General features: G+C 44.1%; 4 protein-coding genes and 2 long non-coding RNA genes across 12 annotated transcripts in view; 3 read left to right on the top strand and 3 right to left on the bottom strand.

The window, feature by feature from the left end:
• The window catches only part of ATXN7L2 (ataxin 7 like 2), a 22,496-nt gene extending 409 nt beyond the window's left edge, over positions 1-22,087 (bottom strand). The window contains exons 1-10 of one of the 4 annotated variants that reach the window (XM_081010526.1): positions 21,892-22,087; positions 18,097-18,165; positions 15,673-15,777; positions 13,323-13,527; positions 11,769-12,067; positions 10,639-10,721; positions 7,902-8,146; positions 7,206-7,398; positions 6,530-6,651; positions 2,845-3,724 (exon numbers count right to left, since the gene is read on the bottom strand). In XM_081010526.1, the coding sequence (XP_080866652.1) occupies positions 2,845-3,724; positions 6,530-6,651; positions 7,206-7,398; positions 7,902-8,146; positions 10,639-10,721; positions 11,769-12,067; positions 13,323-13,527; positions 15,673-15,777; positions 18,097-18,165; positions 21,892-22,033 (2,343 nt within the window). In that variant the 5' untranslated portion in view covers positions 22,034-22,087. Of the gene's footprint in view, positions 1-2,844; positions 3,725-6,529; positions 6,652-7,205; positions 7,399-7,901; positions 8,147-10,638; positions 10,722-11,768; positions 12,068-13,322; positions 13,528-15,672; positions 15,778-18,096; positions 18,166-20,459; positions 20,554-21,521; positions 21,662-21,891 lie in introns of those variants that run through there. The other 3 variants (XM_081010523.1, XM_081010524.1, XM_081010525.1) reach the window with 3 other exon arrangements.
• On the top strand, positions 22,080-38,369 carry LOC308479737. Of its 2 annotated transcripts, XR_013987804.1 has the most exons (4): positions 22,163-22,185; positions 22,995-23,112; positions 28,296-32,645; positions 38,230-38,369. It is a non-coding gene; the product is annotated as an uncharacterized lncRNA (long non-coding RNA). The 2 variants fall into 2 exon arrangements; XR_013987803.1 differs by lacking the exon at positions 22,995-23,112 and having other exon boundaries at positions 22,080-22,185.
• A 354-nt stretch (positions 38,370-38,723) lies between these two features.
• Positions 38,724-56,974, bottom strand: SYPL2 (synaptophysin like 2). 2 transcript variants are annotated; one of them, XM_081010551.1, is made up of 6 exons: positions 56,448-56,974; positions 56,168-56,239; positions 51,389-51,513; positions 45,701-45,905; positions 44,569-44,760; positions 38,724-42,176 (listed from the first exon to the last, which is right to left on the bottom strand). In XM_081010551.1, the coding sequence occupies exons 1-6, from the start codon at positions 56,946-56,948 to the stop codon at positions 42,048-42,050; spliced, it is 1,224 nt and encodes a 407-aa protein (XP_080866677.1). In that variant the 5' UTR covers positions 56,949-56,974; the 3' UTR covers positions 38,724-42,047. The 2 variants fall into 2 exon arrangements, with proteins under 2 accessions (XP_080866677.1, XP_080866678.1); XM_081010552.1 differs by lacking the exon at positions 56,168-56,239.
• A 12,588-nt stretch (positions 56,975-69,562) lies between these two features.
• Positions 69,563-86,293, top strand: PSMA5 (proteasome 20S subunit alpha 5). Its single transcript, XM_081010557.1, has 9 exons — positions 69,563-69,742; positions 71,522-71,588; positions 75,910-76,036; positions 77,682-77,749; positions 78,955-79,062; positions 79,170-79,228; positions 81,846-81,948; positions 82,481-82,567; positions 86,015-86,293. Exons 1-9 carry the CDS (start codon positions 69,714-69,716, stop codon positions 86,090-86,092), a joined length of 726 nt encoding a protein of 241 aa, XP_080866683.1. The 5' UTR covers positions 69,563-69,713; the 3' UTR covers positions 86,093-86,293.
• A 214-nt stretch (positions 86,294-86,507) lies between these two features.
• Positions 86,508-92,119, bottom strand: LOC308479738. Its single transcript, XR_013987805.1, has 2 exons — positions 91,990-92,119; positions 86,508-91,266 (listed from the first exon to the last, which is right to left on the bottom strand). It is a non-coding gene; the product is annotated as an uncharacterized lncRNA (long non-coding RNA).
• Positions 92,042-142,305, top strand: SORT1 (sortilin 1). 2 transcript variants are annotated; one of them, XM_081010522.1, is made up of 20 exons: positions 92,042-92,287; positions 116,711-116,770; positions 118,317-118,390; positions 120,992-121,094; positions 122,011-122,175; positions 123,539-123,612; positions 124,118-124,167; positions 124,987-125,114; positions 125,822-125,966; positions 126,511-126,666; positions 127,909-128,015; positions 128,715-128,817; positions 129,040-129,208; positions 130,391-130,581; positions 132,371-132,560; positions 135,467-135,583; positions 136,289-136,397; positions 137,115-137,221; positions 138,511-138,622; positions 138,864-142,305. In XM_081010522.1, exons 1-20 carry the CDS (start codon positions 92,105-92,107, stop codon positions 138,876-138,878), a joined length of 2,358 nt encoding a protein of 785 aa, XP_080866648.1. In that variant the 5' UTR covers positions 92,042-92,104; the 3' UTR covers positions 138,879-142,305. The 2 variants fall into 2 exon arrangements, with proteins under 2 accessions (XP_080866648.1, XP_080866647.1); XM_081010521.1 differs by having other exon boundaries at positions 124,984-125,114.
• Positions 142,306-142,817: the final 512 nt, after the last annotated feature.

Here is a 142,817-nt window from a genome sequence, read left to right as displayed (position 1 = left end):
AGTTTTTGGGAATCACAAGTGGGGAGAATACTGCTGTGCTCAGGCCCTGTTTGTGGGCTTCCCACAGGCATCTGGCTGGCCACTGTGAGAACAGGATGCTGGACTAGATGAGCCTTTGGCCTGATGCAGCGGGTGCAGGGTTAGATGTGCCGAGGTTCTAATAAAGGAACTTGGAAATTACAATTCCGCAGATAATGCAAATGGAGCCAATCATCCCATGTGATATCCAGGGCTCGCAAGAATGAATCAAAGCAGAGTCCCATTTTAAGATGCATCACAATGGCATGTGCGTGATCTCTCAGCAGCTCCTCCCCACGTGGCTTCATAAAGCCAAGTGAGCAATGCCTGAGGGAACTAGAAAGGCCAGAGGCTGCTACAGCCTCCTGCTGGGCAAATTTGACAAATTCATGGAGGGTGCTCCTTCAACAGCAGGGATAGGGACTGTGTGGCCCTCCAGAAGTTGGTGGACTCCAGATCCCATCATCCCCAACCACTGGACCATGCTGGCTTGGGCCGATGGGGAGTTGTTGCCCAACAACATCTGGGAGGCCACACGTTCTTCATCCATAGTCTATCAACAGTTCTCAGTCCACTGGAAACTTCGCCTTCAGGGGTAATTTCTTGCTAGCTGCTAGATACCACGGACAACAACCTTGGTCATGCCTGCTAGGAATCGGAGCTCTGAGCTACCTCTGGGATTGAAGGTCTTACGCCTCTGAATTCCGCTCCTTGGTAAACAAGCGCAGGAGAAGGCTGGTGCGCTCACATCCTGCTTGTGGGCTTCTCAGAGGCATCTGGCTGGTTACTATGAGAACAGAGCGCTGGACCAGATCGGCCTTTAGTCTGATCCAGCAGGGCTCCTGTGTTCTCGTGCTTTGCTTTGTACTCCCTCCATCACTACAGTTTCATTTTTGGGAATTCGTGGAAACTGTCCCTCTGAGCAAAACCCAAATAGCGTGAATATAATTATCGTATCTCCTTCCTAAACATTTCTACCCTTTATCTTAAAAGTGCTCCTAGCTGGGGTTTGTCATCTTTCCCTCCGCTCCCCACCCCCGCCCAGAAGATCTGTGTCCTTTAACTGCAGCTTAGCAAAAATTTATTCAGCAGGTAAAGCTAAATCAGTGCATCTACATGCTAGGAAGCTGCTTAAGACTAAAGAAGTGGAGGAAAGGTGTCACTCTTAGCTAATATATTATTTCTCTTCTCCACCCTCTGCCCAAGCAGTTAAAAGGTCTTCTATGCAGCTTGAATACTTCTAGTATTTCAAATTAGCTGAATAAAAGCATCAACTCACTTACCGTGCATTTATTTATTTTTACATAGGATACCAGTGGCCTCACTCCTAAGGCTTTGATAAAAATCAGAACTGGTCCACCAATGAAATAATGCTAAATCAATCATTTGCCTTTTAACTGATTGCAAATTTATTTAATTATGTTTCCATGAAGCAATATTAGATGCATGTATTAATAAATGAATGAAGTATGAGATAACTGCTGAGACAGGTTTGTTACTCAGTGGTATAGAAATTTATTAAGTGCCATATAATCTAATAAACCAAAGCTTAAGCTCACTGATAGGAAAGCCTGCCTTTAATGGTTTATTTTTCACCCCCTGTTCCACCACCACACCTGAATCAAAGCAACCACAAACATATACATATACAACATCCCTGGGTACTTAGATCTCAGACCCACAGATGGAAATTGGCCCTTACTGATCAATCAATTGAAGGTTTAATTGACTCAGGCACTGCTCTCTCTCTCACACACACACACCAGGATACAGCTGTAGAAATTGTAAGAACAAAAAGAGCAGCTTTGCTAGATCAGACAGCTATCTAACCTAGCTGCCCTGTTTCCTACAATGGCCATGTAGATCCCTATGGGAAATCCATAAGCGGAACAGGGGAACAGTATAGCCACTTTGCAGTCCTGTTCCCCAGCAAATGGGCTTCCGAGGAAGGAGGAACTACAAAGTCATACTGAGTAGAAGCCACTGGAAACCTTATCTCCATGCATTTGAACAAAACCTGCTTCTAGCCATCAAAGTTGGCTGACATCAAATATTGAGGCAGTTAATTATCCTGTTTATGATGAACTGTGCGAAATACTTCCTTTTGTCTATGCTGACTCTTCCACCATTCACCCCAAATGTGGTCACACCATAGATCTTTATAAAGGTGTTACAATACTGGCAATTGTATCTATGACCTCTTTCCTAAGGAGCTCTAAGAAGGACCTTGACTTTTCCACACAGCGGCTGCCCACTGGGCCAACATTTCCTTCGAACTATCTGCCACAGACCCCATAAAGAGAATGTTAGCCAAAAAGCTACAAAAGGGAGCATGACGCAACAAAATGTCACTGCTGAACGTTCCTTACCCAACACCATTTTAAACGCACTCTCTTGAACACTACCCAAAACTTATCATATGGACTACAACAGAGTTGGTGCGTGTGTTGCTATAAATTTATTAGCTTCTGGGGACCATTATATGTCATGTCATGGACATATAAACACAAGTGTGCAGACTTTGTGTCAAAACTCTGGCGAGGGAGAAAAGGCAGCTGACGCAATCCTTTGGAGGCAGAAGATCCAGTGTGGGGTGGTGGTTAGAGTGTCGGACTGGGGCCTCAGAGACCAGGGTTCAAATCCCCCACTCAGTCATGAAACTCACTGACCATGGGTCAGTCACTGTCTCTCAGCCTAACCTACCTCAGAGGGTTGTTGTGGGCATGAAATGAGGAGGGGGAGAACTATGTTGAGCTCCTTGGTGGAAAAGCTGAGAGATAAAGGAAGAAGAAGGAGAAGGAGAAGAAGAATGTGCAAAGAACGTACCTTCATTGTGTTCTGCTTCTCCTCAAATCCCAAGGAGACAACTGGCTTCTTCCTTCGGACAGAGCCACCCAAGTCAGAGGAGGAAGAGGAAGGCAAGGGGGAGGGGGAGTGCCTGGCCTTCATCGGCCTACAGTAGGTGGCTGTATTCTTGCGTCGCTTGGCCTCCTCATCCGAGATGCAGTTGGCTTGCAGTGCCTTTGGCCCATTCAGCGAGGAGGCCCGGTTCTCCAGCTGCGACGCTTTGACTGGGACGTGGCCAGGAGCCCTGCAGTCCAGATGGCTGACCCTCTTAATCCTGGCTCCGGCCGAGACGGTTCCATTCAGGGAAAGAGTCGAGGAGGAGGAGATCATGGATGGCTTGGCCTTGGCGGGCGGGTGGGAGACCTGGCAGCCAGCTGCCTTGCTCTTGCCCAGATCAAGGAAACAGGTCTGTTTGTACGGAGGGCTAGCGGGGGCCCCAGGAGACTGCTTGCGTTTCCGGGCCAAGGCCTCTGGCTCCACGCCGCCAGCCGCCGCCTCCTTGGCTTTGGAGGACTTGCTGGCCTTGGTCAAAGGCAACTTGCTGAAGGACGGCGAAGGGGTGTTGGCTGGGAGTGGGGAGGTGATGGACTGGCTCCCGCCCATGCAGTCCGACTGGCTGCAGGCGGCTGCAGCGTGGGGCGACCCCACTGCATAGTTCATGCTGTGGTGGCTGCGGCTGTCCCTGGAGGCCACGGTGGCTGAAGCCGCGCAAGACACCAAGGTCCTGCCCGGGAGGCTGTGGGGGAGGCTACACACCAGGGAGGAGCCGCAGTTCTGAGAAGTGCTGGATGTGGAGAAGCCCAGAAGAACAGGGGGTGGCGTGGACAGAATTGGATGGTCAGCAGCAGGAGGGATCCTTCTGGTTGGGCCAATAAAAAGGCGGGGGGGGGGGAGAGAGAGAGAGTTAAGAAGACCTGACATTGGAAAAACCCCTCCAACCCTCAGCTCTTGTTCCTTTTGACCTCCATGCTGTATCGTAAAACCAGAATCCTCATGGGCTCCCTTGTTTTTTCAGGTTCCAGATATGACGTCGCACCCTGCCGCTCTCAAATCCAAAGCCTCCCTCTTTGGCTCGGGTTGCTATCCCGTTCTAAACCCCTTACGTCGACGCCTGCAAACACACGCATCCACGCGCACGCAGGCAGCCACCACCCGCCCTCCTCTTTCCCCTTCCCCAGAACCTGGGTGTTTGTTTTCCCTTTGTTCAGATGAGTGCAGCCATCCATAAAGGATGCGGCGGCGTCAAACCCTACAGCCCAGCGCCACCTGCTGGAGACGAGGGGGACCAGAAGCCCTGACAAAACACCACGACTACGAGGTCAGCCGGAGGAAGGCAATGCTTCTCTCGGCAACCGTGTGCAGAGTGATTGATGGCAAAGCTGTGGACTGGGAACATAATTGCATGCGCTGCTCTTTTTTACACGGGTGCTTAATAGGTGCTTAAAAGCACATCCACATTTTACGTCCATTTGCAGGGGGAGGGATGTCAAACGTGGATTTCAGCTGCAAGCATAGGCTCGCTTACTTTGGAGTCATAGTGGGCACAGTGGGGCTTCCTTCTTAGTAAAGTAACATAGGATCTGGCTGGGCGGGGCGGGGGGGAGGCTTTCTACATTCCCATCTCCCCGCCGCCAACCACACAAGAAGCATGCTGTTGTTTCTCATTTGAACTCCTTGGAGAAAAAGGAGGGATACGAATGCAGTCGTTAAGCTATTGCCAAGGGTCCAGATGTCCCTTCTCTAGGCACCACTTCTGTCGAAGAGATAAGGAATGGGGAAAATGCAGGAAATGCAAACACCCAATCTGTCACTTCCACTGCTCCAGCAAGTCCCATGTGGAATGCAGCTGGGAGACGGATGAACATTTGCCACAGGGACAAACCTCAGGCAAGTCGTCCTCCACTACCAGGACAAACAAACCCTGAGCGTGGGTGATAGAGAATGGTTCAAAAAGCCTCTGAAGAGACCAAGTGCTCTTTTGCTGTAGCTCTAAAGCCCGAGAGAAGGGGCCATTGAAGCTCAGTGGCAGACACCATGGTCTGCACGGTCCCAGGTCCAATCCTTGCCATCTAGGAAACAGCCCTGCCTGAAACCCCGATGGACTAAGGCAGCCAATCAGTGCAGAGTGCTATACCAGGCGAGATCAGCCCAGGATTCTGCCTCTGTGTAAGGCAAGTCCCTATGTTGATGCATCTCTAAATAATGCCCATGTAAGCAGGATGCAGGAATGGGCTGGACCCTTATCTCCCTCACCCCTACACCCATGGGGCCACCCGTCTGTCAGTCACCTGACACCTCGGTAATGGCAGGTGACCCATTTTCACCTGCGTGGTTTGAAATTAAAACGAGACAGGCATAAGCACACTGCGCGAGCTGCTTTGAAGCCCCGACAGTTGGCTGGTTGTTGTGGCTTCAAAGCCCTGTGTGTGGCTTTTTGCAAGCCCTGATGATTGTCAGGGTTTGTGAACAACAGCGCACGGGGCTTGGCAGGCGGCACGGATCAGAAGTGCCAGCAACCCCCCTTTTAACCCTTGGAATACAATCCATTTTTTAATGTTGATTTATAAAGTTGCTGTTCTTAGCTCTTTATGCACTGGCTACTTCATTGTTTTAGTATGAACCAGCCTGATAATCTGATGCAAAGGCAGGTTATAAAAGGAAGGAGATCTCTATTTATGAATCAACTAGGTCAGTTGATTCCGTAACAGGGGGATTAGATTTCTGAACACAAGGATGGGAACTTCTAGGTGGTGTTGGACTCAGTAACTCCTATCAGATCCAGACAGCATGGCCTATGGTCAGGAGGTAATGGGCATTTGAATCCAACAGCATCTGGAGTGCCTATCAGAACAGAAAAATGGATAAACACATGGGACAGACATGCAAAGGTGGGGGGGGGGGGACCACACTCCAACAAAATACCATATCTCATCGAAATACCATGTTTTGTGGCCTCCATTCTAAATATATTTATACCTCACCGCTACCCTGCTATGTCCTGGTAAACAGCAGCAATGTCAGTGCCGGGAAGTTAAAGGTAAAGGCAAAGGGACCCCTGACCGTTAGGTGCAGTCGCAGACGACTCTGGGGTTGCGGTGCTCATCTTGCTTTACTGGCCGAGGGAACCAGTGTACAGCTTCCAGGTCATGTGGCCAGCATGACTAAGCCACTTCTGGCGAACCAGAGCAGCGCACAGAAATGCCGTTTACCTTCCCGCCGGAGTGGTACCTATTTATCTACTTGCACTTTGCAGGAGCAGGGACCGAGGCAATTGGGAGTTGACCCACAAACAATCATACAAACTTGTTTCTCTGAAATTTGGTTCGTTTTCCAGTTGCTTTTGTCTCCCGAGGTGGGGTGGTGAAACAAACCATGGTTCAGAAGGGTGGACAGTAACACCAAGCCATAGCTAAACCAAACCAAGGTTCATAAGCCAACAACAAACAATGGCTTCAGACATGTTGGCAGAAAACAAGCAATAGTTAAGCTGCTGGGCAGAGTTTGGGTGATCAAACAAACTATGGTTTAATAAACCCAATTTTAAACAGCCATAGCTTAGTATTAAGCGCAAACAACACGTGCCCATCTTCAGCTGTTTGCAAGGGGCATTAACATGCCGCAATTCATCACAGGATTTTCTCTCCTTCCCCCTAGGATTACTTACTTCCACATGTGTGAGCTGAGATGTCTCTCCAGCATGGAACTGAGTGCAGAGCAGAACCGATCCAGCCGTCGACTGAAGACGTAACATCCAGGGCTCACCAACCTGCTTCCGAAAGTGCAGAACTGTTGCGGGGAGATGGAAGCAGGGATAAAAGGCATTAAGAATATTAAATCACGCAAACGGCACATTCTGAAACCTCTTGCAAATGGGGATGGGATGCTAACACCAAGAAAATTGTTTCTTCTGCCCACCTCATCTCCTGAGCAAAGGAAGGCAAAACATCGCCGCCACCCCACCCCGTTCACACCTGGGTCTCATTGATATCAACAGAACAAGGGCAACGAACCTAATCCTGGACTGAACTTACCCATAGGTAAGTAGCAGAGGATTTGTTTTGCATGTGTAAGGTCAGAGTTTAGACCTTGGTGTATCCAGTTAAAGAGATCTCAGAACTCAGGAATACATCTTCTTGGAGCCTTTGAGAACTGTTACTAAATGTCATTGGGTCAGATGGACCAGTGGTCTCACACGGTATAAAAGCAGCTTCATTTGTCCAAGCATCCAACATTCCCCTCCCCCTTGGCATTCTTCTTGCAAGACTTGGGGCAAGCATTTTTCTCCAAAGGCATGAAGGACCCATTTCACAGAGCCACACCAGTTTTAGCCTGGCACTTACCGCCTGGGGGCGTGGCGACCGTGTTGCATAATGGCAGTCCACCTTGCGGGAATCATCCACTGCGTCATCCTCACTCTCCTCGCTCGAAACCCGGCCGGTGCTCTTGGGTGCTGGAAAAGGGTAGAGCCCATGGTCGACTTCGCTAGAGGTGGTAGGCAGGTCATCGGGCTCACTCTCTGAGGAAACCCTAGACCTAAAAGCAACACAGGAGGTTAAAGCCCTCTTCAAGGGGAGGGTTTCCTGAATCTGTGGCAGAGATATTACTGGCTTCCTTACTAGGACTAGCAGCCATATGTCCCTTGCTGCTAAGGAATTCTAAGAAACATCAAAATTAGTGCAGTTTTGAAAGATTCAGTCTGCCATTTTGATTCAAAATGGCACCCTGCTGCATCCAAACATAAACAAAAACCATCTCCTTGATCGCAGGAACTACTGTACGAAAACTGGTTATATCTTAAGATGTCTCCAAATGCATGGCTAACAAACCACTTCCAAAACATATAGTAGATACTGAGTATCTGTGGTTAGAGTCTGCTTTTGCAGTGGTACAGAAGGTGGTACAGTGCCACCTTTTCCGAGGTCCTGTCCACATCTGTGGTTGAGCCAAAAAAATCCCCCAGGCAACTTTAATTAGAAAACTACCCAGTCAACTTCCTTCCCGTGCTTAACCTGGGACACTATCTGCCCTTGTTTTACCTGGAAAGTGCACAGTGGGAGTAGGGTTGCTTTATTCGGCAAAGAGAGGCGTTGGGCAGGACCAGCGATGGCTGTGAGAGTAACGAGGAGTCCTGCGAGAGTCGTTCAGAAGGCGCTTCCTTCCTCACTGGGCTCTTGTCTTTGGGGGACTCGCCTTTCCTGGTGTTGGCCTTCAGTTCGGCCACTAAGACGTCAAAGTCCTTGGCGCGGCCCTGCACCTCACGGCGCTGGTGGACAGAATGAATCTGAGGCACAGAGAATGGTTAGAGGCATCAGCTGACAAGCACATCCACCACTGCAGGACTTCACGACATTCGCTTATGGAGGTGTGACAAGAACAGGGCTTTTTCCAGCCGGAACTTGCCGGAACTCAGTTCCAGCACGTCTCAGGTGGGCACCTTTGCCATGATAAGAGCACAAGGCAGGTGTTCGTGGTGAGTTCTGGCACCTCTTTTTCTAGAATAATAGCACTGGACCAGAGCATGACAAAAGCAACAACCTCAGAGAAGAAGTCCATTTCCAAGCCTATTTTATGAGAAGGCAAGCTCTGACGGGGGATGGGAGAGACTGTCACATGGTGGGTGGCTTTCGAATAAGAAATTTCCCACGTGGTCACTAAGGTGCTACAATGGGGAAAATGGTGCTCTCAACCACTGAACATTTCAATAAATCCAAGCGGCTGGCTCTTAGACAAGTGCTGGATGAACCACTGGGCAGAAAACAAGAGCTCATACAGTTATTAAATTGGATTTTAAACAGGCCCACCTGGAATAAATCTGACTTATGGGTAGAAGGCAGCTGATCATCAAAAAGGTTAACATTATTTACAGTGGCTGCAGCAAAAGCACACTGTGAAATTACCCAGTGTTGTCATGGGGATGACTTGACACACTGTGTTTAGCTTGCTTATGTTTTGCTGTCCTGGCTACAACTTCTGCAATGCCTGGATTTTACTAGTATCGCTTCATTATAGCATGTATCTCAGAAACTGCCCACCCAATATCCCCTCTGCCTGAATCAAGTGTCCTGAGTGTTTGGAACAGAGAAACCCCAGTTCCGATTCTTCACACGGGGTAGCTGGCTGTGAGAATACAAAGCTGTCTATATGGAGCCTTAAGACTACCTCAAACAAGTTAACTTGAAGCTACAAAGTTTTCCACCTATATATGATACCTGGCTGCCTTCCAGAGAGAGATGAGAGGCACAATTCCCCCCGGGGAAATTCTCCTGAGCACGCTTTATTGCAATGTACAGGAGCTGAGCAAGACCATCCTCAGTGCTCTGGCACAGCTCCCATTTATTTAAGAGCTTTCCAGCAGATTATACCTTAGGTGACTCTTCCCCAACCTGGCATCCTCCAGACTCCAACTCCCATTAGCCTCAGACAACACAGCCAATGGTCAGGGATGAAGGGAGCTGTAGTCCAGCAACAGCTAAAGGGCCATAGATTCCCTGTCCCTGGGTTTACAGCAAAGTATTTTCCACTTGAACTTTTCTACAGAGCAGGTGTTGGGACACTGCTGAACTACAGTTCCCATCAGCCCTAGCAAGCATGGCCAATGGCCAGGAATGATGGGAATTGTAGTTCAGAAATATCTGGCAATCCAAAGGTTCCCCACACCTGCTACTGAAAGTCAAGAGCTTCCACTTGATAGGGTGACCTTTTTTTCTTTTATGTCTGACAGCTCCTATGTCTGACAGCAGCCAGAGACAAAGCCACAAAGCAGGCATCTATGTTGGTAGACTGATGTTGATGGCGCAGCAACAGGTAAGCTGTATCACAGCACACACTAGCCTTCTTGCAAATGCAGAATTCCTTCATTGTCAACTTGCTTCCAGTAACTCACAACAGTCTTAAGAGGAGGGTAGGCAGCCAATAGGGCTCAGGAACCTGAATAAAGCTGGCAGACCAAGGGCAGCCAACTTTGTGCCCTCCAGATGTTCTTGAACTGCAACTCCCATCAGCTCCAGCTACTATGGTGGGAGCCACAGCCCAACAACATGATGAACATCAACACCCAGAACTGAAGATATGCTTGCAGCAGAGGATGGGCTATGTAGAAAGGCCTCTCTACCTTGGAAAACCACAGGCAGTGGCGGAGCAAGCCGATTGGGCGCCTGGGGCGGTGCATGTGCCCTGCGCCAAGGGACGGGGCCAGCCGCCCACGGGGCGAGGCGAGCTGGGGCAGGAAGCTCCGCGGGGCCTCCGAGGAGTCTGCCTGTCTCCTCCCACTCAGCCGCCCTACAGCTGAGGGAGAGGCGGCAGGGGGGACCGTTTGGGGCAGCGCGGAGCCTGCGGGTGCCCAAGCCACAACGTCTCTCCCAGGAGAGATGCACGGCTCGGGCGTTCTGCAGGCCCCGCGGTGAGTGCCACCCGGCATTTTGTCACCCCTCTGAGTGGTGACACCTGGGGTGAACCACCCCCACCGTACCCCCCTTCCTCCACCCCTGACCACGGGCACTCCAGCAGGGTGTGTTGACCAGGGAGGGGAACACTACGAAACACACACACAGGAGGGGCCTCTTTCCACCATTGAACAGGTGAAGCATTTCTGAGCATGGAAAATCTTTTGCCTTCCAAATTTCCAGATTTGGCAAATGGAAAGGCGCCTTTGTCAGGCAAAGGAACAGGCCCAATTTGGGGGGGGGGGAGCAAAGGCTGGTCAAAACTCTTTCTTATGCTGAACTACTCTTTTGCCCCCATTTCACCAGAATTTCATCACATGAAGCATCATACCTTGCAGGTCAGTAACCGAGTGCAAACCTTCTTGGTTTCGGGGTTCACCACCCCACACTGCCTGTTTAGGTCACATTCTTTCCCTGTGGGAGCAAAACACAGAATTAAGATGCAGACGGGAAAACAGAAGGCAAGGCACTCATCCTGCCCCCCCCTATGTTTCCTGAGGCCTGGTTTTATGCCTTCCCCCTTCCAGTGCCTCAGCTTCCCTCTCATCCTTCAAGGAAGCCCTTATTCAAAAACTCCATTTTTCAAGGAACTCTTGACACCTGCTGTCAGAATAGCACAAACAGGTTATTTGTCCAACAATATTTCTTTTCCTGCTGCTTTTTAATTTTATTTTATGGGCATCCTGTGAGGAGTTGTGTCTTTAGCAATCACTACTTCGATGTGGGTGGCTCTCTTCTTATTCAGCATTTATCGTCCTGAGAAGACAAATACTTTGGGGTCGTGAGGCAAAAAAAAGATGGCAGGAAACTCCTCTTCCTGTCTCCCTTGGTCAACTGAGCCCCAAGTCACAGACTATGCACAGTGTTCCCCTTCTTCCCAGTCACCTGGAGGCCAAGTGCACAAACCTGGTCAAGAGAGGGATCTGACATACTGGCTATGCATACCCAGCTTCAATTTGAAATGGGTTGCTTCCCCTTTAAAAAAAAGGGTGCTAGTTGGTACATACACCTGGCCAGAGACTATCAAGCTGGCAGCTTGGCTTTCTGCTAACCCTTTCCCCCGCTCTAGGCACTCAACGAAGTAGCCCACCCAACAAGGGAGATCAATCAAAAGCATGCTCCAGATAAAAGAATCCAGAGATATGAGTCTGGTGCACTTCAGAGTCCAATGCAAATGTTCTATCCTAGTCCTCTGGGGAGTAAACCACCCTTTCTCCCAGTGGAAGCTCGGAAGAACCTGGATTTTGGGGTGTGGCATGCCCAGGCAGTATTCCCTTTGATGCCCACTCTTCCAGAATTTGGGAAATTTGGAGATAATGTCATGTGCAGAAATGCTACCAAACCGTTTGGCGATATCAGAAGCCAGGACTGCTCTGCTGTGAAATGGAATACAGGAAGGAACCCCCTATGCCTTGGCTAGGTGCTATGTTGCCTCCAGCTACAGGATACTACGGTACTCACGCGGCATCTTCTTCAGAGATTTCACAGCACCAGTCTCTTTCTCTCCCAAGACAGGAGCATTCTCCATTTTCCTGCTCAAGCTGTCAGCGGGTATGATGGAGTTGCCACTGGCCTTGGCTGACGTCAGGGGTTCTTTCGGTGATGCCACTAAGGAGGGCTTGCCATGTATCTCTTTTGAGCTGGCAGAAGACTGTCTAGGGGTGGCAGAGTCAGAAAGCTTTGGGGGGGCCTTGATCCCATCACTGTCTGACTTTGGAAGGCTGGAGATCTTCTCTAGGTTCACAACAGGCACAAACAAACTGGAAGAGAGCAAAGCAGAGCCACAAGTCAGAAACATCGGAAAAATTCGTCATCTCCCACTTCAGTTGACCAAGGTGACACTCTTATGTCTTCAGCTACACTACTAACAGTGTCTGGAGGAACATTAGAAGAAGTTGGGCTGGTGCTCCAAACATGAAAACTGGAGCTTTTAGATGCCAGCCAAACAGACAGAGTGAATAAAAGGAGAGGCAAAGACAAGAAAAGAGCAGGTGCAGTTTCCACATTGGTACCACATGAATCTTGGAAGGCACCAACGGCCAAATCTCACAGGTCTTCCCAGTGTCCTGCAACAACAATGTGTCTGGCCATCAGCAATAGACCAAGATGAAGAAAGCAAACTCTGAAGTGCCTTCAGATCATCTTCCACTAACATCGGCAAGGATGCCCCAGTAGTGGGCATTGAAGGGGGCTCCTTTAAACTTTAGTGCAGCCTTTAAACCAGGATTACTCCACTGTGGTGGCCAACTGACCTCATGAGACTCTAGAAATAGACTGCAGTTCCCTCAGTAGCAAGACCCAACCCTATAATTAACTAGTTAAGTTTGCTTAATTCTGCCTTGCTTTCCACAACAAACCTAGAGTCACTAAAAGTGACTAAAACCATCAAGGGGACATTAAATCGGGGGAAACAGATTATATTCCTTCTCTTGCTTCTCAGATTCTTTTTTGTTAAATTTGTTACTTATTGTTGCAATTTTTAGTCTTGGAGAAGGCATCTTAATACAAACAAATAAATAAAATAACAGATGCAACTTATCAAAATCCATAAAAACACTCCCCAAATATAACCTCAATAATAGGATTCATTCAGACCCATCTATGTGTCTGCACGCACATACACACACACACACACACACACACACACACATTAAAAACTACTTCTAGCTTCACAGGTCTAGAGGTTAATTTAGCCCTTATCTTTTTATACAAAGAACAAAAAGTAAAACTTTAGCATCCCTAGATAATAAAACTTTAGTATCCCTAGAGCTGCATGTAGATTTCCCCGTACCATCTTACAAAATGGAGAATTACACCAGGTTGCACCTGCCATTCTGAAGGGCGCAATTTCTCCAATACCTCTCCCCCAGCCACCCCAGTAAGCACAGCACTGGGGTGCTTCCCCCAAAAGCATTGGAGTGAGATTCTATACAGCCCAAGAAGAATTGGTTGGGCTGTGCTCTGTATCCTAAAGCTCAGAAAGGTCCCCTGCCAACAAACCCAGCCCCTCCTTACCAGAGGTTGTCCTTTGACATCTTGTCTGTCCTCTCAGGCGTGTGCTGGGCTTGACTGAAGGAGCCCTGGGACCTCTCCCGCCAGGACTTGGTGGATCCGTGACCTCCACTGGCAAGGGACCGCCCATTGACCGCATGGCACTTTTGTAAATTTGAAGAGGTCTGCACCCGGCCATAGAGCTTGCTGGGAGGTCCATGTCGTCTCTCTAGGTGGGAATTAAGATGCTGTTACTGAAAATACTGCAATCAACTAGCCAATGTGGGAATCTGGATGGCAGCCATCATACTGCAAATGGCAAGTACTGGCCTGGAGTACAGAAATGGGAAGCAAAAGCACCCAATTTATGGATTTTATTCTAATACGAAATGTGGAGGGTTACTATGCAAATAGTGCTCAGTGCCAAATTTGTGATCCCCTTAAGGTTTCATGGGCAATGCTCCAGAAGCCCCATACTGTTATTAGAAAACTGTATCCACACCTCCGTCTCTCCTTTCTATTGGGAACTTGCTGAACCAAAGTTAGTGGCTACATCCAGAACTTCACATTTAGAGCTTCCTAGCTCCAATTTACCAAGTCATGCATTTTGGAACTAATCCTTTCTGCACCACAGAACTGTGAGAGGCGGGCTCCAAAAATACATCCTTCCAAGACCTGCTCGAAATAGTGGGTAGCAGACAGCCAAGCAGCTACTCTCTCATATAGCCATTTCCCACTTAGAGAGGCCCATAACCTGATCATAGTCAATCACCAGGAAGTAGGCACAGGGTCCAAAAGGGGGCAATCAGGACCAGCTGGAAATCTGCCTAATCTTAGCTGTCACCACCGTCTATGTGTTGCTGTTCTGTTCCTCAAGGCCTGATTCATAAAGCCCAAGGGAAGTTGTGGAGGCAAATAAAAGAAACACAGTTCATTTATATCCTGCTTCTTCTCCCATGATGGAATTCCAAGATGGTGTGGATAGGGTTCCCTCATCCAGGTGTTCACCAGGCCTAGACCTGCTTGGCTTCAGCACAGCTGCGGCATCCTGCACCTTCAAGCCATGCCTTGGGACACAAATACCAGCCTACCCCACCCTCTTAGCAGGTTCCTTGGCAGGAGGTCAGACTGTACATTGCCTGCCCCCCTGTGCTCCATAGGGTGAGTCGCTAAAGCAGTCCATCTCCAGCCCCTCCACTCTCCCCCCTTCTTGCTCAACAACCCCTTTCAAAGGCAGGCGCATGGCCTTGGACAATCCCAGCGAGATTACTGCTCCCCCCCCCCGCCCCAGGGCACCAGGCCAAAGGAAAAAGTCTGGATATGGACAAATCATTCACAGATGGTGGCAAGAGGAGGTTGCCTAATGTTAGATTTCCTTCGTTGTGCTTTAAGAACTTGGGAGGAGAAGCAGCTAGAAAATGGCTGGGCCTAAGTCACTAGTGTAAAGGCTGAATGGAGAGAAGTCTGTTGGGAGGATGGGATGGAGGAGAGAAGGAACAAACGGTCTGTTTGGAGCAGAAATGACCCATCTGCAGGGCAATGGTTTTCAGGCAGAGATATCTTTGCCAGATCCTGTACCTGTTACCCTTTATGGCAGCCTTCCCCAAGTCGGTGCCCTCTGGACAGGTCCTTTCTGTGCCCACTCCCCCGCTGATGGGAGTGCTATGCTAAAACATCCAGGGGGCACCAAGTTGGGGAAGCCTGAGTCAACCAGAGGTTCAATTTGAGACATTCTCCCCAAAGCATAAGCTTAGCCACTCAGTTATGGCCCGTCTCCTTTCGAGATGGGACATCACAGGAACGTAGGAAATTGCCTCAGACCGAGTCAAACCAAAGGCCCATCTAGCTGTGAATGGTTAACACTGACTGGTAGCAGATCCCTGGAATTTCAGGCAGGCGACTCTCACAGCCCTACCTGGAGATGCTGGGGACTGAACCTGCTCAGCAGGCAAGGCAGATGCTCTACACATGACCTAGGGCTCTTCTCTGCAGCTCAAGTGTCTCTCCATTCTGATGTTACCTGATGTGTGTACGACCCTTTCCTAACTGCCTCCCCACATTCTTTCCCCAAAGGGCAAAGTTGTGACATCGGAAGCGACCCTAGCATGACCAGAATCCTGCCTTTCCGTCTCTCGGGCTGCTTGCTGCCCTCGCAGCGGCTTCCTCGCTGGTTGAAAAGAAATTCAAGGGAAGACAACCTTCCTCTTCCCCCACCCGCCCCCCCATTTTCAGGAGGAAAACAGAAAAGGGCCTTTCAAGCCCAGGCACCACCCACTGGGCCGGTGCCTGAGGCGGCAGCAAGCAGCCCTAATTCACAGCTCTCCATCCAGAGGCCACAGAAATTCAATTGGCAGTTTTTGGCTGCTTCGCTTACCGCAGTGCTTCTGAAAGGCTTGAGGTTTGACCACTTGGCCACAGTGGTTACACACCACCAGGTAGAACTCATCGTGAGCTGGGCAGTGACCAAAGATAGACATGTCTGAAAGGACAAGAGAGGCGAGTGATGAGAGAGCACCCTGGAAGAAGCCCCGTGAAACTTTGTCTGTTCTTCAGGCTCAGAAACACTTCAAATAATAGCGGTAACAACACCCCACCATTAATTCTGACAAAAGATGGAACAAGAAGAAAAGTCCGCCAGGTAGCTTAGAAAGGAAGAGAGCTGAGAGGCACATGTTTGCGTCCCTGCCACAACTGTCTGGTGGGGTGGCACGAAGCATGCCTCACACTTCCATCCTCAGTTTTCCCAGCTGCAAACTGGGAATAAGTACCAGGCTGCTTGTCATGCAGGACTGAAAGATCAAGGAGACACTGACTGCAAAGCAGGTCATCCATTCATAATGCCAGAAGGAGCTTTTATACAGACTTAGACCATTGTTCCATCAAACAAAGCCCTCTTTGGCTGCCTCCCCAAGATTCTTCAAGCACAGATACAAGGAGCTTCATACTGGGCTCTTATAAGAGCAGAGCATGTGGTATATTACGGAGCCAATGCAGCACCTAGATGTGAATTGGGGGAACCGCTTGACTGGCAGCCCAAAGCTCCAATGGCACCGAGCTGCACAAGCAAAGATACACACAATTATTTTACATGTGACTTATGTCAAGACTTATCTGCGCAAATGGCTGTCTAGTTCAGAGAACAGCCACTGGGCAAGGCAGCCTCCCCCATCCAGCCTGCTGGTTCAGGCACAGCCCACTTCTCCCAGGCCTGAGACGTGGGCTCGCGTTTTAGCAAACACACACAAAAAGGCAGCAGAACAATCGCTTATCCTTGGGTGATGGGGCCGTCACACGCTCCAACTTTGTCGGGAGGCAGCCCCACCTCCTAGCACAGCTGGGGTGGCAGAAAAAAGGGAAAACAAAGAGACACAGACAGGCTGGGAAGAAATGAAAAAAGACCGAGGGCAGCAGGGCAGGGGAGGGGAGCTGTCGGGAGAGATGGGGAGGGGCAAGGCTCAAACTAACTATGGGCTGAGAGTGAGCGCAGAAAAGAGCAGGACGAAAGCCCAGCAGAAGCTCATCTGGAAACTCTGGCTCGGGAGCTCAGTGGAGAGGACAGGTGGCAGCTCACATTTCCAAGGGCTCTGCCGAAAAAGCCCAGGGAGGGAGTTAGTGTGACCGATTTGATTTAGGAAAAATACAGGCCACCATGCAGGGGTCCCACAAAAGACCTGATATCCTTGGGGAAGTCGAACCTTCTTACCTTCTGCTGCAAGCAGGACCTTCCATTTGAGTCTCCACCCTGCCCCCACCACCCAAGACTTGTCTGAGAAACACACACACACAGAGGAGACTTTCTGATCTCTTGATTGAGGGTAGACAGATGGTGGCTCAGGGTCTTTCCCCCCTAACAATCATTGAGAGTGAGAGAAAGAGAGTGGAATGGGGAGAGTCAGCACATCTTCACCCGTCCTACTATATTGGAGTCGCACCTGGAATCCTTTCTTTGCGATGAGCTGGTGAACATGTTTTGCTGGTGGCCAGAGCACGGCTGATATTCCAGCTCAGGAAAGAATTTGACCGGTGCGGCGCTGACAGAAACATGGTGTGGCTCTTCTCTGCTGCTCAGCTCATTTGCATGAGTCCATCAGCAGCTATTGCTCTGCACCAACTCTGGCTGCTTTTTGTGACACACTGTGGTCTAGGGCTGATCAGGAGGGAGGCTGTGGGCAGGAAGGGGTGGAAAGCCAAGGGCCTTTTGTTGTGGACGTCTCTTAACATCATGTTGCTAGAAACCATGGCAGCAAAGGGTTCTCAAAGCAAAGAAGCATGTATGTGAAAGTTCCGCAGCTTTTGGTTATCCTGAAACGCTTGCTAAATCCCTATAACTAAATGTTGGGTATGGGGCAGGGCTGCAGAGGATCATGACAGGACTCAAGGCAAAGTCCACAGACTCATTCATGGGTCATAGAAGATGCAATGTATTCAAGTCTAAGCCTGGATGAGTATGAATTTCCTGATGAACTACGAGACACTTCATCCATCATATTCCAAGACCCAGGCAAGGTTTTGAGCTCTAGTAAGGTATAGCCAGACTAGCTCTTGGGGCCAGAATGCCAGCCCTTGGTGGCATGTGCGAATGCAGCTATCAAAAGGGATAGTTGTCTTCTGCTTTTGTCAGGATGCTTTCATCTAAGGGTCACTTGCTGTGTGAGAATGCAATGACTGCTACTCCAGACAGACACACACACACAGAACTCCCAGCTGCCCTTGCACTTCTCTCTTCTGCAAAGCATTCACCAGACATAGGGCAGAGGTCTCTACAACTCAAGTCAGACTCAAAGAAGTCTGTTCTTACCTTCTTTAATGAGGGTCATTGCATCCAGCTTCTTGCTCCCATTCCTACCGTTTTCTTCCACATCAGACCCTAATAGATACATAGAAAAAGAAATCCCATCAGCAACACTAATAGCCCTTTGCAGATCCATCATCCAACAAAGCTATTGAGAACCCATGACATCTAGACACATTAAGATGAATCATTCTCTCCCCCCCCCTTACCACATGATTTGAAGTAACGCTTACATAGAAGCAAATCAACCTGAATGCAATGAAACTTACTAGGAAGTAAGCATGCTTAGGACTGCAGGCCTTAATAGGCTTGAAAAGAGCTCAGGAAAAGCATCTATTCCAGTCGCAGCTTCCTCAAACTTGTCATGTAGGTCACATTGTGACCCAGAACAGAGAAGATCCATCTGCAAGCCTCAGCAGACAGGACACTAGGACCAGTAAATCTGTACATCAGGATTTCCCCTCTTCGAAACCCCATAAGAATAAACATAGCATGCATGGTCCTGACCCCTTTGATTTTTTTTACTATATATGTATACAGGCTTTGAGGAGGTATGTGCAGGGGTATTCTATTTTATCCTCACAACAACCCTGTGAAAAAAGGTTAGGCCAAGCAGGCAACGTGCCCAAGGTCACTCAATGAGTTTCATAGGGGAGCAGATTAAGAACAATCATTTCCATTTGCCCTAAAACTCCAGGTCTTAAAAGTTGCCAAGAGAACAAGGATCCCTAAGAATCAGTTCAGCTAACATGGCAGATGTTCCAGGGCTTCTGCAAACATACAGTAGTGGACTTGCTGAGTCTCAGACTCCACTGCCTGCTGCTTCAGCAGAACTGCTCTGCCAATCCGTATCAATCAAGAGGTGTTTGGAAGACAATGACAAGCACAAAGCACCATTCCCTGACTTCTTTCCAAAATACAATGTGCAGGGTAGAAACGTGGCTCTCTCAACGCCACTTGAGACTAGCTGCTTTACAAACTCTTGTTTTCCCATTTCAAAGGGTGGCATTCAAATATCCACGGCCCACCAGAATTCTGTACATGCCCAGGTGTATATGCACGCAGAAAGGGGGCACACTTGCATGACAGGGGATGAGAGACAGCTCTCTCTATTCCATATACCTTTCCCATGAGCTTTTCTGCTCTGCTAGTTGGGAACACAAAGCTTCAAAGAAAGACACCCCAAGATGGACTTTGAAACGGAATCACCAAATTCTGAGTTAAACAGATACCCCTGGTTTTCAGTTCTGGAAGCTAAATCCTTGCCAATGCCAAATTATATTATAGTTTCGATCACAACATCAGTGATATTTCCCTGGAAACATGTTAATGTTGACAAGCTTTTCATTATAGCAGAACCATTTTCTTATTATGCTGTGTTTGTGTGTGTAAGCAAATGCCTAGAATGATGTGGTTTGTAACCTAATCCCAACATGCATATAAGAAATCAAACACATGGGATTCAGAACTAATGTTTTCCCCCCATTCAGCTTTCATCAACATGGTACCCTCCAGATTTTTGGACTACAACTCCCTGTGTAGTCTGGGGCTGATGGGAGTTGTAGGCCAAAAATCTGGAGGGCATCAGGTTGGCAAAGGCTGCCGTAACTCCTTCTGTCTGCGCATCGACCTGAAGCTCACAGACATTCATGAAATGCCTGCAAACTCCTTGCGATGCAGATCAAATGCTACCAATTGTGGGGAGGGATCTGGCACAAGGGGCTGATTTGTCTCCAAATTAACAGTGTGAAAGCAAGTAGCAGAGCTGGTCCCCAAAGTCCTGACTCCTGTGCTTTAACCATGACATGATACTCCACTTGCATTTAATAGATTTCACACCACATGGTGCCCTCACAAAGACAAGATGTACCTGTTACAATGCATCAACTGTTTCAGCATCAAAATACAAAACGGAAATCCAAAATAGCTGTGCATTTTTTTTATTTAAAAGATTGCAATGACACCAAGAACATTAATCTCCCTCTCTACTTAAAAAAATCAGAAAAAACCTAACTGAATTAAAACGCACATACAATTAATCCCATACCACAACCTGTCAAGAGACAGGGTGGGGGCAAAAGGTGGAAACTAAGCAAGCTCTCCCCCCCCCCAATCTACGAAATCCTTACTGTTCCATATCTATTAGCAATAAATAAATAAAAACAATCCATTCAGACAGCAACAGGAAGCTGTCTGCAAAGGACAATTTACAACCTGCTTCTTAAATCCCTGAAAACACAGGAGTCATTATGTAAACTCTGTTGGAGCTGGAAGTAGATGAGGAAACATTCGAAGCCCTAACTATATCAAGTGCAAAGGGAAGATAATGGAGGGGGATGGGAGAAGCTCAACAATATAAAAAGCATCACCAGGGACAGCTCCGTTGAGTCTCACCGCCCCTTCTAGAGTCTGCCATCAGGCTGCACTTGAGAAAGTCAAACATTCTAGGGAGGTGCTCCCGAGCGGTTTCTAGGATTCCAAGGACAAAAATCACAAGGGGCCAATCCATCCATCCACCATTTTCATACAGATATACCACCACCCCCTTAGTAAAGGAGGGCAACAGAGCAAGGGACAAGACAGAAGAGGGGGGGAGCATAGGGATGCTGAATCAGGACGTCAGGGAGGAGGATGTGCAGTTTTTCGAGAGAAAAGGGGAAATCCTAGCGAGTGGTAAACTGAGTGGCCAGGTCAACAGTGCAAAACAAAAAAGAGCTTTATGTAAAAGACAGAAGAGAAGATATAAGGAAGGCAAAGCAGATGGATGGGCGGGGACCAGTTTCAAAGGCCTAGGCACAGATCCTAATGGAAATGGAACAACTTCAACAAGAGGAAATCCAGAAATGCAGCACAGCTGGGGGAGAACAGCAAACGGTGGGTTGCTGAAAGCACTTTGAAAGGAATCAGTTGAAGAAAACTGTAACGGGATTTAAAGATCAAGACCGATGGGGGAAATGTGGTTAAAAAGGGGGGAGGAAGAGAAAAAGAAAAGTGGTCAGGGGTCACCTAGAAGATGACCAAGACCCATACTATCCAGGGAGTCACAGAAGATCAAGAACACTTGCTGCCCACAAGTGTTCCAGTGGCACCTCAAGAGTGCGTATTATTTGGGGGAAAACAGAAAAAGTGAATATGTGGAGATCAGGAAGAAAGAATGCCCAGGTGAAATGGAAGCAGTCGACATGAGGGCTCGAGGTGCACGAGAGTCAAGGCGCAAATGTTAGGAAACCTGGTGAGATCACTATGTAATAAATAAATTATAAACAGACAAGTCACGCAGCCTTTACATAGCATGTTTCGGAGACAATCGTGGGCTCGATGACAGAAGAGATCAAAAGTCCGGGGAATCTTGCGAATATGGCTTTAAAAAAAAAACACAAAAAAAGAGCCATGCTCGTGTAATAAGGGATCAAAGTAGGAACGAGAAGCACATAAGGAGCTGGGAAACGCGGGGGACAAAGATCCTGCCTTGATCACAGCATGCCCCTGGTGAAATCAGGCTGGGGGAGAGGGGATCCCGTTAGGGGGATCGAGAGATCCTAGGAAACCCGGTCGAAGCGGCAGGAAAAGGAAGGCAGGCTCCACCGGGCGGGAAGCGAGGCGGCGCTAGGACCCGGCGGCTCCTTTGTTTGGGGCGGGCGGGGTGAGGGAGGGGGCGCGGGAGGAGGAGGGGAGGCGAGGGAGGGAGGAAGCTCGACGGCGGCGGCGGCGGCGGCGGCAGCAGAAACGGCGACGGAGGGTCCCCTGCTCCCCGCCGCCTGCCGCCGCCTCCGGGCCCGCGGGCAGGGCGGGCGCGCTCACCTGTCTCGGCAGCGGGCGGCCCGGCCCTCTCCACCCAGGCGCTCCAGCTCTGCCCCGCGAAGTCATCGAGATTCGGCAGCCGCCGATCCACAGCAGCCATTGCTGCTGCTGCTACCACCGCCGCGCGTCCACGCACCGCCATCACCGCACGGGAACGCGCAGCCCTCCCCGCTGGCCGCGGCCCAGTGCGCAGGCGCCCCGCGCTCCGCGCACCACGGGAAACGTAGTCCTCGCAACCCGCGGCGCGCTCGCTCTGCGCATGTCCGAGAAAGGCCAGGGGCGCGAGAGTGGCAGGTTCGAATCCTTGCCTCCCTTCCTCGGCCTTCCCGCCGTCCTCCGCCGCCAGCCATTTTAGCAGGACCGGGAGCAGAAAACGCCCCGAGTTGATGCCCGGGCTTCTGAGCCTACGCTGGAGTCTCGCCCCGAGAAACACAGAATAAAAGCCAAATGGAGCAGACCGAAGGGTCTCGCAGTCTGGCGTCGCTGCCCCAGCGGCTGCCAAGTGCCTGCCGGGCATGATCAGCATCACACGCTAATCCACGGAGCTATCCAGCTGATGAGGGCAGGACTCCGATGTACTGCCTCTGACCCTGGAGGTTCCGCTAGCTGCTAGAAGTCAAGAGATTGTTCTTCTAGCGGTCGGTAGTTAGCTAATAGCAGAGCCCTACTGAGTTTATCAAATTCCCTTTAAAGGTATGTAAGCTAGTAGCCATTTCTCCATCTGGAGGAAGCCGATTTTGTTTGTTTATGCATTGTGAGAAGTGCAGGATAACTCTTGCACGCATTTAACTTGCGTGCATTCAGCTTTACACGCTTGGCAAAAAAATAATAAAAAGGGGGTGGAGGAAATGACTTTGGCAAGCCCCACCCACCATTGAACCCAATGTGTTTTGACTACTTGTGATTTTAGCTTTATGCACTTGCCCCAGAATGCAAACCTTACGTAAGTTGAGAGTCGTCTGTACCCCATTTTGGCCGGCTTGAAATGAATCTACTGCCAACCACTGTTGTATGGCCGCAATTTCTAGCAGTAAGAATGTAACTCCGCTACTGGATTGGTCCAAAGGTCCATCTACTAGGCCAATGTTTTCTTCTCATGGTAGCTAACCAGATGTCTATGGGAGGGCTGCAAGCGGAACACTCTCCTCACTTGTGATTTCCAGAAGCTGGTATACAAGAACATACCATCCCCAACGCTGGAGACAATATAAAGCCATTATGGTTAGTAGCAATGAATGGCTGTTTTCCTCCACAAATTTCTCTATGCCCTCATTTAAAGCCATCACTACATCTTATGGGAGTGAATTCTATAATTTTAACTATGTACTGTTTGAAGTTCCTCTCAAAGAGAAAAACTGCTCTCAATCCACTTTCTCTACATCATGAATAATGTTAGAACCATGTGCCCACCACCCAAATCCAGTCACTTCCCCCTCTTCATAAACCAAAAATACCCAGGCACTACAGCCTTTCCTCATGAAGGTGATGGTCAATCACTTGTTTCAGGTATCTTTTCTGTACCTGTCCTAGCTCTAGGATTTACGTTTTGAGATGGGACCATCAGAACTGTACACTGTTTGAAATACAGACACGTAATAGCTGGCTGCTTTGTTTTCAGTCCTTTTCAAGTAATTCTTTGCTTAGAATATGCTTCCTTCCTCTCATAGGACTCCTTTAGCCATAAAAATGCCTTGCATTTCTTCACACTAGGAGGGTAAAGATATATGCAACATAAAATATATGTTGTAGACATGCAGTTCTCTCTCCCACACATAAACATGCTGGCGCCACACAGTACATGGTAGTGTAAAAGTCCCTATGCATAGCAAGACAGTTTATATAGGGCAGGTGAATTATGTTGCTGGGAGCTGGAGAGGTGTGGATAGAGCAGGGGTCAGCAAACTTTTTCAGCAGGCGGCCAGTTTACTGTCCCTCAGACCTTGTGGGGGGGCAGGCTATATTTTTTTGGGGGGGGGGAGAATGAACGAATTCCTATGCCCCACAAATAACCCAGGGATGCATTTTAAATAAAAGGGCACATTCTACTCATGTAAAAACACGCTGATTCCTGTACCGTCTGCAGGCCGGATTTAGAAGGCGATTGGGACGGATTCGGCCCCCGGGCCTTAGTTTGCCTACCCATGGGATAGAGAATCAGTAATGACTGAAGATCAAGGCACTTGTGAACGCCCCAATCCTAAGTGCATTTACTCTGAAGTATAAGTCTTGTGCAGTTAAGTGGAGTTTACTTCCACATCAGTGCTGTGGGACTGCACTGCAGCCAGAGCCTGCCAAGCAAGGTGCGCGCTCAGAGACGTCTTTCCAATAGAGCTTAGTGGGCGCTGCACCACAGCGCCGCCCTCTAGGGGCGGCCCAGCGAGTGGGGGAGTTGCGCGGCTTTGCCTGCGGCCTCCTTTTTCCCTGCACGCCGGAGCGTGCAGCTTGCCTCCCAAGCCCCGAAGAGGGTGGGTGGGAACGGTTTCGTCGGGGAAGCTGAAGCCTCTCCCAGCAGCTCCCTGCCAAAGCTCCCCACCAGCAAGCGAAGACCCCGCCTCTCCCTTTTCGGGCGGCTTCCCGGCAGGCAGAAGGGAATTCCAAAGCGTTTGCAAAGACTCCCCTCCTCACCCAGGAGCAGAAAGAGCTGCTTTGGCTGCTGCCCCTGCGACTCAGTCCATTGCTCTTTTCTGGAGACCCAGCTGAACTCTGAGCGAATTATTTCATGGGGTCTGCCCAAGGCGTTTGGCTACCCGCCCCCCAGACCCGTCCTTAGCTGTGCCCAAGTGCACTTTTATTTCTCCCTTTAAGTAGCGTGGTGAAATGCAGCGGGCTGCAAACGCTCACCCCGCACGCTGCGTGTGTGGTCGTGGGCTAGGACAATCTGCTACTGTCCCGCCTCACCCACCCGCCCACTCACTTCGAGGGGATCAGGGAAGCCTGCGTGGGCGGGAGGAGCGACGCTATTTCTGCCCCGGCTCAGCTTCCTGACCACCACCCTCCTCTCCTCTCCGTCGCTGGGTTAAATGCCCTCTCCTTCCTGCTTTCCTCTGTCCCAGTTTCTATCCAGTAAAGCTCTTGTCTCTCCTTCCCTGTAGTGAAATCTTGTGGAATTCCCAAGCTCAGGTCAACAACTCTGGGGAACCTTTCCTTAAAAAGGTCAACAACTTTGGGGTCCGCCCCCCCCTTAAAAAGGTCGACAACATTCTGTTCCTGAGAGCACTAGGCCTGCTCAGCTGGTCTGGATCTTCTGCCACAGAGACAGAAGGCTCCCACGGGTATGGGAAGAATTGCAAGCCAGGGAACCTTTTGCATCCCTGAAAGCTTTTCCACTGCTCCACAGACTTCCCCCCCACCCACACGTGTAGATCAATATCTTGCGTGCCAGCCAGCATCCTCCCGTCCAGCCTGCACAATGAATTCATCCATCACTTTGCTCTTTTCCTAATGAATATTTTCTCCCTTGTAAGGGTTGTTGCTAAAGTCTCTGCAGGGCAATATTTCTCCTTCAGGATGTCACTCTGCTTAGGAGGCTGTGGTAGAGTTTAATAACAGGGCCTGCTGCTGCTGCTGCTGCTCCTTGGTGATTTTTCCCTCTCCCAAATCCATGCTCCTAACCCCCCATCTCCCCCACTTCAGTGCCAATATTTAAAATAAGAGTTATAATACATCTCCTCTGTGAGGTTTTCTGCCGTTAAGAGGTTATTATAATGAATCAAGATAGGCTTCAAAACGCTGTGGAATGCCAGAATTACATTGCAGGGAAGGTTTTCTTGCTTATATGCCTATGCATACAAGGTGCAAGGAACTGCTCTAGGTCCCTGCCCTTCTTACTAAGAATGCATATAATGCTGCATTTTGTATTACCTTGTGAAACTCAAAGGACAATGCTGTTCAGTACAGATGTTATTTCGTTTACGTCTTTTGAAGGCACCCACATTCTAACAATGGGGTTAGCCTGCAGTTAGGCCTTTTAAACAGCAGCGGGAGTCACCTGCGGAAAGAACAAACTGAATTTCTCTGAAGAGGGTTTCGGGGGATGAAGCACATGGTCAGAGTTCATAGCAAGCTGCGGGAAGGCTAACATTGTAACAAATGCTTTTAAAAATGTGCCACACAGTTTAGAGATGGTGATAGTGCAGCAGTTTTTTAGACACTCATGCACGCAATGTCCTCTGGCCATGACACAAACCACATTATAATAAGGGGGGGGGGACACCCACATGCATTGTAGACCTTGAAAGTTCATGCTATAATAAATTTGTGATTCTATAAGATGCCCTCCTTTGCTATGAACCACAACCCCTTAGATTATTTTGTATTGTGATTTCTTTATGGTTTGGGGTTCCCTGGTTGCTTTTCTTGTTGTTAAAGTTCATTGTGCTGTCCGTGTCATATTTATTCTGTAAATGCCAGTCATTCAGTTTGGAAAATTGGAAGGAAATTGACACATGGCAAAGGACACCCTAATCGTTGGGATTCTTTTGTTTGTTACGAGGTTTAAAAATATTTCACACAGAAAAGGCAAACACATTGTCTTTTTTCTTTTCTGCCTAACTTCCCCTTGATGTTTTAAATTTATATCCCAACCTTCTTCCCAAAGCAGCTCCAGGGTGGTTAGCAACAAATGAGAGAAACAATAACAATGTTTTAAAAATAAAAAAAATCCTTCCAGTAGCACCTTTAAGACCAACTAAGTTAGTTCTTGGTATGAGCTTGGTATGAGCTTTCGTGTGCAAGCACACTTCTTCAGATACACAGTGTATCTGAAGAAGTGTGCTTGCACACGAAAGCTCATACCAAGAACTAACTTAGTTGGTCTTAAAGGTGCTACTGGAAGGATTTTTTTTATTTTGACTATGGCAGACCAACACGGCTACCTATCTGTAAATGTTTTAAAAACTTATTTTATTGGATGATGTGAAAGTGTGCTTGGAGAAATGCCTGCTAATGACTGTTGAAAAACATTTGTACATAAAATCTGTGGATTTCTTTCTGATAATCAAGCTGTAAATTATCAGAGTAGGCAATAGGAAGCGTTTCCTCACACAACCCATAACAAGCTTGTATAGCTCAGTTGGTTAGAGCGTGGTGCTGATAACACCAAGGTCACAGGTTCCATCCCCATGTGGGACAGCTGCATTTTTGCAGGGGGTTGGACTAGACAATCCTCAGGGTCCAACTCGACGATTCTGTAACTCACTACCACCATATGTACTTATAGCTTTAAAGGAGAGTTACATAAATTCATAAAGGAAATGTCTCTGAGTGATATAAAGCACCAACAGTAACTGGAGCCTCCAAGTTCAGAGGCAGTTTAGTTTTGAATAGAAGATGCCTGGGGAGAACAGTTGACCTTCATGCCCTGACCGTAGCCTTGCCTCATGGAAGCATTTGCACAGCCACTGTTGAAATCAGAATGCTGGAGAAGAGGGACCATTGGAATGATCCAGCAAGTCTCTCCCTCTGTTCTTATGCAGTACCCTGTGCCTGACGGAAATAAACTGCTGAACACAATCGGATAGGCCAGATTGGATTACTGTAATGCACTCTACACGAGGATGGTTTGAAACGTAAGAGCCCTGCTGGATCAGGCCAAAGATCCATGTAGGTGCACTCAGGTCCTCCTTGCAAATTTCCCATAGGCAAACCCCAATCGCCCCACCTGCAATTCCCAGCAGCTTGTTCAGAGGGATATTGACACTAGTAGTAAAACATAGCTGTCATAGTGAGTAACCCTCAATAGCATTATCCTCCATTAATTTCTCTACTCCTCTTTTAAAACCATCCAAGTTGGTGGCCATCAGCACATTGTCTAGGAGCAGATCCAGTTTAACTGACTGTGTGAAGTACTTATTTTGTCTGACCCAAATCTTGCATCCTTCCACTTTATTGGATGCACCTGGCTTATAGTATCATGCAGGAGACTTCAGATTTGAGCAGAACATGCAAATCAGCATGTTAACCAGAGTATCTAAAGCATCACTTGAAGCCCTTCCCCAACTGCCCCTCCTGTAAAATACATCATGGGTGGACAAAACAGGCCAGAGCCTTTTGGTTGAACTGCCAGAATTTGGAATAGCCTCCCAAGAGAGGCCTACCTGGCTTCATCAGTTTACCTTTCAGCAAGCCTTTTGGGATGCTGCGTTTAAACAAGATTTGACTTTTTTACCTGCTTGTTTTTAGTGATAGTTGTTATTATTTTTTAAATATATTATAAACTGAACATGTTCATTTCCCTGATTAATTCTCATAGGCTGACAGGATATAAATATTGGAAACAATATAAATAGGACAACCAGGAAATTTCCTAGCATGCCAAACTTCATGCTAGGGATTATTATGAAAGGCACTGACACTGGAATTAAATTGCTAGTTTTGTAATGCCTTGAAATAAATCTGCCCTACAGCTAAACGTGGAATCCTGGTCACTCCCTTGCACAGAGTTGGAAGATGACAAAATTATCCAAATTATTCATCCTCAAAACAGCTACTATCCTATACACACCTACCCGTGTGAGTATAAACCATAAAAAAAATTGGGAGTTACTGCACGATTGTAGGCAGGTTTTTGTAATTAGCATTTTGTGTGTCTTTCCTCAGGATGGCTTCTGCTACACTATCTGGCCCTAATGTGCTATAAAAGGGAACATTTATAAATCTTGGGTACAGAGCTGCAATGGCACCCCATGCAGGCATTGGACTGAAATTTCCCTAAGTGCACAAATACAATAGGAGACCAGCCCCCTCTGTTTTGTTGCTCCACTTTTCGATTTCCTGATAATATTCTGAAAAGCAAACTAAGATAATAACACGCCTTGCCATTGTTGACACAAGCTCAAACTGCCCCAGGTTTAAGGAGGCAGGAAGAGATACCCATCAGCACACAGGATGTTGCAAAGCCACCAAGGAAAGCAAGATATATTTTTCTTAGTCTTTAATGGAAACAACCTCAACGGCTTAAGCATGTAGAAAATAATACTGTCAAGTTCTCCTTTCCTTTCTTCTTCCTCCTCCACCCCCTTTTCTTTGTTTAGGAAGGATGATAATACAGTTGTTGCATGCTGGAAACTGTACATTGTATAACCACCAAACAACAAAAAAAAAACAACCCCAAACCAGAAATGAAAGCAGAAACAGGATATCCTTTACAATGAGGAACATGCAAGAATCAAGGTTAGTGTTATAGAGTTCCTCAGCAGAACTCAGGGTTTTTAATGCATTGCTCAGATTTTGATTTTGCCCCTTCTGGAAGAAGCTCATGGTGCCAATAATGGTCTAAATGTTCTGGAGCAGCAAGGACATGTCAACATCTTCACTTTTTAAGGCACAGATAATACTTTCAAAGGCCACATGAACGTACAGGAGGGCAGGCATCTTGTTCCTTTCATGCTGGCAGCTGTATAAACAAAGCCTGATATTCATTCTCTAAATATTAAATCAGATATATTTAAGTTCACAGCATTTGAAAAACCTGTAGTTCTTTTTTTTAATTTGCCTTCTTGCTTCTGGGTGTGGCAGGTATGTACACAGGAATACGATCATCAAGATCATCTTCACAGGGTTTAAAACTACGTAATTTTATATTAAAACTCCAAAAGCTCAAGCTCTCAGTTGTTTATAACAAGTGCTAAAAGGTGAGCAATATTTTCCAGGTTAACTGTTAATACATGTGGTCAAAGTAATGGGACAAACCCTTAAAGATACAACTCCAAGACACATCATTGTACTCACAGAAGATTTACCTGATAATACACACATTCAATCGAATCAGTACTATAATAGAATGGCCACATACAAACAATTGAAATTGGATAAAGCTATCATGTCAGTTAAAAAATCCAGAATATAAAAAGTCTCTCTCATTTTGTTCAGAAAATCTTTTCCTTTCGTCTAAAGTTTCCATTATTCTAAAACTTCACGAGAGCAGCAACACCCTATTTACTTATTTACAGTGTTTTTTCTGGGGGTACGCATACCCCTAAACATTTTGTGAATCTTTGTACTTTTGTCCATTTACTGTATTCATTTTTCCCAGTTTGAACTATAAAATGGTGCTTTTCTTGAGTCAAAATGACAGTACCCCTAAACTTTTTTTTTTTTTTTTAGAAAAAAGGACTGCTTATTTATATATTAAATTTGTATATCTGAATCATGGGTGATCCTTCTTGACGGTACATTGAAGATGATGAAGACGTGTATACTGTACAATAGCAGCTAATAGGAGCTGAGATATATTAGGCATTTCTAATGGGACCAGGCTGATGTTTGTGACTGAATTTGGGATTGTTTGATTTCTAAACTATTGCTGCAGCAATTGTTTTACCTTTGGATTTTTTTTTTACAGACTTGATAAGCAATTGCCAGTTGCAATTGTATGTTTATATATGGATATTAAATTTAAAACGATCAGGCTAGATGTGTATGCGTTATCGTTGCAATCATTTGTGTATGCTGTACAAATAACATGCCCCCTTCTTTCAAACAGCAATGCTGCTCCAAACCAGTTTATAAAAATGAATGTGGGAATTTGAGCAGGGAAACCTGGGCTGAAGACCCAGCTCAGCTGTGAATGCAGCTGAATGGACTGTGACATGGTCATAATCTAACCTAAGTTCCCACATGGAAATGAAGCTGACCCAATAGAATCAATATCAGAACGCATTTCTTGTCAATGTGCCAATGAGGCTCTTTTTGTTCTCATTATTCAGTCATCGTTTCCCCTTGACGCTCTTGGCATCACAGGAGCGAAATTAGCCGAGGTAGGGAAGATCTCTAAATTTCTCTGGAAAGCAACAGGAGACAGAGGATGCAGTAGAACACAGCATTATCAGAACCATTTTGCGGGGAAGCTGATAACATACATGATGCCTATTTATGCCGCAAGTAAAGGAATTTGGCATCTACAATAGCATCTGTAAAATCCTTCAGAATCCTTAAAATTTCTTACCTAAAAAGAAAAAGAAAAAGCAAGTTTCTAGTCCTCATAATACCGATCGACTTAAGAGTAGCTATGGATCTGCTGGTGAGCCAGAAACCAGAGGTAAAATTGGTTGAGGATTTCACTTATTTTTACAAACTTTCTTGCCCCTCTCTTGTTACTTTTCAGTTGCTCTGAATCGGTTTCTCCTCTTTCCCAATTCTATATTCAGCAAGAGAGGAAAAGAAATAAAACAGATTTAAACCTATTTTAACAAAGCAACAATATTTATCCACTTCAGTATTTGTAGGCGTTTTCTAGGTTTGATTTTGTGTGTGTGGAAAAATCAGTGCAGTGTAGTACAGAATGTAAAGACGTTGGTTCAGATCTCCTCACTCAGCCTTGATGACCCTTGCCTTCTCTTTCCTTCTCTCCCACCACTCTATGCCACCGAGTTATTGTAAGGAAAAGAAAGGATAGCCTTTCCTCCACGTATAGGTCCAGTGCCGAGGAAGAGTAGGACAGAAACCTGTAAATGGCTATCTCTTGTTTATTCACCTCTCAGATGAAGTTCTGGTGGCTTTTGAAAATCTCTGGATCTGACTACTAAAATCATTCCAACATAGTTATCAGTGGAAAAAGAAATTGTGCTTTCAGCTGAGTACAGACAGTTATTTATCTAGAAGAACAGGACCTATTCTTCTTTACCACTACTGCAGTACTAGCCCTAGTCCAGCATTGAAAACTCATGGAAGAGCTGCAGGATGCACCTGTCTAGTCAGGGAACTAGACAATGAATTTACTGTCCCCCTTGGAACAAGAACATTCCTAGGAAACTCTTTACTCCACACAGAAGCAACTAAGCCCAGTGCCACCTAGTGGCTACCCTTTATAATGACACTATCCACATAACAACCATACAAATCTAAAGGGTGCATGGGAAATGCCTCTCTGCAAGTCAAAAAGACACCTGAAGTGGTTAAAGTAGACTGCTGCAATCAATTTCTAGTGTAGTCAGTTTCACATCTAAGAAAAATCTGTATTTTTTCTTCTTTCCAATGAGGATACTCAACTCCCATTCAAAAACAAACCCTTCAATCTTTAAATTTCCCAAATGCTCTGGACATGGAAAAAGAAAGGATGTGTTATTTATCATGGATTCTACTCACTAAGCATCCCTATCAGTCACACATCTATCTACTGCATCTATCTAATACTAACATTTTTGCGGGTTGCTGACCTCTCTGTAAGCCAGCTTGGGGTAAGCGCACTACTACTCAGCAACCTACTAAACTAGTTTGAGCAGGGACTATGATGGGACACAGATTAATGGGTGGCATCCAAATAAATTGTAAGTGTCACAGAACCTCCTCTCTCCTTCCACAGATTTGCTTGGTGGGTCCTCTAAACCAGGGGTCAGCAAACTTTTTCAGCAGGGGGCTGGTCTACTGTCCCTCAGACCTTGTGAAAGGCCGGACTATATTTGGAAGAAAAAAGAAAAAGAATGAATTCCTATGCCCCACAAATAACCCAGAGATGCATTTTTAAAAGAAGCACACATTCTACGCATGTAAAAACATGCTGATTCCCAGACCGTCTGCGGGCTGAATTTAGAAGGTGATTGGGCCGCATCAGGCCCCCGGGCCTTAGTTTGCCCACCCATGCTCTAAACCAGCGGTTCTCAACCTATGGGACCCCAGATGTTGTTGGACTACAACTCCCATCATCCCTGAGCTCTGGCCTTGCTAGCTAGGGGTGATGGGAGTTGTAGTTCAACATCTGGAGACCCACAGGTTGAGAAAGGCTGCAAACCCTCTGGAGTAGATTAGGGGATGGTGTGGCAGTGTGATGGCCTGGGATTCCGATTCGGAGGATGAAACAGAGGAATCCCAGCCTGCACAGGAGTCCCCGCCTCCAGGGCCGGCTGAACTGGGGCAAGGCCTAGATGCTGAAGAGCCTGCACCTGTGGCAGTGCATCAGGAGCTGGCCCCAGGTGAAGCCCTTCTGGCCCCAGAGGGGCTTGATGACTCAGTGGCCACAGGTGAGCCTCCTCCAGGGCCCAGTAACCCTTCGGCCTCTCCTGATCTGCAGAGGCTTAGGGCAGAGAGGCGAAGGGAACTGGTTGCCCCCAGGAGGAGTGCTCGCCTTAAGGCCAGAGGAGGCGGGGCTCCTGGGGACCGGGACCGCCCCTGGCCTTAGAAGAGGATAAAAGCCCAGTCAGCCCGGCCCCAGGTTGCGGGAGCAACGTCGTTGTTGGCTTCGGACCTTCCTGTGTTCCTGATCCCTGCTCGGCTTCCTGTTCCTGACTATCCGGTACTCCTGTTCCCTGCTCGGCCTTCTGTTCCAGCGTTCCTGTTCCCCGCCCGGCTCTCTGCATCGGACCTCACCCCTCTTCGTGTGGACTCTGCTACACTCACGGTACCTTACCCCTGGGACCAGCACAGTTTGCTCCCGCCACACCCGCACTCCCCCTTCGTAGGGGTGCGTTCGGGAAGAGCCAGAGGCCATGGCTGACCAGGCGGCTACACTGGTGGCTTTGGCCCAGGAGAACCAGGCCTTGACTCACACCGTGCAGCAGCTCAGTGACGCGGTTGTGGCACTTCAGCAACGCTTGGAAGCCCTACCGGCTCCTGGGGCCGACGCCCCGGCTCCTGGCAAGTACCCAGTGGCTTTGCCTGAGAAATTTGATGGAGCCCCGGCCAGCTTTCCCATGTTCCTGGCCCAGGCCAAGCTGTATATTCAGGGGCGAGCCCGGAACTTTCCTGACGACCGCACCAAGGTGCACTTTTTGATTAGTTTGTTAAAGGACCAGGCGGCCAAGTGGGCGTTGCCGCTACTCAGGCAAGACTCCCCCTTGCTGGCAGACTATACGGGGTTTTGCAATCGTTTGGAGGCCGCGTTCGGCAACCCCCAGAAAGGGAGTCAAGCCAACCGGGCGATTCGGCGTTTGAAACAGGGCAAGTCCACGGTGGCCGCATATACCACGGAGTTTCGGCTGTTGGCACAGGACTTGACCTGGAATGATTCGGCACTGCGGGACCAGTATCTCGAAGGGCTTTCGGACGAGGTACTGGACCAGTTGGCCACAATGGAACGCCCCACCACGCTAGACACTCTCATTCAACGGAGTCTACAAATAGACGACCGGTTGGAGGATCGTCGTCAGGCCCGGGGTCGCCGACACTTCCAGTTCACGGCACCAGCTTTTTCCAGCAGCCCCACGGTCACAACTGATTTAACGGAGGAGCCTATGCAGCTCGGGGCAGTGCGGCCACGCCTTTCCCCCGCAGAGAGGGCGCGGCGTCGGGAGGGAAATCTCTGTCTTTACTGTGGCGGAAGTGGACACTTCGCTCGGTCTTGCCCTGAGAAACGCCAGCCGCAGGGAAACCGCCAACCCCAGTAGCTGATGGCCCTAGCTACCGGGGGTCCCAAACCACGCAGAATGGGCCTGCATCAATGGACTTGCAACATCTTATGGTTTCGGTACGTTTATACCCTCCAGGTGGGCCCTGGATCCTCACCCATGCTTTGGTAGATTCAGGGGCAACCCGCTCTTATATGGACGCTGCTTTTGCCGCCCATCATCAGGTGCCACTTCGGAACAAGCCAGTACCGGTCCAGGTGGAAGCGATTGACGGACGACTTCTGTGTTCAGGTGCCGTTACTCAGGAGACCCAGCCCCTGGTCCTGTGTTTCCAGCAGCACCGGGAGTTGCGAACTTTGGACATTGCCTCTATGCCCCGCTTCCCCCTGGTGCTCGGGATGGACTGGCTGGAAGCCCACAACGTTCAGATTCACTGGGTCAAACGGACCGTGCACTTCCCAGACCCATGTTCCCATGCTCAATCCGGGACGCTGGCGGCCGCGCCCTCAGAGGAGGCAGCACCCACGCTCCCAGCCGTGTATCAGGACTACCAGGACGTGTTCGAGGAACAGGGGGCAGACCAGCTGCCGCCGCATCGGCCTTTTGACTGCGGCATAGACCTCCAACCCGGAGCGCCTTTACCAGTGAGTCGCTTATATTCTCTAACAGAGCCAGAGCGCGAGGCTTTGCAGGACTTCTTGCGCAAGAACCTGGAGCGTGGGTTCATTAGGCCTTCCACCTCGCCTACCGCGGCACCAGTGCTTTTCGTTAAGAAGAAATGTGGGGAACTCCGCCCTTGCCATGATTACCGAGCCCTGAACAAAATTACCGTCCCAGACCGATACCCCTTGCCCCTTATCTCGGAGCTGCTGGAGCGGGTGCAAGGGGCACAGGTGTTCACCAAGCTGGACCTCCGGGGGGCCTACAACTTGATTCGGATCCGAGCCGGGGATGAGTGGAAGACAGCGTTTGGGACCCGGTACGGGCAGTTCGAATATTTGGTTATGCCTTTCGGGTTGTGCAACGCGCCTGCTGTGTTCCAACGCTACATCAACCACGTGTTTCAGGACTTGTTAGACAAGTACGTGGTGGTGTATTTGGATGACATACTGATTTACTCCCGTGACCCGGCTCGCCATGAGGGACATGTCCGGACCGTGCTGCAGCGCTTGCGTGAGCACCGTTTGTACGCAAAGCTCAGCAAGTGCGAGTTCCATCAGCGGACTGTGGACTTCCTTGGTCACCGGCTCTCTCCGGATGGGGTGCAAATGGACCCGGGGAAGGTGACAGCGGTTCAAGAATGGGCGGCACCCCGGAACCGCAAGGACCTACAACGTTTCCTGGGGTTCGCCAATTACTACCGGACCTTCATCGCTGATTATGCTCATCGCACCACCCCGTTGACCCGGCTACTGCGCCCAAAGACGCCGTTTTCCTGGGACAAGGAGGCAGAGGAGGCGTTTCAGGGGTTGAAGGCCTGTTTCCAGAGGGCACCAATCTTACAACATCCTGACCCCTCTCGACCCTTTGTGGTGGAGACCGACGCCTCCAGTACGGCTCTCGGTGCCGTCTTGTCTCAACAGATTGGTCCTGAAGCGCCACTCTTACCCTGTGCCTTCTATTCCCGCCAGCTCCTACCAGCGGAGCGTAACTATACTGTGTGGGAGCGGGAACTACTGGCCATCAAGGTAGCCTTTGAGGTCTGGCGCCACCATCTTGAGGGGGCACGACATCCGGTGGAGGTGAGAACCGACCACCGGAACCTGGAGTACCTCCAGACCACCCGCAAGCTGAACCAAAGACAGATCCGGTGGGCGTTGTTCTTTTCCCGGTTCCAGTTTCGGATCCGCTACATCCCTAGCTCCCAGAATCTGAAGGCGGATGCCCTGTCCCGGAAACCTGAAGACAACGCAGACACGGTACAGCAAGCAGAACCCACCACGATCCTACCTCCAGCCGCATTCCTGGCCACCCAGGAGGCGCAGCCACTGCAGGTTCGGGTGCGGGAACAGCAGCGGGTCGACGCTTGGGCCCAGGAACGACTCCGGGAGCTGGCTGAAGGGTCCAGCCCACAGTATCCGGGGCTGGTCCTGCATCAGGGCCTCCTGCTGCACCACGGTCGTCTGTACATCCCGCCAGGGCCACTGCGGCTGGAGGTTCTCCGGATGGCCCATGATGCCCCAGCAGCGGGGCACTTTGGACGGTATCGGACCACCCATCTGGTCAGTCGTGAGTTTTGGTGGCCCCGCCTGAAGGCTGACGTGGCTCGCTACGTTGCTGGTTGTGATGTCTGCCGGCGCGCCAAGGGACCTACCGGGCGACCCCCCGGCCTACTTCAGCCATTGCCAGTTCCACCGCGCCCTTGGCACACAGTTTCGTTGGACTTTGTAGTGGACTTACCCTCGTCTCGTGGCTGTACCTGCCTTCTGGTTTTCTCCGACCATTTCACCAAGATGGTGCACTGCGCTCCCTGTCCATCTGTACCCACAGCCAAGGAAACTGCTCAGCTGTACCTTCAGCATGTCTTCCGCCTGCATGGACTACCTGAGCGCGTGGTGTCCGACCGGGGCGTTCAGTTCACATCCCGGTTCTGGCGAGCATTACACCAGACCCTCGGGACAGAGGTCTGCCTCTCGTCAGCCTACCACCCACAGACCGATGGCCAGACGGAACGGGCGAACGCGGTGCTGGAGCAGTACCTCCGGTGTTACTGCAGCTACCAGCAGGATGACTGGGTCGACCACCTGGCATTGGCGGAGTTTGCCTATAACAACGCGGTGAATGCGTCCACCCAGCAGACCCCGTTCCAGGCCAGTTATGGTTATCATCCACGGCTGTTTCCAGAGGTGCTGCCGGCATCCGCGGTCCCGGCGGTGACGGAGTGGCTTCAAGAGCTCCAGTCCCAGCAACAGCTTTTGGTGGAGCAACTGCACCAGGCCAAGGAAGCGTACAAAGCCCAGGCCGACCGCCACCGCCAGGTGGGGCCGGAACTTCGCGTCGGTGACCTGGTTTGGCTCTCCACTCGCCACCTCCACCCCTCTCGACCTTCGCGGAAGTTGGACGCCCGCTTCACCGGCCCGTTCCCTATCGTAGACCAAATCTCTCCTGTGGCATTCCGTCTCCGGTTACCCGCAACCCTGAAGGTTCACCCGGTCTTCCACAGGTCCCTTTTGAGTCCGGTGGCCCCACCCGACGAGTTCCACCCGAACCGTCCCCGACCGCAGCCAGTGTTGGTTCGGGGAGAGCCTGAGTACGAGGTGGAACGCATCCTGGACTCCCGATACCGCAGGGGAAAGCTGCAGTATCTCATTGACTGGAAGGGGTACGGACCGGAGGACCGTTCCTGGGAACCAGCGGCCAATGTCCACGCACCTGCCTGCCTCCGAGAGTTCCATGCGACGTACCCCGGCAAGCCGGGTCCGGACCCTCGGTTGAGGGGGGGGCCTGGGAGGGGGGATGGTGTGATGGCCTGGGATTCCGATTCGGAGGATGAAACAGAGGAATCCCAGCCTGCACAGGAGTCCCCGCCTCCAGGGCCGGCTGAACTGGGGCAAGGCCTAGATGCTGAAGAGCCTGCACCTGTGGCAGTGCATCAGGAGCTGGCCCCAGGTGAAGCCCTTCTGGCCCCAGAGGGGCTTGATGACTCAGTGGCCACAGGTGAGCCTCCTCCAGGGCCCAGTAACCCTTCGGCCTCTCCTGATCTGCAGAGGCTTAGGGCAGAGAGGCGAAGGGAACTGGTTGCCCCCAGGAGGAGTGCTCGCCTTAAGGCCAGAGGAGGCGGGGCTCCTGGGGACCGGGACCGCCCCTGGCCTTAGAAGAGGATAAAAGCCCAGTCAGCCCGGCCCCAGGTTGCGGGAGCAACGTCGTTGTTGGCTTCGGACCTTCCTGTGTTCCTGATCCCTGCTCGGCTTCCTGTTCCTGACTATCCGGTACTCCTGTTCCCTGCTCGGCCTTCTGTTCCAGCGTTCCTGTTCCCCGCCCGGCTCTCTGCATCGGACCTCACCCCTCTTCGTGTGGACTCTGCTACACTCACGGTACCTTACCCCTGGGACCAGCACAGGCAGGCATGTGGTGGAAGATAAGGGAGGGGGAGTTCTGTTCCACACACATAATGACTTAGCTGGATTCAACCAAATATATACCACAAGCAATTGCATGCCTACAATATCACTTGCGGGTCTTTATTACCTATTGTCTGCACAAAGTCTTAGAAAGGCAGAAATCATCCGTGAAAGAGATATGAAATGTTGGGATGTGCATTTGTTCTCTTACATTAATATCACAACCTTTCTTCTGTCATGGAACCCAAGGCAGTAAATGCATGGCGCCTTCCAGGCAATGCCCAGACCTACACCTTCAGACCATGTCATATGTTGGTGTAATGTATACAGTGCCACCTGCGGTTGGTGCAGAAGAAACGAGGGCTCCCCAAAACCTTTCATGCATCTGATAGCCAGCATAGCAATAAATAATCAACGAGATAACAGTATTTTATGAACCGGGCTGCAAAAGAGATCGAAGTAGAAACAGAAGGCAAGGACAAAGAAAACCAGCCCAAAGTCAGCTCTCCCTCAGAGCAAACTCTCTCGACACTTTATTAGAACCATACTAACAATCGTCAGGAAAGGAGAAAAACATGCAACATACCGCCACTAGAAGAGGAAATGATTGAGAGAACTGGGAGACCATGCCCAGGGCTGCTGGTCTCTACTCCACATGGTGGCATTTTCAGGACAGGACAGAGTATATTTTTGGCATTCCCTTCATTGAGTATCACTAACCACACCACTTCTCACACTGAGCTCTTGTACCGATTCCACACCTGCTCTTTTCTCACCCTTACTCAAAACAAATGTGTGGGGGAATCATAGGCCACAAAATGCAAAGCTAGTACAAGCCGAGACTGACCCTTCCCCTTCTTCCAGTTACAAGTTCTGCTGGTCCCCAGTCATCTGCTTGAAGTCTGTTTTGTGGGGGCTCCATCACAGAGGAGGGATGTGTCACATCTAATACGCAGCTAGGAGTCTGAGAGAGTTAGTCATACAGGATAACTGTGGTTTCAATGCATCGGGTGTATCCAAAAAAAGTAGAAAACCCACAAGGGTGTGAAATATCCTGCACCTGCTGTCTGCTCAGCTGCTCCCAACAGCCCTCTCCTGTGCTGTGCCAAATGTAGTGCTACAAGGCTACCCTATATATTATCTCTCTTATACATGGATTTATAGATAAATACAGAGAGAAACAAACTCACAGGAACTTGGGCCGTGTGGAAAGTGATTTGCATGATCAATGGTATACAATTACCATTTCTTTTCCTGGAACTATTACTGAGGCCTTTATTCCTGCTTCTAGTATCCGTCTACATAGAATATTTCCCATGTCTGAAGCAGCATTCTTTAGGCTTTGCCCACGGCTTTGACACAAAGGTCAGGTCTTCAGCTGGTATGCACCACGCACTGTCAATTTATACTAGCTGAGGACCTTGGACAAATCTTTAAGAAATTAGAAAATATCCCTATAAGACACAAATGTGATACAAGATACACGTATCCTAACTTGGGGAGATATGGAGGGTTGATCTGTTTGTACACTCAAGGGCTACAGTGGCTGTAATGGTCAGTTATGGAATACACTACCATGCCAGAAGCTGATTCCTAAGCCTACTATTATGAAGTAGTAGCTTGTGGCCAGAAACATGGTGTGAATGGTGATGTTCGGTGAGTGGTTTTTAAAAAAGAATCACTGGGGAAAGTCCTCCTAAAAGACAGTTGGACTGAAAACTGGAGAAAAACCGCCCTCCTTCTAGCTAGTCAGCTTTCTTTTTGTATTGTACCAGCCCTTATGTTGCAAGAAAATCTGGACACTGCAACACAAGGGATGATTGTATGCTTCAGTCTTTGTGGCTTGACTGCAGACATGCCAGAGGATTCCATAAAGGCTGCTGTTCTGTAATGCTGGGGCAAGGGCAATAATTAAACTAGGGAAGAAGAAAATTACAAAATGTACAAAGAGGGTCTTCTTAGCGTAGAGGTCCCACACCTCATGAAGCACCATTAATATTTTTCCTTCTGCAGGAGAGAATTCCTCTCTCTCAGCACAAGGAGGAGAAAGAGAATAAGGAAATAAGAGAAAGTCAAAGACCTAACAAGGTCTGATATGAAAGATTTAATCAGCATAGAAGAACTCTCCCTGCAACTTGCTACACCCCAACCTCCCAAAAAACTAGTTTCCCCCATCCAATATTAGACACATGGAAGTACAGGGATCTAAAGATTTGGGGTGCTTCTTTTCTATTTACTCATATAAGTTTTAGAAAATAGGCAACTAGTAGAGTTTGGAGTAAATGGCAGGCCAGGCTCCAGTCCCTTGTTTATGTCAATGGCATGATCAAAAGATGGAAGAAAATATGACAGCTCTCTTCACCTGAAAGTATCCGCTTCATATACACAATAACAAAGGGTTTCTATGATTTAAAAATGTCAGATTTAATACTGTCCTAAACTGGTGGTCCCATCATTTGCTAGAGGGACATCCAGGGATACTGGAAGCTTCCTTAAAGATTCTCATCTTCACTTGGAGGCCTGGGATGCCTCAAGCCTCCATCAGAAATCTACAAGCAGCTGCCTACTGCCACACTGGAGTTAAAACGGGCGTTGGCCCGAGATAGTGGCATACATGAATTCACTGACAAACAATCCACACCACAAACTTGACAGCTCATCTGTTCCTGTTACCAGAGTTTTCAGAGGCCAGAACTAAGGTCATTAACCACAAATATTCTCAACAAAACAACAAGTTGTACAGAATTCCACCCTTCCCCTGCATGTTTGTCAACCAGAAGCGAATGCCCCAAGCCTCTTGGGCCCAAGTTTTATATTAAACTATCCTAGAAACTGAGAAAAATTCCTCTAGGTTTTCATATTTAAAGGTTTGCATTTTAAAAATAGAACAGGACCTCAGAAGACACTGAAACAGGTATCCAGGGTTTACATCCTCTGTGTGGGGAAGGGTTTGCCTCCACTATACACAAAAAAACACAGGGAAATGGAGACTAAAAGCTGCCGATCAGCTCATACTGGTGGGAGTCAGCACTTGTGGCTCAATATGGACATAATATACATCTGTGCATGACCTGAGAGGAAAGAAATAAAGGCACCAAAACTTTGCTGCTCAAGAGTGAACAACCCATCTGTGGGCAAACAGCAGCTCCAGCTTTCATCCAACTGAATTTAAGAGAAGCAGAGAGATATTTAGCACATTCATACCCCATTATGCAACAGAGAGAAACGCAACACACTCCTTCCTTCAATTGTATGAAAGTAAAAATATTCCCTTTGTATTTCTCCTTTATTTTGCTGCTAAGCCCGGGGGCATATTGCCGCTTCTGCTTCTATTATGGCCGCAGAGTCGAAGGTGTACTTACTCTCAAAAGTGCTTAGATGTCCCAGGTTCTGTAGCACTAATGCCTTGGCTATCTCTATGCTGTTATCCAAATCTACCTGCATTTCTCATTATAAAGTGGTCAAAAGCAGATGGGAAGAAACAATGCCACACACCCTAGGACTGGTAGTAGCCAATGTTACAATGCACAATAATATATGTTTGTAAAAAAATCTGAAGGCAGAAGAGTTTTTTTTGTAACCATGTACAGTCTGTGTATCTAGGACCACAAGAGGACCCCCTGATTTCAGCCAGAGGAAGGCATTCCAGAATAGTCAGGAGAGAGAGATGCCAGTATGACTATTGGACAGCAGCAACAATTGGCAGAGAAGGCGTATTTCCTGCCCTGCTGTGAAATGGGATGAGCATGTACGTGAGACAAGGCACTGTTCCTGGTGGGGGAAGAGGAGGCTTCAGGAGTGAAGGAGGAGAGGTTCCTTATTGCTTATCAACAGCTCCTTGTTCAGCAGAGCTTTCCTTGTTGGTGGTCTGAGCATGCCAAGGGGTCTCTTTAAAAACAAACCAGCAGTTTCCAGCCCACAGTATAAAGTTGACAAAACCAAACAGCTGAGAAAGAAAGAGAGAAGTGCAGAGTTAATGTAGAAGCGCTTGTAGCCGAGCTATCTGAGCAGACTGTATGTTGTAGAGGAGTGCAACCACTCTGGGCTGGAGCCAAATAATGAGGCAAATTGGGTTGATATGGAGCTCTTTTAACCCTTTCAGAGTCAAACTGCGATAGCAATAAAATGCTCTAAGCTGGATCAGTGTGTTACAAAACCTCATGTTGCTCTGTTTTTCAGTGCTCTATATGCCTATGTTTCTCTATGTTTCTCTACTCTAGGTCCTTGGGCTTTGCAAGAAGCAAGTTTGTCTAAATGCTGACCTTGGAGCACTGAAGAGCTGTGGATGTTTTTGTTGTTGTTAAAGCAGAACAATGATTTTTTAAAAAGAAAGTTAGACTCCGTTTCTCTCTCTCTCTCTCTCTCTCTCTCTCTCTCTCTCTCACACACACACACACACACACACACACAGAGAGAGAGAGAGAGAGAGAGAGAGAGAGTCTGCTGCTCTGTTTGTGGCTGGGGGCTCCTCAGCACTCTGCAGGAAGTATTAAGGACAGCCTCACCTTCTACCTCCTATTGGAGGACATAGCATCCCAACACAAACAAGCACTGGGAAAGCTAAGCTGGCCAGTGTGAAGATGCTAATATTTTCGTCAATGTACAAGCAAGAATATACACCATTTGCCCACTTTTTAATTATTTTAAGGTATGAAAGAACAAGAGACAAAATCGTCTCCCACCCCCCAAAAGATAACTAGATTTTGGTGTTTTAGCCTTATAAAAGCATTGCCCTAGTATGGCTTGTGCAGGAAAGTGAAACCCTTTTACTTTCCCTATAAAGGCTCCTGGGCCTGCGTTTTGGTAGAGTTAATCCACTTTGGAGGGGCTCCTGTGCTTTCATCTGCTTCTGCCAAAAGGGGGAAAAAGTTTATAGCCATTTTTAGATTTCCCATAAGAGTGAATGGGGAACACAGAGCTCCATTTTATACAGAGCAGCATAAAACCCGAATCACAGTTTGAAGTGGACAGAGAATCAAAAACAGATCCTAATTGTTTTTATAAGCAGATACAAAGCAAATTTTAAGGCCCATGCAAAACCTTAGTATGCTCACATGTTCTTCCTTAATGCCCTTTAATTTTCTTCTGTCTACTTCATCACTTTGGTCAACAAAGTCAAATTTTCACTAGTTTTCAGTAAGTGTTTGTGAACAGTAGTCACTGGTGATTCTCATCCACATTTGTGAAGGCAAGGACCAAATGAGGTCAATAGTTATTTTAGAATCAATTAATCCATTAAAAAATGGCCTTGAACAGATGCTGTTTGTCTGCTCTTCAGGGGCTGAAATCTGTAGTTAGGTCATCACTAAGTTGCATATATTTTAGGCACTGCTGTACTCCATCACATATGCAATTTAAACCAGCAACCGCTGTACCAGTACTTATTTAAGTACAGATTTGACAGGACTGTTGCCAGTGCTGAATAAAACTGTGAAATGCCCATAATTAAAAAAGAATCAGGAGCTTTATATTCAGTACATGCAGACAGGCTGTTCTTCATTGGTGTACACATCAAGAAGGGCAAGACTTCTGAAAGATGTACTTGGGAAATAAAGATACCAACTGCATTTTTTTAAAAAGGTTAAAATCCATTAGTTAGTAGCTGTTTGTTGTGTCATTATACATCTTGCTCCACCCCATCGCCGCTGCTACGGCCGCGCACTTTCCCTCCGGAGCCCGCGCTGCCACCGCCACCACAGCCGCCGTGGAGGAAAGATGCACGGGGACATCGCCCAGGGCAAGGCACGGTGCCGAGACGGCTGCGCGAGGAACCTGGATGGCGCTCCTCCTCCCCCCTCTCGCTCTCCCTCTCTGCTGAAGCCAGGAGAGTCTTGCTCTCCCGGCTTCAGCAAAAGGAACCCGAAGCCTCCGGAGGACAGCAGGACCTCCCGCTGCATTCCGGAGGCTTCAGGCGGCTATCCCTGAAGCCTGGAGAGCGAGAGGGGTCGGTGCGCACCGACCCCTCTCGCTCTCCAGGCTTCAGCGAAAGCAACGTGAAGCCTCCGGACCATGGAGGGAGCACTCCCTCTGCGCTTCGGCAGCTTCGCATTGCTATCGCTGAAGCCAAGGAGCCTGCATTCGCTCCACAGGACGCACACACATTTCCCCTTAATTTTTGGAGGGGGAAAAGTGCGTCCTATACAGCGAAAAATACGGTACATCACTACCTGTAGCTTTAAGTTACTCAAAGGGTATGAATGTATGAAGTTATGAATGTGTATGAAACTAACCGAGCTCTATTAAAATCAGTGGAGCTACACTCTATAGGTTCCAATGCAGCTGAAGCTCTGCCATTCTCGCCCCCCCCCCCCCAATATTGCTCCCCAGACAACTCTTACCACAGAGATGTTGGCCAGGCCCATAGAAGGTGTGGCCCCAGCATTGCATACAGCAGTTTTGAGTTGACACACTGACATGGCAGCAATGAGACTGGAAGGCCGCGTAGCTGCTTTCACATCTGACAGACCTTTGCCCCAAGCTGAAAATGCCACTAGCCAGAAAAAGGTAAATGAGACGGTCACACAGAAGTCCTAGGGGGAGGAAAAAACAGAGAAGACCACAATGGCTCCATCTCATAGAACAGACTGCCCTCCCTATTCCACCCAAAAGACGCAAGCATTGAGGGCCCTTGATGTTGGGTCATTGCTCCATTCCATCTCTCAGGCCCTTCACATGGTGGGTCTACATGTGCCAAAAGAGCCACATCCAATTTTTCCACAGCTACCTAAGACACTCTTAAAGGATCTGCAAGCGATATGGGGTCATAACAATTCAAGTGGCTCCACACAACCCCAAGGGGAAGGAGTTTAATGACAGCATTAGATAGATAGTTTTTAACTAGTCTTTGTGCCATTTGGGGGGTGGGGGTGGGAATGCTGTTCCAACTGAAGAAGGCCCAAGATTCCACCTTTACCAGGGTAAAGGTTCTTGTACATTAAATAGTTGGGTAGAAGCAGGAATTCCAGAAGGCGCAGCTTGTCATGTTACAGCACTGCAGGAAAATACTTGTACAGTGGTACCTCAGGTTACATACGCTTCAGGTTACATACGCTTCAGGTTACAGACTCGGCAAACCCAGAAATAGTACCTCGGGTTAAGAACTTTGCTTCAGGATGAGAACAGAAATCGTGCTCTGGTGGTGCGGCAGCAGCAGCAGGAGGCCCCATTAGCTAAAGTGGTGCTTCACGTTAAGAACAGTTTCAGGTTAAGAACAGACCTCCAGAATGAATTAAGTACTTAACCCGAGGTACCACTGTATATCAGGCACCATCCAGATCCACTCAATGCATAATATGGTTGTGTGAGCTGCTCCTCCGGATTGTCCCAAGGATAAACTGAATTAGAGAGTTTAGGGAAGCACTTCCTATTTGGATAGAGAGAAGTGTCTCTTATCCAAGGAGTGTTTTAGAGACTAGTTCTCCGGGGTTTAGGTCCTGCATCAAAGAGCAGAGGACCAAAGTGAAATCTTACCGCAAAAGGAAGCTTCTTATTTTCTTTGTAGAGTGAGTGAAACCGTAGATAGACTGCCAGAGCTGCCATGGTATACAGGAAAGAAAAAACACCCAAGGTCACAAAGAACTCAGCAGGTGCTGAAAAGTCTCCCAAGAGATGCAGCGTCCTTTTAGCAGTAGATCCTTCAATACAGTCTGGCATATCAAATGGAACCTTGTACAACCTGGTCAGGATGAAAAGGAAAGAGAAAGAAACATGTTTGGTATGACTTAGCACATCTGGTACAGAGCTACCTCTGACAAACAGGGGTGAAGGTTGAGACAGATGATAGCTTTTAAGCGAGTTAAAAGTAGTTGAGATTTATTTTGCCCCACTCTCACTTCAGCTCAAATAGACTGTGCAAGGTTTTTGAAGCAGAACAAAACCCTGCAGCACCTGTTTATCAAAGTGAGATGAATGCACACACCAAACAGCAAACAAACCCCTTTCCAAAGTTCCTGTAGCTCTCTGGGAAAAAACACCTCAAACCAACAACCACAGCCTAGCTCCAGCCTTTCCAGGATAGAATCATGTTACTCTTCTCATTGGGGAATAAAACCATATCTGCATCTTTGCTTATCCTAATCAGAACACACTTATCGTAAGGCCTGATGACAGGTGGTGCCTTCTCTATATGGCTTGCTGCGATAGTACATTTCACCCTTACTCTGAAGGAGCAAACCTCTTGGGTACTGATACAGCTTTCAAAAAGACACATGTGTGGTAGAGATGCTTTGACATGAATTGAACAAGACACTTCCTTGAAAGAAAGAAAAATAGCACCTCTCTGTTTTTAATTACATACTTGAGCTTTGGGGTACACTCTGTAGGTTTCCTCTAAAAGTATTAAACCAACTTCCTACCAAAACAGATACAAGGTGGAAACATCTATGAAAGACACCTCCTTCCTTGAAACTTACTGGGACTGTTCTGGCAGCTACCACTTTGCAGGATCAGAGTTTTTTCCACCTTCTGCTTTCCAAAGACTCAGCTTTCCAAAGCAGTGATTTGGCTGATGCACAGAATTGCAATTTTCATTTCATGGAGAAAATTGGTTGGGCTAGAACTTTGTAAAAGTGTAGTACAAATATACATACCCCATCTTCAAAGAGACCAAATATATCAAGCGCATGGAGCGCATATTAGCTGTTTGGATATAATTTTTGGTCACTAAGAAGAGCTATTACAGTTCTCCATCTAGCTGCTATCGGGTGGTATAGCACCAGCAGCTCTCTACATTATATAAATAGCCTCTAGCCTTTTCCCACATGTGCCATTTGAACCAGGCTGGCACTGAAGTCAGAAGTTCTGTAGCTTGAGCCCTCAGCAACAGCTTCCAACATAAAACTGTGTTTACCGACATTAAAATCAGGAGGTTTCCACATTGCAGACAAGAACTATAAAGCCAATCTGCTTATCTGCAGCAGATCAAATGGTTTGCAGGTTATGTGAAGCTATTCTGCTTATTTTAATAAGCAAGAGCCCACAGAAATCATCTGATAATTTAGAGGGTAGAAAAAGGCAGCTATGATTCCAATGAAAAATGCAAACTTACCGTGGGGCTTAAACAGAGAAAAATTAATGTTTCCAAGTCTGTCTAATCGCTAGCTTTTTATGTTTAACATACCTCTTAGAAAAGACATTTTTAAGCTCACAGGCTGCAGTTTAAGAAGGATCTAAGGACTTGTCCAGATAGTAATTTAACCATCAACACCTAAGTATATAGGGCTCCCTGCAATGGAGGCTTGGCCATGACAGAACAGGTGTGAATTCCACCCCCACCCCCAACCAAAAGGTAGCAGGGTTCTGTGGTATACTAAAACACAAATAGTAATCTAGAAGTCAAGCAGCAAGAAGAGCTCAGAGAATGAGAGCAAAAGCCTCCTTCATCTAAAGTGCTTCTCAACTCATACACAACACAATTCATTATTCCAAGAGACTATTCACCAGATACTTCGTTCTGTGTTTTCTCTGTTAGAACCACTACCACTCCTCCCAATTTGTTCTTCCTGTCAAAGGCATCTCAATAGACTTCACAGACTTGCCTCTATTTATAGCTATCAGATGTTGGCAGGGAAGCAAAGTTGCAGAGATAGAACCACGCTCATATCCTACATACACTGAGTGTAAGATTGATTTCATTCTAACTTTGGCCATGTCTGTACTCATCTGACAAGTCTTGTGGTAGATCCCTAACATACAAATCATTTAATATTGCTAGCTTCTTACTTTCCAAGAAAGGTAATCTCCTGATTTGGCATGGCAAAAGGACCTATGAATGCCCCCCACAATCTGATCCAAGTCTCTTGTTTTTTGCAGTGGCATTGAACCCCAACACCACCTAGACTAGGACTTAGCAGAACATAGATAGTGGAAGGGAAAGAGGAGAGCAAGCAGCAAAAAGGAAGGGAGGGGTTACTGGTTTCTGTGCATTACTGTCTTGTCTTTATTATGCCTTTTGTGCTTTGATCCTGTATTTTCATGCTGTGAACCGCCCTCAGATCTACAATTGAAGGGCAGCATACAAATTTAATAAATAAAATAATTTTGAAAACACATTTCACATGCTTATATGTCTCTCAACAGATGACAGACGCATCAAGACAGTTGCAGCTTTTAAGTTTGCTATGAAGGGCATAACCCTCCTTCCCAAAACAAATCACAGAGCACTGAGAATTTACAAGTACAGTGCTGTCCAGACAGCTTTCCCTATGCACAATTAGGTCCTCCAGCAGTGATTTTGAAGGGGTGTGTGTGTGTAAATGACAGTCAGTGTGGGGTTTTTTGCTTTGGATTAGTTCAGAAGACAAATTCGTGCTAGACTCTGATCTGCTGTTCCTCTGTCTAGCAGTTATTAGCACAGAGATTTTACTGTGTCAGGTGCACCCATTCATTTAACATTTATTAAACTCTCCAAAGGTAATGCCCTTAGAAAGCTCCTTCCTTATCATTTCAGCCCTGAGCAATCACCCCAGTATCAGTGGAAATACAATATAATGCATTTAAACCCACACACACACAAAAGGAAGAAGGGGGAACTCAAAACACAGTTGAAACAACACTGGCTAGAGCTCCTCCTGAAACAAGTCCAAGGCCAATGAAATCCTCCAAGAAGTGTTGGTGTGTTGGGAGGAAAGCATCCTCACCTCCTCCTTGGTGGCATTGCAGCAACAAAATTGCCTGCAACCAGGGAGTCTCAGGAACCTGTCCATTTTAAATAGCTATGCTTGGACAAGCTGGAAAAGGTGATACTTGCCTTAAAGGGCACCTAATGAGGGAAAACAGGGGGGCTGGTTGCGCTGTGGTTTAAACCATCAAGCCGCTTGAGCTTGCCAATCATAAGGTTGGCAGTTCGAATCTGCACGATGGGATGAGCTCCCATTGCTTTGACCAAGCTCTTGCCAACCAAGCAGTTTGAAAGCATACCAGCACAAGCAGATGGAGAGGTACTACTGTGGCAGGAAGGTAAATGCCGTTTTTGTGTGCTCTGGCACTCATCAGTGTGTTCTGTGCACCAGAAGCGGTTTAGTCATGTTGGCCACATGACCTGGAAAAGCTGTCTGTGGACAAACGCCGGCTCCCTCAGGCTGAAAAGCGGAGATGAGTGCTGCACCCCATAGTTTAATTCAACTGGAGTTAACCGTCCAGGGATCCTTTACCTTTACCTTTTTACCTGAGGGAAAATGCCCGGGACAGATGGACTCCTCTGATATGTTCTGGTGTCCTGGGGAAATGGGGCTGCCCACATTCAAAACACAACAAGGAATTAGGGGAAATTAGGATATGCCCAACAGGGAATTATGGGAAATATTAAACTGATGACCCAATTCTACAAACTCACTGCTTAGAAGCAAAAACATCCCAATTAGCAGTGTTCACTCATGAGGTTCACTGCAGATCACCAAAAATGGCACATTAACACATTTTCTAACTTATCTTACAATGTGACAAGAATTTCTCTTCATTGCTAACATGGCTGACAACTGATTTTGTCAAAAGCCTATGTCCAAGGGAACATAAAATAGGTAGGCATATGGCAGTCTCTTACAAGTGGATAGAAGCTGAACCCTATGTATCTAAGGGTGCCTTCTCCCTTACATTCCCATTAACAGAACTATGTTCTACAGTATCTTCTTGATGGCAATGTCTGTTTACCTTATGATGCTCACATAGACAAACATGTCAGAAAAACTAACAGTGTCTTTCTCTGGTTCTCTTAAACAGTATATTTAAAAACAAAAAAGTCACATTTGAACTTGCAAGGAACAGGTCTGATGCATTCTGTAACTACTTTCTTTTGCTAGCTTCCAAACAATGGGTGAGTTATAGTCCATATTAAAGCAAATATATATTCTATTTTATTGCTGATGCTTTTACTGTATTTGTTATTTGCTGTTACTAAATGTGTTGCTTTAATTAATCTGCATTTTAGTATTTGTAAGAGTGGTGTGTAAATGCTTTGATTGGTTAAATAAATATGTTACTTCGCGTTAGCAGAACTATTCTTCTGTGAGCACATTCCTACAACATTGGGGGTTGCTTTAAGTTAGGAAAAAGGTCGGGGAGCAGGACACACAATAGAGATGTATAAAATTAAGCACGGTGTAGAAAAAGCAGAGAGAGAGATTTCTCTCCCTCTCTCAGAATACTAGAACCCAAGAGTGGCTTGCCTGGTGGGGTAGAGGCAGAGCAATGCTGCTACGTAATGGCAGGGGTGAGAAGGCAGCAAGGTCATGGTTTGTGAACAAACCAGAAGCAGCAATTCAGGGCTCCTACTGGTATGTCCTCACAACCCCAACCTCACCACCTCATTCCTACCAGTAAGTGGCAGCGACACCACTGCCAGCAGGCTTCTGCAATAAAGAAGATCTAGAACAAACAAAGATCTAGTGGGAGATCTAGTACAAAGTAGCCCTTCCAACTCTGAGCCACCAACTTAGATAGCTTTGAAAGAGGGTTAGGCAAATGCACAGAGGATAAGGCTACCAGTTGCTTCTAGCAGCAATGTCTATATGCTACTTCCAATATCAGAGGCAATAGGCCTCTAATTACCAGGTAATGGGGGTTATGAGTAGACAAGGGCAATTATGTGTGTGTGTCCTGCTTGGGGACTGAGTGAACAGAATTGCCCGATGAGATGGTCTTTTGGTTTGATCTAGCAGAGTTCCCCTCACGTTGGAAGGACCCGAAGAACCATAAAACTAGTTGCATACACCCCAAGGGGGACTTTGTGTTTGTGTTTCCATATCGGTGCCCCTGTATGCTGAGGAGCAAACCAGTTCTGAAATCAAAACAATTTACAAAATTGGTTTGAGGTGTTGCGTTGGGGGCGGTTGTTCAAGGTAAATTAGGGGGAAATCCTATTAAGCCTGCACAAGCCCTTGGCATGCCTAACCCCAATAAACCACACAATTCTCTCCACACCTCCCCCCCATGTGTTTTGAGTCATTTCCTAGAAATCCAGAATTTTAGAGTTGGGATTCTCTGGAGTTTATCCAGTACAAGCAGAAATTTTGCAACTAAGTTCCATTTCTTCAGGAAGCCTTTCCAAACACAGGCAAGATGAGGTGCTAGAAACAGAATCATAAGGACCATGATGTATTTAGCTACAATGTCCAGCTCCACATAGTATCTGCTAAATTAACACTCAGTAAGACCCCCATTTACCTGAAAGGATATCCAAACTGCACAGTGATAGCAGTTGTCTCTTTAGGACTCTCATTGCATTTCACAGTAGCCCCTGTTTCTGCACTGAAAGAACCACAGGCTCCAAAGGCAAATATGGCAAAGAGCTGGAGGAAAAAGCAAAGGAGTTTAGAACTAAATGTGTCCTAGTTGGTAGCAAACAGTGGCACAGGCTCTGGCATCATGCAGGACAACAGATCTGGCATCAACTGCTATGAACTATCCAAGACCTAAAAAAATCACAATCATCCAGGCTTGTCTTGCAAAACGTTAAGATCAGCTCACATGCAAGCCACAATGATAAATGCCACAATCCATGTGCAATCCATGTGCAAAGCTAGCCAATTAATTGGGGGGAGGGGAAGAGAAGCAGACAACATATTACTTTTCATTGAACTATTCATCTTTAATATAATACAACCCAAGATAGTTAAATATGGTTTTTTCTTTTAAAAAAATACACTTCTCATCTGGGTGTGTTATCAGTAACCTCCACAGTACTAAGTACCTCTCCACTACAATGACAGTAACAAATAAATGTCAAGCTGGATTACGCAGAAAACCAGGTTGTGCTAAGGTTCTTAGGTAGAACTTACTGGTTTAAAGAAAATGAATCTTCGGAGTTTATTACCGGTAATTTCTACAATTATCTGGTACAACAACTGAAAGAGGTCAATTTTTATAAAAATTAAAAAGTAATTTGGTCCAAGTTCACCACCAAACTATATACCAAAGAACAGTTGTTCTCTACATGTTAATAGTTTTTAATTATCAGTACCATTAACCCAGAGTTAAATACAATCAGCTCAAAAGCAAATGCCAATGCATTACAAAGCAGAAGTCTGAAACTTAAAATCTCTCTAACTAAGGGTTATTCCAGTTTAGCATATCATGCCAACCAAGAATATACATGCACCGAGATCAGTATTTTGTTTTGCTATTAGGCCCAAGTATGTCTACATACTGACACAGGCCCATACAAAACTAGATTAGGCCTTTTAAGATGCTTCAGCATTACAACAACAGCAAAAAGAGTCAGCACTTGCCCCTGTTTTGGTGTATCGGTGCTGCATTATGACACCTAGGTGGTACCAGTGGACAACAGGCCCAGCAACAGCTCAGTTGATAGGATCAAAGCTGCTAAAATCATTGCATATAGCATTCTTGAGAATTAAATGCTCAAACATGAAAGGAACTTGCAGGCAAGGGATATAGCTTTAGCGCTAGTCACTCGTTGCACCACTACAGCTGAAGAACTTCAAAACTCGGCCGTCCAAATACAAGTGCAGGGAAAATGAAACCTATGTGAAATCTGCAAACAAATGAAGTGGGGGCCAGGGCTGCAGCTGTTCATATTTTGGACTATGATGGAAGCATAAATAAAAAATAAAAATAAATTAATAATGCATTATTATTCCACAAGGGAGCAACTATTTTCCATGACCTCTGTTTCTACACTTGTTCCTGCCTTCTGAGAAGCCAAGAGGCCTGGGTTAGGGAGTTTGGGCCAGAGACACTTACAGGAAGTGGTCACTATGCCATCCTACATCGCTGGTAGAAACTGAATGAAGCGGCAAGCTAAAAACGTCATCGTACAGCAGGGGTAGGCAACCTAAGGCCCAGGGGCCGATGCGGCCCAATCGCCTTCTCAATCCAGCCCGCGGACAGTCCAGGAATCAGAGTGTTTTTACATGAGTAGAATGTGTCCTTTTATTTAAAATGCATCTCAGGGTTATTTGGGGGGCCGGCCTGGTGTTTTTACATGAGTAGAATGTGTGCTTTTATTTAAAATGCATCTCTGGGTTATTTGTGGGGCATAGGAATTTGTTCATTTCCCCCCAAAAAATATAGTCCAGCCCCCCACAAGGTCTGAGGGACAGTGGACCGGCCCACGGCTGAAATAGGTTGCTGACCCCTGTCCTACAGTCTGTTCACTAGCCAGTCATATCGACCGACTCCTCCCTCCAGAACTATATAATCCTATCTAAGATCTACATTCATTCAGCAGTTCATGACAGCACCATAATACTCATCAAAGTACTGTATCCATTATTTCCAGGGGTGGAGGGGGAGCTAAGGCCAAGCTGCAAGCATAATTGACTGAACTTAACAAAGTAAGCAGCAACAGTCCAAATGCTGAACTGGTGTAGATTTGAACTGCACCCAATTTGGGCCAAATATGTGGAAGAAGTGTAGAAGGAAATAGGGACTGAACTGAAAACAAAGGCATTAAGGGTATGGGCCCTGTTTCTACTGAGATCCTGCCCTTTGTTTTCCCGGTCTATAAACTGGCAGGACACATAAGAAAAAGATTTTATATAGGATGAATAATGCTGCAATAGAGCAAAGCACCATCTTCACCGTACCATCACCACAACAGATGGCCTGATCAAGCCATGCACAAATGCTTCCACACTCATTGGGGGTGGGGGGAGAACATGCAAAAAGAGATCCTAACACAGCACAGGAGAACTACTTATTTAATTATACCATGCTCCTTCAGGAACTATTTGTATTATTATCCAAGCCGCATAATTGGATGCTACTAAGGCTATTTATTCCATTCAAAGAATCCAAAACCCATTTTAAGATCTCAAGTCTAGTGCTTCCCTTACTCTTTTTTTTTTTTTTTTAGGGGGCGGGGAGCCATCAATGGATACCTCTTTCTTTTTAAGTCACACACGTTTTTGGCCTATGCCCCAGTCTTAAGACTGATTTATACCACCATTTTCCCCCCACAAAGAGGCAGGTAGGCTATAGAGATTTAGTGAGCTATAGAGTTGGCCAGACAACATAATGGAATGTGAAATGTAATCTGTTGCTTATAGGGAGAAGAGCCATATTCACAAAAATCGAGGTGCACACAGAAAATAACCAAGTAGGCAAATACTGCACATCGGAGAAGGCATGAACACTAATACTGCTTCACAGAAAGCAAGTCATTGTGTTGTCATTAGTCTTTCATGCTGCATTGGTTCCCATGATCCACTGCTTTAATCGGCCAATTTTTTCATGAGGTCCCCACTGATGCAGGTATGGGAATCTACCAGGTATCACTGGACACCAGCTCCCACCAGTCCCAACCCACTCGGCCAGTTGTCAGAGATGATGGGAGTTGTAGTCCAATGACACCTGGGGACAGTCTGGAGAAACAGGAAATGTTGCCTTTGCCCTGCCTGCCCTTGGCACTGCCATACCTGCTGGAACTGGTTTGCTTCTCTGCCTGCCCTCCCACTGGTGTGGAAGCGGCGCCAGCACTGGCACCAATTTTGGGTGAGATCTCGCCAAAATCGCACAAGATCTTGCACGCTCTTGCAATTTCAGCCAATACCAGCATCGCATCTGGTGCCTTGGTGGCTCCTGCCACCTGAGGCAGGTGCCTCAGTCTGCCTAATAGCAGAGCCTGCTGTCTGGAGGGCAACATTTCCCCCATCCCTGTCCTATAGCAACACCTGTAGAGTCAGAACTGTGCTGGTTGGAGCTGATGGGACTTGAAGTCCAAAGTAGATGGAGGACACCAGATTGGAAAAGGTTCTCTTATGCTCTTCAGTAGTTGTGATGTGTCCACACTGACCTTCAACCTATCCAAGACTGCACTCTTATGAAATGGATGCCAGCTCAGTTCTGTTTTGTTACTTTCAACCCTCTGCCTTTGATTTAAGTATTGTCACCAGGTAGCCATTGAGTGGGGACATGGGTGGTGCTGTGGGTTAAACCACAGAGCCTAGGACTTGCTGATCAGAAGGTTGGCGGTTTGAGCTCCCGTTGCTTGGTCCCTGCTCCTGCCAACCTAGCAGTTTGAAAGCACATCAAAGTGCAAGTAGATAAAGGTAAACGGTGTTTCCGTGCGCTGCTCTGGTTTACCAGAAGCGGCTTAGTCATGCTGGCCACATGACCCGGAAGCTGTACAATGGCACCCTCGGCCAATAAAGTGAGATGAGCGCCGCAACCTCAGAGTCAGTCATACCATCTCCTTTTGGCCAAAAGGGGGGGGGTCCACTTGAAAGACCTGTCATGTTGTGTCAACATGTGCATTTAGTGAAAGTAAATGCAGGTTCCATGTGTTACAACTGTATTGTGGAGCTACTTAGGAAAAAGTACATATCTTAGAGTTTTTCTTTTCTTTTCTTGTAGGTGAGAACAAGGGCTCTTCCCTTTTCAATAAGACATTTAGCTCTAAATAAGGCTCATTCATTTCTCATTCTTGCAGCGACAGAAATTTGGGGATTTTCCTGGCCACCCATTAATCCTAGGGAAATACCCCGAGCCCCTCCAACCCTTGGGCTCCAAACTGGGGACTAAATAAGACCAGGGCTTCTAAGCTCCCCTTGGGAAGCCTGAGAAGAGAGCGAATCCGTGAGCTCAGGGACAAGTTAAGGCGCGGTATGTGCAGGATCAGAACTCCAGAAAGGTTAAACCCGCCCGAGTGAAATGTGAGCGCTGCTAACGCCAGCTCCCATGCATACCCCAGTCCACGAATCCAGACTCCTTGCACATAGAAGGGCTGCCTTAGAGGGCAGGCACTCGGGCGTCTCCCTCCCGCCCTCCCTCCCAAGTCTGCCCCTGCACGCCGCCTCCGGCTCGCAGCCAGAAAGTCGGCTCGCAGGGTCCCACCGCCGGAGAAGGGACGCCCCCTTTCTTCAACTCCCCCTGATCTCCAAGGGCCTGGTCTCTCAGCGCGTTTGCTGGACGGCAGCGTCACCTTCCTCTCTCTCGCACCCCCACCCCCCCAAAAAAAGTTGCACGGGAGGCCGAACTTACCCACTCCAGCACCTTAATGAATCCCAGGGGCTCCTCCAAGCGCCCCCAACGCAGCCCCAAGAGCAGCTGGGCCTGGCGAGGGAAGCAAAAAAGGGGGGGGAGGGAAGGAGGGAGAAACAAGGGCAGGGAGTTCAGGTCAGCCAGGAGGGAAAGCCCAAAGAAGAGGAGGAGGGGAAGGGGCGTCGGAAAGAGGAGAGAGAACAATGCGGGGGAGGGCGCGGGGGAGGGCGAGAACAGAAGAGCGACGGGGAGAGAAAGTAGCCAAGAAAGGGCGCCCTACCACCGGGCTCTGGGACTCCTTGTCCGCCGCCGCCGCCGCCGCCCCCCTCTGGGCTCTGGGCTCCGACATTCTCGGCGAGGAGCTGCTGCTGCTGGTGGTCGTCTGCACGGCAGTGGCTGCGGGGAGCGCGGCTTCCTTGCTTCTCCGCCGCGCGGTCGGAGGAGTGGTCCAGGCGAGGGGAGCCGGGGCTGACGACGGCCGGGGCTGCAGAGGCGCCTGCTGCTGCTGCTGCTCCCTCCTCCGCGGAGCTGCGGGGAAAAAAGCCCCGTCGAAAGTCCTGTCAAACTCGCAAGTGGAGGCGCGGGTGGGGAGGGGGAGAGGGAGCGCGTCACGCGGCGGCGGGCGCACATGGAGCTTGGCGCCCCCCCCCCGCGGGCTGTGGGCGGAGCCTCTTGCCTGGCGGCTCCGCCTTCCCCCTCGAAGGGACGGGCGGCGAAGGCGATCCGGACCTGCTCTGAAGTCTTTCTTAAGCGGCGTCACTCGTCTCGAGGGTTGGGACATGCTGGTGGGGCTTCTTGACTGACAGCGCAATCCTAGCCATATTTGTTCAGGTGTAAGCCCTGCATTGTTATGGGGGTTAGGCTAGATGGCCCTAAGGACCCTTCCAGCTCTAGTAAAATCAATCAGTGTGGAATCAGTGCTTTAGGTAATCAGTGCATTAGGTAACGTGGGGTTAGGATCTCAGCCTCAGTGCGGGCACAGAAAGACCACCAAACTCTGATGAAGTTTTGAAAGCCTGGTTGTTTCAGTTGAGCTGTAGCACTTATAAAGGAAAAAGAAAAGGTGGCTAATATCTACTAAACTAAACTAAACGCATGTTAAACTCCAAGCAGCAGACCTTTAAACAAACGTGTTTTACTGCTGCTGTTTGCTTAACAAAATTCAGTAAAAAAATTTGTTTTCAAAACACACAGCTGTTTGATGGGGAGGAAACCATGTAGGTGACTTGCTCCCACCCTTGGCTTCCTGTTGTCTGTCTTGTTCACTTTTATGCAAACCAAGAGCGCCAGCCAGCACTCCTTGTAGCTTATCAGATATAAATATTTAGTTGGATTGCGTTCCTGTGCCTCCAGACCAATAAGATTCAAATGGAAGAAGGCTGGACTTGGGGGTGTTTGATATTCTTGCACAGCTCTCTACCAGAATGTACATTCCTCGTCCCCAGTGGATTCATCCTACTCCTTTCTTCCTTTATTGTTATTTATGAAGGCGGGTGGTGTGGGGCTAACTACAGTCATAATAGCAACAAACGTGCCTAACTAGAGGAAGTATTTCATATTCACCAGGAACAAAAATGCTAGGAAAATGGGTTGCATCCAAATAAGTGTTACTTGGAGTAGACCGACTAAAATTACTGTACCTAAGTTCATCATGTCCATTAATTACAGTGGTTCTGCTCATGAGTATGACTAACATTCGATACAATCCTCTGCAATACAGAATTTCCAGTAGACATGTTTGTCTGTTGCAGGAAAAACAACATGCCTTACTTCAGCTTATGCAAGGGAAATTCCTTTCCTTCTCCTCCCTCTACATGCCCCTCATACCCCTCAAATCTGCTCTGGGTTTCCCCCAACCCTCTGGAGCAGATATGGGGAAGTATGGGGACAGATGGGAGGAGGAGAGAGAGGGGAAGTTTTGTTGTAAGAGCCAGTCTTTCCACTTGTGCAACGACTTTGTTGGATTCAACCCCATGTTGTTTTTCCAGCAATAAGTATGTAACCCTGGAGAGGTGACTGGTGCCCCATCTAGGAGGCTTCTCAGTTGTAGGTAGTATCTTCCGCCACAAAAATGTGGCAAGCTTTTGTGTTGTCTTCAACTCCTCAACATGGAAGATGTTGCACAAAGCGGGTGGTTTTCTTCGTCCCACCACCTTGTGTTACATCTTTTGGAGAACTCGAAAGGATGCCATGTTGTTGTGCCTTTGGGGTTAGTCCTAATAAAACGTATTAACCTAACTATGGACTTTGCAGTTTTTTAAAATCATGGTCACCTTTGCCTTTTATCTCCCAAGGGAGGCTCAAAGTGGCCCTGAATCCAGTGTCATTTCGGCATCAATCCTTTTATTTGCCCAGCTAATATGTTCTGCAATGTTTTACTTTGCTATTGTATCTCTGCTGCTATTACTTTTTAATGATTTTTTATATTTTTTAAAAAGGTTACTGTTGTAGTTTTTTTGCATTTATTGTAGTTGTGCTTTTAAGGTTATTCTTAGCCACTGTGGGCGGTTTTGCACCTGAAGAGTGAAGAAAAGAATCTTTTACAGAAATAAAAATAAACATAATAACTTGAAGACAGATATGTGGGTCCTGCATGACAGATGGGAAACTAATACACATTTGTAGTTGTGATTAAGCTATGAGCGGTGTGACATGAAATATGTTAATAAGATGAATGGTAATGTGCTTCACTCACACCATACTGGAGAGTGCACATCTGGATGCACATCTGCATCCTCTCTGTGTATTCAGCACTGCACATCTGGTTCCTTATCCAGCATCAGAAACCTGTTTACACAGATCCTGAGACAGCAGAGGGAACTGTGGGCCTGAAGCCTGCTTCCATGAATGGCTCTCCTTTACTTGTAGAAGGTGCCTGAGTTTTTCACAGCCACAACTTTAAACTAACCATCCCACACCCGGGATGATACTCCTAGCACAAATGAAAGGATAGTAATGCCAGCGAGAAGGTAAAGCTATTTAAATAAAAGTCCTAACACCTAGATCTTCACGTTTCTGATGTGTACAGAATTTGTACCTACTACCATTTGGCTGACATTATGTTATCTGCGTGCCTAAGGTTGCTATCTTTTTTCCTAGCAGCTCTCCTGAGCATTGACAGTGGTGCCTATATTGTGCTAGTAAAATTAGATTCTGGAAATATTTGGGGAGTGAGATGTTGCATAATGTATGGCACCTAAAATGTCAACGTGTGTCTTCCAAGCATTTTGATGTTCTGATTCTGCACAGCAAGCTGCCAATTCACAACAGTGTTATGAATCTGTTCATTTAAAAATCAAATATGCCTATTTCCCAGCTCAAAGGTTTTCTGGGAGGCCTAAAAAAACATAAACTTAACATTCTAGTGTAGCAAATCCAAAGTTGAGCTTCTGAGCACCAACTCAGCTTATACAGCTTGGTATATTTTACAAAACCATATATGACAGTTCAAAATATAGTATTTGAGAATAAAGCTACCAGAGGAGTCTTGCCATTTAGCAGGAGCCAACCAGCCTGGCAATCTGGTCTCTCTCCAAACGGAGTTAATTATTTTCTCCCTGGTATCAGCTCATGTCATTCTATTAATAAAACAGCAACTTCAGGCCAGGATTTGATTGGTCAGTTCATTTGAACTTTATTTTCAGAGGTACTAAGCTGGTGCTGGTAGGAGCTATGGTTTGTACTCCTGTAAAAATGAAACCTTAGTTTTCCAATTGCGCTCTGAAAAGATGGGGCATCTAGTCTGGCATTGCATCAAGCCACTATTTGGCATTCAGAATACCCAGGGTGCATTTGCTGATGGATACTTATTAGATTCAGAAAATTGTGACATTTAATCTTGTTAAGGCAAGTGAGAAACAGAGGCTGCTCACAGTTGCGGGCAAAGGACATCATAAAATATCATGGTTAGTGGAATCTAGTTCTTTCTATAGCTGGCTGTACATAAATGCATTAAACAGGAAGTTGCTCTTAATCTCCCTGTGGAACTTTGAAAATAGAGGACAGTTACCACTAATGAACGGGGCAGGCTTTTATACATAATTCTCATTTTGGCCTTGTTCCCACTGAAACCCCTCCATTCCCTATCATAACTGAAGGAGCATCAGATGTGGTCAAGCTGAGACCATTTTACTGTTTCAATCAAGCGCTCTCGAATCCACACATTCCATGGTCTAAAGAGGGTCTATCTAGGGCAGTCACATTAGCAAGATCACTCCTGGTAAAAACACTGTTCCCTGACCAATGCACCCAGGTCTGTCTTGCTGCATGTGATACTTACTATGGATTTCCCTGAGATACATCATTAGCATCCAACAGAAACTTAGATTGCATGTCACATTAAACCATGGCTAAAATTTAATGTGAATGTGCTAGGGCATGCTGCTATCACAGATGTTTCAGTCCTCGACTGCTCCTCTTGACTACTTATTTTCATTATCTTGTTTTTTCCTACCATGGGCTCTCCATGCCATAGGGAAATTGCAAGACTGAGTCAGTGTGGTGTGAAGTGCATAAGACTTGGGTCAGAAAGACTTACCTTTAAATCCTTACTCATGAAACTTGCTAAGTGACCTTTTGATAGTCACCACTCCCAACTTAACCTACTTCATAGGGTTGTTGTGAGAATGAAACCGGGGTGGGGTGGGGTGGGTGTGTGCCATGTGTGCTGCCCTGTGCTCCTTGGAGGGAGGACGATATAGAAATCTTATATAAAGAGCTGGACAATCAATCATCATTCCACTCCTGCCACCATTTCGCGCCAGGAGAACAATTGATTTCATGCCCTAGTACAGAGGATTTGCACAGGTAATTTGCATATTGTACTGGTTAATATTTACCACAGTCAAGTGCAAATGCTACTGATGTCAGTCATGTAAAACACTAGCCTAGTATACATACAGTTGGGCCATGGAAGAGAACAATGATAAAGTGATTGGGGCAGATTTGAGAATTACAGCACTTTCAGAATTCAGCTCAGTACAATCACAGATATTATTCCCATTCCTACCCTAGCACCTGGACAGCAGACTCAGGTACACAAAAGCCACCTGGTCAGTCTTACCCACTATGGTGAGTTGCACTGCATTTCTATTTAGATTATAGCAATCATTTCTAAACTTCCATCTACACATAATTTTATGAGTTTGGGGGTAACAGACCACTATAATCCCCAGATCTAGCTAGTGTTAGAATTTAATTAAGGCTTGTGGCTCTAAGTTGTGTGCATTTTTAATCCCTGGATTCAACAACTGTTAAAAGCTAGTTAAGCCACGCTAGTTTCCCGTGAAGTGATAGCCTGGGTTATGGGCCACTTAGAGAACAAAGCAGCAAAAGGACTGTGTGCCAGACAGCCAAAGGATGAGGCCCCTCTCTCAAGAGATAAAGCCAGAGCTTAGAGTATAGAGGTAGAAGCAAAGTGAGCTAGAAGCTTAAGAGTAAAGAGTTAGGCATTGTATGACCAAGAAGCCAAGCAGCTGGCAGAGAATGATGTATGATTTCCATTTGAATCGAAAGCTATTGTTATGGCAGAAGCAAGACCCTCTTGGAGTGTTGATGCTGTGAACCCTTCCATCATAGGCTCACGTTGTATATATGTGTAAATAAACCATTTTTCACAGTCTCCACCGTGCCTCATTCCTATAAGGAAACACAGACCTGGGTGAACGCCCTGGAATCTTGAACCGCTCAGAGACTGGCAGTGGCGTGCAACAGTATAAATCAATGTTGTGCACATTCTGCAAATTCGTGTCCTGTTGTGCCCACCCTGCTTTATTCCCAGATGTTGCACTTGCCATCAATTATGCACTCACATTTTGTCCTCTCTATCTTAAGCTGCTCATTCTGAGAGGTTAAAGCAGCAGCCTCTAGTTCTGGCACTATCAAGGCACAACTGTCTCCTTGCCCCCGCAAGGAGATCCATGGGCTCTCACTGCTCTCCTGATTCCAGAAGGATACTCCATCTTCACAGCTAGGCAAGGACACACCACATCTAAGCAGGCTTTTCAGAGTTCAGCTCAGTGTCATCTCTAGAAGCCAGGCCTACCCCCAGATTTTGGCCCAGTGTCCTCAGAAAGCCTGGTTTAGGCCCAAAGCCTACACTATCATCTACTAGACACTGAACAGGCCTTCCTTAATGGGAAGAGTTTCTTTTGGGTATTCCCCTTGCCATATATGGTGTGGTGCTTCTACCACAATTCCTCCAGCATCAGAGAAGATGCAGTCAAATTATTATGACAGTGATTATTAACAATAAGCAACCATGAGCATCCTTCTCAGCCCAGCCAGACACAGAGATGCCTGACCTTTCCACACCTGAACAGCAGCTTTATTCACCCAAGAATGCATGGCCAATTTGGATTGTCACTTTTTCTCTGGATGGGGCTCTGTTATCAAACTTCACTTTGTGCAGAAATCAACATGTTCTAGTTACTTTCATGTCCGTGCTGGGAAAGGCTGCTTGTGTTTAAATGGTGCCTGCCAATGTCAACAGATTTTCAGTCAGAAGAAGCAGTTTTGTGTTAGGTCTTGCCTGTCTCCATAGCAGAAGCTGGTGAAAAAATATTTTTCTCTGCTCCAGAACTGCTTTCGCCTCCAGAAATACAACAATCAAAACCATATTTAAATGTGAAAGAGTTGCTAGTTTACAGTTCTTCTGCATTAAAATATCATCTACACACACTGGAAAATTTACCAATGCCTGTTTACCTGAAGGATCAGCAACATACATAGCTAAACTTGCTTTAAAAATTCTATAGCTTTTTACCAGTAACTAGGAATAAAAAGCAAATACGTACACCATATTATTATTGTCAGTAATATTTTATATGTCACAGCTGCCATCCTTGGCTCCTTCAGGAGGAAGGGCAGGATATAAATTGAATGAATGAATGAATGAATGAATGAAAAGAATAAATAGCTGTTATGTGACCCTCTTTGGTAAACTTTTATCCCTTCCTTTCAGAGAAGTTGAAGATGTCAAAAACTCATGACAGACGGGGTTCTAGCAAGTCTCCTTCAGACTGGTGTTTTATTGCTGGTATATTTGGCCTCATGGTCCTGACACAATCTTCTCTGGAGATCAGTAATAGCCGAGTAAGATTGTCTTGCATGAAAACAGTCTTAACAGTGAGTCCATAGGTGACTGTGGAGGCCAGTTCTGGATCCACATGTCCTTCCACAGTGGGGACATAGGTTTCTGAGTGGGAGTTGATCACAGTGAGGGTTTGCCAAACGTGCCTTCCTCTTAGCTTGTTTCTCCTTTTCGCTCTGAGTTTGAGCATCTTCAAAGTCCATGACACCTTTGGTAAAGGCTGTTCTCCAATTGGAGCGCTCGCAAGCCAGTGTTTCCCGGTTATCAGTGCTTATACTACATTTTTTAATATTTGCCTTGAGAGTGTCCACCGGTATTTTGCTTTCCATTCTTAAGTTGGGAATAGAGTAGCTGCTTTGGAAGACAATAATAATAGTGTATTAGTGGTGGATTTCGTCTCATTCAGTTTGTTCTGCAATGCTTTCTCAATGCTGAAGGGGCTACAGACAGACACTTTTGGCTACAAAAGTGTGGTCAAAAATAAAAACATTCATGATATAAAAAGTTTGGGGATTTCAGCAAGAAGTTACAGGATATGCACTGAATGGAAATGAAGCAGCATGATCACTCCAAAACTGTTGCGAGAGCAAACAGTATTAAAAACAGGATTGTATATGATTGGCCTGATAGCAGCATAAGCACAAATAATCATGAATGCAAAATAAAAAATGACATCTGGAAGGGCACTCAGTCCATGTGTACCCACTAGCTAGTGTGGGGTTGAGACTAGTTTTCAGGTTTGTATATGTGAGGTAGAGAGAAAAGGTTTTGGGGGCGATATAGCATAGTTATCGAGAGAAAAACAGATTTGGGCAATGCGGCTGAATGGAAGAAGGATCCTTAGAGAGGCGCCAAGTGGATGTTGCTTGATTCTGCTGGACTACAGTAGATGCTGGTTTACAGACTATATTTGATTTTGCTTCTTTGAAAGCCACTTAGGTCCATCTTTGATGGAGAATAGTGGGGTGTAAGTTGTTAAAATAAAAATAAAATTGTAGGCTGAGCTGCCAGGCCATCACTGTTGTATTGTTATGAATTTACAGCAGTGGTGGTGGTGGGGACAAACTCCCCATAATCTCTTCATTGAGTGAAAGATCAGAATTTGAGCGAACTCATACATTCTTGAACTTAGCAAGGACTGAGAATAACAAGAGCTAACTTCGTCATGAGACCAGCCTGGGATGGTGGGTTGAAACCATGGTGCTGATGGCCAGTCATTAGCTCCCCAATGGAAGTCATCAACCAGGCAGAAGCTCTGCCAAGCACAGAGGCAGGTTGTCCAGATAACAAGGTTTGATGTCACTACTGGAAGAGTGGGTGTCCTTTTACAACAGAGGTTTGGAGAACAGGGGTTTCTGAGCAGGAGGAAATGAGCAGAACTCCATGCGGGGACTGAAGGGCAATAGACATATTGGTTGGCAGGAGCAGGCTGTTGCAGGGAAACACAGGGATGGTGCTTAGTATGCCTCTGAATTCAGTGCTGCACTGCTGGGAAGGACAAGCCTCTCTTGGGATGTAAAATGCTGTGAACTCTCCCTCTGTCAAACTCAGGTGTATATATGTGTAAATACACCATATTTCTAAGACACTGTAGACTCGATCAAGCCTTGATTTGCCAAAGGAAATACAACCCTGGTTAAACCAGGGCCAAGACTCCTGGAATCTTGTTCAGCCACTCAGCTCTCAGTGGATCCACCTTTTCCCTTGCCATGGTCACCACTGCTCTCTTCCTTTGGATCCAGTCTACACTGCTGTCTGGAAGGAGAGGGCAAGACTGCGGTTCCTTTCTTTTACACTTATCACTGCTTACATGGTTGGAGAGGAGGCAGAGACATCAAAGAGGAAAATGAACAAGGCCAGACAGCTGGCAGCGGGCCCTGAACATAGTATCATAAAAAATATAGTAACACCTAGAGTGTTCTCTCATTCAAAAGAAACTAAAACCTGTAAATGTTCTGAAATTTCTCACAGCTTAGGAAAGTGTTGTGTGTTTGTGTGTAACATAGTAAAACCATTTCATTGCAGAACATCTTAATAAATAGGCAATTGTGAGATTGAAACAACAGTGATTACATCCCTGTCACAACCACACTCCTAGGATGGCTGTGAACCACAAACCCTTTAAACTGAACAATTTGAATTTGTCAGCCTTAGATGATATGCTGAAGATCACAGGATCTAGATAGTGCACAGGCATTAAGATTGATATATATTCTCAACATAGGAGCCAACTCCTAGGGGCCGAGGTCTCTCTCCCCCCCCATAAAATATATGAGGAGCTACCCCTTCCCCCCAGTTGATGAGCATTTCCATTCAAATGGTGTGCATGTGCTGTGGCTTGTGTTGTATTAGTGGGATGGGTCTTACCTGCCCCCTCCAATATTTTATTCAAGTTGGCGCCCCTGATTCTCAAATATTATTTAAAGGTCAGAAAAAGTGAATCCACATACATCAGTGAGAGTCTCTTTCACCTGAGTAAATATTCTAGAGTACAGAATGTTAAGGAATCCTCCTGAAAAATAAATGTTTGAAGTTAGGTTGTGTAAAAAGGTTTCATTTTTAAAAGCACATTTGAGAATTGAAAAAGGTTTGCAGAAGAGTAGCTGTGTTAAATTCATAGCAGCAAAACCTTAGGAGTCCTGCATTACCTTTATTTACTGTGGAATGAGAACAGGATAGCCATAGCATCAATTAGAATGCCACCATTTTATTATTTCAATTTGCTCAATGGTCAGGACTGAACACTTACTTCTTGATTCCCCCTGCCCCCCCCCCCCCCGGTCAAAAACTGAGGCACAATGACAATTGCTTGCTTAATTGAACAGCAGCAACCCAAAAAGGAAATGAAAGTTGTTGCTGCTTTAATTTAGCATGTTAAAGCAGGTGCTTGCCAGCATATTTAGCAGAATACCTGTATGCTAGGTTCTGTTCCCCACTGGGCTATTCCTGCTCTCTTATTTGTAAGACAAGGAAACCGTAACTTGAAAAATAATGAGGTGTGATTTATAGGGCAATCCTATAATGTCTCTTTCCTGAAGCTCAATGAGACTTACACTCAGGTACATGTGTCAAGAATCACAGCCTCAAACTCACATCTTTCTGCACTCAAACATTCTGTGTACAGAGAGAGTACAGTATATGGCTATTTCTGGGTCACTTGCTGCACTGTCTCAGAACTTGGTAGTAGGCTTAGATTGTTATTAATTTCCAGGAAATGTGGCAACCCTACCCTGACTTCACTCTAGAACTTAGTATAGGACACAGAAAATCAGTGACATACTATCACTCCCTTTCCTAGATCTTAACCTCTTTTTGCAAATGCAGCTAGTGTTCTAGGCATCTTCTTCATACAGTAAATTTAATGTTTGGCAGACACCCTGGACAGCACAGGATTTTATTATAGGCTTGTATGTAATGCAACCTGAAACCCACATGTGAGCCTCCTTCTCTTGAATCGCTATTTAAGCCTTGGACTTTACACCTCCAGCATATTTCCTTATGTGATAGAACAGAGTCCTGCTCTGCTCTACTTATGGCTGGCTCAGCATTCCTCCTATATTTAGGGAACTTGGGCCATGAAATTAATGCTTGGCTTTAAAAATAGGATATTTTAACATTTTTTAAAAGGTGGCTTGTCATTTTGAAATGTGCTTTGCAAAGACGAGCCAATTTTACTGAACAGAAGTGGTATAATATGCCTTGTTCTGGAAGGTATGCCTACCTTACCATGGGGTCCTGTACTACAAGGAAGATCTGGATTCATTATCTGGATTCAGCTATGCGCTTGAAGATGTTGGTTTGATTTCAAGACAGTGTTATTAGCAGAAAGTGGGGTGGGTTTCAGAAAAGGTTTGTCTCTTGCTGTGTAACTTCAGGGAGAGCAAGGAAGGGAGTCTTTGACTACAAACCTATACACACTTTTCAGGAGCAAGTCACATTGAACTACCAGGTTACCATGCACCACATCAGCCTACAAAGCAGTAATTTTCAAACGGTCACTTGGGATCCCATTATGGATCAGTGGCAGATTGCCAACTGGGCAGGTTGCCAGCAGCAGGAGTTAGAACACGATGGCACAAGAAACTCAGGGAGGAGTTCACGTTATGAGACTGAATAGATGGGTTCCACACAGAGGCAACATGCCATTTGTGAGTTCTCATGCATAGGTCAGTGTATTCTACCACATACACATGGTGAAGTGTGTACACATTGGCAGCACGCTGGACTAGATGGACCTTTGGTCTGATTCAGCAGGGCTCTTCTTCCGTTCTTAACATGTAAGTCCCACTGCATTCAGCAGAGCTTACTTTTGCATGTATGTGTGCATTAAAAGGAAGTGGGTGATGCATGAAGCAGTACTAACAAAATAGGTATAGGAGAACTGGTATCAGGCACCGTGGGTTTTATAACCTGGACCACTAGCACCAGTTCCCTAATCCCAGCACCATTATTGTAAAAGGAAAGTGCAGGTACCAGTACCTTAGTCTTGCAAGAAGCTTCATCTGGGGATTTTTTTTTAATGTTGAGTCAGCTGACCCACTGTCTCCAATGACATCCCTTTCACCCATATTTAACTTGATGGAACTCTCCTTTTTGAGCAAGCTGTTGTGAATATTTTATCTAGAGTCTCTTTGCTTAGTTCTACAGCACTGCTGCAAAATGTAAGGCCATTGCGGGTCCAAAGTGGGGGATCCCACAGCATCCTCCTTATACTATTCATGAATTACTGAACTGTTATCCAGGCAAAAAAGCAACTTCCTTAGCAGGGGCAAGGGGCTGACGTAAAAATGGCTGTGTTACCACATGCCTCAACAACACCAGCCTGCCCGCCAAGGTATGTAGAATTGGTAGAAGGTGAAGGTAAAGGACCCTTGGACGGTTAAGTCCAGTCAAATGTGACTAGGGGGTTGCAGCGCTCATCTCGCTTTCAGGCCAAAGGAGCCGGTGTTTGTCCACAGACAACTTTCCGGGTCATGTGGCCAGCATGACTAAACCACTTTGGGCACAATGGAACACCATGAAGGAAACCAGAGCGCATGGAAACACTGTTTACCTTCCCATCACAGCGGTACCTATTTATCTACTAGCACTGGTGTGCTTTCGACCTGTTAGGTTGGCAGGAGCTGAGACAGAGCAATGGGAGCTCACTCCGTCGCAGGGATTCGAACCGCCGACCTCCTAACCGGCAAGCCCAAGAGGCTCAGTGGTTTAGACTACAGCGCCACCCGCCAAGGTATGTGGTATTGACCATTTGCCATTATCAGTGGAGAAGGGGACCTGAATCAATTGAACTTTAGGTGCTGCTGTTGTGGGAGCTGTTTTGGCATGTGTGGAGATTTTATAAGGCAAAGAGTAAGGGACTTACTTGCTGGAGAGTTGGGAGCAGCCAGAGCATCCTCAGGTTGGGTCAAAGGATGGATGCTGATGATTGAGTGCAGTTGTCTTGCAGATACAGGATTTAACAGTCATGGTGAGGGGCATTTTAAAGTCTCCGTCTACTGCTACCTTTGGCTTTCTCTACCATACTCTTCTTTCAGTGAACTATGCCTGTGGCCCTTGAATTCAACTTTCCCTGCTTCCCAACTGTGGATCCTTCAGCCTCACAGAGTCCCTGAATCACGATGAATTTGAGTATGCTATTACAGCTGAGCAGATTGGGGGGGGGGGACATCCAGGGCTAGCAGACTATCATAGCTCAGTGTGACACAGTACAGTACTGTATCTGAATAAGTAGAGCACATGGATAAAGTCCCAGTTTCACTCCTTGGCATCTTTAGCTTCAAATACATTAGGCAGCAAGGCTGGGAAACACCTCTGGCTGGGAATCTAGAGTTTTGTTTTAACGCAATTTGTATGCTATCTTTGTTTTTTGTTTTTGTTTTACTTGTTGCAAGTCGCTTTGTCTCTTTTCACTGTGAAAAGCGATGAAGAAATTTAAATCAAAATCATAATAAGACTGCCTTTGTCAGGCGGATGGGTGAGTTTATTTTGCCAGTTCTGGGATGGGTGAGTTTATTGATGTCCCTCAGAATAAGCTTGTTCCTTATAAACGTTGAGTAAAAAAGCATTTTCCTCGCGCACTACAGTTGCACCTTCCGATCCGATCCTTATTCTTCGGCGATTTCCTGTGGCTGATACTGTGGAAGGCAGGGCGGGCCTGAGGTCCCTCCACAGACCATGGCAACCATTAGCCAACCGGGGCTCGGTACGAGTGTTTCTGAGACCAATAGCACGACGGCACCGCGAGAAGTTGATTGGCCGGCGAGCCGCAGCGCGTACGGCGTGACGTTCAACGCATGCGCGGGGCGACAGTGGCTTGTGAAACCGGGTGCTGTGCTGACAGGGCCGCAGCCATCCCCGGCCTAGCGTGGGGGCTCGAACTCGGACCTGCAACTCCCGTGCTCCGCGTGCGCTCAGTTCTTTTCCGGTGCAGCCGCCGCCGCCGCCGCCGTCGACATGTTTCTCACTCGCTCAGAGTACGACAGGTGAGTGCGGGTAGGATGTGAGGGAGCGCGGCCTGCGCCTAGTCAGGGGCTGAGTCACTGTGGGGCGGCCTGCCTGCTTCAGCCTTCGGGTGCCGGTTAGAGGTGCCTTCCTTCCCTCCCTCCCTCAGGCGCCCCCTCCCCCTGCGAGGGTCCATGGAGGGCGGGGATGCGGGTGGCCTTCGGAAGTCTCTGCTCCCCTCGAGAGACTGAAGCGCCTCGGGCTTGAGAACAGTCGCCTAACCCACCTCCTGCCAGAGAGGAGATCGCGAGAAGCGCCATCATCACGCTCGCTTGAAGGCAAGTCGCCTTGGAAGCGGCGTGGTCTTAAGAAGATGCCGATAAACTTGGGATGCCCACCCTTGTGCTGCTCAGCAAAAAAGAAGCCCGTTGCAGTAGCAACGCAAGTTGAGGGAAGCAACCCCGCTCTCCTCTTCTGGGCTTCCTTTTTCTCCAGCCAGGTGGGAGTGGAGGATAGACTAAATGAAGGCTAAATTGGAAAATTCCGTCCTGCACCGGCTACATCAGTAAGAGAGTGAGTGTTACTGACTCTGCACAGGTTTCCAACTATTTTCACTTGTAATGTAGGCTGATCACAACAAACCTCCTCTTCCTGTTGCTCCCCATCGCCTCTGCCTCCAGGTCCAGTTTGTCTTAAATATGCATTCTCAGTGATGGGCAAGCATGAGTTGTGAAGGGGCTTGTGTCCCTTTAGTTGTATGCTGTTTAGGAAAACATAAATAAAGTTAACCTTGTACTTCAATGCTGGCAAAATTCTTGATTGTTCCAATCTATAACTGACAGAACTTGTATTGTGCAATGGTAGCCTTGTATTATCTGAACTGTTGCAGAGGCAAGGCCTCAGCAAGTTTCCTTAGTCATAGTGATGGAGTCTTCAAGCTTTTGCTTTCAGTTGCACCGATTTGACAAAGGTTATGAATGATTCATCATGCTCAATAAACTGAAACTAAACAACACTTCTGTATTTATAAGACAGTGGGCAAATTAACTTATGCAGAACGTCTCAAATTAATTTGTTGAATCTTAGGTAACATCACACAAACAGCTAGCAAATGAACACTGCTCAGTTCCCTGTGATACTTGGGGATTTACAGTATCAGAATTTTCCTTGGGTGCACACTTTACAAAATAAGTTTAATTTTAGTTCGTATTTATTTCTGACTTCAGACTCTCAAGTGCCAAATTCTGGCTTAAATCTCTCTCCCCCCCCCCCCTCTGGAAAATTGGTTGCAGCTTGACAAACCTGCAAGATGAAGTTGAAAGGTACTTTAGGTAGTTTTGGTTTTCCCCAGGTGAGGTTGGTGGCCTCTCATTTATGTAAGGTAACACAGAACATTTGTGGTTATAGAAATCACAACTCGCTTTAAATGATTTATTCTGCCTTTAAAACCCACACTGGCTCTTGGTAGATTTTGCTATAGATGCACAAGCATTGTTGTAGATTATTATTATTTGTTCGAAAACTGGAACGCTCACTTCCGGGTTTCAATCATTCAGGAGCTGATTTGTTTGGGAGTCAAGGTGTTCGGCTTCCAAGGTACGACTGTATTTAAACACTTACACACCTGCCCACTCACTGAAAGAAGCATACCTAGTTCTTGCTTCTTACAGGATGTAGCACCATTTACTTCTGTTTGTAAACTTCCTGACACTTCCAAGAGTCTGACTCATTTTTTTTAGGTTGTGATAGTAGGAACACTTACTTTTGAGTTACCATGCATAGGATTATGCTATGAGTTTACTTTTTACTTTCAATTTCAGGGGTGTGAACACTTTTTCTCCAGAAGGAAGATTATTCCAGGTGGAATATGCCATTGAAGCTATAAAGGTACAATAAGCATTTGAGTCTCTTCTGTAAATACCACCTCTCAAGTCTGTTGGTGTGATGTGAACAATGGGTTAAATTATACAGTGCATGGTCTCATGTCTTGAGGAGCATACCCCCCTGGATGTTTTGAGATAAGAGTGCCAGGTGCACTGGGTTACCATAGCAACACCAGCAAGCTTAAATGTATGACTTGCTGATTCATTCACTCACCCATTGGTTCAGGAAATATGCCTACATGTAGAGATAGGTATAATAGTCTCTAACACATTTCTTTTACAGTGGTGCCTCGCAAGACGAAATTAATTCGTTCCGTGAATTTTTTCGTCTAGCGAATTTTTCGTCTTGCGAAGCATGAAATCCCATAGGAATGCATTGAAAATCAATTAATGCGTTCCTATGGTCAAAAAAAGTCCAAACAAAGCCAAATTTGGTACAACAAGAGTTTATTAAGTGCTCTTTAAAGTCACACATACTGTAAAGAGCATTTCAAAATTCAAACCCAGAATTTTTTTTAAAAAACAGCAGAGTTGCCCAATGGTCACAGAAAATCATAAAAATGCAGAAAAAACACACAAGCTTCCAGATTCTTGCAAACCCCTCCCCAACTGTTCCCCCAGCCACCCAGCACACAGAAATTCAAATCCAGATTTTTTTTAAAAAAACAGCAGAGTGGCCCAATGGTCACAGAAAATCATAAAAATGCAGGAAAAAACACACAAGCTTCCAGATTCTTGCAAACCCCTCCCCAACTGTTCCCCCAGCCACCCAGCACACAGAAATTCAAATCCAGAATTTTTTTAAAAAAACAGCAGAGTGGCCCAATGGTCACAGAAAATCATAAAAATGCAGAAAAAAAACACACAAGCTTCCAGATTCTTGCAAACCCCTCCCCAACACCAAGTCCTTGAATTCCAAACACCCCAACCCAAAATCCAACCCCCCCCCCCAAAAAAAGGTTTTAAAAGCTTAACTTACCAAATGGCTGCAAAAGAAGTTTTGGAAAAGCTTCAAAAATCACCAAAGTCTTTAAAAACCTCAAAAAAGGCTACTATGTACACTGCGTTCTATGAGTTTCTCCTCAAAGTCAAGTCGCAACTGTATTAACGGTGTTAAGAAAAAGGAAACAAACTTGCAAGACGTTTTCGTCTTGCGAAGCAAGCCCATAGGGAAATTCGTCTTGCGAAGCAGCTCAAAAAACGGAAAACCCTTTCGTCTAGCGAGTTTTCCGTCTTGCGAGGCATTCGTCTTGCGGGGCACCACTGTATTACGGCCTTCTCCATGTCAATGTCCTGTCCTGTTAAATGATTTGTTTCTATCACTGTCTGACTCAGAATCAGTGAGAGTCAGGGAAAGAGGCTGTGGGTTTTACACAGCGGTTTTAGCTAGCATGGTGATAGTGTTAATGGATCTCTCTGTGCGCATGTATTTTGACTGCAAAGACCAGAAGAACGGTATATAGTAGATAATAGTGTTTAGCTTTGTCTTATGTCTGGTGACAATAAACACTTCGTTACTTTGAATCAGTGTTAGGAATTCAGATATATAAGCTAATCATCAAATGGCACCTTAAACCTAGGTTATGGACACCATCATTTCTATACCACTTCATATTTTAAAGAAAAAATCTCAAAGCGGTTTACAACACATTAAAGCATCAAGTAAAACTATCCAGAATAAAACAAATTCAAGCTTCAAGGAAAATATTTCAGATCCTTCTCTAAAGAGACATTTTGCTTTCCCCATATTTATTTACCTACTTACTTTTTATAGCTGCCCCATAGCAGAAGTACTCTAGGAAGCCCGTGTGGTGTAGTGCTTTAGAGTGTTGGACTAGGACTTGGGAGATCAGGGTTCATATCCCCACTCGGTCATGAAGCTCACTGGGTTACCTTGGGCCAGGCACAGCCTCTTAACCTACCTCACAGGGTTATTGTAGGGATTAACTGTGGGGTGTGTGTAAATCATGTAGTCCTTGGGATATAAATGTAATAAATAAGCTCTTCTGCTTACCTGCTTAAGAAAGCTGGAGAGGCTAGCCAGCTGAAGATGTCAGTTGCCAACCTGGCATCCAGAGAGCTCCACATGATTGCACTTGGACCCGCACCAGTTGCAAAATATGCCTGGCATCTGGCCAACTTCTAACACTGCTTTGAACTGTGTGAGAGGGGAGTTTTTCCCATAATCAGGGACGCTGGAGGAAGCTGTTCTGCTGAAGACTCTGCTGGGGCTCCCACATACTCTGCTGATAAATCATACTGATTGAAGTGTGGTGAACTACCAACTACCAGATGGGCAGGATATAAATAATAAAGTATCATCATCATTATGACTTCCGCAAGTCATCAACAAAGTCTGGATGGGTTGAATGGGGAATCTCAAAGCCGTAGCTTCGGAGTGAGGTGCAACTTTATTTGAGCAACTTTATCCAAAGCTTGTGCTGCTTGTTCAGATCACAGAAGTTTAGATGTTACAGACTGTGAGCAGCTGTGCTTGCTTTGGTTTTGTTGTTGTGCCTAACCTGGTGTTCTTTAATTGTATTAATCTGCATTAAATTTGAATTTTTGTAAAATGTTAAACTCATTAAGACTACAATCCTGTACATACTTACCTAGAAGGGAGCAGGTCTCATTTAACTGAGTGGAACTTACTTCCAAGGAGACCTGAATAGGATTGCACTATTAAGTCAAGCAATAAAGTTGATGTCTGTATACCTTAGGTGACGACTTCTGTGTACAGCACACTTAAATTAAATGGGTACTTCTTTCTATCATGCTCTGCATGCAACTAAATTTTAAGAAATCAGTAATTATTGTCCCTTCTAAGAACAAACACAATCAGACTTACTTAATGTAACTAGCTATTCTGGATCCACTAGTCCTTGCAGTGATGGGCTGTATTGGGCATTGGAACCAGTACAATATATTTGTGTAGGCTTATTAGAATCAGGACACAACAGTTGTGCATTCATCATTAAGTATCCCACATTTATTCTTAAATATGCTTCCATCATTAAGAAGAGAAGCATTAAAAGATTATGGTAATGACAATTAGTGGCTTTAAGAGTCCAGCAGGGACTCCCTGTGGCCAGAGCAAGTCTTAGCTTTTGCAATCCACATGTCTTCAAACACTGTTCCCAGTTCATTTCTGCTCACTGCATTATCAGTAATCCTTGAGTGCTTCTAAGTGTGCTATTTTGCAGTTCAGACAGAGAAAATTTAACTTGTAACATCAGTAGAGAGCTTATCTTAGATAAGCCACTGTTTTCTAACTAAAATGTATTTGTATAAAATATTTGCATTGCTTTGCGTAATTATAATTTTTTGCAGTAAGCTAAAGACCAGTTCACAACAATGCCCATGTTCTTTCTTTGTGTTAAGACACATTTTTTCATACTTTGATTTCGTAATTTAACCCATGTGCATCTGTACTTACTTTTGTGCCTATTATTGAGTTGTTATGATTGTTCCCTGTTTTATTTATTTGTTTTGTATAAATGAAATTAAAAAATCTTTATCAAAGGGGGAAAAGCACCTCTAGATGATTTAGTCCCCAAATACCTGAAAGACCGCCTCCTTCCCCACAGATTGTCTTAGGTGTGGTTATCCATGGATAAGCTCTTGTTTGTTCCACCATTTTCAGAAGTTAGAGAGAGGGATCTGGGAGAGGACATTCTTTGTCTCTAAGTTGTGGAATTCCCTCTTCATAGAGGTGCACCAGGCACCTTAACCATTTATTTTCAATTGTGTGCTGAAGAAATACCCTTTTACCCTGGCCTTTGACACTTGAGATACAGTGGTACCTCAGGTTAAGAACTTAATTCATTCCAGAGGTCCGTTCTTAACCTGAAACTGTTCTTAACCTGAGACACCACTTTAGCTAATGAGGCCTCCCGCTGCCGCAGCGTGATTTCTGTTCTCATCCTGAAGCAAAGTTCTTAACCCGAGGTACTATTTCTGGGTTAGCAGAGTCTGTAACCTGAAACGTCTGTAACCTGAAGCGTCTGTAACCCAAGGTACCACTGTATATGTTTTAGGACCCCCTCTAGTTGTGCTTGTAATTTGTTTTAAGTATTTTTAATGCTTCATTTTATATTGTTGTAACCCGCCCTGGAACCTTATGGTGAAGGGCAGATAATAAATTGAATAATAATACATATGTAGGTAAAACTTGTTTATAATTTTTTCTGATATTCTGAATCTGATTATCACCAATTATGTACGTTGAGATGTGCATCTCTTAAGTATATAGATCAGATACACTAAATATAAAAGGTGGTTGGTAGTACTAATCTTTTCCTCTTCCTTTCAATTTTTTTAAAAAGCTTGGTTCCACAGCGATTGGAATTCAGACAGCAGAAGGGGTTTGCTTGGCTGTGGAGAAGAGGATCACCTCTCCACTTATGGAACCCAGCAGTATTGAGAAAATTGTAGAAATAGATGCTCATATAGGTAAGGGTCACAAAATCTCACTTATTTCTACAGTAAATCATGTAGTGTGTGATGCAGCATGTACGTGAATAAAACTCTTCCTCTGCAAGTCTCTTAGTGAGAAATTATCCTGTAATGCACACTACAAAGTTATGTGCAGACTTTATTTGGTGGGGAATTAATATTTAATGGTGGCAGTCACTGGTTTTCCAGGCTCCAGGCCAGCAGGACATAGTTGCAGAAGTAGGAAGCAGCAGCTGTAACTTGCTTCTGGTTGACCTCACTAGTGAAAGTGTGTCCCCAAAATTAGAACTTGGAGGGCAGGGAATTGCAATGTAAACGCTTGATCCTGAGCCAGCTTCTGTGCTGGAAGCTCACTGATTGGATCACTAATGTTAGCCTGTCCTCTACTCAAGACAGTTTCATGCATAGGCACGCACACACCACAGTAGAAAACTAGGGTGTATTCTTAAATACATTACATTTTTATACCTTCCTTTCCCTGTGTTTAATAGTAATATCTCTTCAGTATGGATTTTTCCCTAGTACACCATTAACTTTTTTACTGTTCACAGACAATTGTTTGTGTTTTTAATCAACTCTGAAGATGTAACACTGGTATTTTCATATTTCTAGTAGCACATGAAGGCAGTGTTAGAAACTGAGGTATGAAAGCTAGGCGCTAAATGTGCCCATAGTTATGGGCAGAACTATGGAATGTCTAGGCACACTTCTTAAATAGTGAGAATATAAAGCTGAAAATGAATGAACTGAAGCTAAAATATTATGTTCATTTAGTCCTTCCCCTGCCCATCCCCCCTAGCATTCTTAAGAGCAGTGCTTTTTTCTGGGGGTATGCAGGGGTACGCATACCCCTAAACATTTTGTGAATCTTTGTACTTTTGTCCATGTGTTGTATTTATTTCTCCCGATTTGAACCATAAAATGGTGATTATCTTGAGTCAAAATGAGAGTACTCCTAAACATGCTTTTAGAAAAAAAACACTGCTTAAGAGGGTCTCTTCTCTAGTCTTCAGAGAGTAGCTGGAAGTGGGGAGGCAGAAAAAGGTTCTTTCCTTCCACTCTGCAGTTTTAATCTGAAATCTTAGGCACAGTATTGCGCCCAGAACTCAGAAACTGCTCACACGTATGCAATTCCCTGTTGCAAAATGCTCCTAGAACAATAGGAGTTTCGAACACTGCATTAAAGTGACTAACACACTACTCTGTACTATCTATATTTGTGAGCATTTAACTTCTCATGGACATGGGTCTGCTTTGTGTATCTGAGAAGCTAATGAGGTTTTAAAATAAAAATAAATGCCACTTTGTCAGAAAGCCGAAGGATTCCACATATAGTTTGGCTTGCCATCTTAAATCTTTGCATTTGCCAGTTAAACCAGAAAAATATGCAGTACCTATCCAGGGGCTTTGACCTTTTGGTCAGATTTCAAAGCATGAAAAACAAACAAACAATTTTTGATTGAAAATGGGAGTTGACAAAGCGTCTTTATTCAGGACAGACAAAAGAAAGTACTTCTTCACATGGTGTATAGTTAAACTACGGTCTTCATGGGGATTTTAAGTTTTTTGGGAAATTGAAACTTTCTTTTACTTCTTGCAAATTGGATCCAAAGCTGACTAAAGTTTGTGTATCTCTTTACAGGTTGTGCAATGAGCGGTTTAATAGCTGATGCAAAGACATTAATTGACAAAGCAAGAGTTGAGACACAGGTAACATTTAAATGTTGATCCGTGTTACATCTCTCCCCTCCTCCTTTTGTTAATGTCAGTCATTTATTAGCAGAACATCGTGATAGAGTTGAATATAGAGCAACTTTAATCTCTGTCTTTATCTAAGGAATAAACAAAATTGAAGGTTAACTTTGAAAGGTTAGCATAGGGTTTTCTTGTTCTTCCTTTATCAATATATTATTTCCTGTTTACCCTGAATATTAAAAGAGTCTAAGATGTAACAGGGTAACCTATCATTGTGTTTTTGGAAGAACCTTATTTAATATGTAGAAAATACATACACTCTGAAACAATCCAACACTATTCTTGCCCTCTTTGTTCTAGCTAATGAGCTCCATCATTTTGCTCAGGTGGTGGTATAAATCCTTTCTAGGTAGTTAAGAAAGATTGAGGGGCCTTAATTCCCCTAACTGCATAGGAGTCACCACTCTATGAGTGACTTCTCTGTGGCTGGGATGATGCTTAAATGGTCCAACCAGAGGATGCTGTGGTTGGAACTTTGTAATCTCCCAACCTGTATAGGAACTGTATATGAAAAACAGCTCCCAGTGGCTAGAGAGACATTTAAAAGCATCCTAAGAAAGTATGTGTTGTAAATCTTAGAATCATAGAATTTGTAGAGTTGGTGTACAGTATCTCGCCTTCGTCAGATAGTTGGGCTATATTATACATAGGTGTTCTAAGAGGAGTAACCAGCTGGTGGCCCATGAATCACATTAATTCTTTCCCCAATTCCTTGTGACTCCCTAATGGCACCACAATGAAATTGGCATGTGAAACTTTTGTGTAATTCTTCCCTGGTAAGCACACTCTCACTTTGTTCTGTTCGGAGATACACATTATTGTTACTTGGGGAACAGTGCTGCCTAGAACAAAAGCCAGTATTTTAGGACTCTAGTGCATAATGAGAGAAGATGCCCCAGCATCCTGAAGTGTCTTCTCAGGATTGGGGTTAGGGACCATTTTAGGATTTTAGCTTCTGGGGGGCAGCATGCTGAGCCCTTCTTAGCCAAGCTGCTTCCATAGAGTGGGGCCAATGACTTGCTAGCTCTCCAAGCAGAAGAAATTGAGCATTGCTCATTGTAACAGTAAGATCCTTTATTTGATTTGTTGTAAATTTGCTCTGTGTGTGTGTGAAGGAAAAACTCTCATGTTACAGAGTTCAACCTGCTCTTTTGTTTTAGAATCACTGGTTTACATACAATGAAATCATGACTGTAGAGAGTGTGACACAGGCAGTGTCCAACTTAGCATTACAGTTTGGAGAAGAAGATGCTGATCCAGGTGCTATGGTGAGTAGGTGCTTGTGCCAGTTATATTCTGCATGCACATCTTTGGCAATTGGCTTACCCAGTTACTCAGCCATTAAAGTCTTGATCCTTCTGTGATTATGTTCCAGTCAAGGCCATTTGGCGTGGCACTACTGTTTGGAGGAGTTGATGAAAAGGGACCACAGCTGTAAGTTGCCCGTTACTTCTTTCACTCTGTTTTCTTTGTATGTTCAAGTGCAGCGTGTCTACCTGTTGTGCAATTGGTAGGAAATGGGGTACCTTTCTGAAAAAGGGGGGTATCTGCCACCTTGTGAGATACTGTGTCAGTAAATAAGTGGCAATACATTGGATTGATAATGCAAGATGATTCAGAATATTGCAGCAGCATCCTAGCCATATTATGCCAGCATCTGTCATAATCACTAAAGTTTGAATAGCGGTGAAAAGCTATTAGGCAGAATAGAAACAATAAATGGCAATATTATTGATGCAGGGTTGGAGACTATTACCCTGTAAGCTGCTTTAAATATATTTTTTCCGTCGGTGCAAACCAGCTACAATAGTGCAACCTAAATACGTCTGATGCAGTTCAGTAACTCCTTATGGTGCAATTGTGATGGACAGGCAGGATAACATGATGAATTTTGTCACAGTCAAATGTTGGCTCGGGCTACCATATGCCATTGTAGTTATGCCTTATCTATAAGATCGGGGTGCAAGGGAAGTCTACTCCGTTCCTGTTCTCAAAGTTGCCTCTCTGACACTTTTTTAAATCCTGAATGTTTAAACATGTAAACATTCAGAGTGAATAGGGGAGTGTGCAAATAATCTTTTCTAAAGGACTAGCAGAGCTATTGGTAATATAATATCTGTAGTCTGCTATGACATTCCTTAGGTGGGGTTGGGAGAGCATTTGTAACCAGAAACTGTATACTTCAAAGCTGCAAGCTCTTTTTAAAGCAGCAAGCCTTCCTCAGTTTTGTAGGAGAGAGAGCAGTATGAACAAGGGTTGAGAGTGTGATTAAAACAAAGGATTACGTGCACTAAAAGATAAGGGAGTTGCAATCTAAAATTGCAAAAAAATGTTTATTGAAACATTTTTCTTAATTAAATATATGGAACATGCATTCAAGATCATTTGCATATGCAAAACATTCGCAAATACTACTAGCATTAACCTGAAATCAGAATAAATCTGCAAAATAATAATTGTCTGATTATCTTTCAGTAGTCATCTCAAGCAGACACCCCAATACCTTCTGTACTGTATTTTACTGTATCAGTCAGTTTGTCTCTTGATAATCTATTAGAATTGCAAGTAATACCTTAAATACATTCTCAGAATGGTTGCACATTTGATTCTGACTAAGACTTGAGTTTTTTGTACTCTTCTCTTCCCTTTCCCACCCATTGCCTCATTCCCCATTGTTAACATTATTTTTATGCCAGTTCTTTGCCATTCGTTTTGTTTTTTTAAAAAACAACTATTTAAAGACCATGAGTGGTTTAAAGTGCAGTCTGTTCTGTCTAATGCTATAACAGATTGAATTATTGCAGGAATATAAGTACAGTTGTCTGGAGTTTGAAGTCACCTCCATGGAATATTCATCTTCTTTCTCCCATTGAGGTGTATAGCGTGAGAGACTCTTTGAAAATTTTGGTCCACATAACTGCTCTATCAGTTCTTGTTCTGCCATTTCATGTTCTGTCCATCATTTAATTTAACTTATTTGGGAACATACATAGAGATCCTTCAGGCAATTCCTTAAACAGGCAATGACCTTTTAACATCTAATGAATCAAACTCCAGTCCTGTGAAAGCTCATACTCTTAATTTAGTTTGTGGTTTATTAGTTAAGCAAATAGTTGGTCTTTGTAGCTCCTTAAAGAATAACATGGCCCTGAACCAGAATATGCCATTTGCACGGTACCTCAGGTTGCATACGCTTCAGATTACAGACTCTGCTAACCCAAAAATATTACCTCGGGTTAAGAACTTTGCTTCAGGATGAGAACAGAAATCGTGCAGCGGCAGCAGGAGGCCCATTAGCTAAAGTGGCGCCTCCGGTTAAGAACAGTTTCAGGTTAAGAACGGACCTCCAGAACGAATAAAGTTCTTAACCCGAGGTACCACTGTATATGCTGTTTTGGAGGGTTCTGGGACTAGCTATTTGGAGCAGGATCAATTGCTTGAGGAGAGCCAGGAAAGGCCAGTTTCTGTGCAGAACACCACACAATGCTCTATAGATCGAAATAATCCAACTATCAAGATTTTAACACTTTGGCTGCCATGCATACCCATGACTGGTTTGCATGTAACTCTAAACTATGTGCTTCTGTAAGTCTGAGCAAAACCTTGGGCTTGAGGATTCCCCTCTCCTCCTCCTGTATGGCCGAGAGGTGAAAAAACACAGAATTAAATACCATTTTTCCTAATAGCATTTTTATGTTCAAATTAGGAAGCTTGTTTTAAAATAAATCCTGTAGTTTATTAAGCAAGCCTGCTTCATAAACCATGGTTTGACTATGGTTTGTGTTGCAGTTGACTACTTTTTTTCAAGCCACAATTCCTACTTCATGCATAACAAGCCAGAAATTGGTAAATTAAATCCTTTTTTCACCCCTCCTCCTTGGCCATGTGGGAGGAAAGAATGCTCAAGTCTCTAGGTGCTGCTGAACCACAATAGGTCAAGTTTATAGACACCTCTTAATCCTTGAAGTATCATGCTTTACTGTGTCTCTTCTAGAAAGGTTCCTTGTCCCATTAATTTTCTACTCATCCCCCATTGCCTCTTCTTGTGTAGGTTTCACATGGACCCTTCTGGGACGTTTGTACAGTGTGATGCAAGAGCAATTGGATCAGCTTCAGAAGGTGCACAAAGCTCTCTGCAAGAAGTTTACCACAAGGTAATAGGATGAGATCTGAAAAAAGCAGATCTTGATTTTTTTGTCCCATAAAACACTCTTTACTACAGTTCCCTGGTGGAAGAACAGAGGTAAAAGAGACAAGAATGACAGTTCTGCAATTGACACGTGGTCCCTAATCTTTCTGTTATGAAGGTGTAGTAAAGCAGCTGGTGCCTCCTGATGTAAATGGAACACTACATTTCTCAGTTATAAAGTTATTCTTATAGTAGTAAGTTGTGGGCAAGTATGGACAAAGATTTCTATTAATACTTCTCTAACAAAGGATTAATAGCTAATTCCATACCAGCTCTTCATTCTAAACCACTCTGTAGAGCAGTTATTCTATCCAGGCATGACATTACATACAATGTCATACCAAAAAGAACAGGAAAATTCTTGTGTGCCATTACAAACCTCTTTTAGCTTTTGCTAAAACAAGCAGATTGTTTGCTATATGGAGACAATCTTGGTATAGAGATTTAAAGTAGTCATGTGTGCACCAGTGCTTAACTTTCATGACTTCTCTTTACAGTCAATGACACTGAAAGAAGCAATCAAGTCATCCCTTGTCATTTTAAAACAAGTTATGGAGGAGAAACTGAATGCAACTAACATTGAGGTATGTATTTTGCTCTTTTGATAAAGGCAAGCATTATCCACCTGTATCTACAGTATGGAAACTACAAGGCATTATGTCCCTTAGCTAATAGCTGCTTCTTCATAGGGGATTCATGTCTTTGCATAAGAACATAAGAAGAGCCTGCTGGATCAGGCCAGTGGCTTGTCTAGTCCAGCATCCTGTTCTCACAGTACCCAAACAGATGCCTTTGAGATGCATCTTTAAAGATCTCATACTTATAACTGCAGCTTTGATAGTTCTGACACTCTTTAGCCTTGAAGTGAGAGTTCTTGTATCCTCTTGCCCAAATAATAGCAGCCCTAACTTCTTATCATCTTGGTGCCTTTTGAGAGGCTCTTTAGAATTGGTCACTACCTTGGTGCTTCTCTCAATTTCTATAACTGAATTTTATAGAAGCTAGAGACCATTGCTGTAGGAATGAATGCCCTGATTAAACTGTTGTGGGATTCTGGAAATTAATTTCCTGGCAGGTTTTTTGAAAGTGAAAACAGAACTCAGAGTGTTGCTGTTATATATTTTAATACCCTGCTTTTTCCCTTGAAGGGACCTAAGGCAGCTAGTTAAAATCTTCTGTGGTGAGGACTTCTAGAAAATGTTTTATACTATCTAGGGAACATGCCTGTTTGCCATCATGCACTTTCTTTAAGAAGGAAGTTTCCTTTGCTCAGCAGTGCTTTCTTGGCACTCAAGTTTTAGATGGAATGAAAATTGTGTGACTTCCAAGGTCTTTCTGTAATAAGATCTGAAGCAATGTTAAATCTCTAGTGTGAGTTTTCAATACAGGTTCAGGGAGCAAGTTTTGTGTGCACTGAGGGAAAACTCGGGCTCAGAAGCAATGTACATTATTACGAGTTGCAAGATTCAGGGAAGCCTCTATGCATAGAGAGCTATGTGTGAGTGCTTCCCTTTTAGATGCCCATGCTAAGGTGTGGATGGTGGAAGCAGGGCTGTGGCGGGGAGGGGGGAAGCTATGCAACAACAGGGGGTGGGCTCAAAGGTACAGTACCTTTTTACACACTTTGCCCCTTTATGTGAGTAATGCGTGATCTGGGTCCTAAGTGTCTAGTATCATGAGAGGGGGAGAAAAAGTTGTTTAGCTACACTTTGCACTTCTCTTTAAATCTCTGGTGTCCCCCTTTCGTAGTCTGCCCCTGCAATTAAAAAGCACGAAATGCTTTAAAGAATATGCTTCTGATCACATCTAACATGGAGTGGAGGCGGGGAGACTTCTGTATTTTTAAAAGTAGTTCTGTGGACTAGAAGGAGAATAGCTCAGTGGTAGAGCATCTGCTTTGTATGCAGAAAATCCCCAGCTTGATCCTGAAATTTCCAGGTAGGGCTGGAAATGTTTCCTAGCTGAAACCCTGGAGGGCTGCTGCCAGTCAGCAGAGACAATACTGAGTTAGATGGACCAATGTTCTGAGTCGGTAATAAGGCAGCTTTTTACATTCACATTCTAACCTGCCTTCACTGAAGAAGAGAAATAGAGTTGAGTGTCACCTTACTCTAAACTCCTGGACATCACCCAGCAGTTTTCTTAAAAAAATTAAATGCTCGTGAACAGAATTCGGCCCTGAAGGACCCTATATCATGATTAAGAGGCTATCACTACCATATTCTGGAATATTCTGACCAACTAGGAGCAAAACCACCACAAAATCATTCTTTCAACTCACAGCTTGTTCAAGTGACTGAGAAGGATATCACAGTTGATAGTGTTGAAAGTTGCTGATTGTCTAGGAGTTTCAGCAGGGTCACACTCACAGTCTCTGTTTTTCAGCATAGGTCATGTACCAGAGTGATCAAGACAGTTTCTGTTCCAAAGCTGGGCTTCAAGCCAATTAATAATATTGGTTTCATCCAGATGTTTTTGGAGTTGCACCACTATCACCTGCCCTCAAGAAGGGTTGTTAGAGGGTTATTTCTGTAGTATGTAAACAACATACTGTACTGTAAAAAGTAAAGAAAGTCACACCTTTCTACAGTCATACAATTTTATAATTCATTCTAAAAACGAGCCTAACATGTTTCTTCATAGAGTTACTGAGATAATGTGCTTCAAAGTGCTTCACATACAGTATTCATATTAGGCAGTGGTGGCATTGTTGAAAAGTTGAGAGATGCAACAGACTTAAGCTTGTGCAATGGGACTTCCTCCTCCTCTTTCCTGTAGCCCCCTGTGCACCACCAATATGTTGCAGAGGGTTGGGGGACCCTCTGGAGAAGATTTGAGGGACATGAAGTAGAGGTCCCATTCAGAACACAACTCGATGCAGACAGCATTGAATACAAACCTTTTGACAACATGGAAAACCATACTAAGAGCCTACCTGATTTGTTTGCATGTATATATATATTTAAAAAGAGCCAAGCTCCTTGAGCCATCTCTTGACTATGCTTCAGTTCATACATTTTGAAGGGTCTGCACCGCCTTTGTGTGCTGGAGATTACTGCCATCTCCTTTACAATGGGGATGATGGTTAGTGCGAACCGGGCCCTGGAAATGCCCAGTAGCATGGAAATTCAGTTCATATGACTCTTCCCACCCCCTTTTTAAGGGGTGGAATTACAAAGACTGGATTCAAGTGCTTTGGAGAAATGGGTCGCACAATAAAAGCCAGTACTATTTTTCGAGAAAAAGAGGTGCCAGAACTCACCATGAACGCCTCCCATGCTCTCTTAGAATGGCACCTGAGAGGTGCTGGAACCCAGTTCTGGCAGGTTCCAGCTAAAAAAAAGCCCTGATAAGAGCTATCTTGCTCATTTTGATAAAGGAGCAGCTGAATCCAAGCATGTTCAGTAGAGGCTTCTTGGTTTTGCCTCTGCTACAGAGAAATAAAGTACATTAGAAGTTTCACATACCCTGTCTCCCTGAAAATAAGATAGTATCTTATATTAAGTTTTGCTCCCAAAGATGCGCTAGGTCTTATTTTCAGGGGATGTCCTATTTTTCCATGAAGAAGAATACAATACACATTTATTGTCTAATTGTGAGTCAGCCAGACTCCGTCAGGGCAGAACGAGCAGTAGGTGGCGGCACGGGCTCTCTGATTTAAAGAGACCTTGCACTGCCTGAACAGCTCCGGCTGCGCTGCGGCCAGTCAGGGAGCTGCGCAGCAGAGCCCGCCGCTACGGTCCAGAGGAGTCAGACGCCTTACAGTAGCTTCGGGGGCCTTATGTTCGGGGGAGGCCTTATGTTCGGGGGATGCCTTATATTACAGCGAGAGGCAAAACTGGAAGGAGGTCTTATTTTGGGGGGGGGGTGTCTTACTTTCGGGGAAACAGGGTAGCTGTTCAGGAATCTGGTACGTGTTCGATTGGAACAGTCCATGAGCCAAAAGAGTTCAGTGATCTGTCTGCTGTGTCTTGTGCTATGTCTTCTTAATGTACATAAGCATATGTAACCTTTCCCCCCTGTCCTTGCAGCTTGCAACAGTGCAGCCTGGGAAGAAGTTCCACATGTACACAAAAGAAGAACTTGAAGATGTCATCAAAGATATTTGATGAGGGAGAGAACCTCTCCAAATGCCTCATTCCCTGATCACAGCAAACTGATTCTTCAGTTTTTTTCCAGTGCCCGTAACTTTATTTCAGCAGCAAGTATGCCTGCTCTTAAACAAAGGCTCAAAATATTTTTTACAGTTTCTGTACATATAAAAGATCTTCAGTAAGAGGAAACTAGAATAAATCATTTTGTTACTCTTATGTCAATTCTTCTATAATAAAAGTTCTGGGGTTGGAGGAATGGTTCAACTTGGTGCTGGACCAAACTGGAAATGTTGCGACAACAAGAGAGTGGAAGTACAATATCCCAATGAAAATTCAGGGCTGCCTTCTCTGGTGCCTGTTACTACAGTAGTATTTCAGAATGTGACTCTTAACTTCAGTTGACTGCTTATTCAGTTCATTAAAAAAAAAAAAAAAACTAAATCACCTCCCATCCTGACAACAGTGACAAACATCACTGATACATGCTGTGGGGAAACATTTTAGACCCCCAAATCCCTTTTTCATATTGCAAGATTGCACCTGAGTAAGTAGCACAGTTAAAATACTAACTTTCTGGGCATTTATACTATTCACTACAGTTAAGATTACTGTATAGTACTTCACTTACGTGGGGCAATTTTCTGTTACCTTTCTAATCTAACATTACTGTGCTGAGCTGTCTTCCTTTTCTGGGCAGCATTCATAATCAAACTCCCAGACATGTAGCCTTCAAAATCCACTTCTGGAGCTCCATTTCTAGACATTCAAATGGCATAGCTCCCTCGTGTGGGAACACATGTTCTTAATGAGTCAACAGAATTTAGCCGCTAGTGAATTGATCTAGTCTTGCACCTTGTATCTTCCTATGGGAGAGGATATGCTTCTATCCTAGATAAGAATGGAATTGTCAGACAAATAGGCCTGCCGATTTCATTTTTTAAAGTTTTCGTTTAATAAACTATCTGGTCTGACTTGCTTTTTAGATATTTGATACTGTGGCCAACTGGCTTTATTTTCACTTTAGAACAGGAGTGCGTGGTAACTTTGTGCCATGCCCTTGTTCATTTCTTTTTGTTCTAATGCATATCAGCAAGGCTAGAGTAATCTAAGCTGCTGTGATAACAAACAATGCAATATCAAACAGGTTGGGTAAAATGGGAAATTGTAGGATTACTCATTCATGAAAGTTAAGAATTGTCTGTCTCATTTAACAGCTTGGCAGACAATATTTGCCTAGCAGTCATTGGTACTTACAAAAATATTTTGCCAGTAATGAGAGCTGTAATTGCATCCTGAACACAGTATTGCAAAGATTAACACAGAAATGATTGTGTGTGCCTTTAGTGGCTATACTTTGGCTGAGCAGAAGTTAATGGTCTTAATGAGCAATAAGCAGAAAAAGGACAGGCCTATGCTGGGCTAGGTAATGACCTGCATAGCAGGTGGCTAGTCTGTGCCTTCTGCTTATCTATAAGAATTGATACATCACAGGATAAGCTTGAATGGGTGCATTTTAAAGCCTGTTTGGAATATAGAACTGTTGTTTTTCATCTAGCATTTGCTCTGTGCAAAAAGGAAAACCTTCCCTGGCACTAAAGACAAAGGCTTTTTATATTCTGCTTTAGGCGCTGTTGCTGGTACCAGAGACCATGTGATCATACCATGATTTCTCTCAAACCAAAAAGCAAGACTTTGCTCTCATCAGTCTTTCTATGACCGAAAGTGATTCAATTTTTGCCTACTACAGTCAGATCTTGAAAAGTGTGTCTCCTTAGCCCATGTGAGACTCTGAAAGTAAATAATCTGTAATGTAGCTGTAGGTATGCCTGCCTGCACATTTCAAATGCAAACTAACATGGGCAAATAAGGTATGAGGAGGCTCACTAATTTTTGAAACAATTATTTTGTCCTTGGTCCAAGGTCAAATACTGGACTCTTTAACTGATCTAAATCACATTTTTTATGTGTACAAGATGCTGAACTTTTCCATGGTGCTTTATTTCCTCATTTTCCTGGGTCAGCTACTGGTTGCCTACAGGATAACATGTACTACTTCCATATCTGCAGGATCTGTTTCACTATATGCTCCAATACACATGGAACATGCTATTTTCTTGAGGGTTTATTGTACCTGCTTTCTATTTTGACAATTTTTAGATACATCATATTAGGTGTCCATAGCTGATGCTGACCAAACCAAAACACCTGTGCCAAATTGTGCTTTCTATAGTGTATAGTTTAATTTGGTTGCTTGTACAGATGCATTTATTCTGTCGCCATAGGTTAAAGCAAATACATCTGTTCAGTTAGCGACATTATTTGATCATCAGCTGATTTTTGCATCAGCTGTTGTCGAGAGGTACCAAAATACTTTGGATGTATTGAATATTATTAGAATATATATATATCCAATTTTTGTGCCCTTGTGCATCCACCATAAGTATTACAAGGTAACGTTGCCAAAATTGCACACTTTTAGTCTTTATGACCTTAGATACTAAGGATCTGTATTTCAAAGTGACTATCCTACAAAATATAAAGTATGAAAAGTGGCCATTCTAAATAGTGATCTGTGGATACAACCAGTCAACCCCAACTTGGTCCATTAAACTCTGTGGCTCACAATATATAGTAACTGGGATGCTCCATGTCTGGGTGCAACCAAGCAGTCTCTGAACTGTAATTTCATGCATTGTCATCTTTAGAAGGTTGACAGGTATTTTCAAAGATAATTGTAATCTTTGTTCTTTATTCTTTTTCAGTCTTGTTTTTCTGGTGATACTGTTACAGGAACATTTTAAAAGCCTTATTTTAAAATCCTCATTTTAAAAAATCCATTTCCTGATTTCCTAACAGTTCTGGAATATTATTACTACTGCTGCTGCTACATAGGTGGTATATAGCTAAACAGTACTGCTAGAGCAAGCATTTTTGGCTTCCTTCTCCCTCAGTGGCCCATAAATCTGTTCTAGGAGGTTGGGGGGGGGGGTGGACCCACAAGAGAAGTGCTAGTGGAACTGTTTAGTAGGATATTGCCCTATGTAATTAATATTTCCTTTGCAACTCAAGGTTCTCCAAGGTGACTTTACTTAATGCAATAGAGTGCAGTGGCATTGCAACTGTAGTTTTCCCTAACTTTTCCTCCCCCCCCCCTCCGACTGCCTCCAGTGAGCTGTTGAGTAAAGGCAGTTTGTTCCTGGTTGTGTGCTTCTTTCTCCATCCACCTCCCCACCCTAGGACTCCAGATGCAGCAGCTGTACTTACCTGGTACATTATATAATTGTGTATTTCTTTTCTGGGGCAAGTGATCAAAATCCTCAGAAGATTACCATCCTATAGCATGGCCACTTGCAACCCTGATAGGTTTGGAGATTTGGTGGCAAAGTTCTGAATTGTCCAAATTATTTGTCTCTAGCGTTGACATTCAGAATATACAACTGTTTTCTTTGGTTAATTTCCACTCTTTTTTGTCCATAATGCTATGTAATACTTTATGTGAAATAACTATACACTATTTCAGCAACTTGTGGTTCTTGCATGTAGGTTTCAACTCTTCCCCCTCTCCCATGAATTCATGTTGCAATGCTTCTGTTATGTGATGGTTTCCTGTTCATACTCTGAAGCCTTTACTTTCTAGCTATTTCTAGCTATAACACTTGTTAACCCATTGCTTGCTAGGAGGGCTGCAGTGTTCCTGGGTCTTCAGTTGTGTAAAAGAAAGGAGGGTCAAAGTAAAGTCTGTAGATGCTCCATCTGGCTATCCAACTACTTAGCAGCACTCTACTTCCATTCCTGCAAACAAGAGTAGACCTAGTAGATGAAGGTTCAATGAAGGCATCTCATGAAGTCTGTGCCTTGGTTTCCTCTGTGACTTGGATTAAGGATACCTTACTGTCCAGCCCATTAAAAATAGTATTCGGGAATGCAAGGATTTATCATTTCTGATAACTATCATTAAGTGCTCAGTTTCTAACATCTTCGTTTGTATGTAACCTTAAAACTTCATTTTGCCTTTAGTTTGAATTATATATGGTGATACATGATCCAGCCAAAATAAGCTTTGTTCAGTTTGAAGGAAGATTTAATTAAGTACGTACTTTTCCATTGTTATTAATGGAGGTGGAATGTACTTAACTGTGTTTAACTGAGTGAGGTGTGTTGGCAGTTTACCAATACCATTGTCCTAAAGATCAGGCTTTAATTATGTGGAGTCACTACTTACGCTACATTTTGAACTTGGTTGCAGAAAATACATATATACTGCATCATCTGTGAAGGGCATCTGTGTCATGAACCATTGCTTTTCTTTAAAGTACTCATAACTAGGTGTCTGCCTGCCCTGATACTTTTGTGATGGCTATTTTGATGTATCTGCATTTTTGTTAGTAGGACACATTATACCTTCCTCTTCATAAGAAAAAAGCCTTCAGTACTGTGAGAGCAGTATAAGGAATATCATGTGCCTGTTTGTGTTGCTCGTTAGCAAAATGCCATAATTGCCGGCTCTATGGCAATGAGGAGTGAAGAGAGAATAAATATTTAATGTATCCTTTGCTCTGTTCCAATACTAGGGCTTCACACATTTAGTCAAGCCATTTCTATCATTGAAAAAAGGAAAATGAGGGAGAAAGGGTGTTCAAAATGTTCTGTGTGTGCTTTTTCGACTCTGGGATTATGCTTTAACCATACTGCTGAGACAATGAAGTAAAACAAGCATCATGGAGGAATAAAGAACTTGGATCCTGGATGCACCAAGATAGAATATACTAACTCTCAGAGCAGCAACACATGTTAACCTACTGTGGAAAAAAATATACTCTAAAATGCTTGGGGCACTCTAAAAACTCTAAAGACACACTCTAAAAGCACAATCTATCCACTTCAGTCAATGGGATTTACTCCTCAGTAAATGGGTGTAGGTTTCAAGCCCATGTCTTGCAGTACTGTACATTTTAGGCATATTGGGAAGGATCTAAATACCATTTCTCTTGGTATGCTTTTGTTTTTCTTTGGAATATCCTTTAACACTCAATAGGGTGGAAGAGAAAGTCATTCAAAAATGACAAAATCTAGGTGACAGACCTGACCTGTTCTTTTTCTGTAATTTGACCCTTGCTTTTTCACTTGCTGTTTTCACTTGAGTCTTCAACAGAAACCAAACGAGGACCCTGTGCTCGTTCAAAGCACATCTGAAAGAGAATGGCCATAAAAATTGCCTGACTCAGAGATCCAAACTGATAAGGCAGTAGGACTTTGTGCATATCTTTTAGGAAGGCCAGCAGGTGTCCAGAAGGCGAGGTGATTTAACTGCAGAAGAGGATTTCAAATCCAGAATGGCTCACAGCCTTGCCCCCCATGAATCCTTCCCCAAAGGACTAGTTGCTTGCCCGTATAAGTGGGCAAATGTAACAAATACCGGTATGTGAAAATTAGAAGGAAAAAAAAGGTCTCCCTATCTTGGTCTTAATCTCCATCCCAAACGCTCCGAGCCACTCCAAGAATCCCTAGGACGAAAGCAGCATCGAATTTCCGCCAATTAAAAAAAAAGCCTTAGTGCCACCCTCTTCTAACCAATCGGAGCACAGCAGCGAGGAGGCTAAGATTACTCCTAGGAGCTGTAAGGGGAAACGCTGGTAGGCAGCTAGCCAATGGGCAAGGTGCTCTCCAAAGTGGGGTGATGCTGCCCAGCTAGAGAATTAGGAGGAGGAGGCTGGTGTTAGGAGGTAGCCAATGGCCACAGGGGGGTGGGGGCAGGGTTGGCTGCTGCGCCGCAATTGGCAGCCCTGTAAACCACTTAGAAAATAGAGGCTGGGGTCGCTGCGCGAATGGCAGAGGAGCTGTCAGAAGAGGCTGTCTGCTGTCTGAAAGGGAGATAAGAGTGCCACCTCCCGCAGCCAATGGCTTCGGCATACCTGAGCGGCGCAGCCCAATCGAGGCTTTGGTGGGCGGGGCGGCGGGGGTGAGCCGCCTCCGTGCTCTGAGGAGAGACTTCTGTGGTGGAGGTTGTTGTCGGCGGCGGCGGCAGAGATGGAGCCGTCGGGCTGGATGCGCGCCGGGATCCTCCTGCTGTTGGCGGCCCCGCTCTACGGCCGCGAGCTCCGCTTCGGAGCGGGAGCGCCGCCGCGGGTCCGGCGGGCCGAATCCGAGGGAGTGTGTGGCCCGCGAGACGGCGGCTTTGATTTGGAGGTGCTGGGCAACAGCACCCACCAGGTGAGAAGAGAGGGAGCGGCGAAGGAGGCGAAGGCGGACGCGGCTGGGGGGGGGGTCGCTCTGGCCGGTGAGGGGGGAGGCAGGTGAGGGACGCGGGCTGGAGCTTGACGCAGGTGCGGGGAGGGAGACGCACCTGAGGCAGCGTCAGCCTTGGCCTCGCCTCGGCGCCCCAGAACGCTCACAGTCGGCGCCTCTGAACATGTGCAGAGTGCGTTTCGCTGACAGCCACGTAAGATACGGCAGCAGTTTTTCAGGGTGGGACTGGGCTCCCAGGCCGGTTAACAACGTTGCTCAAAAGGAGGGTTGAGCCCAACCACCTCTCTCTGAGGAAGCAGGCAGCATTAAGAAGCTGGAGTGTGCCTGTTTGTGTTGGAGTGGTGTGATGCAGCTCATATGTGGAGAGGAGGAGAGAGAGAGCCACACCTGTAGAAGTGAGAGTGCAGAATGGCCAGGTAGTTGTGTAAGGACGAGAGGGACTGGAAGCAGGACAGATGGAGAAAGGATGCAAAAGGAATGGGTGGACTCTCCACTTTCCCCAAATCAAATGAGCACCCTCAGGACTGCTTTGAGGCTTTAAAATATGGCAGAAGCTGATCAATGGCCTCCTCTGCCTCATTTGGTTTGGTCCTGAGAGCATTTTCCCCCACGTTTGTGGGACCTTCATAGCTGAGAATCATTGACATTCACAGACTAAAGGCTAGTTTACAACACTGCACACAGCCACTGCGTTTTGTGTTAAATGCTGTGTTCAGTATACGGGGCTGACATTCATGTGACCAGCTGCAGTTGCATGGCAGGAAGTTTCTAGAGTTTGACACCAACCCATTTCCCCAAAGCTCACTGCTATACATGTGAACAAGCCCTAAATTGGTGTGTTTAGATGGTGGAACTTTTTCTGAAGGGGTTCAACTTCAGTTGGCTCTGCAGCAAATATTCATTGGCCGCCCTGCAAAAATCTGCCTCTTGTTAGTTTTGTAGTCTGTTGCACAAGGATTCCCTTCAGAATAAACAAGTTCTGCTTGATAGTCTGCATTTAGTGACTACATAAATCAGGGCATACTGGTGCATAAACAGTTCACCTGAATCTACCACATATGGACTTGGCACACAATTTAACTATTATTTGCTGTGCTAACTTAAAAGCTGCTGAAAGTGGATTTAGGGTTGACATGGCAAAATCCCTTTGAATTGTTAGTTGAGCTTATGCTGAAACACTCATACAACTGCTTCACTGAGTGATGAGTATTACATAACTCTTGTTGTAGCAATTGGCTTGTGAATTGCCCCTGACTAGGAGGAAGAAAGATGTAGGAGATGGATGTTAACCAAATAATATGGCTTTGTTGCCTGACTCCTAAGTATGAGTAATATGGCTGGGGTTGTTCCCTGTTATATCAACCTGCCCAAATTGGACTCTGTAATATCTGGATGGAACAGAAATGTGTGCTCCCTTGTCATGTGTCTCAAAAAGGGAGTATTACTGTACTTTACTAATCCCTACCAGCCAGCTGCTCTCAGAGAAAGTTTATTGATGGTATGAGTGGCAATTAACTCAAACCAATTTCCTCATTTTTAGCCAATCATTTCTTACTACAACAACCTTAGAATCTTCAAGTTAACTTTATAGCCTTTTTGTTAAGAAAGAAAGAAGTTACTGGTTATTCCTCCCCCTTGATCTCATTACTTTCTTAACTATGCATCACCATTTATTTTCCTTGGCTGACTACGCATTTCTTAAAACTGAATTCTGAAAAAAACAAGTTTCTGCTTCCTTTCTCTTTTTCCTGCTTTACATTTTCTTCTGCTTGGTAGGTCTACTATTTCTTATATCCCTCAAGCTTGTAATTTTGGTGTTGCATTGGAGTCTTAATTTCTCTCCCAGTACTCACTCAGCTGCTAAATTTCATGGTTTTTATCTTAGTTATTTTTATAACATTCACAATTATCTCTGTCTTGATGCAACCAATAATTTTGTGTTCATTCTTGTTATCTCTTTAATAAGTTGCAACACCTTTTGCTTAGGCCTCTTCTCTCAAATCTTTCTTTTGTTAAACTCACAATAATTTTATTGTTGTTGTGACCATGTTACTCATTTTATCTCCATTAATTTTGCTTTTTCTCTCTACTGCCGTGTTTTTTTCGCTTTTCTCTTGACCTCTGTTAAACCAAAATTATATTCTGTTAAACCAAAATTATATCCTCCCAGTTCCATGCATTCTCATTTGCTGCTCCCTACCATTGGAACTTTTTTTTTAAAACTGGATGTTTGCCTAGCTCCTTCTGTTGGTGTGTTTAAAAACAAAATAAGTTGAGTATTTGCTGTGTCATTTAACTAATCATGCACATCTTTCTTTCCTCTCCATTCCCCTTGCCTTACTTAAATGGTAAGCCTCTTGTTGTATAAACACTAAGTGATAAATAGTAGCACAATAGTAGATTACATGCCTTATAGCCTCTTGTTTTTGTGCCCCATAATGTGTTTTGGAGCCAATAAATTCATTGCTTTAACAGGGTTCTCAAAGGGGGTGGGATAATCTTTTTATAAAATGTGAGGAAGTTTTTCCTAGGGTTGAGCCTAAATATTATCCTCCTGTAAATTAAACCAATTAGATCTAGTCCTGCCGTCTGGGGAAGTAACAAACTCCTCCATGCCCTCTTCCATGTGACAGCCATTCAGTGAGTCTGAAGGGTGCTGTCATGTCTTCTTTGTCTTCTCTTCTCTAAACTAAACATGCCTAGTTCCTTCGACTAGGGCTGCCATATTTAAAAAAGTAAAAACCAGGACACCCCCAAATTGTTGAGCTTGTTTTTAGGAAACCACCGAAATTGTGGTGTTTTTAGACAAACTTTTTTTAGACAAATGCCAAATTGTGATCTGGGACATTTCGGAAATCCCCCCTGGATGTCATTTCCAACTTTGAAATCCCAGAAATGTCTGGGAAAATCTGGTTGTAGGGCAGCCCTACTTCAACCTTAACTAACAGGACTTGTTTTCTTTATTCTGCTCACCATCTTCGTTTCCCTGTTCTGAGTCCATTTTAGTTTGTTTACATTCTTCCTGAGGGGTGTTGCCCACGTTGTGGTCTCAAATTTCAGCAGCACCCTGTGCAACACCAAAAATTGGTGCTTCCCCCCCACCCTTTGCACTCCATTCTAAATCATAGTTGCAGCTTCCCCTGTGGCACCCCTGAAGCTCTATGCTCAGTGTGACTGAATTGGTCGTGCTCCCGTAAATCCGCCTCTGGTGTCCAGAACCATATACTGTGTTCAGAAGGAGGTCTGACTACCGCAGAATAAGGTGGAAGAGTACAAAGTGCCAAACCCTCCCTCCCTTTCCACCCCACAATCTCCAGCAAACTTTTTTACTTCTCATGAAGCAAGTTTTAAGTCATTACATATGCCTTGAGTGTTCATCCCTCTTTCTTCAATTAACCTGCTTGGCTATAAACTGATGATTATGCTGATGATTGTGGTGAATTGTAATTCCTTCAGAGACTTTAATCTGGGTGGATCAGGAAGAACGCTCCAATCACAGAAAATAGGGAGAGTTTCATAAGCTCATCAGACAAGCAGGAGTTTTGTTGTAGTAATCTGCTGGGGGAGCTGGGTAAGTTTTACCCCTCTTCTCATCTTCTGTTCCTGATCACAATGACAATGCACATTTTTTTCTCAGTGGATTTCTCATAGCTTAGCTTTTCAACTGAAATGTATTGCTCCTAAGAGGGGAAAGGGCCATATTTCCTTTCCCTGAGACATAGATAACAGCTGCTATGCTGTTTATATACTGTAGTTCTAAATAATATTGCATGAATGAGCTAAAACTCTGGTAGAAGCAGTAAACTACTATATCACAGGGCAAATGTAATGATACCATGAAATAAAGATTAAGAGGATGCTGCTGGATTTGGTGAACCTGAAAATCTTATCTGCCCTGATCATTTCCTGTTAGCAATGTTTAAATCCCTGTTATAGTCTTCCCCACGTAGCAGTTTATGCTGTATTTCCCCTCAACATTTGATACTGTTTGTAAAATGAAGATAAAAAATGTGTCAATTTGAGAAGAAGAGTGCCCAACACCACCTGTTCTCTGCTTTTCTAATATAATTGGGTGTTGTCATTTTGCTACTCCACCCTTCATCCCACCCCCCACCTACCACACAGGACTCTCTTGCTTATGGTTTGTTATATTGCCATATTTGCATAGGTACATGTACAATTATCTTAACTCATCACAGGTCTGTCTAGTGCTACAGTTTGTCAGCATGAGAATCCTATAAGCAGGAAGACACTGATTAATTGAATGAATAAACAATTTAAACAACGCATAAAACCTAAAAGTACTGTTGATTATTTAAAACATAAAAGAAAATCTGATTATTCCAACTCAGCACCCATTTACCAAGTGGAATGAGAGGAATGCCAATATATAGTTATTTTATAGATTTTTATGGTTACTTGCATGCATTTTTATTTATTTTGCATTCATCATCTGGCCATTTTACAGAGCAAAATGTTTCTAAGGTATTTGAAAATCACACTAATGCACATTATCAGAGCATTAAGGTCTATCTAAAACAGCTGGTCTATATATAATCCAAAATTGTAGAAATAATGTTCAGTTTTTCTCCAAGACACTTTCTGAGAGACACTATAGGTTCTCATTCTATGCATTCACAGCTGATTTGAAATAGGAAGAATTCAAAACAAACAAAACTTCTGTTTCATACTTCTTCATGGCCAAGGCACCAAGAAGCCCTCACTGTTTATTTCTCTTTTTAAATAGAATGGAGAAGACAAGGAAGTGGGAATGGTACAAGCAGATGCTTATTTGTACTGCATTAGATCTTGCCTGCTGAGAATGCATTCAAAATGCATTCTTTACAATGAGCTGGCTGTTTGTTTCCTGAACCTGCCATATACCCAGAAAGATCCCAGGATTTATTTATTTAAATACACTTCTTGCCCTCTTGGGTACTTAGGTTTAGGATAGTTTACATTTTAAAAATGTTTCTCAGTTGATACAAATTCTCCTGAAACCTCATGGTGTAATGTGAAATTCAGTAGCCAATAGTAGTTTTCACCTACTTCTGTTCCTTTCAGCCACTCTACCCCAAGATTAAACCTCCATTCTCCAGTTCTGTCTTCCCTAGCTCTCATATCTCTTGTGCCAAAATGTAACAAACAGGAATGAATTGAGTGTTCAATGTTAACTTAATGTCTTCTGTCTTCAGTAGAACTTGGCAAGGTGGAGACTAGTATTTGTTACCTAATGTACATCAACTTGAAATTCTTGAATGTTGATTAAACCAATCCTTTTGAGAATCTTAGCTGAAGAAATAAGTTATTCACTTCTAGTCCACAAAGCTTTTTTCCCTTTTAGTACAAAGCTTCTGTGAGGCTTGGTTCTATAATAAACAAGTGTCATAAGAATTTGGTGTCTCAGCACAAGAAATAATGTGTACTGTAATTGTTTTCTTTTGGTGTCTGTTTTGTCATCACTGTGATAGAATAGATGGTGCCTGTTGGAGACTAGAGAGCCATTCTTGGCTCTGATACTTTCCTTTTGGGCTTTTGCACATTTAAAAGGAGTGAATTGCAAAAGCTGATTTCATCTTCAGCCCTCTGGCTCCAGTTTTGGATCAAGTGTATTCTTCATATCTCTGGGGACCTTCACTCATACAGGTGCATACAGTTGAAACTCTCATTACCATAAGAACTTTTACGTACAGGAGAGATTCCATTGTACTCCTCCTTTAGTGGCTTTAGCGCATTTATGTGCAGTTTTGGTTTTTTGATCCCCCCACCCCCAAAAGCCTCTATTGATTGGGATCCGATTTAGTGTTTTACGTCACTTACATTCATTCACCAAAATTCAAAAATAATCTTATGAACTGGATAAATGGCTTTTCCAGTAGCCAAATATATTTGGACGGAAATATTTGACTAGGGGAAACATGCAAAAAAGTGCACTTAATGTGGCTTAAATGTTAAAGGTAAAGGGACCCCTGACCATTAGGTCTAGTCGTGGCCGACTCTGGGGTTGTGGCACTCATCTCGCTTTATTGGCCGAGGGAGCCAGCGTACAGCTTCTGGGTCATGTGGCCAGCATGACTAAGCCCCTTCTGGCGAACCAGAGCAGTGCACGGAAACACCGTTTAACTTCCCGCTGGAGCAGTACCTATTTATCTACTTGCACTTTGATGTGCTTTTGAACTGCTAGGTTGGCAGGAGCAGGGACTGAGCAATGGGAGCTCACCCCGTCGCGGGGATTCGAACCGCCGACCTTCCGATTGGCAAGTCCTAGGATCTGTGGTTTAACCCACAGCACCACCCGTTACGTTCCATAAATTCAACATTTAGCTAGGAAATTACTTTTACAGCCATACCTCAGCATACAAACGTTGCGGGTTGCGCGTTTTCGGGTTGCGGACCGCGCCAAACCCAGAAGTACTGGAACAGGTTACTTCTGGGTTTCAATGCTCATGCATGCGCAGAAGCACAAAATGATGTCACACGCATACGCAGAAGCGCCAAATCGCATCACGCGCGTGTGCAGATGTAGCACTGCAGGTTGTGAACGTGCCTCCTGCACAGATCACGTTTGCAACCCGAGGTATGACTGTATTTGAAATACTTGTAAGATAAGACAAAGCAATTAAATAACATACTTTTACCTTGTTTAAATTTTGTTTTTCATAACAGTTTTGACTGCTTTCATTGAACGTGCTATTATATTTATTTCCTTGGTATAAATGATCTAATTACATCTGTAAAAATCTATCTAGTTTGACTGGTATTGTATTAATTATTTTATAAAGGAGTTGCATTTTTAAATAAAAAAAATATATTGGAAAAATGTAGCAGTGGAAAATTTTGTACCCCACATCACTCATATGAAGCAGAGGACTTTATATAGTGTAGTGTCTGTCCAAGAAGAGTGTTGAGTGTGCCAAATGCTGCTGTTCCTTCAAAGATATCCTTTCCCAGGTCAATGTTGTGATTATTCTTAAATCCTGTATTTCTACTTGGGTACAAACACATGCCTCTTTCTCAATAAAACTTCCTAGGTACTGACCTCCCCCGCCCCATTGCAACATGTATACATGCACAGTAAAAAAAAAAAAAAGTCCAACTAAAGGTTAGGCCACTCTAATACCTAATCCTGCAAACCTTTGATGGCTGGTCTTATACAATAGCTCTTACAATGTTCTGCTTTCTGAAAGTTAACTTGAGAAAAGTTGCTTATCACATATATAGAAGGTCCTGTGATGTTTAGAGCACATGTTTGGTGCAATAACAAGTCTAATTCTCACTGATATACGGTAATCTAGAATGAACCTTCTGGTATGCTTATCAGGAGAATCCCTGTTAATTCCCTTGTTGCAAGCAGCTCATTTTATTTTGCAATGTGGCGTGATTATTCAAATATGATTACAAGTCTCTACTCCTAATAATAATTTCACTTTGTTGTGAATGCTATATGTGAAGATTGCTTATAACCTCAGATGCTAACAGTGGGTGATATCCAACTAAGATGTACTCAGAGGAGCCCCATTAAAATCAAGAGTTGGGGCTTATCCACACTTACCTTTTGCCCTGTTCTTTCCAGGAAGAGGTCTGTGCTTAAATGCTGTTACGTCTAAGCATCCCCACCCCCTGGCGACCTTTTCGTGCAAAAACCCGCTCTTTAAAGCTCAATCGGTGCAAGAATCAATTCAGGTTTTCCGTGGATTAACATTTGCTCTAGCTGATCTTTAAAGAGTGAGTTTTCATGGGGAAAGCTCTAGAGCAAAAAAAGGGCATGTACTAAACTATTGTTAAGTCTTGTTGACAATAGTGGAGAAGGAATCAATTTTTCATGCTCATTCTTTGCTGGATTGGGATGTAGACATAATAGGGCGGTTCTATAGAAATACACCATTTTGTTACATAGTATGTGACCCTAAAGCTATTTTTAATAAAAGCCATAGTCAAACTTGAACAACTTACCTGTATTTTTAGATCCCTGATTAGTCATACCATACTATGAAGCTGAAGTTGATTTAATAACTGAACAGGAAAGTAGTGTATAGATTCTAGTGTAAGTTATACCAAAAGTTGTGCATTAATGTTTCCTATTTGTGTGACTTCACAGTGAACTAACCTCATGTTGCCACTTTAGTTGCCATTTTCAGTCATGTTGAGTTGCTGTTGTGCCCCATCTTGACTTTCTCTATATTACCTGTGCTTTTGTTTTTTTCATAATCCAGAAAGATGGTGGTATCTGGTCAGCATGTTCTCCACATAATTTTCTGTGGCTTTTTGTGTTAAAAAAGAGTATTCTTTTTGTGGGGAAGGTATGAGTTTTGCTCCACTGCCACATATTGTTGTAAACGTGAAAAGATCAAAAGCAAATTGGGATTGTAATGCATAAGTAATGGCTCTTCCAATGGAGTGGAATGGAAAAAGATATTGACAAAAGCCAGTTGACATCCCTTTTAACCTCTGAGAGCCCATCTATTATAGACAGGGTTGGCATGTCACAGTAAGTTGTACTGTGGCTTCTTGAAATTACATGGACTCCTGGAGAGGAGCTCACAGCTGATTTGATTCTCCCTGCTCCTTTTTACTGCAGCTCTGCACATAGCTAAAACTCAGTACATAACGCTAGGGTTTTGTTTTGTTTAGTCTTGGCATGTTGCTAGAACTCTCTAGGTAACCATGAACTCTCACCAAGGTTTGTTCTTTGCTTACTGTTTCACATGAAGCAGCCCATAACAAAGGAGCAGTAGTTGATCAACCTGCTTTTGCACACAGTCTCAACAAAATACCGCTTGATTTTTGCTATTTGCCTAGTATATCTTCACCAGATTCTGTAGAGAGAGGTACTCCACTTGCTTTTTTTTTTTTTTAATGAAGTGAGATGCAAAGCTGCTGGTGATTTGTGTAGACCTGTCCTGAAATATTCCCTGCTTCGCCAGTGGCAAATCACATTTCACAAATGCAACTAGCAACACTTGCTGTATCATAGTATAGTGAACATCTGGTGCAGAGGCAAGTAATAAGAATTGAAGCTTCCAGTTTTGGGAAATACCTACTTCAGTATAGAAAATGTTTTAGAACCTTGTAAGAACTACTGTTTATGGTCACTGATACAAAAGCTGCTTAGGACAGTGCTACGTGCCATGACTCCTGTGAAAAGTGCCAGTATTTCATGCAGCAAATGTAACCAGTGTGAAAGCAATACAGTGGACGCTCGGGTTGCGAACGTGATCTATGTGGGAAGCACGTTTGCAACCCCCTCAGCGTTCGCAACCCGCAGCGTCATTTATGCGCATGCACGGGTCGCGATTCGGCACTTCTGCGCATGCGCAAAGCGTGATTTAGTGCTTCTGCGCATGCGCAAAGCACGATTTAGTGCTTCTGCGCATGCGCAAGCACCGAAACCCAGAAGTAACCCATTCCGGTACTTCCGGGTACGCCGTGGTACGCAACCTGAAATCGCACAACCCGAAGCGCCTGTAACCCAAGGTATGACTGTGCATCCATAATGTACTCAGTGCAAGACATGCACTCTGTCAGTCACACATGTGCACATGCCTTGAAAGTCGGATTAAAACAGCCTTCCCAGGTGCATTTTGACCCCCATACTTAACAGCATGGGGCATTTATACTGTCAGCTCACATAACATTTGTGTTGATGCTGCTGGCAAAAGTGTTTGGTTTTAAAACTGCATTATGTAAGACTATCTAAAAGGAAATAACATTTCCCCTCCTATCCAACGGGTTGCATATATATATGTAGGGGCTTTCATTTTTTCCTGTAAAATGGAACTGCACACATCATACTATGGACATTACTCTTGTTCATAGAAGAGAATAAGAAAATCATGTAATTCATGCCATTCTGTGCATTACTGCATTAGATTCTAACGATTAGAGCAACATCCTTGTCCCATATTTGAAAAGCAAAACAATACATGGAAAACACAAGAAAATGAGAAGTAGTCCATATGGCAATGCGACATACCGGTATATCTAAGAGAGAGATACTTGGGAATGCTGTGTGCTTAAATATGTAAAGCAACCTTGGTTTTCCTAGAAATCGTTTTGCAATCATATCCAATCTAACCTTAGTTTCAAAACAATTGTAAGCCATGATGGCTTCACCTTTAATAAGATGGGCAGTGTCCATGAATTCTGGCTCAGTTTGTTGGACAGACCGGTTTTTCAGGGTTTGAACAAGTTTCTGGGAGTGCTGAACTTCCTTGCAATTAAATAGCTATCCAATGTGCTGTAGAAGAAACAGGGCAGCAGTGTATGTTACCAAACACTTGGAGAAACACATATTTGCCAAGATCATTATGGTAATATTGGGGGTTTCTTTTTCTCTCCCCACTCCACCCCCACCTCAGCCACCACGCTGAACTTACTTCTGGCCCTGGACTTGGCTGTAGCACAGAAACCAAGAAGAAGCATTGGGTGGGGAAGGTTTAAGCATTTTCCTTGTTTCCATGTTAACATTACAAGGCAAATGCAGGGTTGGGGATTCCATTATTGCCTCTCAAGGTGTAGTTATGCTCACAGTTGACTAAATGAAAAGATAGACTAGTTTTGTCTAAAATAATTTCATTTTCTTCTGCTGGTCTGGGGAAGAAACTATAGCTGAACATATCTTGGTCACTAAATATTTGCAGTAGAAGGAGAGAAGATTGTTCTTTGTGGTCTCTGTGGAGTCCCATGTATGGGTTCTGTGCTTATACCCAGCCAAAGTCTAGGACTTTCTAGAGCAGGGCTGGGAACTTGTGGCCGTTCAGATGTTGTTGGACTGCAACTTGTTCCTGACCGTTGGCTAGGTTGGCTGGGGCTAATGGGAGTTGGAGTCCAACATCATCTGGAGGGCTACAGGTTCCTCATCCTTGCTCTAGGGCTAGATGATTAATATTTTTGGTGGGAGGCCTGCACTCTGGGCATATTCTCAGGAGGACCATGACCCTTGCATTCCCATTCAATTCCTCCATGGCTGCAGCAGATTAAACTTTCTTTTTCTCCCCCAGGAGGAACGTTAAAATCTAGATTCCTTTCTCTTTTCTCTTGTTCAGTCTACAATGAGTTTCATTTTGTTTCTTTTGGTGATTCCCTGTGCTTGTTCGTGTTTCCGTTAGTGTTGACAGGAGTCTTATGATACAGTGATCTCTCTCTCAATGAATATTTTATTGATAGAATGCTCTATTTGTAGCAGTAGTTCCTTCATTTGGACACTACTGCTGCCACCTTTGCATTAATGAGTGGCACATTGTGACACCTTCCCTCTTTGTCAAAAGTTCACAAGGCAGACACACAGACAGGTCCGTCTTGGCTTTCTATGACCTTCTGGTAGCCGATTCTTGTGATGAATTCTGAGGCTCAAGTTATCAGGGCTCCACTGTGACATAACTCTGCTGCATCTCAATCCTTTCACTCTTGCCACTGACAGCGGGTGGTGCTGTGGGTTAAACCATAGAGCCTAGGGCTTGCTGATCAGAAGGTTGGCGGTTCGAATCCCCATGACGGGGTGAGCTCCCGTTGCTCGGTTCCTGCTCCTGCCAACCTAGCAGTTCGAAAGCATGTCAAAGTGCAAGTAGATAAATAGGTACTGCTCCAGCGGGAAGGTAAACGGCGTTTCCGTGCGCTGCTCTGGTTCGCCAGAAGGGGCTTAGTCATGCTGGCCACATGACCCGGAAGCTGTATGCTGGCTCCCTTGGCCAATAAAGCGAGATGAGCGCCGCAACCCCAGAGTTGTCCACGACTGGACCTAATGGTCAGGGGGTACCTTTACCTTTACTGACAGCTGAATCTGCCTTGGTGGATTGTTGCAAGTGCTGTGGTGGTTTCCTCTAGTGAAATTAAGACACTGTCCAGTGTGGCAGTTGGCACACCCTCTACAACAAGTGTGCCTCTGGTCTTACTTAGTGCTGACTGGTTTGGTATCAACATTTCTCCCAAACCTTGTTGTGGAGACAGTTGCTCTGATGCTTTGACTTGACTCATCAGGTGTGGAAGTCCAAGTGCATACCTTGGTAAAGATATCGGCCTAGGAATTCACCTTGGAGGAACTTTCCCCATTGCTGGACAAGTACATTGACACAAGTACATTGGAATGAATGGCCAATGATAAGTTGTCATATTTGTCACTGAAAGCATGACTGAAAAATAAAAGAAGAAGGGCAAGGGAAGTAGGGGATTATCTCAGAACCAGCATCTCTAGAGATGGTTTCTACTCTGTATTCTGCTGTGTTCAGGCTATTACTATCTCAGATCTTAAAGAAGCTCCAGTACATGTCTCCACTGAGGGTGAAGTTCAGGATCAAACCCTTTCTGAATGGAGGATTCACTCACTTTGACAGTTCCACCATCATTCCTGGTTCTGTGATTACTACTCTCTGCAGCATAGCTGTTCCCACAGGGTTTTTGTCCTTCCCCCAACTGAGGAAGTCCTCACATGCTTCCTGGTCTTGCTTCTAGTACAGATTGCTGCCACTTTGACCCCTGGTTGTCCCTGGGATCCTATTGTCAGGAAACATTCTCATTATTCGTACTGTGATCTCTGTTGTCCTTCAGTACCATAGAAAATTTTTGGAGCGATAGTGTATACTATGGATTATGAACTATGCCATTACGTGTCCACTTTTAACAGGGGACTACTTTCCACATTGATCACATGACCTTCAAAGTTACTCTCACCTCATTTGAGGCATTGGGAGTGATGCTGGCAAACATTTGATATGAAGGGTTTGGGCGAAAGAATCTGGTCAAGGATATCTTGCTGATCTATTCTAACACTATTGGCCTTTTAGATGAAGGTTCTTTCCTATAGGAATAGGAACTTTACTAGTGCTTTTAGCACTTTACTAGTGCTATCTGTATTACCAAACAATGTTCTTGCCTTCCTCCATGTTATGGCTGGGAGTGGGACTAACTGTTGGGAGGTTGCAGGGCTGAAAATTTAATTGTAGGAGTTCTGGGTATGAGCACTGGGGAACGTGGACACATCTAAAGAAGGAAAAAGGAATAAAAGTAAAACAGTTTAAATAACTGACCGGATAATAAAAATGTTCTGAGTAGATAAATATATTAGAAGCTGGTTTGTAGTGATGACATAGGCACCATTTACTCCATCACTTTGCATTAGCATCTTTACCGCAACTCCAGCAACCCTAATCTCTCCCCGCTGCATGCAAGCAGTATAGGGTACTCTGTTTCAGTAGAGCTGAAGAGGAATTCCTCCACTAGTCCTTGCTAGACGAGTATTATCTTTGCTGGGTCTAAAACAGGCTCCATGATTTTACAATATGCTCTAGTGTCCCTGAAACATTGTGAAGCTGAGCTGCTAATGGCCCTGCTTTGTGAATGTTGTGGTGATTGGCAAAATAAAGTGCTAAGTTGTGATTTTCCTTTCTCACTGAATGTTAACTGAGTTATCAGCAGTATGTGTAAAGAATCCAAGACAACAATATTCTTTAAATGTTTGTTTTGTTGTAGATCTTTCATTCTGTAGCTACTCTTCTAAAGATATTACTATTTTATTTTGGACATATTTCACAACATTTATATACTGTTTGAATGTAAACCTCAAAATGGTTTACATATAAACTTGCTGGGCTCTCTTGTATAGGTAATCCTTCACTGTGGTTGCAGTGATCTGGATGCAGTATTTATGTCTCTCAGCACCTATAATGTACCTTTTAGTGCAGTATCTGATTTGAATTAGTATTCGAACTTGTTAATAATGCAAGACTTCTGTTTTAATTTTTGGTTCCGTTGTTTTCGCTTGTGAATTACCACTTGATCATTGATCTTCATGTGGAAATGTGAGGAACTGAGACATTAGTCCTGCCTACAGTGGGAGAGAAATGAATCTTTCATAATTATGGAGCACAGTAGCATTACTGCTGTCACTCGACTGTTCAGCACACTATCTGTTCTTATAAGTACCACAATGGGTGATGTGATTAAAATACAGCTTAATTCCCAGAGTATATAACCTCATAAATTAGTGTTGCTAAGGAGGGGCAATAATATTATAAAACCAGATGAGAGTATTGGCTTTATGCAATGGAATTAAAACAATTTCCCCACTGTATTCGTAGTTGCTGTTGTTATTTATTGAGTTTATATACTGCCCGATACCTGGAGGTCTCAGGGTGGTTTATTATTGAGAAGTAGCAGGCAGAATTAGCATAAGAGCAACAAAGCAAAGTTTTACTTAAATTCAATTTAATTTGAGATCTTCTAGTTCTGTCTTTTTTTAAACTAAAAAATGTTAAACTTCGTAATAAGACCATTTCCCCCACATGTCCACAACCTGGGCAAATTAGCACTGAGCAAGTCATTAATAGCTTTTAGATAAGGATTAGACAAGATCATGGCCAACCAGATACCTGTGAGGAAACCCACAAGCAGGAGACCCCCAAGGCCTGCAGAAAACTCTCCTACTAGATGCAGAGGTTTAGCATGCTCCATTGCTGATAAAGATTCAGATCCTGGATATGTGACTATTAGGTGCAAACATGGGGTTGTTAATAAATAGTTATCCTTTATTAGGCATAGCAAACCACACATTATCAAGCAGACACCGTATACAAATTGTGCAAAATACGAGCTCAACATAACAAGGTTTGTCCCGGTCAATCTTTAACTCCAGAGAAAATCAATTTGCATAAATAATACAGTACAGCACTACCTCCCCTACTTTAAAGACATCTCCGCTCCTTAGGAATGTTGAGCAAAGAGCAACGATAAACACAACCCCAATTAACTCCATAGTAGAGGAAATTGAAGAAATAACAAACAGTATTCAAGATTTGATTCGTGACCTGAACAAGCCTAGGGCAAACCCCCATGAACCTGCTAACGTGGGCAACAGGAATACAAACAATGATAGGTCTGGGAAAGAGGAGATACTGGCCTTTCTACAGGAGGAATCCCCGGTAAGAGACTCACCCAACCAAGAAAGGTGTTTGCAGAGCAAGGGACTGGATCCAACTATACGCCGAATCAATATGTATGATACTATAGATAATCCATCTACACCTCTATCCATAGAACAGACTTTGCCCACAGTTATGGAGGAGGAGCAAGCATGATCAGAAACTACACAAATTTAGTTTGAACTCAATCAGAAGATGCACATTGGGAAGCTGGTCACTCCGAGCGCTGAGCTGCGATTGCCCCCAGACGAGGACCAACCAGAAACCTTCCCGATAGATAACATGGGGTTGTTTCAATACCTCATTTTCAAGTGATGGCATCCAGCATAGTTCCCCTGATCTAATTACTCTTTTGTTTATATTCCTCCAAGAAAATATGTTGATAGAACTTCATTGGAAAACCAGATAGTGTAGTTCTATTTGTTTGTGCCCTCACTGTTTGTTTGTGCTTCTTGGCTTCTTCAGTGGAGCAGCCAACATTGTTGAGCTTCTGTTAAAGTTTTAGGGGCAGGCTTTGGTTTGGAGGGCGATGGAACCTCAGTTTATTGAGTACTTTCAACGCTTTTCTATAATTTTTGCCCCCCTTGGCTACGTCCATGATCACACATCATTTAATTACAATAATAGGATACATACAATGGAAGACACTTTATTATAGAGATTGTTTTCAGTATTTGAATACTGGGATGTTTGCTATTTCCTTTCTTCTTATTGTACAACCACATAAATGCATATTTCCATAGTCTCTCCTTGCCTGTCTCTTGGTTGTGTGATGGAGAGCTGATTACTCTCAAAGTGGTAGTGATTATTTAGCCTGACAGCAAAGTAATATGTTGGAAGTTAGTTGGTGATGGACTGGACAAAGTATTAAAACTTCCAGTACTGTTGGGAATCATCTTTGAGGGAAAATTAGTTCCTGTGTGGAATGCCTTTTAACCTTTTAATAAAATTTAAGGTGCATATTTGCACATCAACATACTCCACATGGTTATTTGTCAGTAACTGAAAAACAAATAGTTAAAAATAAAATTCAGTATGATTAATAATCAATTATTACCAACATATTCTATTATATATATGCTTTATAGGGGTTAGTTAAAGACATCTTCTAATCCAAATTAAATATGTTAAATAATAAAAAATATGTGGGCTTGATTATAAATAGAATAACTACTTTCCTATATCATGAATAAATGCAACCTATTCCCTTCTGTGAGATTTCTAATTCTTTCTTTAAGATGGTTACCAAGTTCCAGCAGTATAACATCTGTAAACCTTTCACTAGCTTTAGTGCTTAAAGTTAATTTTATTATGCTTAATTGTTTCCCAAGTTTCATTAACAGACCCATCTTACTAGGTCCCCAAGTGCTTTACATGACTTTGCCTCTATGTGGAGTGTTTTCATGAGTGTGGTGAGGCAACAGCACAATCTATACCGTGGGTATTCTCCAAGTCTTGATTGAAAATAGCCTTTGAGGCAGACAGTGAGATGTGAATTGTGCTTAATGTATTTTTCCATCTGTCTAACTTGTTGGCTTTCAGAAAAACATGGTCAGAAGCCTGCTGAATCGGTTACTAGAACTGGAGACTCCTGGATCACTTAAGTATCTGGAATTGCCAATACCACTAAACTGAAAGCTCTTTGGGATACAAATTGTAAAAAATAAATAAAGGTGCTGTGCTCTCAGCTGACACCCATCTTGTTTGGGAACATATGGATTTGACAGCTCTTGAAAATATAATTGGGGAGATCTCACATGTCCTTAACTGCCCAGTTGATTTCTTGCGTATCAAACTTAGGTCAGAAGCTTCCCTAATTTGTTTTCGAATGTTGCCAACAGGACTGACAGAACCATCTGCCTTCCATTTAATTAATTAATTAAATTTGTATAACACCCTATATCTTTAGATCTCAGGGCGGCTCACAACATGAAATTGTTCATGGCACAACACTCCTGATAACATATCTGTAGGGTCAGATAATATCTGTTAGGAAAGTCAGCGAGTGCTCTGAGATGTGATTGATCCACTGTTGCCCCTCTGTAATTACGTCTGGCAGGAGCTTGTTTTTCCAGATTTGTGGGGATAATTTGGCACTGGTCACCTCCAGACTGTATTTTGTGGGAGATTCTGTCACATACCAGATTTGCTCAGTTAAAGTAGACTAAAGTGCACTAGCACAACAAACCCACTTTAAAGAAAACTGAACTTTTTGTGATAAGGAGAGTGACAGAAAAAGGATAATGATCAATTAATGAGAAGTCATATTACCACCGCACAAACAAATCAGGGTGAAGTCTCATCATATACTGAATTCCATATAGCCTCCACGCAGACAAATCAGAATGAATATCCAATAAGGTGCAGATACTATATAACAGGTATAGGCAAACTCCGGCCCTCCAGATGTTTGGGACTACAATTCCCATCATCCCTAGCTAACAGGACCAGTGGTCAGGGATGATGAGAATTGTAGTCCTAAACATCTGGAGGGCCGGAGTTTGCCTATGCCTGCTATATAACCTCTCTGTGCAAGTTTTGTGCAAACAAATCAGGATAAATTTTCAATAAACAGGTCATATGGAAATGACCATTGTTACCTATAAGTAATAGATTAGCATCCTAATTTATTATTGAAAATTTTTGATTGAAGCGTAGTGCAGAAATATTTTGAGTAAATGATACAAGAACTCAGTTTTCTTGTACTGACATATTTAATTTTTGAATTTATGAAGGGTAGATTAGTAAAAATATGGGAGGAAAAGAAACAGCCCTTTTAAACTGAAGTATTACATTCCAAGTGTTTAACTTGAACGTTTTGATAGACAAGCAATTCTCAGTTTGTCTGAAGGCAACTAGCCATTATAGCAAAGGCTAAGATCCCAGATTATAAGTGGTGATGGACATTGAGTGTGAAAATATTGTTGAGTAACATGGGTATTGTTTCTGACATCACAGGAGACACACACTGCTAATGCTGCTTATGAATGTGTCTAAGTTATTGTGCAATTAATAAACATCCATTTTATCTTTATTCTTCTTTCTTGCTCCATTTCTTTCACCGAAAGCTCTTTCTTAGTTTGCCTGTGCTGCTGATTCTTAATTTTAACTCGGTCAGTAGTTTGACACTTCTCAGCATCGCTAAACATATCTCTGAACCAGATACGGTTTCGAATCATGGAAGTGCATTGACATTGCCCGTTCTGTGTCTTTATTGAAGGAGCAGTTTGTACACAAATAGTTCTTAGCAGCCTCTCCCTTCTTCAGACTAGTTACTAATTACAGCCATGTTTCCATAGCTAAGAAGGGTAATTTAACCCCCTAGCATCTAATGATCAGTTTCTCACTCAGTTCTGCTTTCATAGCTGATGCAGTTTCTTTGCTTACCTCTTTCTTTTATTGCTGTTTGTGCGTAGCATATTACAGGATGCAGTTTTTGGTAACCTTGCTCTGTGCCTTGAAAGTAAAATAATTTCAGTAATCTGCAAGGAAGTCTGGCACATATCTGGCCCTGGCCATACAAGCTGACTCTGATTCACATGCTTTGTTTTGGGAAGTTTCCAGCCTTGCTGAAACTTGTTTGTGCCTCTTCTACCTCACTGTGTGGAGAAAGTGATGGCTGAATTGCTGTCCGACCTAGAGATATGAAGACTTGGTGGAAAACAAGGGAGGAATGGTTTTCTCTGCTCCTCCACCAACGGGCCAGGAATAGTACTAATGTAGAAAACAACATTCTGAAAGAGATGCTGGTTGAAATAATTTGGAAATAAGTGGTTTGGAATTACGGGTTGTTTCCAAAGGTTTCTTTCCTTCAGAGAGAGAATAAGCTGCAAATCTCCTTTGGGAGAAAGTGTAGGAAAGAAATTAAGGGTTGAACCCAACTTAAGTCATGCTCATAGCAGATCCATTGAAATCATTACAAACGGCTAACTTAGGTCCATTATTTTAATGGGTCTATTCTGAATTTGACATAGTTGGTTTCCACCACAAATAAATATAATATTTTTTGGACCCAAAATTCAAAGATAGCAAATAACATTGCTACTGTGTGACCAAAGTAGAAAACATATGCTTTGTTAAATTAGTATACTGATACTTGCATATTGCGGTAAGCCATAGTCTGAAACAAACTAGGACTTACTATGAATGAGCAACGTGCTGGTACACGTTGCTTAAGTCACACACCCTTGTCCCTCCTCCTTTCTTTACCAACCCAGAAAGAAAGAAACTGTGTTGCATGCGGATCATGTGATCGGCTTAGTGCTACATGTGAATCAGGACTGTTGGTTTGTTTCCACACAAACCACAAGAGAAATTCAAGGCTTGTGTGTTTATTCTATGTAGCGGCGTAGCGTGGGTTGTCAGCACCCGGGTCAAGGCAAGTAATTTGCGCCCCCTAACCCGGGGCAAGGCAAGTAATTTGCGCCCCCTAACCCGGGGCAAGGCAAGTAATTTGCGCCCCCTAACCCCTAACCTGCCGCCGCTGCCAGCTGCTTCTTGCTGCTGCCTGGTCTGGTCTGGTGTGGTTCTCTCCCGCGCTCAGCGCTGCGCTGGGCGGCCGCTGCACTGTCCCTCCCCCAGATAGTCCCTCGCTCTCTCTCCGCACCGCACGCCTGGCACCCACCCCCTCCACAGTGGGCGGCGACCCAGCGGCTCAGATCGGATTCGCACAGCCAGCACTGCAGTGAGAGAGAGTGAGTGAGCCAGGTAGGGGCAGAGAGCTGCGAGTGCGAGCGTGCCCCCCCCAGATGTTGCGCCCAGTGCGGCCGGCCCCCCCTGCACCCCCCACGCTACGCCACTGATTCTGTGGCTTTCCATTATGGTTGAAAATGATCATTATCTCTCCAGCATCCCAGTTTGTCTGCAGAAAAATGGGGGTTAATATTGGATCTCCAGGGACATGCATCCAAGTGAAGTTGTTCCTTTGTCCTTGTCATAAAGGGAAAGTGTATGGTTAAACCTCATACCCAGTTGTCACTTCCCTTTGAAATAAAACACCGCAACAACTCTATGAGCTGAGGTACTGCATCACGTTGTACTTCTCCGACATGCATATTAATATCTAAGTTGTAAAATACCATTTAGAAAATATTCTAGTATCTTCCCACTGACCTTTGATTTGGTACAGAAAAGAATAAACATCACAAGCCTTGTAGATGTCAATTCTTATATCAAAATAATTGCTTGTGGAAGTAATGGTGCAGGTTTTTTTTGAAAAGTTTCAATCTTGCTTGCCATCACACAGCCAATATATTCCACCAGTTTATCCATTGCCACTGTTCCCAGTCTTTAAACAGAATTCTCTCAATACTGAAGGATTAGGATCTTTCCAGTTCATAGTGATGGATAACTTAGCAGCTACTATTAAATTCAAAACTAATGCTGTTCCTGAAGTTCAGAATATTTCAGATATCTCAATATTTAACAGGTTGCAAGGCAAGCTGTTACTTGACTCCCAGTTTCATTTGTGTAAAACTTGAGCATGTGACCCTAGGGAAAGCATTTTTGAAAACACACTGTGGTCTGCAATAGTTATTGTCCTTTCTCTTTTCCCCGGGGAACCAACAATTGCAACTGGATTCTTGAGCACGATAGCTCATCTTGTTTGCTTTCTAATCAATGTGACCTGGAAAAGCAGCATTTCTAGCACACATATTTTTTCATGATACTTTTTGGCTGCTTTCACAGATCTGCACTGATATTGGAAGATTTTGAAGGTTAGCTCTAGTATATACTCCTAGTGATGCAGTTGGTAAGGCTTGGTTGGCCAGCCTTCTATTTTCTAGTTTACAGCAGTGTCTGCAGCCTGGCTAGCTTTTCAGACACCTTTTAACTGAATAACTTTCTAAAGAAATGCCTGAAGCAGCTAATATTATAGTGATATTCTGTTATATCTTACTCCAAGAAGACCCATGTATCTTAAATAGAACCCAGTAAGGCAGACATGTATGTGCAAAATATTTTTTTAATGTGATCCCATTGATATCCCAAGATGAAATTGTGCAGGTAGCTCTTAGAAATGTTAAATAATCAATACAAATCATTGAAAAATTGTAATCATATTAATTTTTAAATCCCTTGAAAAAAATTTAAATTTTTAAAATTACTGTATTTTTCGCACCATAGGATGCACCGGACAATAGGACGCACCTTATTTTAGAGGGGGGAGAACAAGAAAAAAAAATTCTCCCCCTCTCTGCCCAGTGCCCCTTCAGCGAAGCAGCAGGAGGCGCTGCACAGAGAGGGGGAGAATTTCCCCCCTCTTGTTTTCCCCCTCTAAAACAAGGTGCCGTTTCAGGTGCGTTCAGTCGCCTTCAGGCAGCTACCTTGGAAGCCTGGAGAGCGAGAGGGGTCGGTGCGCACCGACCCCTCTCACTCTCCAGGCCTCAGGTTCCTTTCGACCTGCTCTTTGGGGCTGGCGGGGGGAAGCCCATCACCAGCCCCAAAGAGCAGGTCGGGGAGTAGTGGAAAGGCGTGCAGCGGAGAGGCTGCTGCCATAGTCGCGCGTCACCTCTCCAGCTGGGAGAGGGTCACGGGGCTATGGCTTCTTTAGCCCTGCACGCACTCTCCCTGCTGCAATAGCCGCGCGTCACCTCTCCAGCCGGCAGAGGATCGCGGGGCTATGCTGTCTTTGCTCCATAGGACGCACACACATTTCCCCTTCATTTTTGAAGGGGAAAAAGTGTGTCCTATAGAGCGAAAAATACGGTAAAATTTAGAGTAAGTCCATCATGTGACATATTGTATTAAAGTTCATGAAGAAATTGGTGTTTTTAGTTTTGACGCCTCTCAGTTGTGGGCTGAGCTGTTAAGGTTTTTGCAAGGCCAAAATTGTCACGTTTTTGAAATTTCAAATCCTCATAAATAAAAAAACGGGATGAGATAAAACATTAAAATTTTAGATTTAAACTTAGTTTTGATCATTCAACAAGTGTACAAAATATTAAGAAAATTGGATGACATGAGGTAAAAAGGTTCGATCACTGGAAATGGAATGACCCTCAACATATGTGTCCCAGGTGCTTATTGAGCTGTGAACAAAGCACTGTGGCATTCACAGTACTGCAGGAAACTTTGAGCTTAATTTGAGGTGGCTTTTAAAATTCTAAGGTGAGGCCATCTATGAAGATCTATTTTGCACTGTATTGCTTTCTGTGTTAACATTTGACACACATTGTGGTTGGTGTATCTCTTTGCAACCATAATAGCTTCTTCTCTGCTATTGCAATAACCTTACAGTGCAAGATTAGTTGTGATTTAGACCTATTAAGCAGGTGCTGGCACAGGTTTCAATGGATGTCAATTGTATAGGAACTTGGGCTTGAAGTACATGTTACATTATTATTAATTAAATTTATATACTGCTCTATACCTGCAGGTCTCAGGGTGGTTCACAAAATAAAATTACAATATAAAAACACAAAATACACAATCAAAATATAAACAGAAACAGCCAAATAATCTCCCAATACATAAAAATAGTTTTATTATTTTTTTTAAAATTAAAAAGCACAATTAAAAAGCAGTTTTAAAAATGTAAACGCAGTTCTGTGATTTCTTTCATCTGTGTCTAGTGGCGTTTTATATATACATATATAAGGCTGCATCTGAGTAGAAATGTGAGATGCCTAACTACTGTTTAGTTCAAAATTGCCCACTCCAAGCTGCTTTTCCCCCCAGAGGAGTGGGGAAGGGAAACTATGGGGACTATTTCCCTTTTTGTCCTCTGCCTGAAAAAAGTAGTTCAGGAGAGGTGATTTCAAACTAAAAAAGGACAAGTGTTAAGCAGCACACCTTTCATGTGCTCAGACTGGTAGGCTCCTTTAGTTTTAAAAGCAAACAAACCATGGAGGAAAGAATCTGAACTTGGCATACCATGTTGCTTCAGCCTTGGCTACATCATGACAGAATAATGCTGTTTGCTTTTGTACATGTGTCAAAGGTGCTTCATTAGTAAGTTCTGTTGTTTCTTTCATCTATTCTCCATTGTTGTTATTTTAAACTGGAGTAATTTTTTAATTGCTGTGAAGGAAGCCTTAATTTAAATGTGTCATTCACCTACATTTAAGCAAAATCAAAATTTTGCAAAGTCAAAGAATAATACATGTGTGAAAAGAAATGACATTCTATTTTAGGGTAACTTATGCCTAATTAATGCCCTTCCACCGCATGGATATTTATGATTTCCTGGAGGCTCTAGGTGTCCAACAGAACTATGAGATGGAAGAAGGGTGTTAAAGCTTTTAAATGGCCCCAGGGTCTTGTCCAGGAGCTGTCAAGACTCTTTGGTGTGGTGTGACTCTGAACTCAGGCTTCTGGTTTAGCAATGGCATACAGATAGCATAGAATAAATAATCATGGTAGGCACCTTGAGTACACTGAAAGGACAGTAAGCTTCTTGTAACAGATATGTTAGAAGTAACAGATGTGCAGCTTGTTTTGCTTTTAGGACAATGAGCCATTATGTGTTTTATATATGTAAACCACCATGTGATCTTTGGATGAAGGGCAGTACAGAAATTTAATAAGTAAAATAATAATAATAATACAGTGGTAACTCGGGTTACATACGCTTCAGGTTACAGACTCTGCTAATCCAGAAATAGTACCTCAGGTTAAGAACTTTGCTTCAGGATGAGAACAGAAATCGTGCTCCGGTGGCACGGCGGCATCGGGAGGCCCCATTAGCTAAAGTGGTGCTTCAGGTTAAGAACAGTTTCAGGTTAAGAATGGACCTCCGGAATGAATTAAGTACTTAACCCGAGGTACCACTGTAATAGAAGAGTAACCAAAGTGATCAAAAGCTCCTGGTGGTAACATACTCAGGGATTTCCAAGAATTACATGGACTGGTTTGAGGAAGTCTCTACAAAACCATGAGGTTAGTGCTGCTTCCAGTTTCTCTTCTACACTGATAGCTACACCTTCATGGGTTACAGAGACTAAAACTATATACAGTACTATATTCTGCACCTCTTCCTTATTGCTTGACATGTCAGCTTGAGGGATTTTATTATGAACAGGATTGTGGGAGGAGTCCCTGCATGAACTCTCTTCCCCAGTTCTATGGAGTCAGCAAAAATCCAGTGATATCCTGAGTAAAAGGACTGAAGATCCATATGGCAGTATATTAAATGCCAGCAAGACATATCTAGGAGAGCTTATTTTGGGTCATTCCTTATGAGAATTTCATCCACTCAAACCCTTGCATAGGAAATTAAATCTAAACCATAGTAGTACAGAGATGCTGTTGGATCAGCTTCTGGGTTGTATGCTGTGTTCCCCGAAGCTCAGTAAGCTATTATTTTTCACATAGGGCACATATGAGGCAATGTGATTATAAAGATCCTAAATTTGTGTCCAGGAACTGCTTGTTACCATGATTAGAGTGAAGGGGAAATTGGGAGAGACTGTTTCCTTTCTGGCACTGGATGGAAGACTACAGGACTGAATTATATTTCTAATTGCTTTTACAGCGTGTCTTCAATGATCTCAGTGGCTCAGTGACTCTATCCTGGATTGGTGACAGCACTGGGGTAAGTAATACAGATAGGTTGAATAGATTTTTAAATATTAATTTCGAAAGGAACAAAAGCACAACACGTGAAATAATAATTCCTCCAAGTGCATGACTCAGTACTCTCAATAATGGATAGTTTTACTTTAATCTTCCCACATGGAAAAGTAGGGTTGTTCCTGTTTGATGGGTCATGAATAATGATCCTCTTCAGATGTAGGTCTTGCAAGCCATTTGGGTTCTTCTTTTAGCTATTACCTTCCTACTCATGGCCAAGGAAGAAGGGACACAGTGTAGGTGTTATGTATATTGGGTGACTCACTCTGGATTTGGTAAGAAGTGTCTAACTGCCCATCCAGACTTGAGGTGAGAATTGCTTCAATACTGAAGTCTTACAGAGGAGGAGGAAGTACTCACCGCCTCTTTCTTCACATCCGGCACAGAGAAATGCATCTCTCTTTGAAAGTGTAAGCAACAACTAATGTTCCAGGCATACTGAAGAATTGCACTATATAGATATTGTTGGTTTCTGCTTCCCATTTCTCCCTCTGCTGCATCCTGTTGCATGACTGATACCAGGTGTCAGTTGAGGGAGAAGGAAGCCTAATAGAACTAATATCTCAGCTGAACTGCCAGAGTGGTCCAGCTGTCCATCTCTTAAGACTCACCCCTGCCTCCATTTTTTTTTAAAGTAAACTATTTATCGGCAAACTTCCTCTTTTGGTTAGAGTTTAGCTGTTTCTGCTTCTTGCCTAATGGCTAACAGTGCAATGCCAGTCATGGCTACTCAGAAATATTTCCTATTGAATTCATTGGGGCTTACTTCCAGGTAAGTGGGGTTTGGATGACAGCCTTAGAGAAACACGATAAGAGCAAGATAAAATTGGATTTGGAATCCAATTTTATGACAATGTGTGATAATTCCAAAATGCAATATGATGTGCCCTAACTTACCAGGTTTACCAGGCTGCGGATATACAAAGGGATTATGGTACAATTTTGGGCTACAGTAACATCTTTTATATTGTTCTGTAGTCAGAGAGATTAGCTATTAACTAAGAAACCTGTGTCAGGCCAATTATGTGTACCAGGGATTAAGCGAGTTTTTCTCTCTTAGGGAAAAAACACCTTGACACTTCAAGCTAGGATGTCAAAGCATGGGTGACTTTGTTAAGAAGTAGCTTTTCTAAAATGTCATCAAACAGAATAAAAGAAGTTGCAAAGATAAGACATAGCATTAAAAAAAATAAATGCAAAATGAATTCTAGTGAATGTTGGTGTATTCAGCTGACCTTTATAAATCCTTCCACACAAGTTTATAATGTTTCTGAAACATTTTTTAAAAATGTGTTGTGATTTGTACTTGTGATGAAATATGCATGACAGCAACCCAACATGCCAAAATAAACCCAATTAAAATCGTAAACTTGTGTTAGCTCAGCGATGTACCCCCAAATATGTGAATTTGTCCTTATTGGGATGTGATGGTTACCTGGCTTTTAGACAGTGTGCGTGCTGGCTGTTGTTCTCAGACTATTGTTGCTAACAGGTTTCTCTCTTTCCAGGTTATTCTTGTGTTGACCACATTTCAGATACCTCTGGTAATCATGAGTTTCGGGCAGTCTAAGCTCTACAGAAGGTGAGAGCATTGTGTTGTGAAAGTCTATGAACTGAAATGCACATTGTAATGAAGCCAAGAGTTTGCTGCCCATTCTTATATATGAGGATTTGTGAGCAGCCTCACATTGCCTATGTACAGTGGTTAGGGACAGGGCTTCTAAACTAGTGACAGGTCACCCTCTTTACAAAGCCAGTGATAAACAGCAGGTTGAATAAATGGACATTGTTGCATCCTGAGGTCTATCCTGTCTTGGGAGAGTCCAACTTTCTGACATGTAAAGAGGCACAAGCTGACCAAAAGCCCAGGAGCAATCATGGAGGGATTTGCTGGTTTAATAATAAGTCATATACTAAGTGGTGTATTCTTTGTCAGAGGCAGTTATCTCTGCCTTTTAAGCAATGGATATGCTACTTTATTATCTAGCTTGCCTTAAGGGACTGTAAATAAGCCATCCCCCTTCTGCCTGCCTGTTGGAAATCCTACAAGAGTAAGCTCCTTACTGACTGCTGCTACTGGTGTCAAGAAGCTTGAGAGGGTTTGAAAAGCTCACCTCTCTTATCTTTCCCCATGCTTCCTGTTGGGATAGAGCTTGTGTGAACCACAGTCCAAACTGCACTTTCTTTAGGTGTGGTTCCTTGCCAGCCAGAAGCCAGACAGATCTTTCCTTCCTTGTTTCTTTGGTGCGGCTGAGCTTCTCTTTTTTAGCAGCTGGAGAAAATCAGTTGCACCACAGACAGCAAGTCTTAAGATCAATTCCCTTTTGCTAGGAGTAGCATCTGCTGAGAGTGGTGTGCAGTGGTGGCACCCTTTTTCCCAGGAGCATTGGGAAAGGTAAAGGGCAGCTGAGAAGTTCAGGCACTCACCAAATTTTGCTGCCCATTTCGACAGCTGGAATAGGCTTACAAGTGACCCTGCTTAAGAATGGCTCACATATACAAAGTGTGACAAATTTAAAATGCCAGGTATCCTGAGAAAGAGAACTGGGAAAGACTCTAGCCTTTGTTATTAGTTTAGAAAAAGTTTAGGCACTCTTTGCCATGTGCAGGTCTCTAACTCGAGGCTTCTGAAAGTGTAGGGATAGCATGGCTAGGTAGAGTTAGTCTTGCAAGAGGCCAAGACTTCTTATGGGAGTCTTGGCTGGTTACATGTGGAACTTGTAGGTTTAGTTTGTACATTATGGCTACTATATAGAGCAAGGAGCTTCACACTGAACAAGTCCCTCCCTTGGAATATTTACCTGGCCCTGCCTTTGTTTTCTTGTAGATGCCAGGCGAAGTCCATCCTGCCCTCTTGGGTGTTCCCCAGCACATGATTACTTTCACTAGTGTTTCCTCCTTTTAGACTGAATGCTGTTTTGTGGATTTTTAGTAACTGGCTGTCGATAAACAAGCAACTTTCTCTGCTGAGGGGCTTCCCTTTAATAAATGATCATCCTTGCACCTCCATTGATTCCCTGGCTTTGAAGCTGGAAGTGCTTGACGTCACTACCTCAGACGCATTCCTGTTTAACTCTCTTACAAGTTGCCAAAGAGCTGTAAGCATGGGCAGTTAGCTCTGGGGAGATGGTCTACAAACCGAAGTTCAAGGAGGAAGTGCAGGTGTCCATTTTGAGGAGTTGTATTAAAACATTCAATATAAAGTGAGTAGGGAAAGTAATAGGTTACCTTAAAAAAACAGAGCATAAGCAGCAATGTTCTAGCTAATTAAAGACTGAATACCTTTTTCCATCTTCAGCTAGTACACTAGGTATGGCTGTTCTGGGACAGGGATAACTTGGCCACAGTTGTGCATGATTTGGTAACCCCTGGGCTGCACTATTGCAGTGCACTGCATGTGGGCCTATCCCAGAGGTTGGTTTGGAAATTGCAGCTAGTACAGCCCAGCTTTTGGGCAGAACAGATCTGCATCAGCATATTACAACAGTGCTGAAAGCCCTGTCCTAGCCACCAGTACATTTTTCAGCTAGGTACAAGATACTGTTTTTTAGTGTACATAGCCTTAAATGGCCTAGTACCAGGTTACTTTAAGAACTGCCTTGTACACCAGCCAGATCACTGTGATCATCTGAAGAAGCTGTCCTGCCTGTTTCACAGGTAGGTATCCTGTATTAGTTTTTACATGTTCAGATGTTGCTACTATGGTAGGGTTGTCATACATCTGGAATATCCCAGACATACCTGGAACACTGCAGGCGGAAGCAGGGTCCAGGCAGAAAATCCAGGGTATGGCAACCCATATCAGCATTGTTGTTTTTGCGATTTTCCCGAAGCTCAACAATTTTTGTGCCTAGATTTTTACTTTATGAAATATGGCAAGCCCACAGTATGGTACTATGGTCCTGGTGTTTGGGTGAAAAATTCTTTAAAAATCTCAACAACTTTGCGAGTGTCAGAAACTTTACTACAAACATAGGCTCACCACATTATTGAAACAAAGGTTACGAGGGCTGTTAAGTGACCTCCACAGGGTGACCATAAAATGGTTTGGTTCCTTCTATCATTTTTTGGTGTGTTCTATTGTTTTAAGAGGCCTCCAGACACAAATGGCTGCATCTGCAAAACTATCCTGTACTGAGGAGCTTTTACACTTACAATGTCTTTTTTTTTTTTTGCACTGTAGTGAAGACTATGGGAAAACTTTCGTAGACATTACGGATCTCATTAACAACACTTTCATCCGGACAGAATTTGGAATGGCCATTGGACCAGAAAATTCGGGGAAGGTAGGATGTGGGCTTTGTTCCTATTTCTCCAGCTGCTTAACAAGTTTACAGTGTTGCACAATATAGCCTAGTTGTCCATATCATATCATATCATATCTATGGAATACAGATTTCTGCCACAAAATCTCTACCTACCTACCTACCTATCCACCCTACTCTCCACTGACTTGCTATATGAACTTGAGAAATAGCTTCCTGCTTGATGCTTCCTGGTTGCATGTTGGAGCCATTACCTGCTTTTTCCAGTTTACCTGATTGTAGATTAAATCAAACCGTTACAGTACCTACGCAATCACACAGTGTTCTAGGCATGGCTGTGTGATTTTCACAAAGTCTTGTCCTCAGAGCAGCTCAGTTTCCTTGGCAGAACATTCTGTAGTGTGCTGTACAAAGTTTGATCCTAATGCAGGTTGCATAAGACATATTTCTAATAGTCAAATGATTGGTGGTGGTTTATAGGGTTTCTACTACTTTTTCTGGACTTGTTAGTTTGCTCCGAAACAGAAATAATGTTTACACCAACATCATTGGTTTTATTCAGGTCATCACTGTTTCCTTTGGTCTTTATGGGTTTGGTTTATTCCCACATGACTTCCAGATGGATGTGAGAAAAAAATGTTACATCCTTTTAGATTGTATTAAAAAATTTAATGGAGTTCAGCTAAGCACTCATATCCTAGTGAAGCAGTCCCTTTGCACTAATTTGCACAGCAAATTTGCACAAGGAGCATAAGCACAAGAAACACTAAGGGTTAGTGAGGAATTCTGTGAGGAACACAGTTGGGATTTTGATTCTGGTTTCTGCCAACTTCAAAACTGCAATGTTTCAAATAGCTTCAGGTGACTTCTTTATTTGTGATAAACTAGAAGCACAGATACGTTGAGAAGGGACACTGATCTTTATTTTTCTGACTAGGTGATACTGACGGGGGACAGACCTAGACCATACCATACAGGAAGAATATTTCGATCATCTGATTTTGCTAAGAACTTCCAGTTGACAGATATTCCTTTCCATCCTTCAACTCAAATAATTTATCACCCTCAGAATTCTGATCTGTTGTTGGCCCTCAGTATTGAGGTAAGGATTTGGGAAGAATAAAGCTGTTGGTTCACTTATTCACTGGTAATTTAGGCACTGAATCTAGGCTCCAAGAAGCCATTTAGGGCTCCTCCAGACATCCTTTTTATTATGCATTCATGATGATTTGGACTTACGATGGTATTGGGGCTGTTATCCCTGATCCCACTTTCAATACTGTTTAAACCTGAAAAAGTTCTAGAGTGGGTACACTGCTTCATTTTCAGCTTATCCCATAATGTCCTGTTGAAATCCTTGTAACCTTTTATACCACAAATGTTTTGCTTTAGTTTTTGTCCTGCTTTTATGATACTGTAGTGCAAGAGTACTGCTCCAAACAGCAATAATGGTGTAATACTGGGGAAGCATTGCAGAACAACTAATAAAGTGGAATGATGGATGGCCCAGTATCAATCCACCACAATTATTGCATCAGTGACATGTTGCAGAATTCACCCACAAAAAAGCTGCAGTCTGGAGAGGCTCTTAGTGTATATTTGAGTGGGTGGGCAGGAGGGCTTGGCTCTTGTGTGACCCCTTGTGGTAATAATTGGCAGCGTCATAGTTTCTGTCTCATCAATACAGCAGTTGTACGGTTATACTTACTGCTTTGCCCTAAGTGCTGTGTTACATAATGAAAGTGTGGGGTATATTTTAAATGAAACTCATTGCATTGGCTGCATGAAGCTCTTTTCTAACAGGACTATGAGATTCTGTATATAGGTGAATCAAGCTTATTTAAGAGATACAGTCTGACTCAGTGGCAGAACTGAAGTACGGAAGCCTCAGCTGGTCAAGAAACTGTGTCCAGACAGTTACTGCCTTCTGTTGTGTTTCTGGCCCCAATTCAAAGTGTTGATAATGAACTTTAAAGTCCTAAATGATTTGACACTAGGATGTTTAAAAGATTGTCCTCTCCCATATGAGCTTTCCTGTCCTTAAAATCTTTTATGGAGGTTCTCTTCCATGTCTCACCAACATCTGAGTTGTTCTTGGCTGTACACAACTGAGCCTTCTCTGTGGGCTCACCAACACTTCAGTTACTCTCTCAATGGGAGTCACATCTTGACCCTTCTCTGATGGTGTTCCACTGCTGTGCAAAGATGTGTTTTCCGGCAAAAAATTGGTCTACCAAATTGCTAATCTTATGCTCTGTGATATGTTAGATATGTTTTCTCTGCAGCCTCTTTTCTCTGCCTTACTGATTATTTTGCATTTTATTTTTTAATATGTTGGTTGGATTGTAAACCACCTTGAGCATTTTCAATGGAAATCTGGGCTAAAATATTTTTTAATGAATATTTTTAGCTCAGACTTGAAAATGCTAAGCAGATGATGAATAATCCTTTCTTAATGTTTTCAGGGCAGCCTGTGGGTATCTAAGACCTTTGGTGAGAAATGGAAAGAAATACACAAAGATGTTTGCCTGGCCAAATGGTGAGCAGCTGAAAAACAAACATGTTCCCCAGGGAGAGTTAGTAGTTTAATGTTCTCTTGATTACACTAGAGCTGGCTGCTTGCAAAAACAGAAAGATAACTCTCTTCGGGATGAAATTCTCTTGGTCCCTAATAGCCCTTCTTGTGGTTATGTTTGTATTGTGTGCTTTTTTGGAAAAGTTGCTGTAATGCCTTCTGCATACACTGATGTTTGCAGTACTTGAACACTTTGCATATGCAGGAAGAGCTCTATATAAAGGGGCAACTTGGTAGCTGTGTGTTAAATTTTCCAGCTTTGGATCATTTTCACCTTCAGGGTACCAGGGCTGTTTGGAGAGTAGATCCAATAGCTTGGCAGTAGAGCACCTGCCTTCTGTATAGAGGGTCCCAGATTTCATCCCTGACTTTTCCAGTTAAGTGGCTCTCTGTTGCCAGTTGTTGAATTAGCTAACTTCTTTGCTCTCAGGATTTTGTTCTCAGTGTTCTTCCCCTTGACTTTTTCCAGGGGCTCTGGCATGACCATTTTCTTCACCACATTCCTGAATGGCTCTTGTAGTAAGTATTCCCAAGTACAACAAGTAATAATGATACATGTTAGTTTTTAATAACTCACCTGTGGACAGTCCATTTCTGAAGATGGCTTCAAGTGCTGGTTCTCACCCTTTTTAAGCAGTTTGGGAACACAATGTGTAACGGACACCTTCTCTCACTGAGCATGCTTAAATAGCACAATCTTCACCAGAGGCACTAATCTAAGCTGGATGGCTTTAATCAGTTATTTTTACTGATTCTTCTGATGGTGTTGCTCAAATTTTGGGTTATGTTGGGTTATGTTGAGTTTTATTTTGTATTTTGATACTGTGCTTTATTATTATTATGAGCCATCCTTGGAGTTCTGCTAAACCGAAGAGCAGCATACCTATGTGTTAAACAAGATCAGCACTGTGCAGGCTAGCCAGCACCTCAAATGGACCTAGCATGGCCCTGCTTTAAAGAATAAGGCCTTTGAAGCTGTTTTTTTCATTTGCTCTACAGCACTTTCACACATTACTCACATGAAAAGGGCACCATATGTTGAAGCAGTTGCAGAGTCCAGCCCCTAAGGCCTACCCCCTGCATGTTTGACCACAGATGCCTGCAAAAGAGTAGCCTATGCAATTAGACTTTTTTTTGCTGCAAGTTTCCAGGCTCATTGACATTTCAGGGACATTGGGGGGGGGGTTAGGGATGGGAAACTACAGGCTTATGGGGCAGTGGTGTGGCCTTGCAATCCCTTCAATGGATGAAATCTCTTTGCTGTGTGTATTTCATGAAGAGGGCTTCTCTATCTCTCTAATCGGGACAATGTTCATATACTTCCTCTTTCACAAGAAGCTGATCTTGGGTTACTTGAGCTGAAAAGGACCAAAGACTTTGGGAAGACATTCAAGACTATAGGAAGCAAAATCTACTCCTTTGGTCTTGGAGGACGCTTCCTCTTTGCATCTGTGATGACAGAAAAGGTAGGAAATTCACTGTTCTCTTTTTCTATTTCCATAGGCCCCAGGAGTTTAGTTTACAGTGGGTCCCACCCCTCTATGATAGAAAGCAAAGGAACCAGTGTTTGAAGAATGTTGATGTATATTAGTTCATTTTTAATGCAAGTGGCTTTTTCTAGTCTGAGGGCCATTTTCATCCTTGGCCAACCCTCCAGCTGTAGAAGTGGCCAGAAGTGGCTGACTGATCAGGCATCCAGGCCAAGGTTTAGCACCACTGATTTTTCAGTTTAATCAGCCCTGTCAGCAGAAACCCTGTGCAAGAACTTCTACTTGCGCAACGGAGCTTCCCTCCCTCAACTCCTGTGCCCCCCAAAATTTGCTTGGTGGGATGTCAGGATAAACCCTCAAACAGTGCAGAAATGGCAACCTGGAATGCCTGTACAGATGGAACGACTGGAAGAGCTTGATGTTAAATTCCACTCAGTGATTTCACTCCTTAATAAAGATAACAGTTCACTATGCAGTGAGGAAGTGCCCCTACAGCTCCCATCCCAATATATAGTATCAGGTCGATAAATAAGCAAGTTATTGAAGGGGATTACTTATTTAGTATACTATCAAGACTATGTAGTGTGAATTTCTGGTATCCGTCAGGAATAACCTCCTATATAAACACCAATAGTATGTAGGATGTGGTAGTAATTCAACAACACTATCATTGCCTTCACTAGGGCAATACAAGACGAATCCATGTGTCATTGGATCATGGAGAAACCTGGAACATGGCACAACTTCCTTCAGTTGGACAAGAGCAGTTTTACTCTATCTTGGCAGCTAATGATGACATGGTATTCATGCATGTAGATGAGCCTGGAGGTGAGAGAAGGGAGTTTGGTGTGGTGTATACTTAAAAACCGTAAAAAGTTCTGAATTTCAACATGCATTTGATGTGGGTTGCAAAACTTTGCATGGTTCATGAAGAGAACCAGCTCTTAAAATGTGAAGATGAACTGTATAGCATATAGGCACCTAAGGTTAATCCTTGAAATAACATATATGCACTCATAATGATAAAGCATTTGAATCATACACTTGGTGAAGAGACTGCCAGATCATCCCTTAGGGAAGGACAGTTGTAGTTGCGTCCACACACTTGAGACCCCGCTGTTCTCACTCTTGTTCTGTCAAGAACCCTGTGGCCCTGTTCATTTGTTTCATATAGTCCCTATTTATTTCCTAATCCAGTTTATTGTAATAGTTTTAGGCAGCTTTGAAATTGGCATAAGCATAGGCCTACCAGCTTTCTAGACCTGGTAATCTAAAATTAATGGTGATGTTGATAATACTGAGATGAGAGCCCCGTTCCTTAGGGACTCTCTGGAAGACCCTCACCCCCTGCAACCTATTGTTTTTCTTGCAGATACTGGGTATGGGACAATTTACACCTCTGATGACCAAGGCATCATATATTCGAAGTCCCTAGAAAGGCATCTCTATACCACCACAGGGGGAGAGACGGACTTCACCAATGTGACCTCCTTGCGAGGCATCTACATCACTAGTGTGCTCTCAGAGGGTCAGTACTCACTTTCTGCATGGTGTCATGGGGACTGATGGATTCTAGATTGGCTGTAATTGAAGATTGAGGAATCTGTTAGGAAAGTAGCTGAAACCTTTCAGTGAGATGGAACTGAGGCATTTCTTGGAGATCCATTTGGGAGATCCATAATGCTTATGTTTGCTAATTTGTTTGAAATAGCTTGTTTTGAAGCTAGGTTTTCTCATGGGTGTTTTGAGTAAAGGAAACAATCATGTTACTGTCTTAGTTTGCCGAGGACAAGTTCACTTGTCTTGCAGTACTGGTCTCAATTCTGCTTTTACGAAGTTAATAGGAATCAACATTGATCTCTTCCTGTGCTTACTATGTCTGTTAATACCCCATCCTGTTAAGCAGGGATGGGGTACCTGTGCCTCTTCGTATAGTCACTTCTTATCATTCCCAGCAAGCATGGTCAAGAGACAGGGATGATGGGAATTGTAGTCCAGCAACATCTGGAGAGCCACATGTTTCCCATGCGTACCAGAGAGTTACTTAGTTTCAGCCCAGGTTGAATCTCTTTAGACAGCCTGAGTGAAGTAAGGAAGCCAAACTCATATGTTAAACTGTGTTGTAAGGCTGACATTTCCTATAGATGGGAATCAGGAGTGTCTTATTTGAAGCAGAAAGATGACACAGGGGCTGGAGCTTTAATATCAAGCTGTGAGTACTGGAAAGGTTGTCCCTGAAATAATGGCTGATGACCTGACATTGGACTCAGCCGGTGTGCTGCAGGAGCCAACCCAATGAGTCTCAACAGCGCAGTGTGGGACTAGGTTTGCAGTCTTACTCAATTTTCAAAGTGTTTGGTCCTCTTTTGCAAGATGTATTGTCTTTTTGAATGCTTGGAATGTTGCTACATGACATGGGAATAAAAGAAAGCATCCATTTTTTAAATTATAGCAGGTGGCATTCAACCTTTGCATCCCATTAGTGAAAGAATTTCCACTTGTGCCACAGGGCTCTTCCCCCCCCATTCCCCCCCCCACTTCAGCACTTACTCCACACCCTCCCCAGATATAATCCAGAGGGTTGGGGAAACCCATGGAACAGATTTAGGGGGCATATGGGAGGAGGAGAGGGGGATAATGTTCCATTTCACAGTAAAATCCTTGCACTGATGGAATGCGAGACTTAGCACTGCATTGGGTTTTACTCAGAGAGTAAGTATGTTGTATAGAATTTATTGCACAAATACTTACATTTTCTTCTCTCAATCAGATAATTCCATCCAATCGGTGATTACCTTTGATCAAGGAGGAGAGTGGGTGCACTTGAGGAAACCTGAAAATGCCAAATGTGACTCAACCGCCAAAAATAAGGAAAAGGTTTGTATGTTTATATATTGGATGTAGGATGATATTGTCAGGCCAAGTTATGGTTCTAAGTTACTTGTTTGGAAGTTGGTTCTACTGAAAACTATGCTTCCTAGTAAATTGAGTGTATGACTCAAGTGCAAGATTAGGGTGTGGTGGTACAGGGTGTGCAAAATCATAGTTAGAGACCACATTTATAGGTCTTGAAATAGCATTAAATGTATTAAAGTTGCTGTAGCCTTTGTAAATATTCATTAGGAAATTGGCTTACCAATAGTTGTATTATCTCATGTTGCGTGGTTAGTGCATCTAACTTGCAATAAAATTAAAAGTAAAGCATATTTTTAGGGATGTTTTGCGAGAGGAGTGGAATGCTCAACAAACTTTGTGCAGTGAGCTGGGTCCAAACTATGCAACAGAAAACAGTTTGTAATTCAGCCTGATTTAAAACAACAACAACAGAAGGGAACAGGCTTACGTGTGGAAGAAGCTGCCTTGGGCCATGTGTTATTCAAAACACAGTTTGTCAGCTAATAAAGCTTGGAAGCTTGGGTTCAGTTTGCCTTGGATTTGCACCAGTAAAGGTTCTCCTTTGTGGCAATTCTGTTGAAATTCAAGCATTTTAGGTTGTTTTGCTTTTAATAAGACCAAATATGTTAATGCTTCTCCATTTTGCCTCCTTTTCTTACTGGGGTTGTCTTGCATTTACAGTGCAGCCTTCACATCCATGCATCTTACAGCATCTCCCAGAAGCTGAATGTGCCAATGGCTCCTCTGTCTGAGCCCAATGCTGTTGGAATTGTCATTGCTCACGGTAATGAATTATCCTTATGCACATATAATACGATGTAAGATAACTGGCAAAGGATGAGGCTTTACTTGGGATTGTCTACTGGTTTCTGTATTTTACAGATCTGTTTTTTTCCTTCTACCAGTAAGGGTGGGTGAACCTAGGAATGAATACAAGTGGTGGACCTTCATGAGAGAACTGTAGTGTACTCATATCCATTGTACTGGCAATGGCCTTATGTTGCAGGAAGTGTCGGGGATGCCATTTCAATAATAAACCCAGATGTTTACATTTCGGATGATGGCGGCTACACCTGGGCACGGATGCTTGAAGGACCCCATCACTATGCCATCCTGGATTCTGGGGGCATCATTGTGGCTGTTGAGCAAACGGATCATCCTATCAATGTGATTAAGTATGCAGGAACTTAATTTTGTTAATACTTCTGTGGTGGGAGGACATGAGAAGTTCAGTGCCCACTTCCTCACTGTTACGTCACCTGGAACTATCCCTATAGAACAGTGTTACTCAAGGGCCCAGCTGTTTGTTGGACTACAGCTCCCATCATCCCTAGCTAGTAGGACCAGTGGCCAGGGATGCTGGGAGTTGTAGTCCAACAACAGCTGGGGACCCAAGTCTATGAAATACTGCTGTAGAATGATGTAAAGGAAGAAACTGGGTTGCTCTCAATTTAGAATTTTTGAAAGGAATGAGGCTATCCTAACCACGAAGCTGTTGCTTGAGAGGAGTGATTTCAGAAGAACCACTAATTTCTATCCCTATTGACATTTTTAAAAAAAGCTCTCGTCCAGAATAGGCAGACATAAATATGTTTGGAATTCCAGCTAGGATAAAAGCAACAGACAGAAGAAGTCCCCGTGCACTTCTCCATTGCAAATCACCTTTTCCTGGCACTCATTTGCAAAGAAGTCAAGTCATATAATTGTAGACTTGGAAGGCACACCAACGGTCATCTAGTCCAACCCCATACAATGCAGGAATTACAGTTAAAGCATCTCTGACAGATGACCCTCCAGCCTCTGTTTCGAAACCTCCAATGAAGGAGAGTCCACCACTTTCCAAGGGAATCATAGCTCTTAACAGCAAGAATTTCTTCTAAAGTTTAGTCAGAATCCCCTTTCTTGTAGTTTGAATCCATTGGTTCAGGACCTAAGGCCCTCTGAAGCAGGAGAAAAAAAGCTTGTTCCCTCTTCCATGTGACAGCCCTTCAAGCTATCATGCCACCCTCTCAGACTCCTCTTTTCTAAGTTAAACACACCCAACTCCCTAAACCATTCCTCATAAGGCTTGGTATCCAGCCCCTTGATCATCTTGGTCTCCCTCCTCTGAACACAGTCCAGCTTGTCAATATCCTTCTTAAATTGTGGTGCCCAGAAACGGACACAGTACAGCGGAACCCAAAGTTCTGATCTGCAAAGTGGCAAGTAAGCATGTAGTTTAGTCTAATATTCCTGTCACCTATCTTGCATCCCCAGTATTTGAGAGTGGCTGCCTTAAGCTTCATTAGGATTTCTGTCAGTCTAAATTAACCACAGTGATAACGCCAAACCTCCATTCCTAATCTTATCTGTTTCAGGTTCTCCACAGACGAAGGGCAGTGCTGGCACAACTACGTTTTCAGTAAGGATCCTATGACGTTTACTGGCCTGGCATCAGAGCCAGGAGCAAAATCGATGAATGTTAGCATCTGGGGATTTACAGAGAGCTTCCTGTCTCGCCAGTGGATCTCCTATACTATTGACTTTAATGATCTTCTCAACAGGGAGTGTGAGTAATCTCTTCCTCTATAACAAATAAGAATGTTAGCCAGCTGCTTGTCTTCAAATTGTCTTGACTGTATCTGTGAATTTTAAAAATGTGATGCAACTAGAGCAGGGGTCAGCAAACTTTTTCAGCAGGGGCCGGTCCACTGTCCCTCAGACCTTGTGGGGGGGGCCAGACTATATTGGGGGGGGGGGAATTAACTAATTCCATTTTTTCCCCAAATTTTAAAATTAATTTTCAAAAAAATTTTTAAATAAACAAACAAAGAAACATAAATCTCCACCGTATTTAGGCCAATCTTTGTAACATTGTTAAGTGACTTCCTCGTATCCCCCGGTTGAGTTTCAGTGTATATCATTTTAACGGTTTTCCAAAACCAATATTATTATAAAATTAACTTAATCACTTAACATCTTTCTTTCCAATTTGGCATTAAACATATTGATTCATCACATTACATATTTAAATCCTAAGCCTATCTGATATTTGCAAGCTTTTCCAATTAAATTAACTTAACATATTTAACTAAATAGTCTTTAAATTTCGTCCATTCCTCCTGGTAATCCTCCTTCTGGTCATGGACTCTTCCAGTAAGGTCGGCTAGCTCCGAAAAGTCCATCATCTTCATCTGCCAATCTTCCACTGTTGGTACTTTTTGTGTTTTCCAATTCTTGGCTAATAAAATTTGAGCAGCAGTTGTGGCATACAAAAATAGTTTAACATCTTTTTGGGGCAATTCCAAACCTGTTATTCCAAGAAGAAAGGCCTCTGGTTTCTTATTAAATGTGTATTTCAACATTTTTTTCAATTCGTTATAAATCTTCTCCCAGAAGTCTTTCACCTTGGGGCAGGTCTACCACATATGATAGAAGGTACCCTCTTTTTCTTTACATTTGCAACATAGATTATCACTGTTATGGCAAATCTTTGCTAGTTTTACAGGAGTCAAATACCATCTGTACATCATTTTCATTATATTTTCCTTTAACACTGTACATACAGTGAACTTGACCCCTTTCTTCCACAATCTTTGTCAGTCTTCAAACATTATATTATGTCTAATATAATTCCTATGCCCCACAAATAACCCAGAGATGCATTTAAATAAAAGCACACATTCTACTCAGGTAAAAACACACTGATTCCTGGACGTCCGTGAGCCAGATTTAGAAAGCGATTGGGCCAGATCCGGCCCCTGGGCCTTAGTTTGTCTACCCATGAATTAGAGCATCTTCAATAGGCTGCTGGTGTAATACTGTGTTTGAGGATGCACAGGTCAGGTCTTTTAGCTGCCTCTTCATGCGTAATCCCTACAAAAAAGTTAGTTCCTCCAGAGATGAGGAAGCTTGCCTCAGATTAATTTGGAAATTACTCAAGTTCTTTGTGGGCGGGGGGAGCAAAACTTTTCTCCAAGAATAATTTGGAATATCGCCCCCTCCCCACTAATGCAAGGGCTCATAAATATTGCATACCCTTCTTCTCTGTTCCTTCTCCCTCTCTGAAAAAAAGCCATTTACGCCAGGCCACGCTCCTCTCACGCTCCTCCCTCCCCCCCTCTTTTTGTTCTGCTGCAGTGGGTAACAGGGTGGTGGGGCATGGGGAGCCATGTGATATGTCCTGTCCCCCACAAAGGCTGCCGCACTTGAGAAAGCTACAGGGCAGCTCCCTTTAATTCCAGAGAGTACCCGCCCAAGTTCTGTGGCTGATTGCACCACAGAATTCTACAGAAAAGCCCACAGAATTTTAGTAGTTTTTGGCTATCTCAGGAATCTGGTGATTATTCCCTCCTTAGGTATGGAGAAGGACTACACAAAGTGGTTGGCTCACTCCAGCAATCCCAATGACCCTGCAGATGGCTGCATATTGGGCTACAAGGAGGAATACCTGCGCCTTCGCAAGTCATCTTTCTGTCAGAATGGCCGAGACTACGTTGTGACCAAGCAACCATCTGTCTGCACTTGCACTTTAGGTGACTTCCTCTGGTATGTTTGGAGAGTTCCTCCCATAATCTATTTCCATGGCTGTGTTTTTTTCTGTTCTGAAATGGCCTGGGGAGTGACCATACTCCCACATGTCACCTTTGAGCTTCACTGAAATATTAAATTGGACTCTGCAGTTCATTTTCTGAAATAGTGAGATGGGGAACCTGTGGCCCTCCAGGTGTTGGACTGCAGCTCTAATCAGCCCAACCAGCATGATTAGTGGGATCTGCAGCCTAGCAACAGCTGGACGGCCGCAGGTTCCCCATTCCTGACATATGTAGAATTGTGGTTTTATGACTCTATAAGTGTGAGGTTTTTTAAGGAGGCAGTCAAGTGATTAAACATTGATTAAATGTGGTGAAACTTGGGGGTTCTCAGAAGAATTGCCACATTTTGCAATCCAGATTCCATTATCAGTATAACAAGATGTGCAGGTTAATGCTGGTCTATTTTCTGTGGCTGAAGGAGCATGCAAGCTTTTAAGCAGGCAGATCTTTCACAAACAGATGCAGTTGCACATACCTACGCCATTTATTTGAGACAAAAGTGGCAGAAATCCTCTACACTACATCTCAATGGCTTCTCATTTAAGCCACCAGGTTTTGCAGTAAATAGTCACGTCTGATGTTCAGCTTTGCTTGTGTGTGCTGCTTTTAAAAGGCCCTCACGATAACTTCTGTGGGGAGCATTCAGCTGTGGAAAAATGAACAACGAAAAGGGTGGAGTGTAATTTAAGAAGACGGAAAATAGTGCAGACATTAGGGAGCAGAACTGTGTTGCTGGTAGCTTGTTCTACTGGACTCTAGCATGTACTGGCTCATTCTGATGACCTGTTTAACTGAGCATTCATCCTGATTGTTTGCACAGATATAATGCTGCACAACATCAGCATCTCACACTTTCCAGTGCATTTCCCCATCCCTTTTGTTACCAGAAAAATCCCAGGGTTTTTTGCAGGGTGGGGGGGGGGGGATTGTAAGCAGGTTTATTGTGCAAGAGTGCCAAATTCACTTTAACTGCACAAACTGAATTTGCTGGTATATGATTAATTCATACCTGAAAATAACGAGACTGAACATGGCCTTTGCATCCCTTAAACTTGCAGAGCCATATTCCAGAGTACACAAATTACTGCAATAAATGTGTGTCTTGAGCAGTGCTGGACTCAGACCTGAGTGGCTTCTTTTTTAAACCACTCAAGGGGGCGGTGTATGTGTGAACTGAGCATGCCTTCAAAAAGAGCAAGGTGGGAATAAGCAGATATTTCCACTACCACCACCTTATTAGATGGCTAAAGTACCTTGCTTTTCTCTTGAAATGTTGTGTAAACAAAAGCATCACACTCACAGCAACATGGACCTCATTTTGGTTTCCAGCTTGGCAGGACTTCCTGGAACACCCAAGCTTTAAGAAGCTGTTTTTAAAAGCTGAAATTTTGTGCACACTTGCAGCCATGGAAAGCTTTCTGTATGCTGGCTTACATCCCAGCAGTACTTCCGGGTATATCCATATGGCTGCTGACATCACATAGTTATGTGGATGTTCCAGGATGTTTTGTTGAAATGGAAGCCAGTGTAAGTTCTGAACTACTTCAAGTGAGCTCAGTGGGGAAAAAGAGGGTTCCTTAGCCACTTCATATGGTTGAATAAGACAAGCAATGCGCGCGCACACAAATTTCTACAAACGTAGCAGTGATGAAAGGTGCAGAAAACAGCTCCCCAGTTTGCAAAGGGGCAAATGACCTTGCAAAATTGGAGGACAAGTTTTAGCCTAGCACTGGTTTTTGAGTGCTGGGGAAATGGAGAGATCAATCTGGATTTCTCACAATAGATTTTGAGGCTGTACAAAACCAGTAATAACATTGATGTCAGTCTGGTTGTGGGGTTGTTTTAGAGGGCCCTAGAAGGAATCAGAACCCAATATCTCTATCATCTTCTCCCACCTGCTGTTGGTTTTTGAATATTTAAAAAACATTTTCATTCACAGCCAGTTTATCAAGCAGCACTGAAATGGGTTTCTGTTCTAATTTTTCAGTTTGCATGGGTTCATTGTTGACACTGAATCTGCTTTCCATTCCGGGCCACATTCATTGCCATGGATACGTGTGCTGCATATTAGCAAATTAGATTGCTAATGCTTGGTAGGAAATAATTCAGGGTTGGCAAACCTGTGGCCTGCCATTTTTGGTGACCCACAACCCTCTTTTTTTCTTCTGGCACCTCTTTTTAATTTTTTGAAAAGCTCCACATCTCCCTCTGGTGCAGTGCCTTTTTTAGGAGCTCCTGCAGGAAGGAAACAGAAAAGTCTTCTAAAGTCTTTTCTCTTTCTTCTAATGTCTTCTAACATGGGAACCATTTATTCCAATGGTTCAGTGTCATTCAGAGTTAAGACCCTGAAGACATTTTTCTTTTCCTTGCTATTACAGCACTAGGGTAGAAGGAAAGCCCCCAAGCTAGCAATGGGAAGAAAAAACACAGGGAATTCTCCCCTCTGCAGCCCCAACTTAATCAGCATTTGTCTTCTTGTCTGTTTGGTGTGTGTGTGTTGGCTATACCCACTTCAACCACACTCACTGCTGGCATGTGGCTCTTGGCAGTATGGCTAACCCTCAATGCATCTATTGGGCTGAAATGTATTTGCCACCCCTGAAGAAACTGGATGCTTCATCAAAGGGTAGTTTCTCCTCCTGAATGTTCTGTCAGTATAATGGGCCAGTGATACAACTAGGCATGTGAAGTATTATCACCAAATTCCCGAATAACCATTAAAAATGTATAATTCTAGTTTGAGCAACCATATACTAGGTCTTTTAGTTACAGCAATAATGAAGTGATGCATGAGTCGATACTCATACTGTGTGTGGGTTGTTAACGTCTGTCTTCCTACTCTTGGGATTTGTGATGCAGTGATTTTGGCTACTACCGCCCAGAAAACCATTCCAAGTGTGTGGAGCAGCCAGAGCTGAAGGGGCATGACCTAGAATTTTGTCTATATGGGAAGCGAGAGCGGCTAAAGACCAGCGGGTAATTTTCTATGATTATAATAGATTATAATAGATGGAGGAGATGGCTTGGTCCTGTGTATACTTGTTTTTATAAAACAGATATATGTAGTCACTGGGAAGAGGACTATATTCTGATGCCCTGCAAATACGCTATAAAATTATTCTCTTCCTTTCTCTGAACACGCTGTGTTTCTGGAACAGTAAGAATCTCCCTTAGAATCAAAATATGCCCCTTGCTGTTGTGACCATGGCACTATATCTCCCAGTAGAAGATGTAGTATAGCCATCTGTAATACATTTAAGATGATTCATTCTGTATTCTGTATTGGATGGGGAGATAGTTCTCTAGATAGAACTATCTTGGCTTATAAATTTTGTGGACCAGAAGCAGCTGAAATAATTTAGCATGACATGTGCATTTATTGTTTGAGGATTCTTGACTTTCATGTCATGTGACTTCCATGTTTTCTTGGAGGCCACAGCAGCCCTATAGACCTGACATGCATACCCCTCTAGGTGCCCAGCCCTGAAAGAATCATGGCTTTGGGGAATGTTGGAGAGGTGATTTGAGGATACCCAGCCTGGCAATGGTGAAACCATGTTCTCGACTTCCCACTGATGCTTGGACATGAAGGGGTTAGCTAATTTTAGGTGGCTTGGAGAGCTGTCACTAATAAAAGAAGCTTCGCAATAATAGATTATTGAGACTCTTGTTGAATTTCAGATATCGGAAGATCCCAGGAGACAAATGTGTTGGCGGGGAAAATCCCATCCGTGAAGAGACTGATCTGAAGAAAAAATGCACTAGCAACTACTTGAACTCAAGCCAGCTGGTAAGTTTTTAAAAATGCAGGAAGAACTGTAGTGGGGCAAAGAGATAGAGGAAGGGTGGGCAACCTTTTTCTCCTGTCAAGGGCCGTATATCCTTGGGTTATTCTGTGTGAGGCCACATGCTGGCAGGGGAAGACCACTGGTGAGTGGAATCATCCCTTTTTCTCTCTCTGAACCCCCTTCTCTTTTTCCTCCCCAATGTGCTGGAGTGACAGATCACTCTTGTCAGAGGCCTGCAGTGATGGCATGCAGGGGGTCAATTGAAATTGGGCTGGGGGCTGCATATAGTTCAAAGGCGGCCGGCTGCCCATATATATGAGAGGGAGAAAGAGAGTAATCTAACCAATGTAAAAAGAGTGCTTGAAAAACAGCCCATTTGTAGTTAATATTTGAGAAGCAGATTTTCTTAAAATGCTTTGCCAATATTAACCTTGACTCTGTTCAAGCAGTAAAATGAATGAGCTTTCCAAATTGGCTGCTGAAGCTGCGGTTTGGTATTCTGAACTAAGTAGTCAAATTTCACCCTTTCCAAAATCAGCTGTTTCATTCTCTCTCCCCAAATCTTTATAATCCTCCTGTGATCCATGCAGGACAAGAGAGTAAGTTATTGAGGTATGGAGAATATGCTAGGAGAATCATTATAGAAATGACTCGGTAATTGAAGTGATCTAATAATTTGTCATAAAATCTTAATGCATCTCTCTCTTTTCTTTCTACAGTCTACTTCCTCCAACTCCACTCCAGTCATCCTGGCTGTAATAGGCTTGATGCTTATGACTGCTGTAGCTGGAGTAGTCATCATTAAGAAATACGTTTGTGGAGGAAGGTGAGCCTTGGGAAGGGATTGGCAAGATGATTCTTACTTTTGACTATCATTCAGTTATTTTTATGCTGCCTTTCAGTGCCAGAGACTCTCCCACCACAGAATTAAGAGCATGAAACCAATTCAAAATAGAAAAACAGTAGCCATGTAACATAACACATACATAAAACAGCAGGAGTTGTAACTATAAAATCACCAACCTTATTCAGTTAAAAGCAGATTGGGATAGTGAAGTCAGTAAGGCCCATTTAAAACAAGTCAGAGAGGCTTCTGTGGGAAGGAGTTCCACAGGGACAGGGCCATCCTGAAAGGTGCTCTTATGTTTGTCGACCTGATAGATCTTAGTGGTAGGTCTTTGTGGCTGGTCTTGGAGCCCAAACAGAAGTGTAAGCAATTGTTCAAATTGCCAGATCCCAAATGCTTTAGGACTTTAAAACTAACAACCAGTGCTTTAGATTGGACCTGAAAATACATTGGCAACCACTGTAGTTAGTACAGATAAGGCTTTATATCAGACTACAGCTGTTTATGGGGGCCAAGCAGTCTGCACCAGCTGGCACTTCTAAATTGTCTTTAAAAGCAGACCCACGTACAGCACATTATAACCCAATCTGATGTAACCAGGGCATGGATTACCATAGTCAGATCCACTTTCTTCACAAAGGAATGCCACTGGCAAATTGACCACAACCCATAAGGAGTGCCTGACAACTGATGTCATGGATACCTCCATAAACTGCTCTGAGTCCAGGAGAACCCCCAAACTGCAAACGTGATCATGGCAACCCTGGTCACACATTCCTAGATCAGCAGGCTTGCCTGCCCACAGTACCTCTGTCTTGCCTGATTTTGAGCTTCCCATAGACATCTAGTTGGCTACTGTGAGAAGAGGATGCTGAACTAGATGGGCCATTGGCCTGATCCAGCAGGCTCTTATATTCTTGCCTTCATCCCTCATCCATCCCAATACCTGTTCCACAACTTTGCTAGGAGAGATAAAACTACATGCCAGCTGCATACCTACGACACTTTAGCCCAAAATGACAGATGGATTCATGTAGCATTGTTGCACTGCCAGGTTTTTTTTGTTTTTTGTTTTAAATCCTATATAGGTTCTAAAGATACCCAATGTTTATTGGCTTAGACCAGATAAAACAGCCAGAGAAATGGTGTCTCAGCAGCAACTGATATAAAGTTCTTCCAAAAGTCTCTGGACGTTATATTCACTTCTGTTCAAAGAATGCTTGCCCATAGGGCCAAGTTCATTTCATGTGTGTTTGTCATGCCCCTAGGTTTCTGGTTCACCGATACTCTGTCCTGCAGCAGCATGCGGAAGCGAACGGCTTTGATGGCGTTGACACACCAGATGCCAATAAAACGGGCTACCATGATGATTCTGATGAGGCAAGTGATTGTAACTGATGTGTATGTGTGCACACCATGCATCTTTCTGAGCAGTACATGTTGGGCTAGAAAGATAAATTTGAACCCCAAGCATGTGATTTTGGCTTATGTCACTTTGAAAAAGAAACAGCTGTATATCTCTGGGGGGCTAAGTGGGTTGTATTTGCCACAGCAAAACCACAAAGAATCATGATCATCAAATGTTAACAAGAAGTATTATCTATCCCTCTTTTCTTCCCAGGACCTTCTGGAATAGTGATATTGCAGATCTAACTAGAATTGGATTCACATGGATTTAGATGCTGCTACAGAAGGGCACGAATGCAGACGGTTCATTTTACTTCTAATTTGAATGCCTTTTCCGTATCCAAGGGATTTTGTGTTCCTACTGCTTCCATCAAACTGTCTAAAACCAAGAAGGCTGCAAGAACTGCTTTGGGTGGGTGGGTGTAGAAGGGGGAGATAATGCAGTTCTGAATAAGGAAGAAGGGAAACCTTTTTTTTTAAAAATGTAACTTTGTTTTAATCAGATTTCTTTTTCCAACTCTTAAAGGAAAACTAAATAGGAATGTGAAAGCAACATTTCATTAAATATTAGCATTACTAGGTACAACATACCTTGCTACTAGGAGAAGGCTCCAAATCCCTGGGTGGGGGACATGTTCCACTCCAACACTGTGATGACACTGCTTTGAAGCTGTTGCAGTGTGAGCAGCACTTCTCCTAGCAAGCAGGGCAATGAGATGCTATGGCAGGGACTGAGAAAGCTAACCAGCATCCCGGGGCTGTGTGCCAAAACAGGGTTGCTTTTCGTTTTCACTGAAGTGTAATCAACTGGGCAGATGTGTGCCGTGCAAAGCAGAGATTATTCCAAGGCTAGAAGCAACTCTGTGGCTCTCCGATTCCAAGGAACTAAACTGTGAAATCGGCATGTGTGTTGCCATAAATCTAAAAAGCAAAAGCATGGGGGTGGGGGTGGGGGTAAATTTATCAACTGTAAGACTAAGTATACAGATATTCCAGAAATATGACTTGTTTAGAATGTTATGAAGGAACAGAAATTGTTTGCTTTAAATCAGGTTCTTGAAGGAAAGTTTTGTTGCGCTACCGGCAGCACCATGATGTTATTAAGTGTTTCTAATTTTCATTATATTTTTAGGTTATACGTAGATCAGTGGTTGCTACACATGCACCGCTTTGCTACTATGTTTTTCTGACTTCTGTTCAACAACACAGTTTGACTGTTATGTGCCATGTGGAATCATAACTATTTCTCAATATTTTTTGGGTTCACAGAGGGTATTATGAATTGAACCTGGAGAAGGTAGTAAGTTAAGTTTCTTGAACTCAGTAGCTAAAAGTTGGCCTGTTGGGATGTGAATTGGCGACGGAGGCATCCCACTCCAGTAGCTATTATAGTAAGAACCAAGGGATTCTTACTATGGGAATCCATAGAAACACAAAGTATTGAGCCAGTGCATGGCATAGGTAATATTCGGCTTCTGTTGCTTTGAAGGGACTGAGATGCTTGGAGAGACATGTTTGAACTTGAAAGACCTTCATAACATTCATTAATGTATTTTCTTGAATTTTGGTCCCCAGTGGTACTTTTTACATTTATCTTAGGACTTTGTTCTATTCCAGCATAGGTGAGTGATTAGTCACAATTTGTCCACACTTCCTGCTGCATTTCCCCAGGGAAAACCACTCTTTTGTGCTTGATCGCAACAAATGGCAATTCGGGTTGGGTTGCCATTTGTTAAGATCTATTGCTAAAGAGCGGTTTTCCCTGGAGGAAAGCAGCAGGACAAGAGGAAGTATGGCTAAGCCCCTAGACAAAATATGTTTCCCCACTCACCTGTGTTGGGAGCATGGCAGGGTCTGAATACCTTCCACATACCACCTGTATCCTTAATCTTGCTATGAACGCCTATACTGGAACTTGCCCCACTCTGCTTTTATTCCCCAAGTGTTCCTGCTGGTGAGGCAGCACTACCAGGAAGGTCTCACTGGAGGTTTCAGGCTGAGGCTGCCTTTGCTCCCTTGTGGTGCTAGGACATGCATCCAGACACGAGGAGCCCTGGGACACATAGTATATTTTCCCCAGGGTCTCTGGTGTGTGTGATGCTTAAGGACCACCTTCCCCTTACCCAGCCCCAGTACTTCCCTAAGATTATCAGAGGAAAACTTGCTGGTAATGCTGCAACCTGCTGAGTGTCATCCAGCGACAGTCTGGAAGTGGTCCTTCTCCATAGTGGCATCTACCCTCTGAATGCCACGCTTCGCAATTTTTCAGGAGGCATTGACTGTTGGGTATTTCCACCATTAATCAGTTTAACTTGCCTTTCTTCAAAGAAGCAGGATTTGTTAGATATTCAGTGGCTATCAATTATGCCCTAGTGGTTAGGACATGTTGCTAAAGTCACAGAGCTTTCCACCCCTCTTTTTGGCAATAATGAGAGTCAGAAACATGAAATAAAGTGTCTGTCCTGGATTTGTTTTTCCCACAGTTACTTTGGCTTTACTGTGCTTTTTTATTGGGCCCTTACTTCCTCCCTTACATCACTGCATCATTTGATTATATCTCAGGGTGTCATTGTCTTCCTTGGTATAAAATTATTTTGTCCCTTGCAGAAGGTACCAGCGAGGAACACATGGCAAGGAGGAACATTTGTCCCTGGAAGACACTTGTAGCTTATTCCACTTCTTGTTTATTCTCACTCCATTTAAACCTGGTACAGAAGCACACTTGCATGTAAATAAGAGTGCTGTTTACAGTCAATGTTAAACTCACAGTAACTCAACCAGGAACTGAAGGGGGCTCAATAACCTTGTGTCTGACAGCTGCTCCCAAACCCCTGCTCTTAACATATTTGAACTTCTTGTGTACATCTGTTCTGTGCAGAGCCAGGTTCAAATCGCTTTACTATCCATGTGATGTGGTTGAAACTCTTTTAAGTGCTGGGCTGGGATTGTGATGGAAAGCCTGTAATGTAGCTGGTGAAGACATTTTCCATTTCACTGAGAACATAATCTGACTACTTACTCTTCCTATTATATGTCCTATTTTCTATGTTTATTAAAGCATCTCTGGAAGGGTGGTTAGGTAAGGGAGTTCATTATTGGGCATGACCTGTTCTATTGCTCCATTTCTGTTGGTTCCCCTCTCATAAGACACTATACATTGTGGCACATTGGCTTATAAAGTGAGAGCATTCAAGGAACTAGAAACCTCAATAAACTAACCAGGTCCTTGTAACTGTCACACACTTGCTGCCCTACACAACAGTAGCCTTGTCCTGCATAGTGTTGAGTATGTAGGTAACACTGCATCTTCATCACTGCTCTAAGGGTGCTGCCTAAGTGACAAAGCAGTCCTGGAAATGTTGCCATTGCATGAGCTTTGAAGTATCATTGTCTCCCTGATGTGTCTGTAAGGCAGACCAGACCAGACCATGTGCATAATGGCTGTAAAATATAACATAACAAAAAGTCATAGCTAATACACTCCTCTACCCATAATTTCTTAAGATGTACAGTCTTGAGGCAAGGTGCAGAAGAAAAATAAAGGAGCCATGTATAGAGTTTGTAAATAAGCCTGGCTATATTATAAATTTGTACTGGTATTTTTCTGTATATTTGCAATATTTGGGTTAGAAATAAAGACAAAAAGTGGGCTTTTATGTGGTCTGCCTTTACTCTTGTGAGTGTGAAACCTTGCTGAAACACGATCATAAGGAGCAACGTACATCATTTAGCCATTTTTTCAGGGCTGCTGCTCAGCACTGAGCAACTTAAGAGCCTGCTGGATCAGGCCAATGGCTCATCAAATTCAAAGTGGCCAACAAGATGACTCTGGGAAACTCTCAAGCAGAACTGGAATAGTTTCCAGCAACGTTTTCAAAAGAATTTCTCCCTCTGACTGCAGGCAGAGCACAACCATCATGGCTTGTAGCCTCTGATAGCCTTACCATCCATGAGTTTTTTCTGACTCTCTTTTAAAGACTTTCACTACCTCCTGTGGGAGTGAGTTCCATAGGTTAATCTTATCCTGAGATAAACGTAAGAAGTAAAGATGTAGTTTTGCCTCTAGGACTGGCCTGTTCATGTGGCAGACTAAAGCAGCTGCCTCGGGTGGCAGAATCCAAGGAGCAGCACTGCTGTGGGCATCCTACCCTCTCCCAAAGAGTGGTCG

The sequence above is a fragment of the Podarcis pityusensis genome (genome assembly GCF_964106645.2).
Source record: "Podarcis pityusensis genome assembly, chromosome: 6".
Lineage (NCBI taxonomy): Eukaryota > Metazoa > Chordata > Lepidosauria > Squamata > Lacertidae > Podarcis > Podarcis pityusensis.
The sequence above is the reverse complement of the archived record's forward strand: the minus strand, read 5'-3'. Positions and strand labels throughout refer to the sequence as shown.

What these genes read in the sequence shown, in the direction of transcription:
- SYPL2 (XM_081010551.1), bottom strand. Translation starts at nt 56,948, where the DNA reads ATGTCCCAACCCTCGAGACGAGTGACGCCGCTTAAGAAAGACTTCAGA. An exon ending in AGGAGTCCCAGAGCCCGGTG is followed by an intron (nt 56,240 to 56,447) that starts GTAGGGCGCCCT and finishes TTCCCTCGCCAG; the next exon opens with GCCCAGCTGCTCTTGGGGCT. An exon ending in GCCTGGCCAACATCTCTGTG is followed by an intron (nt 42,177 to 44,568) that starts GTAAGAGTTGTC and finishes TTTCTTTCTCAG; the next exon opens with CTGTTTGGTTTTGTCAACTT.
- PSMA5 (XM_081010557.1), top strand. Translation starts at nt 69,714, where the DNA reads ATGTTTCTCACTCGCTCAGAGTACGACAG. An exon ending in GATGAAAAGGGACCACAGCT is followed by an intron (nt 79,229 to 81,845) that starts GTAAGTTGCCCG and finishes CTTCTTGTGTAG; the next exon opens with GTTTCACATGGACCCTTCTG. An exon ending in TGCAAGAAGTTTACCACAAG is followed by an intron (nt 81,949 to 82,480) that starts GTAATAGGATGA and finishes TTCTCTTTACAG; the next exon opens with TCAATGACACTGAAAGAAGC.
- SORT1 (XM_081010521.1), top strand. Translation starts at nt 92,105, where the DNA reads ATGGAGCCGTCGGGCTGGATGCGCGCCGGGATCCTCCTGCTGTTGGCG. An exon ending in ATTCCTGAATGGCTCTTGTA is followed by an intron (nt 124,168 to 124,983) that starts GTAAGTATTCCC and finishes CTCTTTCACAAG; the next exon opens with AAGCTGATCTTGGGTTACTT. An exon ending in CCGCCAAAAATAAGGAAAAG is followed by an intron (nt 128,016 to 128,714) that starts GTTTGTATGTTT and finishes TTGCATTTACAG; the next exon opens with TGCAGCCTTCACATCCATGC.